Source organism: Malania oleifera, chromosome 3, assembly GCF_029873635.1.
Source record: "Malania oleifera isolate guangnan ecotype guangnan chromosome 3, ASM2987363v1, whole genome shotgun sequence".
Lineage (NCBI taxonomy): Eukaryota > Viridiplantae > Streptophyta > Magnoliopsida > Santalales > Ximeniaceae > Malania > Malania oleifera.
This window is the reverse complement of record NC_080419.1, coordinates 36,095,748-36,239,926: the sequence shown is the minus strand read 5'-3', so window position 1 is coordinate 36,239,926 and position 144,179 is coordinate 36,095,748.

Here is a 144,179-nt window from a genome sequence, read left to right as displayed (position 1 = left end):
ATTGGTATTTTACATTCAAAGTATATAGTGCTGAAATTGTACTAACTTGCTCTTTGAGAGAGTATACTTGTATGCAAATCTTATCTTGTGTTTCTTATAGTTCTTTGACATTCCAAGTGTCGTTTGGATCGTTGACTAAGCAAGGGGACATTACTTAGAGAGGCGGACTCTAGCCTATGTAAGGAGTGACCGAATGAGGGAATATCGTTTGGAGAAGGTGGGCTCTAGCCTTAACCAAGGAGTGTTGTAATCGGCGTTGTTTCACCTGTCAATGAAACTGAACTAGTGAATCCTTTGGTGGTTTGCCAAAGGCGAGGATGTAGGCTGGGTATAAGCCGAACCTCGTAAAAATCTCTGTCTCATTCTCTCTTTCCCTTACGCTTTATTTTTAGTATATTTAAATTGTGTGGATGGTATAAATTTGAAAATCATATAAACTACATATATTTGGAAATCAAACAAACTTAAGGCAAAGATAAATTTACCAAGAGTTTATTTGAGTTCTAAATATTTGGAAAGAGTGATTTGATTCATCTATACAGGGCTTTACATCAGCAAGCATAAATTCTCATTCACTACAGGGCTTGGTTCAAATTTGGTAAATATAAACAAACAACTGTCTTGAGTTGTTACATTACCAAAGTGCTGAATACTTTATATCTTGATTTGATTGTTTGTTGTTTAACTTGTACTTGGCAAATAAATTGATTGTTTGTCTTGAAGATATTGTTTAATTGATTGGTTGTTTAATTAAGTTGTTGTGTGATTGGTGAAATTAAAAAAAAAACAAGTTAAAGAATTGGTTAAGTGTTTAAAGAAGTTAAGGATTCTTAAAAGAAGTTAAAAGAAAGTTTTAAAAGCCAATTCACCCCCCCTCTTGGGAAGCTATTCCTAATTTCACTATGGATTTTATATGATATGCCGGCACAAGGGCCACGGATTTTATATGATATGTCAGCGAAAGGGCCACAGATTTTATATGATATGTCGGCGTAAGATCCATGAATTTTATATCATATGTTATGAAAAATTTTATAAAAATATTATCATGACATATATTATTATGAAATAGTCATGTATCATTATTTGGAAATATACTATATGCTATCAGAACTCGGATGGCTTGGCTTAGGCTTTCACAAAGCATGGTACCGTAACTATATGATCACGATCATGTATATGTCAGTGCTAACACTTGTCATAAGTGGCAGTGGGAGATCGACAGTCGATGTGGCTTTATGGTAGTGTAGGCGTCCCTCTATGTTTGAGTTAGGAGGGGTAGACTCATCGTAATTTCAAACTTATGTTGATCTAACGTGGTTGGCCAACCATTGTTAGGTCCCGCCTTCGGGTCGCACAACCTAGTCATGTGGAGGTAAGATATGAAACCAGCCATCTATCCGTCTTGGGTGTTATTTCATGTACAGTTATATAAGATTATTTTTATGTATAGAAATTCAGAATGTTATACCATGTTATGAGAAATTATGTTTTTCCCAGATATGATACAGACAGTTTTATCAAGTATAATTTATGTACTAATATATGTATAACATGAAAATACTCATGTTACCACACACTAATATTAGTTTATTTCCCTTACTGAGAGGTGTCTCACCCCAGCTATATAAACATTTTAGGAGCCGCATATAGAAGAGCGGATAGAGCTCTGCAACATTTGAGTTTGACTGTTCTACCCTGTCTGAAGGGTAAGTCATTTTGCTAGGGGCTGACGGATTTTTGGGTGGTGACCCTAGGGCACTTTTTGGATATTTTGGGATGTGTTTATGTATATGAAAGTTGTAGTAAAACTCTAGTATTGTATTGGATGGAGGATTTGTTATGTATATGATTTTACATTTCTCGTTGCTTAGGTATCAGTGTTGTATATCAGGTATATCCCTGGTACCCAAGGGTTCAAGTTGTTATGTTTTATCATATTTATTATGTTAAAAATATTATTATTATTATGATAAAATAGGTAGGTCGTTACATGGGGTACTTTGTAAGAGCATCAAAACACTATGCTAGTACCTCCTTCAGTTTGTATACTCACACCACATGCGTATTGTATAAAAAGAAAGGACACATAAAATTTGATTTTCTGTTTAAAAGGAAATGTGTAGAATGCAAAGAGGTTTGGAGAGTCAAAGTACCACTTAGTCCTAACCCATCAAGACTCAAGGATAGGAAAATGGTATGGGTTGTTAAGAAAGCAAACTTATTAGAACTTAAGGAGGAACAAATTCCACTTGGAATAACATAAATGCTTTCCTTAGGTTCTAGGCTTTGGGGGAGTGATGTCTATTGGTCTACAAAGTGATCTGTCCCTAAAATGTCAAATCTTAGCACATTCATTCCACCTTTGGTATACTAAGATCATTTGCGAATTAAGTCAATCTGCAAATCCAAGTATATAACAAATCTGAACTTAATGCATATATTTATTGATTGAAATATGAAATTATTGGCTGTGTGAATAAAAATCCACTTCCAAATGGACTTGACATGTTTTCCTAGAATTTAATTTTAAATGCTTAACTCATACTTAATTATGAAAACCTAAGGTTAAGCATACTTTTACCATTGTGCAAGGCTGAGCTTTAGGAAATGAATCATATGTTAAGCATAGTCTAATCCTTAACTCATCTTGGAGTCTTAAAAGCCTAATAAAATTTTAATCATCTCTCTAGGCTTAAGTACGACTGATCATAACTCCTTATTCATCAGGTGCTTATTAATAGACATCCTTCTCGTAATCAAAATTAGAGTCATCAACTAAGGGATTCGTGCTTTATTGTTCAATCGAAATAATCCATTGTGCTTTAAATATAAAATTCTCTGATTTTGATTCATGCTAATGCCTTCCTTTCCATAGGAAATCTCTACAAAACCACTGACTCACTTCTAAAAAATGAGTAGCTCGGAAGCTATCACAAGTATAGGAGTTACGTTGTGTAATAATTAGCCCAAACAGGCTAGATCGTCTCCTCAGGGAATGCAGATTAGTTTTAAACTAGCGCAAAACAGGAAAATAAAATAAGAAAACAATTTATTGAACATGGTTCAGATTCGAAATATTGGGGGTTTTGAAAATTTGTGGTGAAATTGAAACGACGTGAAACCTAAACCATGAACCTAACATGCATAGAACAAACCAAACACTCACTAATTAAACATTCAAACAACAACTTCAACAAAAATAGGTAACCTCAGCTCTAACTTAGGAATTATAAACCGACTCAACATAATAATGACCTAATAAAAAAAAATAAAGCAAACAAGACTCACTCATGAATAAACTCAACTCAACATGTTAATAACTTAAATAAGGTAACAAAGCAACAAGATCTTATACAAAAACAAACTAAACAATATAACAAGCTCAAACAAATTGATGAAATAATAACCTAACAATACTTAAACCAAAAATGCTTTCAATAACCAACCCAAACTAAATATTAAAATGAGGAACAAAAAAAAAAAAGCAATAAGGAATTCTTCAACAAAGAAATAGATTAAACACAGTAATTAACCTAGACCAACATTTAACTCCAAAACTAAATTTAAATAAAAACAAACTAAGCTCAACAATATTGTAACCCAAACTAGATTTAATGGCCTTAAATCAAAAAACAAACTGACATCAATACTGGCTATTAAACCAAACAACAGTTAACATTTAAAACAAAAAAGATAGAGATGTATACTCAACTAAAGTGATAAATTAACTCAAAGTAGAAGCATTCAAAATAACAAGTTGAAGGACAACGAAATAATTAAACTAATACACTATTCAACCAATAAAGTAAACACTGATTTAATGCAACAATAAGATTTTCCCAACAATGTATTTAAAATAAGCATAAAAATAAAGTAAACAAGAAGAGAGAGTGTTGACCTTATAGGTCATGTCCAGTTTTGATTATGACAAATACTCATTGTATCTAATGGGTGTTTGAGGTTTGGTGCAGGAACTTAAGATGTCAAATCTTAATGCACATAGAGCAAGTGAAGATTGAAGAATTAATTACTTTGTGTTGTAATATATAATTCATTTATGTAATTGGTCTGTAATAGTAATTAGGGATCTCACTTGTAATAATCACACACCTCACATGCATGGTTAAATATGTAAGCTCATAATGCAAATAAGCCCAGAAATGACCCTAGGACACTCACCTTTGCTCTCATAAATGTTAGGCACTTGAATAGGGTGAAAGTGTAATGAATAAGGACCGAAATGCACACTTTGTGCACTTTCGGTTGACCGACCTTGGCAATTCATTCTGCCCCGGTCGACCGAACCTGGTCTTGGTCAACCTGTTGACCATAGCAGGGTCGACCGAACGCTTGTAGTTCATTTGACCCCGATCGACCGAACCACGTAGGAGTCAACAATTTGATCTCCCGGTCGACCGAGTAAATTTTGTATTACACCAACCTGGTCGACTGAGGGTCCTTGGGAGTTGGCCCAATGGTCTAGTCGACTGAGTGGCTCAATTCATTTCCTCTGGTCGATCGAACCACGCGATTTAAAAAAATCACCTTCTCTTGGTCGACCAACCGAGCAATGCAAAAATGGCCCAATCGACCAAACCATATGAACTTTGGTGGACCGAAAAGGTTTTTTGTCGACCGGACCTCTCGGGTTGCCCTGATTTTTTACCGTTGTTAAAATATTTTAAACAGGGTTAAATTTGCTAAAATGTCATTAGACTTTCCTAATAATTCCCAATAGGTACCCAACGGTTATATTTCATGGGGTGTCTATAAATATCCCTTCATTTGGGAAAATTAGAAATTTGATTAGCAAACAAAATAAAAAATTTTCTCTCAAGCAAAAATACTCTCTTCTATTTTTACTGCTCATTTTCTCACTCAAACTAGTCAAACTTACCTTCTTCAAGTTTCCATATCCTCTGTAAGTGTGTTGAGTGTTTGTGAAAAGAAGTTTGCTCTCTCATTGTTGTGAGATTGAATCAATTTTTTACGAGAGCAAAACCTAAGTGTTCTTAGGGGGCTTTGCTAATAAGCCTATCCTAAGAAGACTTGTATTGAACTTCCGAGTGTTGTATTTTCGTTGCAATAACTTAGGAAGTTTTGTATTTGTTTTAGGTTGCAGAACGTTTTCTAAACATACTCAAATATCTTGTGTGATTTATATTTGATATACTTGTGAAAAGATATTTGTGTTTGTGATATTAATCTTTGTGCAATATTTATTCACTCACATATTATTTGTTGAATACAAAGATTACATATGTTTTGCAAACTGAGCATATACGCTATATTCGTGATTGAGACATTCTACTGATTAACATACTTGAGACTCATTTGACATCTTGTGTGAACACGTTGGATTGAATATTTTGAGATACACATATTATTTGTTGACACTCTCACGCACTCATTACACTGATAGAAAATACATTTGAGAGTTGAAATATTAGACCACATTGAGATTACATATTAAATCATTTGTGGTGTATGTGATTGAACACATTTAGGTACAAATCTGCTTTACGAGAAAGCACTTACCATTTGATTGTAAAATCTGAGTGATTCTAGGCGTGACTTGTGGGGGCGGTAATCCAGCCCGGTAAGGATTGTTGTAAAGGTTGAGGTCAGCCCTATGCTATTTGACTTGGTTTGTATCAGTGCTGCTCCACCCGTTTAAGTGAGCAAGTTACAGTGGTAATCCTTGTGCTTGTTAGGCAAGGCGGGGAAGTAGGAAATTGACCGAACCTCGATAACATTTATGCGTGTCACCCTTTCTTTACTGCATTCTGGTGCTTATGTGATTGATTAAATTGCATCATTTACTTTCTGGTATACATTTACTTTCTGGTATACATTTACTTTACTTGCACTAGATTGACCATAGGGTTGTAAATATACTGGTGTTAGGAGATTGACCTAGGGATTAAATTTTAAAAATACCAATTCACCCCCCCTCTTGGGATCACGGTGAAGCTAGAGAGAGAGAGAGAGAGAGAGAGAGAGAGAGAGAGAGAGAGAGAGAGAGCAATGGAGATGGAAGGCCATGAGTTGAGCTGGAGAGGAGGAGAGACAAGGGCTGCAGCTGTCTAGCGGCGCAACTCCCTAGGTTTACCAGCAACCTCCACACGCAACAACAACCCTCCAAAAAACCCTAGCTACAATGCCTACTCCTATCTTATTTATTGGCCTCCTTTCTCCTATTTTTCTTTCACCCAAACTCCCCTTGACATGCCTACTGCCCTACATGCTACCACCTCCTAAAAGCAAAACCTATTTTTCATTAAAGCTTCACTTTTTTTCAATTCCCCAAAAGCTCTCACATCTTGCACACACAAGGCTGCTCCTTTTCTTTTTTTTTCAACCCAGCGCACACACAAATTTGCCTTGAGTGCCGGTGCCTCACACCTCTCCTTCACGACTACTCTTTGTAGCTTCCATGGTCGGGTTACATCAAAGACCCGACCCACTATATATTGTTTTATAAATTGAGCTTTCGCACCTCTACACACTCAATGGCCAGGCCCACTATATTTTCAACCCAGTGCACTAAGCCACACACTTCATGACCCATTTGGCATGTTGAAGCCCAACGTCCCCTTTCTTCAAAGAGTGCCCAACTCGTATGCCTCCAAGCACCTGGTTTTGCATAGCTTCTTCACGGCCCAAGCTCAAGCAAGCATGGTCCAGTCTTCTCCCCTTTGCACATGTACACGACTTCAAACAAATGCTTGCATGTGGACACAGGCATGCGGCGTCACCTTGTCACGTGCATGGCCTCTCGTACACTTTAATTTTGGCTTTAGTGTCCAAAATTTATCTTGCAATAATAAAATTCCAAAGTCCATAGATTATCGAATAAAAACCCAAATATTGCAAATTAAGCTCAATGTTGAAATATTGAACATAATTAGACATTTAATTATAATTGTAATATTTAATGCAAAAATTTAAATGTCTAATTATGCAACTTTGACATGTAATCACACCCCCCAACTAAGGTTTTACTAGTCTTTATAAAATAACGTGAATGCAATCAAACTAGGGGAGAAGCAACAAAAATTCCAATACTTATGAAAATTGCATACCCTGAAATATGCTTAATGAGTTTAGGAGCACAGAACACAAATTAACCCAAGTTACGTCTCAACTAAAAGATTTATACACCATTTAGTAAAACAACCAAGATAATGGCGTGTAACAAAGTTTATGTGTACAAGAGAGGATCAGAGTTCCAAGATTGACCACCAGTAAACATTAACGGTTTCAAGCACACCAATTAATTTGAGACAACCGCACGGTCTTACTCTAATTCAAAACCATTATATTGGCGTCTTTCACACTATTACACTTTAAAAGGCACCCATTTTCTTAATTAGTTAGGACCCTAGTAGTAAATCACGCTACTACAAGGTACCCACCTTTTTTTTAGTTAGGACCCCCATAATAGGTAGCCCTTTCGAATACACCATTGTTCCCCTCTTTTTGATTTTTTTTCTTTTCTTTATGCAATTGATCCCTGGCTTGTTTCTTGTTTTCATTTGCTTCAATTTTCTTTTTCTTTTTTGTAAGCCAATAGGATATGATTCATTAGAGTCCCAAACAACTGAAGTGAACATCAAACAAAAATGATCTAAGGTAGTCTTTCTAAGTCTTCTAACCTGTGTAGTGTGTGTAGCAACACTTTCAACATCTTTCTCTTGGTTGCAACTAAATGAAATGGATAAAGCTCTCTTTTTATTCAAACTTTGATTGCACTACATCCTATATGTTCCATATCCTCCAAAAGAAAAAGAAAAAAAAATAAAAAATTGGGCATTTAATGTTCACAATTAAGGAATTCAGCTTGATCTGAGCTTAATACCAGTATTTCCCAAATGTGGACCTAACCAACATGCAAACAAAAATCACATGCAATTTTCACATTGAAATTTTATCACACGAAAGCACACAATTCCACATGCAAATTCTCTCCCCCCCCCCCCCCAAACTAAAATGAGACATTGTTCTTAATATGAAAGCACAAGGGAAATGGAAAAGATATGCATGGGGGAAACAAACCAACAGAAAAAAAAAAAAAGAACAATAAAGAGTCACAACCAACAAACACATTAGAAAAAGGAAAGAAAGATGCATATAAGAACAAATGACATGAAAAGAAAAAGAAAAAGAAAGACAGTAAAAGAGAAAGGTTATAGGACTCCCCTAGGGTTTTGCAGGAGCAAGACCTCTTTATATGAGTTGAATGGAGCCATGAAAGGCTTGAGACGCTGGCCATTGACTATGAAGCTGTTGCCACTCTTTGGATCTAAAACTTCTACCGCGCCATTAGAATGAACTTTTTCAATGATGTGCAGGACACCCCATGCGGACTTCAATTTCCTAGGAAACAAATGCAATCTGGAGTCGTAAAGAAGCACTTGCTAAGTAGGGAAAAGTTGTTTGTCTTTGATTTTACTATTATGTAGCAACTTCATCCACTCCTTTGCTAAGCGGGTATTGTCATAAGCTTCCCTCCTAGATTCTTTAAGCTCATTTACCTGCAATTTGCTTAAACTTTTGACATTGTCAAGTGAAAAGTTAATCTGTTTTATACCCCATAAAGTACGATGCTGAATCTCAGCAGGTAAATGACGTGCCTTACCCTAAACTAACTTGTAGGGAGACATCCCTAAATTCGTCTTGAGTTCAGTTCAGTAGGCCCAGAGTGCATCAACAAGTTTTTTTGACCAATTCTTTCGATTAGGATGTGCCGTTTTCTCAAGTATGATTTTGATCTCTCTATTGGCCAACTCAGTTTGACCATTAGTCAGAGGGTTGTATGGAGTAGAGAGCTTATGGGTCACTCCATACTTTTGTATGAGTTTTTCAAAAGGTTTGTTACAAAAGTGCGACCCTCTATCACTAATGATCGCCTTGAGTATGCCAAAAGGTGCAAATAATTCCTTGAGAAATCGGATGACAACCCTGTGGTCATTTGTCCTACAAGATATAGCTTCCACCTATTTTGAAACATAGTCCACAGCAAATAGAATGTAAGAATGCCCAAAAAAGTTTGGGAATGGTACCATAAAGCCAATTCCCCAATAGTCAAAATTTTCAAGAGTCAAAATGGAAGATATAGGCATTTCATTTTGTTGATTAAGGTGTAATCCCAAGAGGGGGGGTGAATTGGGTATTTTAAATTCTTTGAAACCTATTTACCAATCAATTCCTATATCTAAGTTTAACTAGTCACTTATCAAGTTGGTGTGAAATTATTCAACATACACAAGCAAACTAAAAATTGAAATATGATGTGAAAAATAAAAAAGATAAGGGAAGAGAGAATGCAACCACGATTTTACGAGGTTCAGCCTACTTGGCCTATGTCCTCACCTTGAGCAACCACTCAAGGATTCACTAACCCTGCTCCTTAAAGTGGGACGGAGCTTCCTTTACAATCTGCTGCTTACAAGAGGCACATCTTCCTCCTACTCTGCTGCTTACAAGAGATACAACTCTCTCCTCTCACACCGGTTCACACACCGAACTGTGTATACAATAAAATTTGGAAAATACACTAAAAAACAATGCTTCTAACAAAAGCTGGTGAGTACAATTCAAATTCCTAAAACATTGACATATGATATAACTTGAAGCTCGTGAATGAATGAAAATGATATAATCGTTTTATGTATGATATGCCTCAACACACAAATCTCTTTTTAACCAAAACTTTCAAGTAAAGATAAATTCAAAACGTTTTGGAATAATCTAGGGTTCTTAGTTCACTTTGCAAAAATGCACACTTATATAATTGAAGTGAACTTGTTGGCAAAAATTTTGTCTTGAATATACACTCAATCAAAATCACAAAGTTTTATTTCAAGTACTCAACCACCAAACTGAGTATATTAATTTGCAGAAAAATATCCCTCAATTAAAATTATAGTTATAAGTTTCAAGGATAATAAATCAAGTTCTAATGTATCTAAAGATAGATCCTTTTAGAAACCACACACTTGAATCAAACCTTTCAATGAGTCACACACCATAAAACAAATAATGATCTTGCTTAAAATAGCTTGGTATATATAAAGATACTTTCAAGATCACTCTTTTAATCAAAACTAGGTTTTTTAATAAGAAGCCCTTTGAGAAAATATATGTATATTTATATGCTCTTGAACCAAAATTTAATCTACCAAGTTAGATAAACTTTCTCAAGTAATGATCTCTTAGAAAATTAATTTTTGTACGAAAGGCACACTCAAGATCAATACTTTTCAATACTAGTCAAGAACAACCAATGAGATGACATGTAAAAATCACAAGACTAATAACTTGAAAGATCAAACCTTAATACTAGATTGAAGTACAGTAGAGTAACCAAGTTTCCTTTGAAAATCTGAATTGATTTGCCCAAGCTTGAAGATATGAGATTGATGTATAGGCAAACGAATAACACTAAGAGTAGATAATCAACAAACTTGCAACAAGGTGTGTTCTTCTCTTTCTTGTGTGTCTCCCTCTTGTTCTAGGGTTTAGATATTCATAATATATAGTATATTACCCTTAGGATTGATCTCAGCCATTGGATCAGTAAGATACCTCGCGTGTCTTTTTAATAAAGAACTAATTTTTAGGCTTTCATGCGAGTTCGGTTGCTCCTGCGAGTTCAGGCAACCGAACTCGACTTCAGGCTCCTAAAGTGTCAACTTCAAGCACCCAAGGTTCCAATGTCAGGCGACTGAGGTACCTCTACCAGGTTCTGTGTTTCCCTTTTAATTCTTCAGGCTACCAAACTTAATCTTCAGGCCACCAAACTTAATCTTCAAGCCACCGAAGAAATTCTTTAGGCGCTTGAGGTTAACTTCAGGCTACCGAAGTCCCCTTTTTCACACATATTCATTTCTAGCTTAAAATTCTACTTTGATTCTTTGCTTTGGTCTTTTATAAAACAAGTTTCCATGATTTTAAACACATTTCTAAGCCCATGTAAGTACTCTAATGATGTATATGAAATGCATGAATCCTAAAATCATTCTAAGTTGTATTGAGCCACAAGATAAATCATACGAAAATGTAGGTATATGAGTTCTAAATACCCACTCCCAAGACATTCTTGAACTTTTCCGCTTGCATCTTGATTCTCATACTCTTTGAGTTCCATGGTACTTTCTAATATGTATCAGCTTTACTTTATGGCGTCCATGACCTGTTATCTTTCCGTGCATATTCAGTGTAAGTCTTGTTCACAAACTCAATGCACAGATCAAATATTAAGTGATTTGTCATTATCAAAAACTGGAATGGACTCATAGAACAATTTCTCCCTTTTTTGATGATGACAAATGCACGAGAAAAAATATATAATGGGTTACGCCTAACAAGGCTCCTCCTCAATTAATGCATCAAATGACAATATGTTCATATTCATATACACAATATTTAGCTCGAATCCAAATGAGATATGAAATATGCTTATGATAAATGTGATATTATTATTTGAATCCATTTTATTATTTTTGCTTCCAAATTCTCTCCCCCTTTTGACATCAACAAAAAGGTGTATAATAACTAAATCAAGAGTAAACGTACCCTTATGTCCTTCTCCCCTTAGAATTTTTACGGTTTTGAAATGTGTCCAATTGTTGATACCAAATATTGAGTAATGCAAATACCAAGTGATGATTGTTAAGTGATGTTGCTCCCCCTTAATTATATCATCTAACAAGATTCTAAGCAACCTCTCGACTATGCATGAGACCTAATTCACGTCTAATTTGTATAAATCTATCCTCCGCAAGTGGTTTCGTGAATATATCGACCCATTGTTCATCCGTGCATACAAACTCTAGTCTTACATCCCCTTTTTGTACATGGTCACGAAGAAAGTGATGTCGTATTTCTATATGCTTAGTTTGTGAATGTAATATGAGATTCTTTGAGATATTTATTGCACTCATGTTATCGCATCTTATAGGGATTGTTTCATAATTTAATCCAAAATCCTTCAGTTGTTGCTTCATGTAAAGTGTTTGAGCACAACAACTACCAGCCGCTATGTATTCAATCTCAACTGTGGAAAGTGCAACTGAATTTTGTTTCTTGGAAAACCAAGAGACTAAGGAATGTCCTAAGAAATGACAAGTACCGCTAGTGCTCTTTCTATCCACTTTGCTACCCGCAAAATCAGCATCTGAATAACTAAGAATTTCAAAAGATGTGTACTTAGGATACCATAACCCAATGTCCACAGTTCCTAGCAAATATCTAAGTATCCGTTTAACAGCTAGCAAATGAGACTCTTTTAGAGCAGACTGAAATCTTGCGCACAAACATACGCTAAACATTATATCTGGTCTACTGGTAGTCAGGTATAACAAGCTACCTATCATTCCACGATATAGCTTGACATCTACTGGTATACCTTGTTCATCTTTATCTAATTTCAATAAAGTGCTCATAGGTGACCTAGTATTTTTCCATCTTCCATATTAAATTTTTTAAGTAAATCTCTAATATACTTTGATTAATTTAAGAATATTCCATGATATACTTGTTTGATCTGAAGTCCTAGGAAGAAGTTTAGTTCACCCATCATGCTCATCTCAAATTCATTTTGCATGGAATTGGCAAATTCATTACACAATTCTTTATCTGTAGCGCCAAATATGATGTCATCTACATATACTTGTACTAGCAGAATATCATCTTTCTTAGACTTTATGAACAAGGTTGTATCTATTTTTCCTCTTATAAATCCATTTTCTAAAAGAAAACCGCTTAGCCTTTCATACCAAGCTCTAGGAACTTGCTTTAAACCATACAAGGCTTTCTTCAGTCTATACACATGATCTGGATTCTTATGATTTTCAAATCCTGAGGGTTGTTCTACATACACTTCATTTATGTAGCCATTTAAAAATGCGCTTTTTATGTCCATTTGATATAGCTTGAAATCTCTAAAAGCTGCATATGCTAATAACATTCGTATGGCTTCCATCCTAGCTACAGGGGCAAATGTTTCTTCAAAATCTATACCTTCTTCTTGATTATATCCCTGAGCTACTAATCTAGCCTTATTTCTCACAACTACTCCATGTTCATCTTTCTTATTCTTATATATCCATTTAGTCCCTATGATTGACTTATCCTCTGGTCTGGGAACTAAAGTCCACACTTTGTTTCTTTTAAACTGATTTAATTCTTTTTGCATGGATAGCACCCAAGATTCATCCTCTATAGCTTCACTCACATTCTTAGGTTCTTCTTGAGATGGAAACGCAAAATGACTAACCATGTTCCTAAGAGAGGAGCGAGTTGCTACTCCACGTAATGTTTCTCCTATTATTTGATATATGGGATGATTCTTTATGTATTTCCATTCTCTAGGTGGTGCATTTACCTTAGTTGTAGTTTCATCAATTTCAATGGATGGTTCTCTAAGTTTATTTTTCTTTTCTGAATCATTCTCAATTGATAGTTCTTTTAGTTCCTTGTCTAATTCAGGTTCATCTTCATCAATTCTTTTGGAGAAGGGATTTGTCTCATCGAACACTACATGAATAGACTCTATGACCGTCAATGTTCGTTTATTATATACTCTATAGGCTTTACTATCTAGAGCATATCCTAGAAAGATACCTTCATCAGATTTTACATCGAATTTTCCTAAATGCTCATTGTCTCTAAGCACAAAGCATTTACAGCCAAAAACATGAAAATATGATATGTTTGGTCTATGGTCATTCCATAATTCATAAGGTGTCTTATTAAGTGAAGGTCTAATTAGAACTCTATTTAGCACATAGCAGGCAGTATTTACTGCCTCGGCCCAGAAGTATTTAGGTAATTTATGTTCGTTAAGCATAGTTCTGGCCATTTCTTGTATAGAGGATGAATCTTGATCCTATGGTGCTATGAAAATTTGATAATACCCATAAAAACAATCCAGAAAATAATAGAAAGCATTACCTGCTACTTTTTTGAGTATCTGATCTAGGAAGGGTAATAGGAAATGATCTTTTCAGCTAATCAAATTTAGTTTACGATAATCAATGCACATCCTCCAACCCGTTACTTTCCTAGATGGGATCAAATCTCCACTAGCATTCTCAATGATAGTTAAACCAGATTTTTTTGCTACTACTTTTGTCGGGCTTACTCGTTTGCTGTCGGAGATATGATAGATGATGTTAGCAGCTAATAGTTTTAGCACTTCTTTCTTTACCACTTCTTTCATGGTTGGGTTCAATCTCCGCTATGCATCACGTACTGGTCTTGCATCTCCTTCCAGAAAGATGTTGTGAGTACAGATTGCAGGATCAATACCCTTGATGTCTGTAATAGTCCAGCCTATTGCTCCTCAATGCCGCCTCAATACCTATAATAACTCAGTTTCCTACTTCAAAGTAGGATGGGAAGAAATTACTACCGGGAATATGCCCTCAGCTGGCTTCCACTCAAATGTAGGGACTGCTTCTTCTGATGACTTGATAACTTCTGGTAAGTCAAAATCTTCAAAAGTGGGCTTATGCCAGCTATTCATATAACCTGCATCTAGCAACTGTGGGGAACCATTTATCTCTATGCACTGCCCCTTTAATTCTGTCGACTCTCTAGACAAAGAAACCGTCTCATAAAAAACATCAGGCTTCTCGAGAGAGTCATTCTCAAATACACTGTCAGAATCAAACACTGATAACAACTCTAAAATATCAAAATCATCTATCACATCAATTGCACGTACCTCAGAGTCATCACAACCACTCGGCATCTTGCAAGCATTGAACACATTTATCTCCAAAGTCATATTCGCAAATGTGAGCTTCAATACTCCACTCTGACAATTGGGCAATGCATTTGAGGTGGCAAGGAATGGGCATCCAAGTATAGCAGGTGTATGGGAGATGGTGGAGAAAGGCTTCTGCATATCCAAAATCACAAAGTCCACCGGGTAGTAAAATATGTCGACTTGAACCAATACATCCTCAATAACACCCTGTGGTACCTTCACTGATCTTTCAGCCAACTATAGCACAATGGAGGTCTTCTTTAGCTCACCTAACCCCAGCTACTCATATATCAAGAATGGTAGCAAGTTCACACTACTCCCCAAATCAAGTAGAGCTCTCCCAATGCGAGATTCACCGATCATAATGGAGATGGTAGGTGAACCAGGATCTCTACGTTTCTGAGGAGTTTCACTCAATATCAATGCACTAATCTGCTATTTCAAGAAAGCCTTATTCCTTACATTCAATTTCCTCTTCACTGTGCACAAATCCTTTAAAAATTTTGCATATGAAGGAACTTGTTGTATGGCATCCAGAAGTGGAATATTAATCGTCACCTGCTTGAAGATCTCCTGAATCTCTATATGGTATTTGTTCTTCTGGCCAGCTGTCAACCTCTGAGAATAGGGTACCACAGGTTCGTAGTCCTTACTAGTCTCAGCCTCCACATTGACAAACTTCTTCAATTCTGGGCTTGCTTCCATTGATTTCTTTTGGGCCTCATCTGCCTCAACTGCATTTTCTGGTGTTGGGGCAACTGTGTGCCTCTTAGTGGATATCTAGGGTCGGGAGACTTCTTTCCCACTTCTCAAAGTAATGACGGCCTTTGCCATCTCAATAGAATCCCTTGAAACATTATGCACTGGCTGTTGTTGCTACTGGTATAATTGAGGATTAGGCTGAGGCTGTGTTGGAAATTTCCTTTTCTTTAAGGCACTCATTTGTGTGCTTATCTTATTAGTGGGGTCTCGAAGTTCATTGTTAGTTGTGGCCGGTATCTGCATAAACTGCTGAAGAGTATCCTCAAGAGACCTTTTTGGTGGAATGGGTGCAACACTAGATGGAAACCCTGAAGGTGAGTAGTGCTGAGAAATCGGATGTGCCTGATACAGGTGCTGAGGCAGTGGTGCACAAGACCGAGGAAGCAGCTGAAATTGTGAATAAGATTGACCAAATTGATCATTCCTCTACTAAAAATTCAGGCGATTCCTCCATCTTGGATTGTAAGTGCTTGAGAAAAGCTGATTGGGAGCTCAGTCAACCCAATTTGTTGACTGAATCTAATCAGACCTACTCTCCTATACTATTGTCAGAACCGGACATTCCTAGGCCTTATGGCTAGAGTCGGTGCATAGAGAACACACCTCAACTAATTTTGTTGCTTGCACCTTCTCTAATTCTGTAATCTCTACCCTTCTAGCCAATGCCGCAATATGAGCCTTGATATCAGTTTCCTCCTTTACCTTATATTTAACTCCACCACCAATTGCCATAAGAGGTTGCACTGCCATTGGTGCCCGATCAGATCGTGTATTCCATTGTTGTGCACTTTCAGCTAAGTAATTAGAGAATACTAGTGCCTCATCTGGTTTTTTGCTGAAGAACTCCCCATTACATATAATTTGAACAAACTGCTTACAATCAGGAGTGAAGGCAGTGTAGAAATAGTTTACCTGCCTCGAGGACTCAAACCTATGATGTCGACAGATATTTATCAGCTCCTTGAACCTTTCCCAACAAGCTTGGAAGGTCTCATCGCCTCTCTGCATAAACTGACTGATTTGCTCATATAGGAACTGGGTTCTCTAAAAAAAAAAATTTATGTAAGAACTCACGCTGCATGTCAGTCCAATCAGAAAGAGAGTTAGGTATTAGAGAATTAAACCAACTCTTTGCCTTATCCTTCAAGGAAAAAGGAAATAAATGAAGTTTAATGTATTCATCAGTTCCTGCTCTAGTAATGAAGGTAGTACATGCCAACTCAAAATCTGTCAGATACTGATAAGGACTCTCAGAATCCATTCCGTAGAACTGAGGTATTACTGACAACATACCATGCTTAATTGTGAAATTCTGTTCATTATTTGGCAAAGTAATACAGGATGGTGTGGTGGTGCGTGTAAGCCGCAAAAAGTCTTTCAAAGTGCGTGGTGTAGGTGGAGGTCTGGGTGGATGTTCAACCATAGTTTCCTCAAAATTCTTTTAAAAAAGATCACTCAAATCAATTTCAGTGTCATCACTTACAACAAAAACAGGAAACTTACTACCTATATTAGGTGACAGTTTGTATAGCCTATGAGAAATGTCTCTAACTCAAGGCATTAAACATCAATCCAAACAACAAACAATAACCAACATAACAACAAACAAGCATGATAAATTTTTTTTTTTGTTTTTTTTATTTTTTTTGAAAATATTATATTTTTTGTGCTTTTAAATTATAAGAAAAATCCAAATAAATGGAGAAACACTAGATTGAAACTAAGTCTGGCACTCCCCGGCAACAGTGCCAAAAACTTGACTCACTTCTAAAAAATGAGTAGTTCGGAAACTATCCCAAGTATAAGAGCTACATCATGTAATAATTAGGCCAAACAAACCAAATCATCTCTTTAGGAAATGCAGATTAGTTCTAAACTAGCGCGAAACAAGAAAAGAAAATAAGAAAACAATTTATTGAACACGGTTCAGATTCGAAATCTTGGGAGTTTTGAAAATTTGTGGTGAAATTGAAATGACATGAAACCTAAAACATGAACCTAACAAGCTTAGAACCAACCAAACACTCACTAATTAAATATTCAAACAAGAACTTCAATGAAAATAGGTAATCTCGGCTTTGACTTAGGAATTATAAACTGGCTCGACATAATAATGACCAAATAAAAAAAAATAAAAATAAAGCAAACAAGACTCACTCATTAATAAAGTCAACTCAACATGTTATTAACTTAAATAAGGTAACAAAGCAACAAGATCTTAAACAAAAACAAAATAAACTATATAACAACCTTAAACAAATTGATGAAATAATAACCTAACAATACTTAAAAAAAAAATGCTTTCAATAACCAACCCAAACTAAATATTAAAATGAGGTACAAAAAAAATAAGCAGTAAGGAATTCTTCAACAAAGAAGTAGATTAAACACATTAATTAACCTAGACCAACATTTAACTCCAACACTAAATTTAAATAAAATCAAACTAAGCTCCATAATAATGTAACCAAAACTAGATTTAATGGCCTTAAATAAAAAAGCAAAATGACTTCAATACTAACTATTAAACCAAACAACTGTTTACATTTAAAACAAAAAAGGAGAGAGATGTATACTCAGCTAAAATGATAAATTAACTCAAAGTAGAAGCATTCAAAATAACAAGTTGAAGGAAAAGGAAATAATTAAACTAATACACTATTCAACCAATAAAGTAAACACTGATTTAATGCAACAATAAGATTTTCCCAACAATGTATTTAAAATAAGCATTAGAACAAAGTAAACAAGAAGAGAGAGAGAGAGAGAGAGAGAGAGAGAGAGAGAGAGAGAGAGAGCAAAGGAGATGGAATGCCGTGAGTTGAGCTAGAGAAGAGGAGATACTCAGGCAGCAGCTGTCCAATAGTGCAGCTCCCTAGGTTTACCAGCAGCCCCCACACGCAATAACAACCCTCCAAAAAACCCTAGCTACAATGCCTACTCCTTTCTTATTTACTAGCGTCCTTTTCTCCTATTTTTCTTTCACCCAAAAGACACCCCAAGCTCCCCTTCACGTGCCTACTGCCCTATATGCTGCCACCTCCCAAAAGCGAAACCTCTTTTTCATTAAAGCTTCACTTTTTTTCCAATTCCCCAAAAGCCCTCACATCTCGCACACACAAGGCTGCTCCTTTTGTTTTCAACCCAGCGCACACACAAATTTTCCCCAGCATGCTAGCGCCTCACACCTCTCCTTCACGGCCACTCCTTGTAGCTTGCATGACCAAGTCACATCAAAGACCTAACCCACTATATATTTTTTTTATAAATTGAGCTTTTGCACCTCTACACTTAATGGCAGAGCCCACTATATTTTCAACCCAGTGCACTAAGCCACACACTTCATAGCTCATTTGGCATGTTGAAGCCCAGCATCCTCTTTGTTCAAAGCAAGACCAACCTGCATGCCTCCAAGTACCCGATTTTGCATAGCTTCTTCGCGGCCCATGCTCAAGCAAGCATGGTCCGGTCTTCTCCCCTTTGCACATGTACACAGCTCCAGACAAATGCTTGCATACGGACATGTGCATGCGGCGTCACTTTGTCATGTGCATGGACTTTCGTACACTTTAATTTTGGCTTTAGTGTCCAAAACTTATCCTGCTATAATAAAATTCCAAAGTGCATAGATTATCAAATAAAAACCCAAATATTGCAAATTAAGCACAATGTTGAAATATTGAACATAATTAGACATTTAATTAGAATTGTAATTTTAATGTACGAATTTAAACGTATAATTACACAACTTGGACACATAATCACACCCACCCCCCCAACTAATGTTTTTTTAGTTCCTAGCAAATAATGTGAATGCAATCAAACTAGGGAAGAAGCCACTAAAATTCCAATACTTATGAAAATTACATGCCATGAAATATGCTTAATGAGTTTAGGAACACAGAACACAAATTAACCCAAGTTACATCTCGACTAAAAGATTTATACACCATTTAGTAAAACAACCAAGATAATGGAGTGTAACAAAGCTCACGTGTATAAGAGAGGATCAGAGTTCCAAGATTGACCACCAGAAAATATTAACGGTTTCAAACACACCAATTAATTTGAGACGCACGGTCTTACTCTAATTCAAAAGCATTATATTGGTGACTTTCACACTATTACACTTTAAAAGGAACCAACTTTCTTGATTAGTTTGGAACCCGGTAGTAGGTCACGCTACTACAAGGTACCCACTTTTTGTTTAGTTAGGGCCACGGTAATAGGTAGCCCTTTCCAATACACAATTGTTCCCCTCCTTTTGATTTATTTCTTTCCTTTATGTAATTGATCCCTAGCTTGTTTCTTGTTTTCATGTTCTTCAATTTCTTTTTCTTTTTTTTTTTTAGGCCATTAGGATATGATTCATTAGAGTCCCAAACAACTGAAGGGAACATCAACCATAAATGAAATGGATAAATCTCTCTTTTGATTCAAACTTTGATGGCACTACATCCTATATGATCCTTATCTTCAAAAAGAGGAAAAAAAAAAAAAAATTGGGTATGTAACGTTCACAATTAAGGAATTCAGCATGCTCTGAGTTCAATACCAGTATTTCCCAAATGTGGACCTAACCAACATGCAAACAAAAATCACATGCAATTTTCACATTAAAATTCTATCACATGGAAGCACGCAATTCCACATGCAAATTCTCTCCCCCTAACTAAAATGAGACATTGTTCTCAATGTGAAAGCACAGGGGAAATGGAAAAGATGTGCATGGGGGAAAAAAACCAATAGAAAAAAAAAAAAAAGAGAGTCACAACCAACAAACACAGTGGAAAAAGAAAAGAAAGATACAAATATAAACAAATGAAACGAAAAAAGAAAAAGAAAAAAAAAGACAGTAAAAAAGAAAGGTTAGAAGATTACCCTGGGGTCTTGCAGAAGCAAGACCTCTTCATGTGGGTTGAATGGAGTCATGAAAGGTTTGCGACGCTGGCCATTGACTGTAAAGTTGTTGCCACTCTTTGGATCTACAATTTCTACCGCACCATAAAAATGAACTTTTTCAGTGATGTACGGGCCACCCCATAGGGACTTCAGTTTCCCAGGAAACAGATGCAATCTAGATTCATAGAGAAGCATTTGCTGAGTAGGAAAAAGTTGTTTGTCTTTGATTTTCCTGTCATGCAGCAACTTCATCCACTCCTTTTCTAAGCGAGCATTGTCGTAAGTTTCCCTCCTACCTGCAATTTGCTTAAACCTTTAACACCGTCAGATGAAAAATTAATCTGTTTTATAGCCCATTAAGTACAATGCTGAATCTCAACGGGTAAATGACATGCCTCACCGTAAACTAACCTGTAGGGTGACACCCCTAAATTTGTCTTGAATGAAGTTAGATAGGCCCAGAGTGCATCAACAAGTTTTTCTAACCAATCTTTTCGATTAGGACGCACTGTTTTCTCAAGTATGATTTCGATCTCTATATTGGCCAACTTAGCTTGACCATTAGTCTAAGGGTGGTATAGAGTAGAGACCTTATGGGTCACTCCATACTTTTTCATGAGTTTTTCAAAAGGTTTGTTACAAAAGTGCAACCCTCCATCACTAATGATCGCCTTGGGCATGCCAAAAGGTGCAAACCTTGAGAAACCGAATGACAAACCTGTAGTCATTTGTCCTACAAGGTATAGCTTCCACCCATTTTGAAACATAGTCCACAACAATTAGAATGTAAGAATACCCAAAAGAGTTTGGGAATGGTCCTATAAATTCAATTCCCCAATAGTAAAAAATTTCAAGAGTCAAAATGAGAGACATAGGCATTTCATTCTTTACTATAATTTTCGCTAATTTCTGACAAGCCTCACAGGTTTTACAAAAATTCACAACATCTTTTAATATAGTGGGCCAATAAAGTCCACTTTGAAAAATTTTTGGAACAATTTTCTCTGCAGCAAAGTGGCCTCCACACACTCCACTATGAAAAAAATGCATCACAAAAGTAAATTCATCATTGGACACACATCTACGAACCAATTGATCAAAACAATATTTAAACAAATATGGATTGTCAAAATAGTAGTGTCGTACGTCTGCAAGGAACTTACGCTTATCCTGAGTTACCCAATGGTCAGTCATTTGGTCGGTGACAATGTAGTTCACAATATCAGCAAACTAAGGAGCGTGCGACACTACAAAAAGATGCTCATTAGGAAAATCATCATTTAAGGGATAAAGGGATACAGATATATCAGGTAGCTACAAACGAGAGAGATGGTTAGCTATAACATTTTCTACTCCATTTTTATCTCAAATGGTGATGTCAAACTCCTAAAAAAGTAGAATCCATCTGATCAACCTAGGCTTAACATCTTTTTTTGCCAACAAATATTTCAAAGCAAACTGATCAGTAAAAATAATGACAGAAGACCCAATCACATAAGAGCAAAATTTTTCCAAGGCAAACACAATAGCCAACAGCACTGTTGATCTTATACGTCATGCCCAATTTTGATAATGACAAATACCTGCTATATTTAATGGGCGTTTGAGGTTATGTGCAAGAACTCTAATTGACAAATCATAATGCACAAAGAGAGATTAAAGTTGAAGACCCAATTTTTGTTGTATTGTATTTCGTTTTTATACAAAGGGTCTGTAATAGTTAATAGGGATTGGTTTGTAATAATCACACACACTTCACATACAAGATCTAATAAGTAAGCTCAAACAAAACATAAACTAAAAAGGACCTAGAAATGACCCTAGGACACTCACTCACTCACTTGTATGTGTTAGTCATTTGAATAGGGTGTTTGTTGGCTGAAATAGGACCGAAATGCACCAAATGTGCACACTCAGTCAATCAGCATTTCATGTATAATTTGCCCCTGGTCGACCAACCAAGGACCAAGTCAACTGGTTTACCACAACTCGGTTGACCGAACTCTTGCGGTTCATTTGGCCTTGGTTGACCAAACTCGCCTAAAGTAGACTTTATTGACTTCTTGGTCAATTGACATTATTTTGTATATCACCAACCTGGTCGGCCGAGTTCCCATGTATGGAAACTCAACGGTTTGGTCGACCAACCAGCTTAGTTCAAAATCTGCCCGATTGACTGAACCTCGCAAAAATTGGAAAATCGCCTTTAGAAATATAAGTCTGGTCAACCGAACTCACAGTTCATTTCACGCTCGGTCGACCGAACTCCAAGAACTTCAGTTAACCGAACTTGTCTTGGTTGACTGGTGCTCTTGTGTACTTAACGGTTATAATCCAAGGGAAGTCTATATATACCCCTTCATTTGGAATAATTAGTAATAAGATTAGAAAATTTTCTCTCAATTCCAAAATTCCTACTACTCATTTTTAAGCTCCATACACTTATACTTACCCTCTCTCATTGCCAAAAACCTTTAGTAAGTTGGATTTGAGTGTTTGATTGCTCTATCAATTTGCTCTCCTTTGTGTTGTGCTTGATTAATCCGATTTTTCTTAACTTAAGAATGACACACTTGAGTCAATCATGCATAGTTTCTCTTTATATGACTTTATGACTCCATGAAGAATCGATTGGTAGTACATTCGTGTTAATTTGACTATATAATTTCCTGTATTTACACGGCATCTCACGAGGCTGAATAAACACATTCACGTGATTCATTGCACTTAGGGTTTCCTGTGAGCATTGAGAGAACATCCGTGGTGACTATGACACCTTGTGAGATATTCTTGAGCTATTTATCGTCCTTTTGAGCGTTAATATCAAATCAGAGTTCACAGAACTTAATTCTCTTTTTCTAGATGATTCCTTGTACACTAGTCTTTGTTTTTGATTTGCTAGCCTAGAGGTGACACCTAGTGGGGAGATAGAAACCTAGGTCTTGTAGCCTACTCAAAATGTGAAGGCTAAGCCACCCCTAGAGATAGACTTAATTCATGAACTCCTATTCGAGCTCAATTCTCATTGATGGTATGAAGATTACAAAAAAAGTGTTATGATTGTCCTAATTGATCAAGAAATGACAGAAAATGAAGAATGAGCAAAATAAAGAATAAGCAATACACATGCGCATGAAATGAAATGTCAATGCCGGCCCATACATATCACAAAAAAGTCAAGGACGACACATATTTTCCACATATGAAGATGCTTCAACCGGTTAATGCCTCAAATATATTCATGACAAGTTTGTGAATGAGTTGATTTAGGGTGGTCTCAGTTGGATATGGCGAGTAAGTGAGAAGATGCTAGGGTGAAGGACCCGACACCTCATAGATAGGCTAGATCCTTTCCAGACTAGTCCACTCCATATACTTAGCGTTGTTCCTTTTAATATGTGGGATGTTTGATCGCGACACTCCTCCTCATATATGACGAGTGAACCCATTTTCTTTGAGTGTTCTTGAGGGTATACCAGTAAGGCCGAGTCAAAGCGACCGTTCTGTAGGTGTCCACTGGCGTCCTAGGTGTACTGAGTCACACACATCACATACACCTCGAGAGTTTACCTGTTTATACTCGAACTTATATGATTGCATTAACTCTAAATGTGCCACTGATTAACTTCATGTGAGTATCCTACTCTCAAATCACATATAAATGATGAAACTTGCATGAGTGACGTGCTTTGGAGTCGTGTGCATTGAATATGAACGAGCTTGTGTGAAATTCAGTTATGTTCTTGTATGTGAAGTGGTATAGTTATATCGCATGTGCATTGATTTCATGATCACTGGAGTATGTAGTTGTAGACACCACCCTGTGATTCATTCACGTCATTTGCTAGAGACTAGCAAAACGTTAGTTGGGGGGTGTGATTACGCACCGAAACTGCGTAATTGGACGTTTAACCCGAGCTTTACGGTTTATATTTTTAATTAAATATCTAAAATTTTCCAATATCATAATAAAATTTCAAAATCATCATTCTTGAACTTTATTGCACTATTTATGAAGTTTTGGTAATTTTTTGTCGCAGGAAAATTCCCGGGAATCAAAACCAACACTTGTTCGTATTTTATGCATAACTTTTCCATCCAAGCTTCGATTGAGACGATTCAAATTTCTAGAAAAAGAGAAAAGGATTATCTACAACTTTTGTGTTTTGAGTTTTTTGAGATACGAGCTCCAAAAGAGTCAGATTTGCGATGAACAGAGAATGAAAAAAATAAAAAAATATAGCAATTCGGGTTTCCTATTTGGGTCTAGGGCTTTCCCCCTCTATCCTATTTAACCCTTCTCTTTCTCTTCCTGCGTAGGCAGCCCCCATGGCTCCCCATTTTCCTCTTCTCCTTCTTCTTCTTCTTCTTCTTCTTCTTCTTCTTCTTCTTCTTCATCTTCTTTAGTTTGTTTTTTTTGTTCTTTTCAATTCTGCTTCTCTCCCCTTGTCTCTCTTCCTTCCCTTTGTCTTTCCTCCCTCACTCTCCCCCTTTCCTCTGTTTCTCTTGGCCTCCTCTGCCCTTTTGCAATACGGCCAGCCTCCTCCACCATCTTCAGTAGTCCCCAAGCACAGCAGAACACTAGCCGACTCCATAGCAGGACCACCAAAGCGCAGCAGCAACTTCTCCAGCACTGCAGCAACTTCACGGCTCCGTGGATTTGTTTCTCTCTCTCTCTCTCTTTTCCTCTCTTTCTTTCTTTTATTTACTTTTCTTTGAATCTTGGAATATTGAAGAAATTTTAGTTTTTTTTAATGTTATTGGAGTTTTCTTTCTTTTTGTTTAAGTTGAGTAATGTTGAGTATTTCATTATTGTTAAATTAATCTTTTTGTTTATCTAATTGATATTTATTTTAATTTAGCATTCTTAATTAAATTCAGATATTTTTTTTGTCGAAATTCGATTTAGTTAGGGTCTATGATTAGTAAAGGTTGTGTTTTTATTGTGTTCCGTTATTGTTTATGTCTTTTAAATTTCCGTTGAGTATTTAAATTGTGAGTCTTGATTTGATCTCTTAATTGTGCTAAAGGTTCGATTTTTAGTAGGTTTGGTTTTTTTTTAGTGTGTGTCTAATTTAGTTTCCATTGTGTGTTTTTAATTCCATGTTCTAGGTTGCCATTTTTAATTAACGCGTGTCCCAATGTTTCCTTGAGTAGATTAGAGTTTCCGTTTTTGCTCTCAATTTCATTGCATGCTAGGTTTAGAGTTTTGTTTGTTTCGTGTTTAAATTGTGATTGTGGTTGCATATTTTTAATTCCATGTTTAAGGTTTCCATTTTTAGTTAGTATGCTCTAGTGTTTCCTTAAGTAGATTAGGGTTTTTATTATGGTTATTTAATTCCGTGCGTGCTAGTTTTAGGACTTTAATTTGTGTTTTCATTTAAGTTTCCACAATCTTGAAAACCCGAATCTGAACCGAGTTCAGTGCATTTTTGTTTTTGATTGGACGAACGTGAAATTGAGATTAAAACGCATTCCCTGAGGAGACGATCTAGCCCTTGGGCTTAATATTACACGATGTAACTCCTATACTTGGGATAGCTTTCGAGCTGCTCATTTTTCGAGTGAGTCAATAAATATCTTTGGGAGTAAACTTTCTATGCTTGTGAATCTTGCACATCTATTACAAGATTTCAAAGCTTATATTGTTTTATTGGAAAATTCTTTTTTGAGATTGAATCCTAGATCTCCTGCACTTTATTATTAAATATATTTTGGAGATTTCATTTGAAGTTTTCTTTAGATCTTTGAAGAGCACATATTTCGTATTTCATTTTTATCAAAAAACATATATATTGTTTTTGAGAAAAGTCATTTGAAAGCAAAAACCCTAGGTTCTCTTGAACTTTATTTGAAAAATTATTTTTGGGAGAAAATTATTTTTTAGGGTTTAAATCTTTGAAGTGCTTTATTCTAACGCCTAACTCAAAGAGTGCTTAAGTAATTTTGAGAAAATTACATACTCACTTGAGCTTATATTTCATATCATGTGTGAGTGTATTTGAGCTTCATATTGTACACATTAGCTTGTATTAGAAGCATTTATTTGTACACATTTGATTATCTATTGTACTCCTGACGTATGGTTGGAAGAGGGAGACTAGCACTATGAATAGTTCAAGACTGATTTAGACTTGGTTAAGAGAATTAGGTACACCATCTTGGTAAGGTGTTGTGAATGGTGTTGCTCCACCCGTAAAGTGAGCAACTAGTGGAATCTTCTTACTTGTTAGCTTGAGGCAGGGACATAGGCAGTATTAGCTTAACCCCGATAACATATCTTGTGTCTACTCTTAAATTCCTGCACTTTAATTCCCTACACATGTATGCTCATATTTAATTATTTATGAATGTGTGCATGATTTAAATATTGTGAATGATTGGAAAATACTTAGATAGACCCTAGGTTGTGCATTTTTGTTGCTGGTTAATTTGACCTAGGAGATAAATTTTTAAATACCCAATTTACCCCCCACCCTATTGCGAATACACCAATTTCAACACTATTCTAACCAGATCAATATACATTTCTCAATACATCTCCAAAAATAAACAAAATACACTAAGGGAATTACACCTCCTTAGTTTATACACTCACCCCATATATCAGGGTACCAGCTCCCCACTATCTCGGAGCTTTACTACCTGGTCTATCTCGGTTTCCTGAAATATTTAGATATTTGCGTGAGACACATCTCAGTAAGACAGAATAAATTATTTTCAGTGTGTGGCAGTATGAGTTTCATTATATCATAATATACTCTTTTAAATCATCATATCATTTGAGAAAATAAATTGATATATGATCATAATCATGTAAATATAAAACACAAGTTTTCATAAGCTTTTAATTCCATTTTCAAAACCATTCACATGCAACCATGTTTATCAGCGACGTTCCTAAGAATAGGGAAGATTACACGTTCATACATGTAGCTTCCCTCTACTCTAATATCGTTTGTAGCCTACCCTAATTAACTCGGGTTCAACTACAACTGATACTTATTAGGGCACTCACTTTACTTAGTAAGCCCTTAGGTGGAGAGTTTTACTTCGCCTCAATTATTTATGTTATTAGCTCACAAAAATTCATTTCTCAATTTCATCATTTTCAATTTCTCATTTTCCATTATATCTTTCATTTCTCATTTCAGCCCATCTTTATCCTTCTTTCACTTTCCAATTCCAGTTCCATTTCCCTATCCAGCACATGAGTATCCTCGGTACCCAGTACTAATATCGTGTCTATAACTCATGGCTACCCTAAGGATCTCTTTTACATGCCATGATCCCCCCCATGGTTAGGGTTGTGTGGCCCAAAGGCTGGATCTAACCGCGGTTGGCCGGCCCGATTAGATCAAAATATCATATCATATATCCCGTGTATGTAGAACAACTGGCAGGCCTATAACCCTGATATGGACTCAAGGGGCACAACAACTCTACTAAACAACTTAGTTGAATGTCACGCCACATGCACCAAGAGTCTCTGTGGTTGCACTATCACCACTAGCAACGGTACCGTGCTCAATATCACAACCCATCATTAGGGTTTACATAACAATCCATGAGGGTTATCATTACCAAATACCCGCAATCATTATGCGGTATTGACATTTTATCAATCACATTTCAATATTCATATTTCAATATACACATTTTAGAATTTCACATTTCAATTCTCACAATTCAATATTCATATTTCATATTTTTACACTACAATATTCCCATTTCCATATTCATAATTTAGAACTTATAGTTCAGTATTTCCCTTTCATTGTTCTCATTTCCACATTCATTTCATTCTCATGCCAGCATATAACTTATTTCACGTTTTTCAATACTTCTCAACATGATCAAATCAGTATTCATAGAAATCATTCTACTCATATATACACATCAAATTTTATCATTTCTTAGTACACATACTAGTATTTTCATATTTCATCATTTCTCAAAATAAAAAATAAAAAATACACAACATCATATAACACATTTCAGTATTTGTCATATGCCAGACAATTTCATCTAATACTCATAGCATACTAGTTTTTAGGGAAAATATCGTAACTTCAATTTTCACATAATTATTCAATCAATAATCAGAAATTACTGCTAAAATTTATTTCCCTTACCTGACTTATTGAGATCTCGCTAAAATACCCAAATTCTACGCCTTGCGGCGTTCGACGCTCAAAACCCTGAAATTCACATTTTTGATAGACCAATCAATTCAACTCCCCAGAATAATAATTATTTGAATATTTCTTAGGCTCACACACTCCCAATACTAATTAATCTTTAAAAATAATTAACGGACCTATTTCCACTATCCTACCCTAACTTTGGAGTAGTGCTTAAGAAACCCAAATTAAAAAATAGCTCCGGCCAACATGACGAGGATCGAACTAGGACCTTGCAGTGGTGTCTGATCGTCGATTTGGCTGGAGGTTTAAGGAAAAATTGAGGAAAGAGATGGACTATACTTTACCCCAAGAGTGGTGTCTATGTCGCTCCTACGACAAATTCGCTCCAATGAAAATGTCGGTGGCGGAGATAGGATCCTAGTGGTATTTTTTATTTTTCGATCAGTGTTCGTTTGGCAGAGAAAATCAAAAAGAGAGAGAGAGAGAGAGAGAGAGAGAGAGAGAGAGAGAGAGAGAGAGAGAGAGAGAGAGAGACGAAGTGGGGGGGGGGATCTGGTTGACTCTACGCTTTCCTGAGGAAGCTTACTTTATATGTATATAATATACTTTATTATATTATAATATAATAATATATTATATTATATTATATTATTAATTAATTTAATAATTTATTTATTTTATTATTTATTTATTTATTTGTTTATTATTATTATTATTTTACATTTCCATGTATACAATTTCCGGGGTCATTATAGATGCAACCAAACACCCCACCCTTCTCTGCTGAACACCCCACTGTAGGTGCTTTTCTTCATCTTCTTCTTCCTCTTCTTCTTCTGGTTTTTTTTTATTCTAATATTTCTATGCATTCGACATTTTTTTTGGGTCTTGTTTAGTTTTTTGTTTTCCTATATACGATTTTCTGGTTTTTTACTTTCTTCTGTGTGTATGTATGTATGTATACATGTATGTATGTATGTATGTATGTATGTGTATATATATTTATCTGTGTGCATGTGTGTGTGTGTGTGTGTGTGTGTGTGTGTGTGTGTGTATATGTATGTATGGATGTATGTATGTGTATGTATATATATCTTTTTTTTTTTTTTTTTGCACCACTTATATCTTTAAGTCATAAATTGAATTAGTTGATTGGACCTTTCGTTGGGCTTCCTAGTCCCTTCACCAAAAAGGGTTAAAAAAAATCACCCACTCGCCAATCGCCACTTAAAAAAATCACCCTAGCCTCTAATTCGACAAACCGCTTCCAAGTCTTAACCCTTGCCTCGGCTCTTGCCTTCACGCACTCCAAATCCTTTGTCTTATTCTTCAGATAAGAAACAACCTCATTCTAACCTTCACGAGAACTCCATTCGTGAGTGATCTTCTTGTGAAGATCGCACTTATATAGGAGCATTGATCAAGCATTGGGGCTCAGTAAATGCTTGCTTGAAGATCAATTGGAATACTTGAAGAAAAAGTATAAAGACGCTAAGAGATGATCATTCGTTTGTGAGAGGATAACAGAGTAATGAGCGACAGGGAAAAAGGGAGGAAGGAGGGATGCAAGAGGTTATTGGGGCCTTTGAGGAGTTCTTGTGAAGGTGAGAAGGAGGTTGTTGCTTATCAGAAGAATAAGATGAAGGATTTGGAGTGCGTGAAGGCGAGAGCTGAGGCTGAGGTTGAGGCTTGAAGAAGTGGTTTGTGGAATTAGAGGCTAGGATTTTATGTCTGGAAGAGGATGTGGCTTTGTTGATGAAGTGGGGAAATGAAGTACAAAACAGGGGCCCATGTATGTGCACAAAGGTTCAAGGTTAGTTGAATTGTGTTTTAACTTTTATCCTGGTAATATTTTTCTAGATTTTCTTTATATTGCTTTGTTCCCGTTGGTTCTCCAATCCAATATTGTATATATGTCGTCACTTTTAGTTAAATTTGAAGTTTTACTTTTAGTTATGTCTTATTCGCCTGAAGCATTGCTTGAACACTAAATTATCTAATTTGAGCACATAACTGTCTTAACTAGAGTTATTTATTTACTAAAATTTTTTATCATTTATAACATTTTCTTATTTATAAAAATCATTTATAACATTTATTATTTAATTATATATAAAATTATTGTGCAGGGGGTTGTTGGGCTTGTTTTTGGAAGTGAAAACTCTACTTCAGGCGAAGATAGGTAAGGTGTTCTTGTATGTTCATGATTATTTTTAAGGGTTAATTTTTTTTTCCCATTGTCTATTATCAATATGATTATGCATGGTGTCGACTAAGGACTAGTTAAAGTTTCTATACATTTTGATGTACAAGTTGTGCTGGTTATGATGTTAGGCACTTTGCTTAATCTGTATAAATATAAATATCTACACTACATATGTAATTCATTGGAAATGTTTGTGTTTTGGTACATATACCGAAATGGGCATGTTTGGTGAGGGAAGAGAATGCACTTTCAGTTCAGTTGAAGTTAACTACAATAATCTCTTAATTTCGTTCTTTTTTTCAATTAGTTTTGTTGTGATGGTTGTGGTTTTACAATTGCATTTCATTTTCATGTATGAAAAGGAAAATAGGTCCTTTTTAGCAGTTCAACAATGTATCCATTGGAAAATTTGGATCATGTGGCTAATCTTCCATCCAATAATTTCCCTTTTAGAAAAATATTCCCATATTTGCATATTCTTATTTTAAAAATATTTATCAACTTCATATCTGTATACATAGCCTTCTCACGTTTGTTTGAGCATGAGAGTTTGATGCAGCAGGAATGTTCATGTTCATGGAATGAAAGGATACACATGAAATCTGGGCACCCTATTCCCAACCTCAACATGGGTAATTTTCTCTCATTCCATGAAAATACTACTTTAGTGGGTTGAACCAAATTGCAGCCCTATTTTAGTGGGTTGGACAACAATGTCCCTATAATATAATATTATCAGACTAATATTGTTATATTCAAAATAATAATTTTTTGAAAGGATGAATGAAAGTTAAACGAATATTAAACTTCATCCTTTATGTGAACAATGTTGCAGATTACTATTTATAATGTACCAAATGACTAAATTTTTTTTATATGGATGGTATTATGTTATATGAAATGTAGATTGAACTATTGGAATACATGCTTGTGTAGAACGCTATTGACTTCATGAGTCTGATCCCGTTTTGATTATGATAAAACCAATGTTTCTCATCTGTGCACTGAGCTTCTAGAACATGTTTATCCTTACATACACTGATGGTAGGAACTCAAGCAAGTCATACAGACTATGAAGATCAAGCTTCATTTATGACAACTGAAGAATTGAAAGAAAGAAGACCTATTTGCTATTGTATTTGCATTCATTTTTTAGTCTATAATATAATATGGTCTATAATAACTGCATCACATGCATGATAGGACTAAATGCTCAAAGACAATAGGTTGACCCTAGGTCCTTACACAAACACATAGGAAAATCCCCACTATCAACTATGTAATCAGGGGTAACTTATGATTTAAAATATGACTTAGGTCTTAATTGTATAGGAGGTTCGGGTGACCAAACCTTGGCATTGAAAATGCCTTGGTCGATTGAACAATTGGAAAGTCAAAAAGTTTACCTGCCTTTGGTCTATCGAACTCAAAACGAACTGAGTGTCCACGGTCAACCGAATTCAAACCCTAACTTTTTCCAACAACTCTATGTGTCCCCAACGGTTATAATTTTGGCATTCTCTATATATATGAGTTCATTTTCTCAGATTAGCAGGTAATTAGCACTTTGATTAGCAAAAATACTTTCTATATTTTTAAGAGAGCTTTTTCCAAATACAAAGTCTATACCCTCACATACTACTATTCCTTTGCTAAATCAATCATTGTGAGAGTTCTTTGAGTGGCTATACATTATTTTCATTTTTGAGGAAACTCTCATTGAATTGTATATTTGATTTTCGGATTGAGAGTTAAGCATAAGGTCTTTCCCCCGATTTTAACTAATAAATATTTGTGTGGGAAAACCTTTGTGGTTAGTGAGTCATTGCATCATTGTTGCAAGACTCATCAAGCTTGTGTGTTTTTTATTGTGTAAAATATTTTTCACAAGCTTATTGATTTTTCAAATATCTTTTGAGCAAATATTTTAAGAAAATCATTTCTGAGATATTTTGATTACTTTTGGTGAAAATCTTTGAAACCCTAAATTGTTATTGAGATTAACATCTATACATTGTTTCAAAGATTAGCTTGTTAATACACTCTTATGCTTAATTGAATATAGACAGTATCTTGAATGTTAGCACACTTCATTTTCACTAAGCATAAATTCTATCATCTGTGAGTGCATATTTATTTGTACTATATTGTGGTACATATATGCTTGTATAGAAGCACTTTATTTGTACGTCAAAATTTGAGCTGATTAATTGTATACCCAATGTGTGTTCGGAAGAGGGAGACTTGCCCTGTGAAAAGTCTTGGATTGGCTTTGACCCGGTTAGGGAAGCTAGGTGCACCATCCTGGTAAGGTGTTGTATACGGTGCCGCTCCACCCGTGAAGTGAACCTTATTTGGAATCCTTGTGCTTATGACCCAAGGCGAGGACGTAGGCAGTATTGGCCAAACCCCGATATCATATTCGGTGTCACTTTTACATTTCCTGCATTATATTTTTCTTTGTGCTTGATTTAATTTCCATGCTGAATATACTGCATATCTGATTGACACAGTATTGTATCTGATTAAGTAATACTGAAATTGTGGTGCATCTATTGAAAATTGTTTAATATATCATATCTGCAATTTCATACATACTTAGGCTGCCCTTAGGTTGTGTAATACTGCTATTGGATTAGTTGAACCTAGGAGAAAATTTTTTAATCTCCAATTCACCCCCTCTTGGGATTGCACCAAAGTCAACAAATACAAACTGCATAGCTGATGCAGTATATTGTGAATTGCATGCTAGTAATGGATTTAGGTTGTTTCATGCTTGAAATGATTATTTGCTAAAAACAACCAGGTTTCAGGTACAGGTTTTATGGGAAAATGTCTAATTTACAAATGACATACTGCCGAAATTTCGTTAAAATTTTTCCAAAATAAAACCATATACAAAGATAATTATGATAAAATGAATGTTAAAATATTTTTGAAAGGACGAGTGAAAGTTAAACAAATATTAAACTTCATCCTTTATGTGAAGGACATTACAGATTACTATCCATAATGCACCGAATGACTAAATATTTTTTATGGATGCTATTTTGTTAAATGAATTGTAGATTGAACTACTGGAGTACATGCTTGTGTTGAATGCCAACTGTTTATTTCCAACTTATTTCCTAATTCATTAGCAAAGCCTCAAAATTATTCTTAAAAGAAAATCTCCTACTAACTAAATCCTTCGAGATATTTACCTAAGTCTTTTGCATGATCAATGTTGACCCTATGGGTCATACCCTGTTTTGATTATGACAAATACTCAGGTATTGAATGTCTTCCGAGTTGATGTGCAGATCTATCTTGGCGGTATCATATGATGGCACTCGGAGACCTGGAGGAAAATGAAGACCCTGAAGATCTTTTTGTTGTAATTCGTTACTATTCATTTGGGTTTGTAATATCTAAGTAGGAAAGGTCTGTAATATTTAATGCATTTCATGTATGTAGGAACTACAAAACTCAAAGACCATAGAACAACTCTAGGTCTCTACACATCTCCTGAAAATCAAAATGAAAAATACTTGGAGTGAATAGGGTGTTTGCATGATCAAATAGGACCGAAATGCACAATATATGCATGGTCGGTCGACCATACTCCATAGTACAAAATGCCCCTGTTCAACCAAACCGGTGCTGGGTCAATAGGTTGACCATAGCTTGCGATCGAACTCTTATAGTTCATTTGACCCCGGTCGACCAAACTCCCTAGGGGTCAACTTTATTGACCTCCTGGTCGACCAAGAATAAATTACATTGCAATGCCCTGGTCAATCGAGTTCCCACGTGCAGGAACTTAGCGATCTGGTCGACCAACCGAGTTAGCTCAAAACCTTCCTGGTCGACCGAACCTTGCAAAAAGGGAAAATCGCCTTTGGACTTATAAGTTTGGTCGACCGAAGGAGTATTTTATTTTAGTCCTAGTCGACCGAACCTCGAAAAAAGGCTTCGAACTTACAAGTTCGGTCGACTGAACTCGCAAGTCATTTAATGTCTGGTCGACCGAACCCCAAGAACTTCGGTCAACCAAACTTGTCCTGGTCGACTGGTGCTCAGGGTTTGCTCCAAATTTTTTACTGTCGTTAACTTTTTAAAATGGGGTTAATTATTCTTAAATGTTTTAAAACAATCCTAATAATACCCTTCTTGTCCCTAATGGTCATAATTCTCCCCATGTCTATATATATAAGATCATTTGCTAAAATTAACAAGGGATTAGGGAGTTAGATTAAGAAAATTCTCTCTCAATTTTTGAGTACCCTTTCTTCATACACATCTTATATACTCATCATACCCTTGCCAAATATTTTTGAGTGAGTACATCTTGAGTGCTCCTACAAAGCCCCCTATACTCTAATTAATATTTGTATTGTTTGATTTTTATTGAGAGTTTGGCTTGAGTTCTTCCCACATATTTAACTTGATAAATTTTGTGCTAGGAAAACTCTTTAGCTTGAGGATTTTTTGCATTATCATTGTAAGATTCCTTGAGTAATTATTTTTGTGTGCAAAATATTTTTCAAAACTTGTTTTCAAACAACTTTTGTGCTTAATGCAATTTGAGAAAATATTTCGAGTTTGTTTGAATAATATTGCTAGCATCCTTGAAATACTAAGTTGATATTGAGATTTCATTTACTTTGCTTTCAAAGATTAGCTTGCTTGAACACTCTTGTGCTTGATTAGATAAAGTCATTATATTGAGTGTAAATTGCACATATACACCACTGAACTTATAGTTCTTACATGTTTGGTGTGGATTAATTATTACTTGCGCATATTAGGTACATATCTACTTTACATGAAAGCACAATCACTGTACCAACTTGATTAAGAAAAATATTGTTGTATTTCTAGGCATGGGCCTGAAGAGGGAGACTAACCCTTTGAAATAGTCCTGGATTGGCTTAGAACCGATTAGGAAAGTTAGGTGCACCATCCTGTTAAGGTGTAGGTTGAGGTCAGCCCCGCTAATTGACCTGACTGTAAAGGTTGAGGTCAGCTTTGTGCTAATTGACCTGGTTGTATTAGGTGCCGCTCCACCCTTTAAGTGAGCCATTAGTGGAATCCTCGGGCTTGAAAGCTAGAGGTGGGGATGTAGGCACAGTTGGACGAACCCGGATAACATATTGTGTGTATATTTATATTTTCGCACTTTATATTTACCGCACATGTATGTTATTGTGTAAATGATGCGCATGATTTAAATTCCAAATATTATACTTATTGGCGCATTTGGGTAGACTGACCCTAAGTTATGAATATATTGTTGTTGAACTAGTTGAACTTAGGGGAGAAATTTTTAAATACCCAATTCACTCTCCCCCCCTCGGGAATACACCAATTCTAACAATAAATATCCTCAAGTCTCTCTTAGAGTATTAGACTTTCAAATGTACACATCACCAAAGGAATCCCTATTCCATGTTTTCAAGGCCAACTTTAAAGATGCCAACCTCTTCATAAACCTAAAGCTCTCCCACCCCTCATACAAACAATTATTCCCAAATCCATATATAAAGGACAAAAAAGGAAGGACAAGAAACAAAAATATCATAAAAGAATCCAAAATAAGAGGAAAATTATTAAAGACCAGCCTAACATAGAACTCTTGTCATTAACTAAGAAAGACCTCCTCCCAATCACACAACATGTAAACCTATCCAACCAACCAATAAAGCAACCTAACATTGGACAAAGGAAAATTTTGAAGACCACGCCCCCAAATAAATCTTCTAAACACTATAGCCAAGAAGTAATACAGGAGCCTCCCAACTCCCTAACTGAAGATCTAACAACATTAAACTCCCAACTTAAGACCCAATTAGGGAAACGAAAATCAAAAGCATACAAAAAATCTAGTCAAAATAAAGATCTATATCCATAACAAGTAGGTCCATACACTAAAGAAAACCACCACTCACATTTGCTGTCAAGACTCCAAGCAAATAGAAAGACTAAAAAACCTAGAAAGATTTTCTACCCTACTGCAGAGTGGCACATCTAGTATCCTAATCCACAATTTGAGCCTGAGAAAGACACTAGGCACTCCTAATCTTTGAACTACATATCCCAAATGCTTCCTAAAATGACACCTATAAGTTTTGTTTCCATTAAACAAAATTACATAACGAGAAACTCAAAATAAGCTCTTAAACTACCCTAAATTTGTTCACATTCCTAAGACCACCCACATAACTAGGAATCCTCACAAAAAACTATAAACTAAAACCCACCCCCACCCCATCCTTCCCCTACCCTTCCTAATCGTATAATTAATGGATGAATTAATATTTTGCAAGACCTTTCAAATTTTTTTTTTTTCATTTTTCCAATCATCATACCTAGAAGAGACCTTCACACTATCCACTTAACTAAACACATAACTAATTTTTCCCCTCATCTTTCCTTCATTGGCTCTCAAATTTGACTTTCTATTTGGTTGGAGAGTTGTTTAGGGACACTTTTCCTCTCAGTTAGGCTATGCAGCATCCTTAGTTGTATGATGTGTGTGTTTTTCATTGTCTGCTAATGTGAAGCTCTTGTGCACTCATAAAATTCATTACTAGTTGGATTATTGTGAACTATTTAGTGTAAACAACCAAGTTTGGAGCATATCTCAGTGGAAAGTATCCTATTTACAGACGAAATACTGCCAAATTTTTTTAAAATTTCTATAATTTTGGAAAATGTAATCTTATGGACTTTCCTGCATATCATTGTCTTTATTTTTTGAGTCCTAAGGTTGTCTTGAGCACATTGAACATCTGTATGATACAAAAATCTTGTGAATTGCATGCTTGTTTGACTTGCAGGTTTGTGAATTATTCTATTTACAGATGACATGCTGTCGAAAATTTGTTAATTTTTTTCCAAAATAATCAAAACCATATACCATATTTGTGAGAATGATTACAGTGTGCTAAATGTTAAAACATTTTTGAAAGGATGAGTGAAATTCAAATGAATTTTAAACTTCATTTCTAAATTTACTTTTGCATATACTAAGTGAAAATTCTATCAATCATGGACTCATTTGCATTATTTGATTATTATAGTTGTTTTTGAGTCCTAAGGAAGCTATGTAAACTATAAACATCACATTCTATTTTTTCATAGAACTATATTCTGATATAGATTGTTTGTGGGATGCATGAACACATCACATTATTTAATGCTTATTATATGAAGCTCTTGTGCACTTATAAAATTTATTACTGGTTGGATTATTGTGAGTTGTTTATTGTAAACACTCAGGATTGGAGAATATCTTTATGGAAAGTGTCCTATTTATAGATGAAATGCTGTCAAAATTTTTCGAAACTGATAAAACTTACCTATTTAAAATTGTATCATTTTTTTTTAACAACGTCCAAATGTCTGATTATTTTTCTATCAAATCATTAATACTTATAGTACGTATACATATATATATATATATATATATATATTCAAAAATCGTATATTAATTTTTTTTATAATTCTTAATTTACAGGGTTTGCAGCTGTCACAACATCAACACGATACCACGCACTACAGTCGGATGCAGCTTTTGATTATTTTTTTGTTATCTGAATGGATGGAATTTTGGTATTTTAATTTAAATTTGTATAATGTATTTGTATTTGAATTTGAATTTGAATTTGAATTTTGAATTTTTTTGTAATTTTTTTGTTAAGATGGAATTTATGTATTTTAATTGAATTTTTATAATGTATTTATATTTGTATTTGAATTTGAATTAGAATTTTAAATAATTTATGAATTTTTTTAGTAATTATGGTTTAATGTTATGTATGCGAAAATGTAATTACATATTTTTACAGGTATTAATGATTAAAAAAAATATTAATTTTAAATTATTAGTGACGGTTTTAATACTGTCACTAATAATTGTCCATTTTTTAAGTATTAGTGAAAGTTTCAAAACCGTCACTAATAGTAGAGTATTAGTAACGAATTTCAAACCTAGTAAAAATCGAGTTTGCATCTTTCTTACCCTTACCTCTCTTTAATTTGTGCGTAATCTCATTGTGTATGTGTTGAACTTTTAGTACGTGTGTGAGTATTTGGGTAACATTGTATGCTTGATAAAGACACATAAAATTAATTAATTGTGAAACATTGAGGTCGTTGTGAATAGCTTGTAAGTTTGAAATTGATAGTTTTTAAAATTAAAACCTAAAGGACTTATTCTTTAAAATACTCAATTCACCTCCCCTTTTGGGATAACACTGTAATTCACGTTTGGTATCAAAGCAGGTTTACATAGATTTAACAGTTATTTTTGTAAAAGATCAAAATGGCACACACCAGTGTAACCCCATTCGGTGATGGACACTCATCCACTAGACCACCAATTTTCTGTGGTGTAAATTACACCTACTAGAAACGAAGGATGAGTATTTATCTTTTAAATGTTGATTGAAAAGTGTGGAGAATTGTTTCTAAGGGAAACCATGTTCCTATGAAAGTAGTTGATAAAGTAAATGTACCTAAGACAAAAGATGAGTATACTGATGATGATTGGAAATCTGTTCAAATAAATGCTACTACTATAAACTTCTATACTGTGCACTAGACGTTAATGAGTTTAATAGGGTAATGTCCTATAAAACTATTAAAGAAATATGGAAAAAAATTAGAAGTAACATATGAAGGTACTAAGGAAGTAAAAGATAGTAGGATAGATATGCTGACTAGTGAATATGAGACATTTAAAATGATTGCTGATGAGTCTATTCAATCCATGTACACAAGATTCACGCACATCACGAATTCATTAAATGCTATTGGTAAATCTTACCCTACTTATGAGTTGATCAGGAAAATCCTTTGGGGGCTAGTGTCAGTTTGGAAAGTTAAAGCTATTGCTATAACTGAAGGAAGGAATTTGAAAGAGATGTCGGTTGATGAATTGATTGGTTCACTCATCACGTATGAGTTAGAAATAAAAGAAAGGAAAAATGAGCAGAATAAAGTAAAGAGAGTTACAACTCTTAAGGCATCGTCTAGCAGCTCTAGCAAAGGAAGTGACTTAAAATCAGAAGATGACATGGCCATCTTGACAAAGAAGTTCGAAAAGTTCCTAAAGAAGAATAAGAAGTTTAACAGAAAATTCCTGAATTTGAAATTAGAAAGAGGAGAGTCTAGTAAGAGGAAACAAAAGGAAGAGTTGCCAACTTGCTACAACTGCCAAGAGGTTGGAAACATCAAGCCTGAATGTCCTAAACTAATGAAAGTCTCTAAGAAAAAGAAGAAGGCTCTAAAAGTTGGTTGGGACACACAGAACACAAACAATTCCAACACTGAGTCCAATGATAATCTGGTAGCCAATATGTATCTAATGGCACATAATGATATTGAGGTATGCTTGAGATCATCCTCCTCGAAAGATAGATGGTATATGGACAATGGATGTACATGTCATATGACCGGAGATAAAGAAAAATTTGCATCCATCACACTAAAGGACGAAGGATTTGTCACTTTTGGGAATAATGCAAAAGGAATAATCGTCGGTGTAGCCAAAGTTGGTAACAATTCATCATGCTTTATAGATGATGTTTTACAAGTTGATGGTTTAAAACATAACTTATTAAGCATAAGTCAACTGTGTAATAAAGGTTATAAAGTATCTTTTGAACATGACATGTGCATTATTAGACATAAAACTAATAACAAAATTCTATTCACTGCTGAGCATCATGAAAATGTATATTACACCAACTTTGATACCTTAACTTCTCAACGTGTGACACATTTCTCTACTATGAATGAAATTAGTTGGATTTGACATAGGAGACTAGGACACGCAAATGTGGACTTAATAACTAAATTAGTTATGGGAGACTTAGTTAAGGGGTTGCCTAAGACAAAATTCGTGAAAGAAAAAATATGTGATGCATGTCAACAAGGAAAACAAGCAAAATCTTTTTTTAAGAAGAAGAAAGTAATCTCTACTACTAGGCCACTCCAAATGCTATACTTAGACTTATTTCGTCCAAACTCAATTCAGAGTTTAGGAAGAAAATCATACGCATTTGTTATCGTTGATGATTATTCTTAGGTCACAAAGATGAAGCATGTGAACAATTTATTAAACTGTGCAAGAAAATTCAAAATGAAAAGGGATACACTATCACTAAAATCAGAAGTGATAGGGGTAGAGAATTTAAAAATCAAGGTATGGAAGAATAGTGTGATTCATTAGGAATATCTTATAGTTTTTCAACTCGTAGAACACCACAACAGAATGGTGTTGTTGAAAAAAAGAATATGTCTATACAAGAAATGGCCAGAACTATGCTTAACAAACATAAACTACCTAAGTACTTTTGGGCTGAGGCAGTAAACACCGCCTGTTATGTTCTAAATAGAGTCCTGATTAGGCCATCTCTAAATAAGACTCCATATGAATTATGGAATGGCCATAAACCAAACATCTCATATTTCCAAGTTTGTGGCTGCAAGTGTTTTGTACTTAGAGACAATGAACATTTAGGAAAGTTTGATGTGAAATTTGATGAAGGTATTTTTCTAGGATATCCCTTAGATAGTAAAGCCTATAAGGTATATAATAAATGAACATTAACTGTTGTAGAATCCATTCATGTTGTGTTTGATGAATCCCATCCATTTTCTCAAAAGACTGAAGAAGATGAACTTGAGATAAATAGAGAATTTGAAAATTTGTCTATTGAAAATAGTTCAGATAAGAATACTAAAGCTAAGGAAACATCTACTGAAGATATTCAAGTGGAAAAAGAGATTAATGAACCACCTAGAGAACAAAAGTACATAAAAAATCATCCTATAGATCAAATTATAGGAGAACCATCTCGTGAAGTAACTACACGATCCTCAATTATAAATATGATTAGTCATTTTGCCTTCTTCTCACAAAAGAACCTAAAAATGTGAGTGAAGCAATTGAGGGTGAATCATGGATTATATCTATGCATGAAGAATTAAATCAGTTTGAGAGAAATAAAGTTTGGACATTAGTTCCTAGACCTGAGGATAAGAAAGTCATTGGAACAAAATGATTATATAAGAACAAGAAAGATGAACATGGAATAGTTATTAAAAATAAGGCAAGAGTAGTAGCTCAGGGATATAATCGAGAGGAGGAATAGATTTTGAGGAAACCTTCACACTTGTAGCTAGAATGGAAGCCATTTGAATGCTGTTATCTTATGCTGCATTTAAGGATTTCAGGTTGTATCAAATGGATGTCAAAAGCGCATTTTTAAATGGTTACATAAGTGAAGAAGTATATGTAAAACAACTCCCAAGTTTTGAAAACCATAAGCATCCAAATCACGTTTATAGATTAACCAAAGCCTTGTATTGTCTAAAGCAAGCTCCTAGAGCTTGGTATGAAAGGTTAAGTGATTTTCTACCGGAAAATGGATTTACTAAAGGAAATATTGATACAACAATCTTCATAAAAGCTAAAAATGAAAATTTGCTCCTAGTACAAGTATACGTAAATGATATCATATTTGGAGCAAAAAATGAAGAGTTGTGCAATGAGTTTGCAAAGTGTATGCAAAATGAATTTAAGATAAGCATGATGGGAGAACTTAACTATTTCTTAGGACTTCAGATCAAACAAGCAAAATATGGAATTTTTATAAATCAATCGAAGTATATTAGAGACTTGCCCAAAAGGTTTAATATGGAAGATGGTAAAACTTTAGGAACACCAATGAGCTCTTCTTTGAAATTAGACAAAGACGAACAAGGCATACCAGTCGATGTTAAGCTCTATCAAGGGATGATTGGTAGCCTACTTTATCTAACTGCCAGCAGGCTTGACATAATGTTTAGCGTATGTTTGTGCACAAGATTTCAAGTTGCACCTAAAGAGTCTTATTTATTAGCTATTAAAAGAATGCTTAGATATCTGATTGGAACCATTAAAGTTGGATTATGGTATTCTAAGTATACCTCTTCTGAGATTATTAGCTATTCGGATGCAGATTTTGCCAATAGTAAAGTGGATAGAAAAAGTATAAGCGGGGCATGCCATTTTCTAGGACATTCATTAGTATCTTGGTTTTCAAAGAAGCAAAATTAAGTTACCCTTTCAACAGCCGAGGCAGAATATATAGCGGCAAGAAGTTGTTGTGCTCAAACGTTGTACATGAAACAATAACATATGGATTTTGGATTATACTATGACACAGTTCCTATAAGATACCACAATACGAGTGAAATAAACATCTCAAAGAATCCTATATAACATTCATGAACTAAACATATAGAAATTAGACATCATTTTCTTCGTGATCATGTGCAAAAAAGAGATGTGACACTTGAGTTTGTATGCACAGATGAACAATGGGTAGACATATTTACGAAATCTCTTTCGAAGGATAAGTTTATCCAAATTAGACGTGAATTAGGTATGATGCATAGTTGAGAAGTTGCTTAGAATTATATTAGACTATATAAATAAGGAGGAGCAACTTACATTAACATTAATATTTGGTTAAATATTTCACATTTGGAAAAAATTTTCTTACATTTGGTATTGAATTTAAAGCAAGGTTATTACATGTTAAATTTTTTTTGATACATGACAAATGTTGATGCAAAGATATACATTAGAAATGGGGAGAAGTAAATTAAGTAACACGATAAAATATATTTTTAATTGCAAATATGAGATATATTTATTTATTTTTATATACCTTTTTGTTGATGTAAAAAAGGGGGAGAAATTAAAGAAAAATGATAAAATGATTTTTGGGAGAAGTTTGTAAGCAAAAATAAATTATGTTTTTTCTTTTATCTTAGGAGGAGCCTTGTTAGGTGTAACCTATTTTTGCTCGTGTATTTGTCATCATCAAAATGGAGGAGATTGTTGACTCTATGAGTTTAGTCCTATTTTGATAGTGACAAATCACTTGGTATTTGACCTATGCAATTGAGTTTGTGAACATGATCATGATTTAGAATGCACAAACGGTAAACTTGTAGGGAAGTCACAAGGAACCTAAAGTACATATCACTTGGCGCAATCCATGGAACTATAAGGATGAAAGGATGATGAAGCAATCTTCAAGTTCAAGATCTTCAATGGAATGGGTATTTAGAATTGAATGTATTTACATATATCATATGATATAACTCAAAGCTCAAATATACCCTAGATAGACCTTAGGACTCATGCATTTCATGAAAAATACATTTACATTAGTTCTAAGTTGAAAGAAATTTTTCGAGGCAAATTTTAGAGGCCATGTTGATGAACCCAATGGCCTCGTCGATGAACATATAAAGTCCACTCGACGATGAATAGTGTTGTCTTGTCGATGAACAAATACCCAGAGCCCAAAAAGTTCAGACTGTGCTCTCGTTGACGAACTCATGGCCTCGTCAATGAACGAGTGTTATACACTCGTCAATGAACGAGTGTTATACACTCGTCAATGAACTTACCCATTTGTCGACAAAGGTCAGGACGTTGATTCACATTTTAGCACGGACAAAAACTAAAACTCTTATTTTTAAATGATCCAGTTGCCAGGATTTAATCTAAGGCCGAGAACACTTATAAAAACAATCTCTAAACCCTAGAGCACCACTTTTTGCCTATCACTTGAGAGCCTTGGGCTTATTGCATCAATCTTTGGCATACCATTGAGAAGCTTTTAACATATTGCTAAGAATCGTTGCCTACACTACAAAGAAGTCACATTTGTCTGGGCATTTGCATATTCAAGATCTGAGCAAATACATGCACAACTTCTGCTAAATCTTGTTTGATCTCGAGGTTTGGAAAAATATTCTATTGAGCTTTAAATTTTTTATTAATTGGTCATCTTCTCCATTATTCGTTTATTGAAAAATCTTTTTAGGAATAAGAAACTAATTTTCCCTTAACTATTTATTTTAAAAATCTTTTGGAAACAGTATTCTAAAGTTTTAAATCCTTGGGATATTCAAAGTTATATTTGTATCCAAAGAGATCTATCTTATTGGTGCAAAAAGTATTTGAAAAAGAGTGTTTTAAATATTTAAAATATTCAAAGTGATATTTTTATTCAAGGATTTAATCTTACGAGTTATTTGATAGCAAGAACTTAAATATGCATAATATTCAAGACTATTTTTTTTTTTAAAATCTTATTTGGTATTTTTGCATAAAGTGATTTGTACTCAAACGCTAAGTTCTCCACAACATTTATTTAAAAAAATTATTTTTGGGAGATAATGATAAAAAACGTAGGTTTGTGAAGCATATCATTCTTCTTATAAAGATCATATTATTACATACATACTGAGCTTCTAGTATTTATCATATGATTATGTGTCAGGATTTATCTTGTACTCACTAGTTTGGTTAGAAGCATTTTGAGTTGTTGCAGAAATTGTAATCTTTATTTTGCAATCACAGTTTGGGCAGTGAACCGAGATTGAGGAGGATTCTACGCCTCTTGTAAGCAACATGTTATAAGGGAAGCTTCGTCCCAGTTAAAGAAGCAAACTTTTAATGGAATCCTTGAGTGGGTTGTTGAAGGCAAGGACGTAGGCAGGGGTAGGCCGAACCTCATAAAAATCGAGTTTGCATCTCTCTTACCCTTACCTCTCTTTAATTTCTGCGACATATCATTGTGTATGTGTTGAAATTTTAGTATGTGTGTGAGTATTTGGGTAAAATTGTGTGCTTGACAAAGACACACATAAAATTAATTAATTGTGAAACATTGAGGTGGTTGTGAGTAGCTTGCAAGTTTGAAATTGATAGCTTTCAAAATTAGAACCTAAAGGACCTATTTTTTAAAATACCCTCATCCCCCCCCCCCCTCTTGGGATAACACCATAATTCACACTTTTTGTTTCTTTTAAAGAATTTTCCAAACCTCTTAGTAATGAATGCTAGTTCTTTATCACTTGTATCTTCCTCTTCTTCACTAGAGCTTTCTTTTGCTACCTAAGGGCTTTAGATTTTTTATTTTTGTTTTCAGCATTTCTTTCATTCATAGCTATCTTATACGTGAGAAGGGATCCGATGAGTTCATCTAGAGAAGCATTCTTAAGGTTTCTTCCTTTCGTAATAGCAGTGCCTTTAGGTTCCCAAATGGGTGGAAGTCCTCTAAGGAATTTTAGAATCATTTCATAAGTTGAGTAATTCTTTCCTATGGCATTAAGGGAGTTTATGATGTGTGTGAACCTAGTATACATATTTGTTATGGTTTTATCCGGGTTCATCTTGAAAGCCTCACACACGCTTGTGAGCATGTCAATTCTATTATCTCTTACATTAATGGTGTCTTCATAAGTTACTTCTAGTTTGTCCCATATTTCTTTTGTTGATTTGCAAGCAATGACTCAATTGAACTCATTTATGTCAAGGGCACAATATAAGGTATTAATAACACAAGAGTTTATTTGTAACATCTTATAATCAATTTTAGTTATGCCTTTTTCTTCCTTACGAACTTATTTTCCATCTACTAGTTTTGTATGAATTAAGTCACCATGTGTGACAACCTTCCAAGCTTTCCAATCCATGGTTTGAAGGTAGATCCTTATTCTTTGTTTCCAAAATGTATAGCTGAGTCACCAAAAGATGGGAGGTCTTTTAACGACCTGCCTAATTTACTATATATTATATTTTTTTTCCCATAATAACATTTAATAAAATAAGCCCAATATCATATTCAACTGTATAGCATAATCAACCTAGACCCATGGGTACTAGGGATATACCCAAAATAAAACTTAGATACCTAAGCAACAGGAAACGTAAATTACTACATATCATACAATCAATCTTAATACTAGAGTTCTACTAAACCTGTTATATATACAGTCATCCACCAAAAAGGCTAACTATACCCTAGGGTCGTAACCCAAAAATAAACCTGACCCTAGCTCAATAACTCATTTTTCAGACAAGGTAGCCCCACCAGTCTTTACCGTCGCGGAGCTCTATTCGCTCCTCTACCTGGATTTCTTGAAAAATTTATATAACTGGGGTGAGACACCTCTCAGTAAGGGAAATAAACTAATATCAGTTGGTGGCAACATAAGTGTTTTCATGTTATATATAATATCAATGGATACATCATATCTGGTAAAAGCTATTGATATCATACCTGAATAAAACATGAGTCCTTATAACATAATATATCATACTAAATTACTAACATGAAAATCATCTTATATAATTGTACAATATTGAAATACACTCAGGATGGATAGCTAGCTGATGTCATGTCTTACCCCCACATGACTAGGTTGTGCAGTCCAAAGGTAGGACCTAGCAATGGCTAGCCAGCCATGCTAGATCAAACATAAGTTTGTAAGTACGATAGGCCCATCCCCACCTGGTCCCGAACTGCCAGGGGGACTACTCCACTAAACATTGAAGCCACATTGATTGTCATCTCCCACACTACTGGTCATGTGGTAGCATCATCATAATTCTGAACATATAGCTACGATACCGTACTCTTGAAACTGTACTAAACCATGCCATCCGAGTTCTGATATCATATGATAAGTTTCATATACTGAAAATAACTGTTTCATATTTCATAATAACAACTGTCATGTACATATTTCATAAATTCTGTTTTATCATACTTGATTATGGCATCTGCACCAACATGAACCTCGGCATCTGCACCAGCATAACATAACATGAACCATGGCATCTGCGCCTACATAACATAACATAAATCACGACATCTGCGCTGGCTTAACATAATATACTGAACATAATTTTTCTGTACTTTTTAATATGTCAAATCATGTTTCCTACACTATTTTATAATTGCCATGAAAACCCTTATATCATGCTTGATCTAGGAAAAATGTTCTATTCTGATATACACAATAATATAGAAATTAAACTCATGCCACACAGAATTAGTGTAACCTCCTGAATGTAAAATTTGTTCCAAAATCATATTTTTGTGAATAAACACGTTTAAATCATGTTCCTGTTCATAACAGTATTTCTCAAACATAATTATATAATATACATATTTTCTTAAAATTTAATGCTGTAAAATAATAAATAATTTCATGGAAAATCCTAACTTAGTTTATCCCCTTACCTGGCTTACTGAGAAGCTCACAAAATACCCAATTCTTCACCTGTTGTGTTCTCAGCACAACACTCTGAAATTAAAATTTTTCCCAACAAAACTTCAGTATTTCCTTTCCTAACATATTCTACTTAGTCCAGAAACACCAAATACCTAATAATACTGAAATTAACTAACTTACCCAAATTAGCCTAACCAACGATCTACTCAAGTAAATATGAAGAGAATCTTTCCAGGAGTAGTGTGGAGGCTTTAGATCATCGAACTAGCGAAAACCCGAGCTAGAAAGTTAGAGAGAAGGTAGAGGGGATGAAAATTTAGAGAGAGAAAGGGCTACATTCAAAATTTCTGTGCAAAAATCCAATTTTAGCATACTTATACATTGGCCTTCGTTGACGAGACACATCACTTCATCAACGAAGTTAAGAAGGGAGTTCGTCGATGAACTCATAACCTTTGTTAATGAATTTTAGGCCCTAAAATAGCCCTCTTGGTAATTCCTCGTCGACAAGACACGTGTCCTTGCCGACGATCCCAATAAGCCACTTCTCTCTCTTTTATTATTTAAATACCATAATTCTTCGGGTCACTACAGGTCTAGTTGAGGATTGACCTTCTCCAAAGGGAGCTACTCCATGGTATGCCATATAGATATTTATGTAGCTACTAATTAGGATTTGCTACAACCTCGCTCTGATAACAATTGAAAGTTTGAGGTGTAGTCCCAATAGGGGGGTGAATTGGGTTATTAAACAATTTTAATTCTTTTTATGAATTCTTTGACCTCTTGTTGATTTACCAAACACATAGCGAAAGCTTCGTTAATTATTCAATCCAAAAACCAACACTTCAACACAACACAAGTAAACCAAAACTTAAATGATCAACCAACCAATCAACAACTAAAGTAATCAATCACAAAATACCAAACCAAAATATAATCTGAAGCACTTTAGCAATTTTCTGCTTAAGGTATTTGGTTGTAGCCCTGTGAATATATGTAAGCCTTGTGATTAATGAATTTTGTTTGCACTCTCTTAACTAAGATTTCCGCAAACAATTAAACAACATACTCCCCATTAGGGTTTTCACAAAATTTTAATCAAAACGTACTTTCTTTCGGTTTTCACAAATCTCAAAATCAAATTAATCTTTAGTTTATTTAATATCCAATCAACGCAGTGTATATGATCAAAAATTAAATTCAACCACATAGTTAATATATGCTGGAATTTAAAGAGAGTAAGGAAAGACAGTGACACCACGTTTTTTACGAGATTCGACTTATCCCCAACCTACATCCTCACCTTCGACCAATACCACCTAAGGATTCCACTATATCATTCCTTTCTGGGTGGAACAAACTGTTACAAGTGATACCCCACACTCAGTAACTCCTTCAATAGGCTAGAGCAACACCTCTCCAAGCGATACCCCACATTCGGTCACTCCTTCAATGGGCTAAAGCAACGCCTCTCCAAGCGATACCCCACGCTCGGTCCAATGATCCAACAACCTAGAATCATCAAAGAACTACAAGAAACAAGAAATAATCTTTGCATACAATAACACTCTCACGAAGAGCAGATTAGTAAAATTTCAAACACTATATATATACTTCAATATTCAAATATCAAACTAAAATAAGATTGAAGTTCAAGAGAATTTATGATCAGGATCTTTTCTAGATGAGAATGAGCAACTCAAAAGTATAGAGGTCAAAGAAGATTGCTTTAGCACTTTAGAATTCTCTGCAAATCAGTTGTGCAAGAGTGAAAGCAAGAAAGAGCTTTTAGAGACCAAGATGACCTTCAGCTTATGAACAGATTTTTCAATTTCTTGGTGTAATTTTATTTGCAAAACCACGTATTTATAGAATTCTAAAAGTAATTTTGTGTTGCCAAAGATTACTTGGAGTATGTTCCAAGTTTTTAGAAAATTTGGGGAACAAGAAATCTTTATTTGGATTTTAAAATATTTAAAAAAAATTTTCTGTTAATAGTGTTCAGTAGACTGAAGTGTCAGGTTCAGTCTTCTGAAGTACCTTAAAACACTGAAAATTTTAGTATGGACACAGGGTTAGACGATTGAACTGAGGGTTTGGTCTTCTAAGGATATACTATCTATTCTGTATTCCTTCAGGAAATTCTTCAATAAAATGAACTAATTTTTTAGTCTTCTGAAGAAATTCTTCAGTAGACTGAATGAAATCTTCAGTAGACTGAATGAAATCTTCAGTCTTCTAAAGTAACTCTTCAGTCTTCTGACAGTGTACCTCAATTTTCTGGACAAACCATTTTCTGGTTTTGAATTTTAGTTTTCAAATGTTCTTTTTGCCCTCTTGCTTTGATTACTTATAAAACATTTTCCAGGGTTTGAAATAAGGTTGCTAAGTCCATAATCACCCCTAAAGAGCTTTCAACATATTTCCATAAGATATTTCATCATGAAGTACTTACATCAATGTTCTTAAAGCCTTAAACTCTAGTGTTCAAGTCTTACATGATATATTTGCTTTGTGCCCTCTTCGACTTGAGCTTTGAGTCAACTTTTAAGTTTCCATAATCTCTGATCTTTTTGGTATTGCTTGAGCTTCTTTGGATGTCTTTAAATATGTAGCTTTAGAGTCCCAAGTAAGCTTTGAACTTTTCATTTGCATTTCTTTTGAACTTTGTCTAGAAGCAATCCTGAAACATCATCACTCAACCAACACATGTTAAATCATCCTTTACTTTTTATCATTAAAATAAGATTGAAAAGCCATTTTAGGCAAACATGCTCCTTTAATTCTTTCAACTCTGCTGGTACCATTATGTGTGGAGCCTTAGAGATTGGTGTTGTCCCATGAAGTAGGTTAATGGCAAACTCGATTTCACGATCAGGAGGCAACCCAAGTAAATCTTCTGGGAATACATCAGAGAATTCCCTCACTACTAGGATATCTTCAAACTTTAGTTCTCCCTAGGGTGCTTCCTTTACACAAGCTAGGTAACCCTGGCATCCTGCCAGAAGTAGCCTATTTGCCTAAATAGCTGATAGAATTCATGGTGAGGAGCACATGCACGACACAATAAACTTATACTCCTGCTCCCCAGGAGATTTGAACACTACCTCTTTGTTGTAACACTTAATACTGGCATAGTTGGAGGCTAGCCAGTCCATTCCTAGAATCACGTCAAATCCGTGCATATCTAAAATCACTAGATTAGTAGGCAATATCCCTCCCTAAAATAGCTGAGTTTCTACATACCACTACTATTCCGATCGGTGTGGCCACAGATAATTTGGCATCTAATAGTTGAGTTTCTATCCCACACAACTTAGTATATCCCAGAGATATGAAAGAATGCATTGCTCTTGAATCAAATAATACAACAACTTTATTTGAAAAAATAAAAAATAGTACCTGTCACCACGTCACCTACATTTTCTGTGTCCCCCAGAGTAAGAGTATAGACTTGCACCTGGGCCGTGTTCCTCTAGTAGTTGCCTCATGGTGCCTGATTGTTTCCCCGAAAGTTTTCTAGGAGCGGACGTGTTTCTTGGCGGTGCACGAAAGTCTCATGTGATGTGGCCGAGTCTACCGCACCGATAACAGGTATTCATTCTAGCTCGGCATTCCTCCCCTCCCTCTATGCCTCTTGTTACATCTAGGGCAAGTAGGGTATGATTGATTACCCTGATACACTCGACTTCTCATCTCCTATCTCTAGCCTCCACTGTTATTATTTCTCTTCCATGGGCCTTGACTTGTACCTACTTGAAAACCAGGAGGCATGTGTCTCTTCCTTTAATTATGTACCTTTGCACCTCTGCGTAGACTCGTCTCCACTACCGTGGCTTTATCCACCAATTCTGAGAAGTTATGAACCTGAAAAGCCACTACCTACTCGTAGATCCTTTGTCTCGGTCCTTTCTCGAACCTCTATGCCTTCTTCTAGTCATCTTAAGCCATATATGGGGCAAAGAGGGACAACTCGACAAATTGGGTTGCATACTTCTGGACTGTCAAGTGCCCCTAAGTCAAGTTCAGAAACTCCTCCTCCTAATCATCCCTGGTGGTAGCGAGGAAGTATCGATCAAAAAAGATCATTTTAAAATGACTTCAAGTCAGGACTACGGGTACTGGCCTCTACTCCTCAAGTAGCTTCACAGCTATCCACCAACGCTTGGCCTATCCCATCATTTTAAAGGTGGCATACAAGACCTTATATTCATCGATGCAGGGAAGGACTGCTAGTATTTCCTCAATCTCCTGAATCTAATTTTTGCAATGAATGGATTAGCTCCCCCTGAGAAAGCTAGGGGATTCATATGGATAAATTGCTCTATAGTGCAGCCCTAATCGGCTGGTGGGCAATTCAGTCCCCTAGAATTCCGTGCAATTTCTGCCATAACCTCATGAGTTATACTGTGCAGCACTGAATCAAAATCACTACCATCCACACTGGAAGCCCCCACGTTGCTACTACCTCCAAAATTTACATTATTACCCCTAAGGTCCATCTTGAAAGTAGGACAGAAAACAATCTTAGAATCCTATATTATAACACAACTGGTACAATCATTTAACTAAGAAACTATAAAATATACTATATCCTCATACTAAAATACTCAAGCTACCTTAGGAACTTTCCTCACATGAATAAATCAATTTAACGTCTAAGGTTCCCATTTAAGGTTCAGTCTTACTTCTTAGAAACAAAAACCGTCAATGGTTTGACATGGCTTTCCTGAAATCGTCGTCTTAGGAAAATCACAGAAGACCTACAAGGGATTTCTGCCTCCAAGCTCAACAACTAAAACCCAAAATTCCAATTTAACCTCCAATAATGACTTACTAAAATCCTAATCTACCCATTCCTACTCTCATCATAATCCATACCTATACTCTGGTAATATTATCCGCTAAAGTCTACAAAACCTAATTACCTAGGCTTTGATACCACAACTATAACGCCCTGAATCCGGTGGTCTGATACCACAACTATAGCACCCTGAATCCGGTGACGCCCAGAGTGCTATTCTCCATATATGTATCTCTGGTCCCATCATTATAACGACCTAAACACGAAGAGGGTACCGGGTACACTTGTCCGTAACTCAATTTAAAACATGTAGCGGACAAACATCAAACTTAAAAAACTATACTAGAGTTCTAAACCTTCTTAATTGCATAAGTATCTCCCCAAAAACAATAATACAACCAAAGGTATACTAAACATATCTATATACGTATACATATTACAGTATCTCATAAGCACTTACTTCGACCCAAAAACTATCTAGTCCCGCCCTCGGAGCTCCCTAAGCTAGGCTCCTTGGATTTCCTGAAATGTTAAAATTATTGGGGTAAGAAACTTCTCAGTAAGATGGAATAGGTTATTATCATTGTGTGGCAAATGAGTTTTTATGTTAGCATAATATAACCATTAATTTAACTTTAAATGAAATAACATTTGAAAATTATACTCACACCTATATAATTGAAAATATTCATTCTCTTCTCGAAACATGCTTTATCTCAATAAATTTCTTTATTTACATAAATCTACAGATATATATATACACACACACACACACATAAAAGAATCTCCTTGACTGGATCATCATATAACATCATGTATTAACCCCATATGATCGGGTTGTGCGGTCCGAAGACTAGACTTAGCATTGGCTGGCCTACCAAGCTAATTCAACACACATGCTCTAAAGTACAATTTGCCTACCTCAACCTGGTCCGGACTCCAAGGGGTATACTACTCCTCAAAAACCAAATTGATTATCGAATTACCAACACTCTCTGAATAGTGTGGTTGCACTGACTTTTCATTAGCTACGGTACCGTACTCTTAACATAATTGGTCCATCAAGTTCCTAATATCATATAACACAATCTATATAATAAAAATAGTAACATGATCTCATTTTCTCAACTTGGTATCAAACTCTCATTTCCTAATCATCATTTCACATATTGGTATAAAACCGTATTTTCATATATCAAATTAATCTCAACATTTTCTAAGATCAGTATAAAACCATAACTTTTACCATACCATACCATAGAAACCAACAACTTTATTTATGAAATTATAATGATCCTCATGCCACACAATTTAAGTGATAATTCATAATATAATAAACTGTCTGAGAAAAATATACTTTACTAGAAAACTGGGGTATGATCATGTCCATAGTTTTATTTGACTCATAATATAGGTTTTATAGGAAAAAGGAGATGATTACCCTTACTCACTTTAGTTTTCCCAAATACACACACACACACACACACACACACACACACACACATACATAATACCCAAAATCATCATTTTCATATGCCCAATTATTCAGAAAATCATATATAACATTCCTGTAATCACATGCCCTATTTTAGTCAGTTAACTTCAAAAACAACTGACATAATCTATTCCCCTTACCTTATCCCTGGAGTGGTGCCTACGATGTCCAAATGACGAATCTACTCTAGTTAAAAGGCTGAGGATCAGACCTAAAAAAGGTTTTTGTTCTTCAATTTGGCTAAGGATTGGAGAAAAATTGAAGAGAGAGAGAATGAGAGAGAAATTGCAACCCTAGAGAGATAGAGAGAGAGAGGAAGATAAAATTTTTGTAAGAACCCGACCTGAGATATGTAGATCGAATAAATAACAAAAGGGTAAAAAGGTAAATTTTGCAGGCTTCGTCGATGAAATCATTGTTCTCGTCGATGAAGCCCCTCATACTCTTCGTCGCCGAAATTCAGAGTCACATTGACGAAGAGATACTAAACGTATTGTAAAATATCGGAATAGGGTTCGTTGCCGAAGGAGTCGGTTCGTCGACGAAACATGTGGATGATTCGTCAACGAAGGCGTTGTTTCGTCGATGAGGATGGCCGAGTCAAAAGGGCTATAAATATCCTCCTTCACTGCTTCATGGCTAAGTAAGCTAAAATCTCTCTCTCTCTCTAGAACTCGAATCTTCTCTATCTCTCTCTCTGGGATTTCAGGTCATCAGTTGCCGAAATCAACGATCCGACGTTACCACATGGATCAAAAGGATAAGCTCTACGTTTTTAGCAGATCAAAAATTCGTTTTGAGGATTTTCAAGTTTTGACCCAAAAACGTGGTAAGGGTCCGATTTCAGTTTCGTTTCGGTACACATGTAGTAGTAAGAATTGTAAGGAAGTATTATTTTTCGTTGTTTTGGTTTTGGTGTCTCAGTTCATAGTTTTGGAGCCACAAAGTTTGTATATTTTTATTCGGGAAAAGGTAAGGGGATTTTGTTTATATTAGGTATATTTTGAAATAGGAATCGGTAAACATGTAGTTTACAATTTTACATATGTTTTGGTTACTTATTTGGAAAAATCTATCGAGTGAAAATGCAGGATTTTTGGGTTACAAATTTTGGGAAAATTTCGGGTTTCGAGTATCATCTCTATTTCGGTTGGAAAATATTATGTTGTATAAAATGGTAGTAATGAGATGACCGTACCTGTATTTGTATTAAACTATATTTCTCGAATTGAAAACGATATGATTTGTTGTATACTAAAAAAGTGTGGAACAAAATGTTGTATGTAAAATGTTCCAGGGTTTCGTAAAATAGCTAGGGGTGACAAATTACCATACGCTAATGAGTACAGGGACATGAGTTCCAAAATTGCTCCAGGTTTTATAAATCAACTAGGGGCGGCTAATTACCGTACGGTGATGCCATGTATTGGCTAATTACAGTTGGCGAAAGTGTCTGGCTCTATATCCGAGGGTGTAAAATATCACCTGTTTGTTTCGATTGGTCACGGATGGGTGTGAGTGGACACCATATTAGCATGATATCACTGTAAGGCTTCGATTATTATAGGGTATCAATTGCTTGAGTGTGACGACACTGACTGTATGTTTGGTATCATATGTATTGGAACTGAATTGTTAAAATATTGAAACTCTATCGTGTTATGTTTTATGTTGAAATAACACTTGTATACCACACACCAATATAGCCTGCTTTCTTCCTTACTGAGAGATGTCTCACCCTGAATATACAAATGTTTTTCAGGTCCTTCAGGTAGTCGAAACTAGCATCTTAGCATCCAGAAGCATGGGTGTCAGTTAGCTACATTGAGTACTTATGTAAGTATAGATTTTGTAACCGAGTTGTCATTGCTTGGTTTTATAGACACCCGGAGTATGTATTGTATTTTGGAAACGTATATTCTAGTAATGTATAGACTCTGGTATGGTATGATCTATGTATAGAAAGAACATTTTCACTACGTATTTGATAAGTATGGATATGTATGTGAATGTGTATAGGGTGTATGTGTACCCCACAGGGTTGGACCCTCATTCAGTGTAGTATCATATATGTTTTAATTGATACAGAGATAGGTTAGGTTACTAAATCACACCTTGGACCCATCTGCGGGTTGGGGGCGTGACAGTTTGGTATCAGAGCTAACCAGGTTATTAGGTTTTGTAAACTTGGTTAGGCGTAGTTATGTGTACATGCCAGAGTATAGGATGCAGGAAATGGGTAGAGTAGGTTGAGGGATTTTTTGTTGCTAGATGGGGACTCATTGGCAGTATTCTGTGTTTTTCCTGGGATGAAGATTTCAGTAGAACCACGGTAAACCATTAATGGCTTCGTGTCGGTGTGGTAGGACAGACCTGGACCTATGAGAGTTGTAGTTAACATGATTGGTTTTCAATGATTGTGTTAACTGTGTATGATGAAGGAATTCTAACTGATTCCTATCCTATTTTCAGAATGGAGTCCAAGGATCCAACTTGGATAGTGGTTCTGAGGGGGCTGCGAGTGATGAGTCTTATTCTGTGCCTCGAGGTTTGACGAGGCAGGCTATGAGGGAGATCGAGCGGAATGTTAGGAGATGTGAGAGCTCTCCTACTGCTATGGGTTGTACCATAGAGTGGTTCACCCATATGCACCCTTCGACGTTTACGGGAGGACCCAATCCTATAGGAGAACAAAACTGGGTATAGAAGATCGAGAAGATATTGGAACTTATGCACCGCACTGACCAGCAAAAGGTTCTCTATTCTACCTTTCAGCTGGCAGAAGAAGCGGAAAGATGGTGGATAGCGGTGAGTCTGCTTGAGAAGCAGAGGGCTGGTCCATCTGGTGTTACTTGGATCCGTTTCAAGGAGGTATTTTTCGAGAGATACTTCTCGGCTTTCACTCGTGATGCGAAGGCTGATGAGTTCTTGAGCTTGACTTAAGGAACCCTGAGGGTGCAGAGATATGCCGTTAGAAATATCAAGCTATCTCATTTCACGTCTACATGGTCTCGAATGAGTATGAGAAGGCTCGGAGGTTCAAAAAGGGTCTTAGGAAGGACATCCACAAGCTTGTGGGGATGTTGTAGATTCGAGAGTTTTCTGTTCTGGTGGATAAAGCTATCATAGTTGAGGCTGACCTTCAGGGGGGATGAGGTGGTATAGGAACAAAGGAAGAGACTAGTATCTTCTAGTTCTCAGACTACTCCTCAACAAGGACAGTGGAAGAAGAAGAAGAATTATGGTTCGGGTTATCGCCAAAATACTGAACGGCAGAGTTCTCAGGGGTATCCATTCTCCGTACCATGCGCCAAGTGCTGTAAATGGCATGAGGTTAAATGCCAGTCGTTCTGGGGTAACTTCTACAACTATGGCAAATCAGGCCACATATCCCGAAACTATTAGGCATAGAGAAGCAATATGCCCGTATAGAGCCAGAACCATGGAAGTAATCAAGTGCCTCGGGGAAACTATCAAGCAAACACGGCTCCAATGAGGGTGTACTCTCTGACTCCAATAGATGTGGAACATGTTGGAAATGTGGTGACAGGTGCCATGTTATTGCTTTTGAATAGAGCTGTTTTTTTATTTGATTCAAAAGTAACCCATTCTTTTATATCTGTGAGTTTTGTGGAACTATGTGGGGTTGAAACCCAAATGTCTTTCCTGAATGGTTTTTTGTGGCTACACCAACTGGGAGTATAACGATATGTAGTAAGATGTTGGGAAACTGTTTAGTGGTTATTTAGGAAAGACTGCTACCGCGAAATCTAGTAGTGTACGGCATGTGCGGATTTGACATTATACTGGGGACGGATTGGTTATTCTCTAGTTATGCAGTGATTAGTTGTCATAGGAAGGTGGTAGTGTTCAGACCTCCTAAGGATCAGGAGTATGAGTTCGTGGGATCATGTGTGCGTTCGATGCCATAGATTATATCAGTTATACAGGCAAGAAGGTTACTTTTGGAGGGTTGTCAGAGGTACCTAGCTTGCATGAAGGAACCACCTCGAGATGATGTGAAACTTGAAGATATCTGAGTGGTTAATGAATTTTGGATCTATTCCAAAATACTTGCCCAGTTTACCTCCTGATCGTGAGGTGGAGTTTGCTATCGAGTTGCTGCCAGGTAAGGCATCGATCTCTAAAGATCCATACCGGATGGCTCCAGTTGAACTTAGAGAGTTGAAGGAGCAGTTGCAGGAACTACAGGATAAGAGCTTTATCCGACCTAGTGTTTCGCCCTAGGGAGCTCTAATATTGTTCATAAGGAAGAAGGATGAATCGACGCAAATATGCATTGATTACTGTGAGATCAATAAGGTAATAGTGAAGAACCGATACCTATTTCCTCATATAGATGATTTGTTTCACCAGCTGCAGGGAACGCAGGTATTTTTGAAGATCGATCTACGGTCAGGGTATCATCAGGTGAAAGTTAGGACTGAGGATGTTGCAAAAACTGCTTTCCGAACTAGATACGGTCACTATGAGTTTCTGGTCATGCCATTTGGGTTGACTAACGCCGCGATAGTATTTATGGACCTAATGAACAAGGTCTTCCATGAATACCTGGATCAGTTTGTAGTGGTATTCATCAACGATATTCTAGTATATTCTAAGAGTTCGGAAGAGCATAGAAACCATCTGAGGTTGGTACTTTAGGTTCTACGAGAAAATAAGTTATATGCTAAGATGAAGAAATGCGAGTTCTAGCTAAATCAGGTCACATTTCTAGGCCATGTAGTGTCGAAGGGTGGTATCTCAGTTGATCCTGGTAAGATTGACACAGTGGTCGATTGGGTGACACCAAAGGGCCTACAAGATATTTTGAGTTTCCTAGGACTGGTTGGGTATTACCAGTGGTTCATGGAGATATTCTCTAAGTTATCTGACCCTCTAACACTGTTACGAGGAAGGGTGTGAGATTTGATTAGACCGATGAGTGCGAGCAGAGTTTCCAGGAGTTGCAACACCGACTGGTCACTGCTCCATTTTTAACCATCCCATATGAGGACGGTGGTTTTGTGATTTACAGCTACGCATCACTGAAGGGGTTGAGATGTGTGCTTATGCAACAGGAAAAAGTAATTGCTTATGTTTCTTGGCAACTCAAGGAGTACAAGAAGAATTACTAGACGCATGATCTGGAGTTGGCTGCAATAGAGTATGTGTTAGAGATTTGGAGACACTACTTGTATGGTTTACAATGTAAAATTTTCACAGACCACAAGTGTAACGACCCGAAAAATAATGGTATTTAAATAATAAGGAGGAAGAGAAATGGAAACAGTAACAGAAGGAGGCAGCGGACTTCGTCGATGAACACTTCGTGTTTGTCGACGATGTTACACTTTGGAGTGTAATAACGCAAGAAAATATAAGGCTCTCGTCGACGAATATAGGGTATTCGTCAACAAGGATACAAAAGGGTCTCGTCGACGAGGACATATTTCATCAACGAGAAAATGCCGAGAAGTTGTTCCTAAGCTCTAAATTTCATAGATGAGAAGATGACGTTCGTCGACGAACCACATTCTTGGCCTCATCGACGAGATGACGTGGCTCGTCAACGAATCTCGCAGTATAAATAGTGTTAAACGAAGATTTTTACGTAGAAAATTCACCGAAACCCTCTATTCTCTCTCCTCTACGGTCCTTCCCTCTTCTCTCTTTGATTTTGGCCTCATCATTCACTGAATCGACGATCTGAGGCCACCACGATGCTCCTGGGGAAGTTTTCTCCAAGTCTGCTGAAGCAGATTGTCGGTGGGGCGAAGTTGGATTTCATCCTAAATTTAGGGTAAGACATTTTTATTGAAATTTGACTTTCGAGCAGTGATAGGAAATGGTGTAGACGTAAAAATAGTGATATTTTGTTCTAGAATATATGGTTTCAGGGTGTTGAGTGGAGAACCCTGTGGGTGTAGGACCCATCATAATAGGGGATTTTTAGTAGGAATCAGGTAAGGGAAATATTCTCTACTAGGCAGTTTTAGAATGATTTTCAGTATGAAATGTATATTTTTACTAGGTTATTATTCACAGAAGAACTTTATATAGTTTATTAATTATGAATAATATGTTTTAAATTACTATGTGGCTTAAGAATATAGCTATAGTACAGAAATATGGTTTATAATATTTTTTAGAGTTATGTTTTACAGAATATACAGATAGTGGATCTGTTTTATAGCAATTACAGAATACCATGATTATATAGTTTACAGTACTATGACATACAGATTTACAGTTAATTTCAGAAACATAGTTGATATAGATATAGTTTACTACAACGTCATGGTTAATACAGTTATTATAGAATCATGGTAAAATAGATAGTTGTATATAGAGAGGTATTATATAGTATCAGACCCTGATGGATTATTACAAATACAATTTACAGAGCATGGTACCATTGCTATATAAAGAATAAAGTGCAACCACCTATTTAGATCATACGTGGTAAGTAGGTCGATTGCATGCCCACGTGTCGACAGGTTCCTCATCAGATATGGGTTGAAGAGGGCTGATTAGACTAATGGAGTATAGTAGTTTATCCTAGTCGGCCGGCCAGGATAGATCCCACCTACGTGCCGCACAACCCTATCATGAGGGGTTAAATCATGACATACAGTTTTCCATCCAGGGAAGTTTTTAGTTATTATTATGTATGTACAATTTCACACAAACAGGGAGTATACGTATATATATTAAAAATATTTTGTATAGAAACCTAAAATACAGATATGTTAAGCAACATGAGAAAGGTGGTGGTGTATATTATTTGTACTATATTTATAGATTCAATTATACATGATTATATAGAAACATATCTTCATAGTATTGTAACTCATTTGCCACACACTAGCAATAGCATATTTCATCTTACTGAGCGTCGTCTCTTCCCATTAAATTAATATTTTTCAGGTGATCCAGTTAGGCGAGTAGATCAAGCTTGCAGATAGAGGAGGTTACAGTTCAGGACTGTTAGTAGAGTGAGTGTTTTGGAAGGTTACTCAGTTGAGGGTATTTTGGGAAACAATCATATATGTATATTTTGGGAACATTTAGCACTCTGGTATTGTATATTTTTTTGATTGTGTTTATATGAATTCCGCTTCTCGCTGCTTAGGTTGATGGTTTGGTTTAATCTAGTAGGTATCAAGGCATTATAAAATAATAATAATAATAATAATAATAATAATAATAAACAAAACTGGAAAATAAATAGCAGGTCATTACAACAAGAGCCTCAGATACTTTTTCACACAAAAGGAGTTGAACATGAGGCAAGGAAGGTTGCTAGAACTGATCAAGGACTACGATTACACCATTAGCTATCATCTAGGAAAAGCTAACGTGGTAGCTGATGCATTAAGTCGGAAGTCAGAGCTTGCGTCAACATCTACAGTAGTAGGTTAGCATCATATCGGATGAGATTTGGAAATTCTTGGCGTAGAATTGGTGGATGGTAACCATTAGGCTTTCATTGCTAGTTTGGTGAACACTGTCGACGTTATTTGAGAAGATTAAAGTCGCGCAGGCTAATGGTGCGGAGTTGGTCGAGGTTGTAGAGAAAGTGCAGCAAGGGTTGGCTGCAAATTTTAACATCTCTGAGGGAGGTGTGCTAAGGTTTGGGACCAGGTTGTGTGTTCCAAACGACGAGGGGATAAGGAGGACGATTTTAGAAGAGGCACATTGTTCTTTGTATACGGTACATCTGGGTAGTACGAAGATGTATTGGGATTTGCACGAGTCCTTATAGTGGAGTGGTATAAAATGGGAGATTGCTCGATTTGTGGAGCAATGTCTAACGTGTCAGTACGTAAAGGCTGAACATTAGAGGCCGGTAAGGCCATTGCAACCATTGAGTATTTCAGAGTGGAATTGAGAGCATATCTCCATGGACTTTGTCACCAAGTTGTCACCAGCACTACGTGGGTAGAATGTCATCTAGGTAATCCTGGACAGGTTGACTAAATCTTCTCACTTTATACCGATGAAGGTTAGCTACTCTTTGAGTAGACTTGCAGATTTGTATGTGCAGGAGATAGTTAGAATGCACGGGCCACCAGCGTCCATTGTTTCAAATCGAGACCCGAAATTCACTTCTCGATTCTGGAAGAGTTTATAGGAAGCACTGGGGATGAAGCGTACATTCAGTATAACATTTCACCCCCATACTAATGGACAGTTATAGAGGATGATATAGATCTTGGAGGATATGTTATGGGCCTGTGTGTAAGATTTCGGTGGTAGTTGGATTCAGTTTCTACCATTAGTAGAGTTTGCCTATAACAATATCTTCCAAGCTAGTATCAAGATGGCACCGTTCGAGGCATTATATGATCGAAGGTGTCGATCTCCTCTATATTGGGATGAGGCCAGTGAATGGCAGATATTGGGTCCCAAACTCGTGCAGTAGGTTTTTGAGAAGGTCAGAATGATCGGGGATAGGATTAAATCAGCTCAGAATTGGCAGAAGAGTTACATGGATGTTCGCTGTCATGAGTTGGAATTTGAGGTTGGGGGTAACATATTCTTGAGAATTGCTTTGATGAAAGGGGTGATGAGATTTGGGAAGAAGGGCAAGCTGAGCCCAAGGTATATCGGACCATTCGAGGTACTAGAACAAGTGGGTCCGGTGGCCTACAGGATTGCACTACCCCCAGTGCTCTCAAGGATCTATGATGTGTTCCATGTATCCATGTTGAGGAGGTACGTTCCGGATCCATAGCATGTGATTAGTTATTAATCTTTAGAGATTAAGGATGCTTTGGCGTATGAAGAGATACCTGTTTAGATTCTGGACTGTAAAGTTCAAAAGTTGTGTACCAAGGAGATACCATTAGTGCAGGTACCGTAGCGGAATCACATGGTTGAGGAAGCTTCTGGAGAGTTAGAGACGGAAATATGCCAAAAATATCCGCAGTTGTTCTAAGTAGTAGTATTGATAGCAGGATCTGTATGGGTATGTATGTGTGTATGTAGTATTCTGTTATTGTAGTAACATCGTGTGGTTAGTCTCTGGGAGAGTTTGGTAGTATTGTGACCTCCCAAGATAGTGTATGTATGTAACTACGGTATTCCTCCACCATAAGTTAGGACATGTATGTATTTGGGACGAGACTACTATATGGGTGGCCACCAGCTCTTCCTAGAGTTGGGTATGTGTTGGGTATGTAGTTGAGTTGGTAAGTGAGGGATTACAAATTTGGAGGACAAAAATTTTGTAAGGATGGGAGGTTGTAAGAACCCGACCCAAGATATGTAGATCGAATAATATCAAAAGGGTAAAAAGGTAAAATTTGTAAGCTTCGTCGATGAAGTCATTGTTCCCATCAACAAAGGCCCTCGTACTCTTCGTTGCAGAAATTGAGAGTCTCATCAACAAAGAGATACCGAACGTATTGTAAAATATCGGAATAGGGTTCATCTTCGAAGAAGCCAGTTTGTCGACGAAATGTGTGGATGATTCATCAACGAAGGCGCTGTATCGTCGATGAGGTTGGCTGGGTCAAAGGGGCTATAAATATCCTCCTTCATTGCTTCATGGCTAAGTAAGCTAAAATCTCTCTCTCTCTCTCTCTCTCTCTCTCTCTCTCTCTCTCTGTGTGTGTGTCTCTCTCTCTCTCTCTCTAGGATTTCAGGTCGTCAGTTTATGGAATCAATGATCCAACATTACCACGTGGATTAGGAGGAGAAGCCCTACATTTTTAGTGGATCGGAAATTCATTTCGAGGATTTTTGGGTTTTGACCCAAAAACGAGGTAAGGGTTCGATTTCAGTTTCGTTTTTGTATATATGTAGTAGTAAGAATTGTAAGAAAGTATTGTTCTTTGTTATTTAGGTTTTGGTGTCTTGGTTTGTAGTTTTGGAGCCATAGAGTTTGTATTTTGGTATTCAAGAAAAGGTAAGCGGATTATGTTTATATTAGTTATATTTTGAAATTGGAATCAGTAAACATGTAGTTTACGATTATATGTATGTTTTGGTTACTTATTTGGGAAAATCTATCGGGTAAAAATGTGCAATTTTCAGGTTACATAAGTTTTTGGGAAAATTTGGGATTTCGGGTATCATCTCTGTTTTGGTTGGAAAATCATACGTTGTATAAAATGGTAGTAATGAGATGACCGTACCTATATTTGCATTAAATTGTGTTTCTCAAATTGAAAATGATATGATTTGTTGTATACTCAAATAAGCGTGGAATGAAATGTTGTATGTAAAATGTTTCAGGCTTTTGTAAAACAGTTAAGGGCGGCTAATTACCATATGGTGATGAGTATAGGGACATGAGTACCAAAATTGTTCCAGGTTTTGTAAATAAGATAGGAGCGGCTAATTACCGTATGCTGATACCATGTCTCAACTAATTACCGTGGGCGAGAGTGTCCGGCTCTATATCCGAGGGTGTGAAATATTACCTGTTTGTTCCGGTTGGTCACTGATGGGTGTGAGTGGACACTGTATTAGCATGATATCGTTATGAGGCTTCAATTATTGCTGGGTATCGGTTGCTCGAGTGTGACGACACTGACCGTATGTTTGGTATCGTATGTATTGGAACTGAATTGTGAAAATACTGGAACTATATCGTGTTATGTTTTATATTGAAATAACTCTTGTATGTCACACACTAATATAACCTGCTTTCTTCCTTACTAAGAGGTGTCTCACCTCGAATATATAAATGTTTTTCAAGTCCTTTGAGTAGCCAAAACTAGCATCCTAGCGTCCGGAAGCGTAGGTGTCATTTAGCTACGTTGAGTACTTGTGTAAGTAAGAGTTTTGTAATCGGGTTGTCATTGTTGGGTTTTGTAGACCCCTGGAGTATGCATTGCATTTTGGAAACATATATTCTAGTTATGTATAGACTCTGGTATAGTATAATGTATATATAGAAAGAACATTTTTGCCGCGTATTTGATGAGTATGGATATGTATGTGAATGTGTATAGGGTGTTCGTGTACCTTATGGGGTCAGACCCTCATTCAGTGTTGTATCATATATGTTTTAATCGATACAGAGACAGGTTAGGTTACTAAATCACACCTGAGATCCATTTGCGTGTTCGGGGCGAGACAATTTTCCTAAAAAGAATGAGCTAAGTTCAATTTATAGGCTGCTGCCCCAGATGAAACCATCGACGGTTTGGCCTTTAACCAAACCATTTTTACCGCGTTTTTATTTAACGACCCTTGATAATACGAAACCGTCGATGGTTTTCTTGAGCTCCACCAAACCATCAACGGTTTGGTCTACACCAAAAAAAATTCCCCCCCCCCCCCCCTCTCCTTTATTATTATTATTATTATTACTATTATTCAGGTCTCTACATCTAGGGCTTCCTTACTTCTTCTCCAGCAAGCTGTAGCCCTTTCTCCAGCAAGCTATGGCCACTTCTATGTCTATGGCTGCATTTGTACTTACATTTGTGCTTGATTTTGGTTAGTTTTTGGAGCTTTGTTCTCAACATTTGGTGAGATCTTTTCATCTTGATACATTTTTTATATACATTTGTGTATTTGTAAGGCTTATGTCTTTTATACCCATTTTATACGAATTTAGTAATAGTATATTTGGACCGCTGTCCTGTGGACATACCTCAATATCAAAGGAACACGTTAAATTTCTTGTGCCTCATTTTATTTTTTATTTGCATTATACCATTAATTTACTTGTAATCTCACATATTATTTTCCCAACAGGTTCCCCGCCATGCTAACCGGCGAGCAGCTCGCCTGACTACCCTGCCACCTTCTGCCTTTCTTTACTCCGTCCCGAAGTCACCATAACGACGCAATTCATGGCGTCGCCTTATGGGCATGCGCACTGCCATCCTCCAGCGGGTTCCCCGCCATGCTTGCTGGCGAGCTGATCGCCTGACCACCCCTGCTACCTTCTGCCTTTCTTCACTCTGTCCCGAAGTCAGCATATCGATGCAAGAGGACGAGCCGGCCTCGCCCGCCATGGCTGGCAACATCAGCTCACCCTCTCTCTCTCTCTCTCTCTCTCTGATAGCAGGATATATGCAACTACGTACACGGCTCCTCCCCTGGCCCTTGATGACAGAGGGAGCATGCAAAAGAAACCTCCTCGGTATGAGTTGAATTCTTCTTGGTCTAAATGCTGCACCGCCAGATGGGCCTCGACCAGAAGCAGTCCCATGCCTGCTATTTATCCACAAGGCATTAAATCATATTTAGATGTGTGCTTCATAGACTATGCATGAATGTGGTGAATGGCAGCGTGGTGTGAGGGTAGACGTGGAATGAGTGGGTGAGGTGACGTGGATGCATACGGACATGCAGGGGTGAGAGAAAATGAAATGTAGTTAGGTAGGCGAGTTGCGTGCATGGTATGCTTGCATGCATGGTGAAGGGCGCCCAATCAAAAATTGTGGCATGTGGCCACTAACCCATTATTTCATGTGTAACGATCTGGAAAATTATAATGATTAAATAAATAAAGAAAATAATAAATGGGATAGATAAATAAAGAATAAAAGAAGAAGGAAGATTTAAAAGAAAAAGAACAGCAGACCTCGTCAACGAAGTTCAGTCCCTCGTTGGCGAAGAGATCCAAAGTGAGTAAAATTCGGATTTTTAAGTTTCGTTGATAAATTCATTCTCTCGTTGACAAAGTCCCTTCTGTGATTCTTTGACGAATGCACATGGCAAGATCGTGTATAAAGGATCCAAGGAAGCTTCTCTGGGAAGAAAACATTATTTTCCTTCTCCTTTCTCTCTAAAACGTCCTCTGTCCCTTCTCTCTTCAAATTTGGCTCGGATTCAGTTTGAATCAACAAACGAAGACCACTACGGTGTTCTAGGGATAATTCTCTACACATCTAGCAGACCAGATTTCTAAATTGGGTTTTTCGGGAAGTGCTCCAAAGTTGAGGTAAGGGGTTAGGATTCATAGTTTTTAGGATCTTATATTCTTATTTGAGGTTTATAAGTTGAGAAACTGCTGAAATAGTAGGTTATTTGGGGTTTATCTTATTAAACTAGGGTTTTAATTTAGGATTCGGGTGAGCACCGTAGGCATCATTTAGGATTCCTATTGGTGTAGTTCAAGAAAGCAGGTAAGGGGGAATATATATTAAATCAAGTTTTATGAATTAAACGGATAAATGGATTATGTTATGTATATATATATATATATATATATATATATATATGCATGTATGTATGTTTGTATGCATGTTTCCGTATGGGTTTAAAGTGCAAACCGTTTAAATTATAATTTCTGAGCCTAGAACTGTTTTATTAGATATGTATATATGAAAATGGATTGAAGAAAGTGAAAGATTTTTTAGGATAATTGCGTAGGAAATTAAAGGTATATTTTTGATATTGCTAAATTGCGTGGCATGAATAAAATGAAAATGTTGTGTTGAATTATGTTATGTGTATGAGATACAGGTTATACAAGGAATGCAATGAAAATGAAAATATTATTTGAATTATGTTGCATGTGATTGTTAATGCAACCATGGATAAATGATGAACAACTGAAAGAAGTTGTAGACTAATTAATGAACAGCTAAAAGGAGTTGTAGTAGCAGATTAGTACATATTTATGTGGACTAACTGATATACAGTTAAAAGGAGCTGTAGTACGAATGCATGAAATGAAATGAAAGGGAAATGAAATGTGAAATATGAACAATGTAAAATAGGAAAGAGTTACGTAAAGCGAAATGCTATGACATGTCAAAATTAAGAACATAAACAGATGAGAGATACAGAATAATGACAAACAGAATAATGTATTACAGTAGTATCAGTATATATATGCTAGTATAACATGGCACGTGTTATGGGCAGGGCAAACTCTTTGCCCGAGCGCTTGTTGAGAAAGGTGAGTGCCCTAGTAGGTATCAGATGTAGCAGTAGGCGGCATAACGTATTAAAGCATAGGGAAATTACTTGTATAGGTGAGTAAATTTCCTTATTCTTGAGAGTCTTTGCTGGTAAACGATTGTTTGAACTGTGAGTACGATATTACTTTTTCACTTGAGGGCTTACTAAGTAAGGTAAGTGCCTTGATATGCTTCAGTTGTCACCATTGGTTACCTAAAGTATCAGAGCAAAAGGGTGCTACTTGTATGGGCGGGTGATCACCCCAATTTTTAGGTATTCTCGTGGGTAAAATACCTTGCATGTGTTTGATCAGGTTTAGGAAAGGAATTTAGAAATTATGATAATAATTTGCAAATGATGAATACATATACATATGTTATTTACAAATCTCATGTTGGTCACACGCTGATTTAATATATTACTTCTTCTCTTACTGAGATGTGTCTCACCCAAATATAAATTTATCTTTTTCAGGACTTCCGCGTGATCGAGCTTAGAGAGCTCGAGGTTGTTCTAGAATTTTTGGTTATAGAAAGGAAAAAGGCATAAATTTTTATGATACTTTTGGGATGTATAAGTTTTATGTTTTACATTTTATGTTTTAAGTCTTCTAAGTTGTGAATACTGGAAGTTGTAGATTATGTTTTTGGAGATATGTATATATGTGGAAATAGGTGGATGAATGGTTTATTTTGAAATGTAGATAGATGTAGAAAACTCTTGTATTATATTGGTTGAGGATTGTAGTTATGTTTTCCGCTGCATAATTGTTAATGGAATAATAGGTACAGGAAAATGGATAATGTGGCACCCGGGTCCCACTAATTTATCATAACATGGTATAACTGTACATGAAATAATACCCTAGATGGATAGTTGGTTGGTGTCATTACTTACCCACACATGACTGGGTTGTGAGGCCCAAAGACGAGACTTAGCAATGGCTGGCTGACCACACTAGATCAACATAAGTCTGTAAGTACATGGGGTCTGCCCCTCCTGATCCGGACACCAGAGGGACGCTTATACTACCATAAAACCACAACGACTTCCGATCTCCCAATGTCCCTTACAGCAAGTGGTAACACTAACATATGAATGATCGTGATCATATAGCTACAGTACCGTGCTTCGTGAAAACCTAAACCAAGCTAATTAGGTTCTGATAACATATAGTATATTTCCAAATAATGATACATGGATATTTCATAATAATATATGTCATGTTAATATTTTTATAAAACCTTACATAACATATCATATAAAATTCACAGCCCTTACGCCGGCATAGCATATCATATAAAACCACGGCCCTTACACCGGCATATCATATAAAATCTTTAGCCCTTACGCAGATATATCAAATAAAATCCTTGGCCCTTACGCCGGCATATCACATAAAATCCTTAGTTTGCAAATCCCTATATTATTTTAATATTTCCTTGAAAGCAATAATAACATACTTATTTTATAAACATAATATTTCATCATCATAATTTCCATGGAAAATGTTACTTATGCCACACAAAAGGGATAGTATTTAGAACATAAAATTTGTTCTAAAATCATATTTTTGATATTATATACATGAAAACCATATTTCTAATCAATAGCATTATTTCCAACATAATCCTACAATATACATACTTACCTAAAATTAAATGCTGCAAAATAGTAATACATTTTCATAAGAAACCTGACTTAGTTTATCCCCTTACCTGACTTTCTCAGAAGCCCTCCAAAGCACCCAAAATCACACTCATGTGGTCCCTAGCTCAACACCCTAAAATTGATATTTTCCCAACAAAAACTTAGTATTATCCTACCTAGCATATTTTCTTCAGTCCAAGAACAACAAAAACCTAATAAAACTGAAATTAACTAACTTACCCAAATTTTAGGATGGTTCCCAAGTAGGCCTAATCAATGATCCACTCTAGCACATATGGAGAAAATCTTTCCAAGAGTAGCGTGGTAGCTTGAGATCATTGAACCAGCCAAAAACTGGCCCAAAAACTTAAAGAGAAAGGCTGGAGGATGAAGAGAGTGAAAGAGGAGGGTTTGCATGTAGGTTTTCTCACTGAAAACCTGAGTTTGAGCCATTTATACCACTGACTTTGTCGACGAGACACGTCATTTCATCAATAAGGCCAAGAAGGAAGTTCGTCGACGAACTCAAAACCTTCATCGATGAATTTTAGACCCTTAAATAACCCTCTCAGTAATTCCTCGTCGACGAGACACGTGTCCCTATCAACGATCCTAATAAGTCGTTTCATCGACGAACACGAGGACCTGTTGAGACCCCTTTTAAAATTTCATTTTCCTCTCCTTTCTTTTATTATTTAATTTCTATAACTCACTATGTCTCTACATTCTCCCCTCCTTATAAAAATTTTTTCCTCGAAATTTACTATCTATATTGACACCATCCTTTAAAGAAAATGGTCTACTTATTTTATTACTTATCCTCACTTGTGGCGGAGGAATACCGTGGTTATATTCAAGGTTCTGAGAGATTACAATACACATAAAATAAAATTCTCCCAAGCCAAAATACTATTTACTACCAGAAAATCATTACATCTAACTAACCTGCACAAAAGAAATTTTACATATTGATCCGTAACTTTTCCTGATTACTACTGATCCTCACTGAAGAGATATGGGTACTTTTGTCGTATTTGTTCCTCGAGTTCCCATGAAGCCTCCTCTATCGTATGATTTATCTACAAGACTTTTACTAATGGAATCTTCTTATTGTGCAATTCATGTTCTTTCCTATCCAGAATCTGCACTAGTACCTCCTCATATGCTAGAGTATCCCTGAGCTCTATCTCACCATAACTAATCACATGGGAGGGGTCTGAGACATATTTCCTTAACATGGAGACATGGAATACATTGTGTATTCTGGACAAAATGGGTGGTAAGGCTAGCTTGTAAGCAACTGCCCCACTCTCTCAAGAATCTCAAACGAGCCAATAAACCTAGGGCTAAGCTTATCCTTCCTTCCAAATCTCATAGCTCCCTTTAATGGAGCTATTTTCAAAAACATGTGATCTCCAACATCAAACTCCAATTTTCTACGGCGAAGATCAGCGTAACTCTTCTACCGGCTCTTAGCTGCACTGATTCTATCTCTAATGAGCCGAACTTTCTCATTTTCCTACTGCACTAACTCTAGGCCCACAACTCGCCGCTCCCCTAATTCATCCCAGTACAAAGGAGAAAGACATCTCCTACCATAAACCGCGTCATAAGGTGTCATTCCAATACTAGCCTAATAGCTATTATTGTATGCGAACTCTATTAGCGGCATATACTGAGTCCAACTACCCCCAAAATCTAGCACGCACTCCCACAACATATCTTCTAATATCTGAATCACCCTCTTAGTGTGGCCATTCGTCTGAGGATGAAACGTCGTGCTGAAAGATAACTGAGACCCCAGAGCCTCTTAGAAGCTCCTCCAAAATTGTGATGTGAAACGTGGGTCTCAGTCTGACACTATAGACACTCGCTCACCATGAGAATGGACTATCTCCTGAACATAAATCTCTGCCAGTCTGTCCATGGAGTAGTTAATTTTAATAGAAATGAAGTGAGCCGTCTTCGTCAATCTATTAATGACCACCCAAATAGCATTTTGACCATGCGATGCTGGTGGCAAACCCATCACAAAGTCCATAGATACATGATCTCACTTCCACTTTGGGATGTAAAGCGGCTGTAATTGGACCGCCGGTCTTAGGTGCACAACCTTTACCTATTGGCACGTCAGACACTGTTGTACGAACTTGGCAATTTCCCTCTTCATACCACTCCACCAGTAAGACTCTCGTAGATCCCTATACATTTTAGTACTACCTAGATGAACCATGTATAAAGACCTGTGAGTCACCTCTAAGATCGTCCACCTAGTGTCCATATCTATAGGCACGCACAACCTGGAACGGAACCTTAGGGGCCCATCATCAAAAATACCGAATTCATCTCCCTGTCCATCCTGCACCTTAGCTATCAGCTCTGCTAATTCTACGTCATCTCTTTGAGCTGTCTTAATCCTTTCCTGTAAAGTAGGCTGCACTACCAAGCTGACAATAAATGCCTGAGTATCACTCTCTACCAACTCTACATCGAGTCTCTCCAAATCCATTTGGATCAGATCCTGAACCTCCATAGCTGCTAGTGCTGGTCCCACTGATTTTCTGCTCAGAGCATCAGCTACCACGTTTGCTTTTCCTGGGTGCTAATTAATAGTGCAATCATAATTTTAATAAGTTCTAACCACCTCCTCTGTCTCTTATTCAACTCCTTTTGAGTGAATAAGTACTTCAAACTTTTGTGAAAGGAGAATATCTCGCATCTCTCACCATACAAGTAATGCCTCCAAATCTTTAATGCGTGCACCACTGCAACCAATTCCAGATCGTGGGTAGGGTAGTTCTTTTCATATTTTTTCAACTGTCGGGAGGCATAAGCTACAACCCTACCATGCCACATCAATACACAGCCGAGCCCTTTCAAAGACGCGTCATTGTAAATGGCATAACCACCACCCCCTGACGGAATGATCAACACTAGTGCAGTGACAAGCCTCTGTTTTAGTTCCTGGAAGCTTTGCTCGCAATCCTCATCCCATTCAAACCTGAAATTCTTCTTGGTCAGTCGCATGAGGGGTCCTGATAAAGTTGAAAACCCCTTAACAAACCGACGTTAATAACCCGCCAGTTCCAAGAAACTCCTAATTTCCTGAACGTTCTTCAGCCTGTCCTAATTAAACACTATTTCAATCTTGCTGGGAACCACTGAAATACCTTCCTCTGAAATAACATGCCCCAGAAACGACACTTTCTCTAGCCAAAATTCACATTTACTAAACTTAACGTACAACTTCTTTTTCCTGAGCATCTAAAGTACTAGCCGTAAATGTGTCTCATGCTCCTCAAAACTCCTCGAATAGACCAGTATATCATCAATGAAAACTACAATGAACTGGTCTAAATACTAGTAAAATACTATATTCATCAAGTCCATGAATATAACAGGAGCATTCGTCAGACCAAAAGGCATAACGAGAAATTCATAATGCCCATATCTGGTCTTGGAGGTTGTCTTTAAGACGTTTTCTGCTTTTACTTTCACCTTATGGTAGTCTGATCTAAGGTCAATCTTGGAATAGACTCGCGTACCCTGAAGCTGGTCAAATAAATCATCTATGCGAGGTAAAGGATACCTGTTCTTGATCGTCACCTTATTAATTTCCCTATAATATATACACATCCTCATAGACCCGTCCTTTTTTATTTACAAAAAACACTGGACCTCCCCCACGGTGATACACTGGGCTGAATAAAACCCTTATCTAGCAAGTCTTGCAACTAATCTTTTAACTCTCCCAACTCTGCTGGAGCCATTATGTAAGGAGTTTTAGAGATCAGTGTCGTCCCAAGAAGTAGATTAATAGAAAAATCTACCTAGCGGTCGAGAGGTAACCCAGGTAGATCTTCTGGAAAGATGTGTGGAAACTCCTTAACCACTGGTGTATTGCCCGGCTTCAATTCATTCCCTGACATCTCTTCTATAAAAGCCACAAACCCCTGGCAACCATCCAGGAGTAATCTCCTCACCTGTATAGCTTATACTAACTAAGGCGAGGATTGCACACGCAACCCAATGAACCTGAATTCTGATCTTCCTGAAGGTCTAAATATTACTTCTTTCAAATGACAATCTATGCTGGCATAATTGGCTACCAACTAGTCCATACCAAAAATTACATCGAACATGTGCATGTCCAATACCCTCAAATCAGCTGACAATATTTTCCCCTGAATATCAATTGGACAGCTTAGAAGCACTCTACTATACCTCACTACTGACCTTGTCGGTGTAGTTACTAACAGTTTGGTGTCCAACAACTGTGTTTTTGCCCCACATAATCTAATACACTCCATAGACACGAACAAGTATGTGGCTCTAGAATCAAATAATACAATAACTTTAAATGAAAGCATAGTAATCATACCTGTCACCACATTGCCGGCTATCTTAGCATCTCCAGTCGTCAAAGCATAGACCCTTGCTAAAGCTACATTCCTCTGGTGGCCTCTACGGGGTGCCTGATAGCCTCTCTGGTGCAGTCTGGGAGCAGGAGCGGTATCAGGTGGTGTAGGGCAATCTCACACCAAATGTCCCTGCCTACCACAATGATAACAGATGGCCCTCCCCATTCGACACTCTCCCAAGTGTCTCTTTCCACAAGTCTGACAGAGAGGAAAATTTTGTACCATCTGTAACTCACAACCTCCAGTCTCCTGCATTTGTCCTCTGTCATAGCTTCCCCTCCCCCACTTTCCCTACCTAGATCCTTGCTAGAAGCCTAAAGGCATAGATCTCTTCTTCTATCCTTACTCTTTTGCGTCCATAAGCTCACTAGCCTCGGGCAAAGTTGCTCTGTCAACTAATTCAGCAAAATCTTGTATCTTCAGCACTACCACCTACTTATATATTCCTCACCTCAATCCTCTTTCAAACTGTCTCGTTTTCTTTACTTCATTAGGAACAATATACGGGCGAAGGGGGATAGCTCTACAAATCGCGTCGCATGCTGCTGGACCAACTACTGTCCCTACTTCAAATTCAGGAACTCTTCCACTTTAACTTCCCTGACAGAGGCTGGAAAATATCTGTCAAAAAATAATTCTTTAAATCGGTCCCACGTCATAACTATCGACGTCGTCCTCTACTGCTTTAGAAGTTTGACAGCAGTCCACCACCTCTTAGCCTCCCCTATCAGTTTATGGGTGGCGAAGAGGACCCTTTGCTCCTATGTACACTACAATACTGCCAAAATTTTCTCGATCTCCTACATCCAATTCTCGGCGGCTGCAGGATCAACTCCTCCAAAAAATATCAGAGGATTCATTTTGGTAAGTTTCTCTATCGTGCACCCATGACCTATAGATGAGCATCCCTGATCTCTGAAGCTCCTAGTGATCACAGTCATAACCTACTGAGCTACGCTGCATAGTACTACATCTGAACCAGTCCCACCTGCACTCGAGGGCCCTACACCATCACTACCACTCGCATAGACACTACCACCTCCAGAGTCCATCTTGAAAAGAAAATAAACATGGCTCAAGGACCATATTCTTATAATTTACACATCTAACTAATATTTTCATCAACTGAAAAGGATTAGATAGTCAAAAAGCTCAGTACTCCAACACTTTAGCCTCTATGGATAACAACTGAAACCATTGATTTGGGAACCTCTCTGATATGTTAACCACTTCCTTCCTCGTGTTTGGGCAAAGGATTCCCCTGGACTCCTGGTTGCTTGACATCGAAGGTTAACCAACCAACCTCTCTCAATGATTGTACTTTATGCTTAAAGGCCCAGCATTTTTCAATTGAATGGCCTATTGCCTTAGCGTGATACTCACAGCGAGCATTTGGGTTGTACCATCTTGGGTAAGGGAACTGTACCAACGCTCCAGGCGTAGGCGCAACTAGATGTCTTTCAACCAATTGTGGAAATAATTCTGCGTAGGTCATCGGGATACGGTCTATCTTTTTAACTTTCCTCTGGACACCTCTATCTTGTGTTTGAACATGGGCGGGCATGACCAAAGGCCTTGTGCTTGCATGTACAGTCTGATCATCATGGTGTCTAAAAACGAGGTTGCTTTTAGATTCGATGTGCAAGACTGTCTGACAACATTGCTCTTGTGTCATTTGGGCTTTCTTACTTTTCTTTCTATCAACCCATTTAACAAGGCTTCGTTCTGACTCCGAGCACTTTGCTTTCCCCATATTGATTGCATCTTCAATTTGCTATTGGATGACTACCAGATTGGGACTATTCTTGGGGGTGCTTTTAGGGAAATGGGCAACACATGGATATGGGTAAACTACTTTCCCTTTTCCTATCATAGGGCAACTCTGGGCTATCATCTCCCTCTTTTCATAAGAGCAATCGCTCGTCTTCTCCTCCCTACTCTTTGAAATTAGAACTGCCTCCTGGCGATATTGAGTCATAAAAGTGCGAGCTAGATCTCTCCATGTATGTATTTTTACTTGGCGAAACCATTCTAGAGCTTCCCCTGTTAAACTACTTTGGAAACAATGGATGAGAAGATCATCATTATCACAATATGCGGCCATCTTCTGTAAATACATCCCCAAGTGAGCTAGTGGACACTCAAACCCACTAAACTTCGCAAAATTTGGGACTTTGAGCTTTTGGGGTAAGATCGAATTCGACATTAGACAAGGATTGAAAGCATCCAATGAACCAGACATGTTTGCCTTTTGCATAGCTTGCAACTGTTCTTCCCAGACTTCATTCTTATAATCCATTTCTTCATTAGGTATCTGCTCTTTGCCCATTTCTTTAGCTATTCCCCCTTCTTGAATATTAGGATTGATGAAGGGCGGAACTTGGACATCTCTCTCCAGTTGAGGTTTCATATCCTGGGTTGATAGGACAAATGTGTGTAGGCTTAAGCCTAGACCAGCTAGCGACTCCATCAACCATGGTTGGAACAAAGGCTTGTTTTCAACTTCCTGCTTTGGAAGTCATGTAGTTTGGCTCCACGGGGGGACTACCTCCTCCATTTGATTCTTAATCTTTCGCACATCTTGATGGACATCTTCAGGATTTGGTGCGGGAGAGCACATCTGACCTTCTAGATCCTTCCGCATGAGTCTAACCCTTTGTTAAGAACTTAAAAGGATGTGCAGAAACTGTTCTGTTTCGCCTGCTTTTAGAATTTCAAATCTCGATTTCACCACCTTGGCACACTGGTTTTACACGAAATTGGGATATGATTATTGACTCATTGGAGATGACTATGCATGTATAGTAATGAAATTGAGCATGGAATGCACGATTAGGTTATGCAATGGGCGTTTATGCATGGATGCAACTAGTGCACTTACATATACAAACAAAGATATAAACGTGCATGCAGCCTATCGTGCATGACTATGTATGAAATGAAATGCATGAATATGATGTCCTAAATTACTACTTAGTTAGAATTCTAGAAAAATCCCACTAATGAAACGGGTCAAGATTAACATGACCATTGATGGGCCACGATTTCAATTCAATTTCTCCCTTACCCATTCATTTCCTTGATGATGGTCCATGTACCTCAGATTCTATAAAGGGTCAAATTATGTTCTGAGGTTGGGGTTGACCCAGGCTAGTCAACCCATTGGATTCATTCAATGTGGACTTGTGGACTTTAGTGTGCACTTGGGCCTCAAGTATTTTAAAATATAGGCTTCGAGCTATTTCATGATGGGTTAAGACCCTAGTTGAAAAGGAATTGGGCTTGGATTACTTGAAAAAATGTTGGCCCAAATTTTTAGGCAATGGGGTTGAAGTCCTCTTTTGAAATCTGGGTTTGTCCCTTTTTGAAACTTAGGCATGGGCTGAGTTTTTGCTTAGGAAAAGGTCAGGCCCAAGATTTGTTTTTAAAGAATTGGGCCCGAGTTATTTGAAAAGGGTTGGGCAAACCCATATTTTTAAAATGTTTGGGCCAAGTGCTTCGTTTTTTTTTTTTTTTTTTTGAAAGGATGGGTCATGGTCTCATTATTGTGCTTTTTTAGAATACTGGCTAAGTAGTATGTAAGTCTAAAATGGATGCAGCATGCATGGTATAATACAAGGTATCTCACAGCATATATACAATAGACGGTATGGGGATAAGGATGTCCCAACCCAGGGAAGGTATGTATATACAGGGTTCGTCATGGCACTATCCTAGTTAAGGAAAACTATATACAAGTATGTGTGGGTAGACTCTAACCCTATTGACAAAAGGTCCCCAGTTTGGAATTTCATCCTCCCCCATTGGGGTCCGGATAAAACCCGTACTGAGTGGAGTGGTTCGCGGGTCCCATCAAGCTCTGCCACGAAGGGACTGACGCTATTACACTCCTATCTAATCCTAGTAAGGAAAGCTCGGGTATAGAGCGTGAAAGTGTGTGAATTTAAATTTAACCTAATCCCGCTATCCCCACATTTATTCACATACTATAAATAATATGGAAACAAGATATCTACCATTAATATATATATATATATATATATATATATTCAAAAGATAAGGAAACACAATATATGCAATTAATATATTTATTCACAAAAAATTTGGAAACAAAAGAATAAGGAAACAAAATATTTACGATTAGTACACAAAATATCGGTAATTAATATGCTTCTTCAAAATATCTACAATTAATATGCTTATTCAAAATATTTGGAAATAAAATATCTACAATTAGTATTCAAAAAAAAAAAATAGGAAACAAGATATTTTCAATTAATTAAGGTTATTTACAAATTATGGAAGTAAAATATCTACAATTCATCAAAGTTACTTACAAATTACAATATTCACAAAATAAGGAGTAATTAAAAGATTTATTAAATTAGAACATGGGATAATTTCTAATTAATTAATGGCTCGACTCTCTAAGTCCCCAGCGGAGTCGCCAAGCTGTCGCGACGTCCCGGGAGCGCGTGTGCCCCGGGCGGCGAAATAAAAATTATTTTTATTTTTCAATTAAAAATAGGAATGTCGGAGTCGTCACTAACCTTTAGTGTGGTTAGAACACGTGATGACTACCCCGTTAGGGGTAAAATAGGTCTACATTACCAGAGTTAGGCTCAGGAGTTCGGTTACGCGAGGGGAAGGTACAAGCACCCCCTACGCGCCCGTTCTTACGAACGGTACCTAATTAATTTGAAATTATCCCTAAGTAAATCTAATAAGTCTTTACATTACTCCTTTTTATGAATTTATAAATACACATGAAAAATAAATAAATAAATAAATAAATAAATAAAATATATATACATATATTCCCTCAGAGCTTAAGGTACGTGACGCCCGAAGGCTTATACCCCCGCAATAAAATCATAGGAATTAAAAATCAATAAAATATCTAAGAAAATACACCCCCAAATTTTGATATTGTATATAAAATTTTTATAAGTAAATACTAATATGGGAGGTTTTACTATATATTGATAAGATAATAAGTTAAAATATAAATTATCACAATACGTATCAAAATAGTAATGATAATAAGCATATCTGTTAAAATATTACAACTTTCAGAATAGGCAATAAAATACCATATGTATGTATATATTAAAACACTCAAGATACTATACAAAGTAATACCATCTATATAAAAAAAAAATGCCTTAATAAGTGAAGCTAAATAATAATTATACCATAATATTATATACAATATCATACTAAATGTAATAGCAAAATATATACCAAAACACTAAACTTACCATAATGATTGATACCTTTATATGTAAAAGTGAAGCTAAATAATAATTATACCATAATATTATATACAATATCATACTAAATATAATAGCAAAATATATACCAAAACACTAAACTTACCATAATGATTGATACTTTATATGTAAACATGATAAAATATTAGAATACGAATACTAAATATCAGAAAATATTAATATCAGTATATATACAATAAAGAAAACCCTACGTAATTAAAATTGAACATACATCAACAATGAAAACCCTAAATAGCCCTAAACATATGGATTAAGTAAATAATTACAATACCTATTCTAGTTAAGTATTAAACATGCAATAATAATATTAACAATCCAACGAATAAAATGAAAATAAACTTTAAATATCTAGACAAATTCCAACTATAAAAATTCCGCAATAAAGACAATTAACTTATATGAATGATACAATCAAAACTTACCCTGAATACCAAAAATTAAAATAACCATAAAAATCATAAAAACCTTTATACCTGCATACGCAAAAATCAAGACATTAGATATTAGGACAAACCAAAACTAACAAAATAATAATAACAATAATAATAATAATAATAATAATAATAATAATAATAATATTAACTAAATTCTACAACAAATATTATATCAACATACACACATACATAGTCTAGATATAAACATTAACTAAATATTACAGCAAATAATGTATTAATATACATACATACACATAGCCTATATGCAAATATTTAACTAAAAGCTACAACGAGTATTATATTAATATACACATACAAAATACCACAATAGATATTATTTTAATACATACCCACATGCAAATAAGAGAAAAGAGAAAAAAAATAAAAATAAAAACTTGAGCTTTAGGACTTAAAATAAAACCAATATACGTATATATATAAACCCAATTAAATGTATATAAAAAAAAAAATTAAGCTTTACATGTGTATGTGTATATATATAGACATGTATATGTGTCTGCAAAAGGCAGCAACAATGTTAGTGTCTCAAATATTCCCAAAAACAAATAAAAATGTAAAATAAATAAATAAACAAGTAAATAAAAATAAAACAAAATTCTCTGTGCGTGTACCATGTGTGTGTATGTGTGTGAATGAGTGTGTGCAGATATAGGAGAGGGAAGCAGAGGACTCACCAAGGGGGTTGCCGGAGATGTTGACTCCTCCAGGCGACGACGACGGAGGCTCCAGCTGCTTTCTCTGGCGACGAAGATCCGATTCTTTTCTGCGTTTGGCGTTGCTGAAGACGACGACCCGCACGGGCGTTGATGCTGTTGGTACGCTGGCTGTGGGCGAGACAAGGCTGACGGGAGTGAGCGACGGTGACGGAGACGGGAGCGAGCGATGACAACGGTGCGGTGGCGATGGAGTGTTTGACAATGGTGCTGCGGCAACAGTGCGACTATGTGACGACAGGAGAGTGAGGATTTACGCGGTGACTTCAAACCAGCAGAACTTCATCGTTGGAGGAGTACAAGGAGGTGGCGAGTGAGAGAGAGGGTTTGGAGATGGTGGCGAGGGAGATCAGAGGCGGAACCTCTGCTGCGGCGAGGGCGGCGGTAATGGTTGCCGTGGAGCCGAGGATGGTGGTTGGAGCGAAGGTGTTCTGGTATGAGCAGTTTTCAGGGAGGTTGGCTCGCGGTGGGGATGCTTGCCGGAGCAAGGATGGTGGCCGGAGGGACGTTGCAGAGGAGGGTGGAATTGAGGGGGCAGAGCTGTGTAGAGAGGCTGTGTGTGTGGCGGTTGGCAAGGGAAGAAGAAGAAGAAGAAGCAGAATTTTTTTTTTACTTTCTTTGGCCTATGCCTGTGCGCCCCGTGTGCTGTGTGCAGCCTCCCCTCTTATAAAAATTTTTTTTTGAAAACCCTAAAAACATTTCCTTTTTGAATTTTATTTTTCTTTTTTTTTTTTTATTCTTATGGTAATAATGAAAAAGGAAATAATATTAATAATCATAATAATATAAATATCAATAAGGTAATAATAATACTACTAAATAGAAAATAGTAATAAATAATTATAGTAAAAAAATAAAAATAATAAAGATAAAATAATTATAATGATAATAATAAATAAATAATAGTGATAATAATAAATTACTTATAATAATGTAGGAAAATAAATAATAATAATAATAATAATAATACTAATAAATAATAAACAAATAACAGTAATAATAATAATAATAATAATAATAAAACAAATAACAGTAATAAAAATAATAATAATAATAATAATAATAATATAAATAAATAAAATAATTATAGTAAAGTAAAAAGAAAATAAAGATAGTAAAAGTACTAGTAATAATAATAAAAATGAAAAATAATAATAATAATGATAATAAAAATACAAGCAAAATAATAGTACAGTACTAATAATATAGGAAAATAATAATAATAATAATATAATAATAATAATAATAATAATAAGAGGGGACCCCTTGTTCTATTTGGTTAGGGCAAAAATAGGGTGTCTACAATGGGTACCAGGGATATACCTAAAATACAACACTGATACCTAAGCAGCGGGAAACGTAAAATCATATACATATCAAATCCTCCAACCAACACGATACTAGAGTTTTACTAAAACTGTTAAATACATACACACATCCAAAATAACCCAAAAGTTCCCTAGGGTCACAACCTAAAAATCCATGAGACCCTAGCAAAATGACTTTCCTTTCTAATAAGGTAGAACAGTCGATCTCTAATGTTGCGGAGCTCTATTCGCTCTTCTATCCGAATGTTTATATAGTTTGGGTGAGATACCTCTCAGTAAGGGAAATAAAGTAATATCAGTGTATGGTAACATGAGTATTTTCATGTTATACGTATAATGGTACATAAATTATACTTGATAAAATTGTCTGTATTATATCTAGGAAAAACATAATTTATCATAACATGGTATAACATATTGAATTTCTATACGTATAAATCATCTTATATAAATGTACATGAAATAACACCCTAGATGGATAGCTAGCTGGTGTCATGTCTTACCCCTATATAATTGGGTTGTGCGGCCCAAAGGCGGGACCTAGCAATGGCTGGTCAACCACACTAGATCAATATAATTCTGTAAGTACAATGAGTCTGCAACTCCTAGTCCGGACACTAGAGGGAATCCTGCACTACTATAAAATCACATCGACTGCCGATCTTCCACTGCCCCTTACGGCAATTGGTAGCACTAAAATATGAATGATTGTGATTATATAGCTATGGTACCGTGTTTCGTGAAAGCCTAAACCAAGCCAACTAGATTCTGATAACATATAGTATATTTCCAAATAATGATACATGGTTATTTCATAATAATGTCTATCATGTTAATATTTTCATAAAAACTTGCATAACATATCATATAAAATTCACGGCCCTTACGTTGCCGTATCATATAAAATCTTCGGTTCTTACGCCAGCATATCACATAAAATCCTTAGTTTGCAAATCCCTGTATCATGTTAATATTTCCATGAAAGCAGTAATAACATACTTATTTTGTAAACATAATATTTCATCATTATAATTTCCATGGTAAATGTTACTCATGCCAAACAAAAGGGATAGTATTCAGAACATAAAATCTGTTCTAAAATCATATTTCAGATATTATACATGAAAATCATATTTCTGATCAACAACATTATTTCCAACATAATCCTACAATATACATATTGACCTGAAATTAAATGCTGTAAAATAGTAAATACATTTTTATAAGAAACCTGACTTAGTTTATCCTCTTTCTTGACTTTCTAGGAAGCCCTCCAAAACACCTAAAATCACACCCGTATGGTCCCTAGCTCAACACCCTAAAATTGATATTTTCCCAACAAAAACACAATATTATCCTACCTAACATATTTTCCTCAGTCCCGAAACACCAAAAACCTAATAAAAATTGAAAATAACTAACTTACACAAATTTTGGAATGGTTCCCAAGTAGGCTTAATCAATGATCCACTCCAGTAGATATGGAGAGAATCTTCCCAGGAGTAGCGTGGCAGCTTCGAATTGTTGAACTGGAAAAAAACTGACCCAAAAACTTAGAGAGAAGGGGTGGAGAACGAAGAGAGAGAAAGAAGAGGGTTTGTATGCAGATTTTCTCACTGAAAACCCGAGTTTGAGCCATTTATACCACTGACTTCGTCAATGAGATACGTCATTTTTTCGACAAAGCCAAGAAGGGAGTTCTTCGACGAACTCATAACCTTCATTGACAAATTTCAGACCCTTAAATAGCCCTCTCGATAATTCCTCATCGACGAGACACGTGTCCCCGTCGACAATCCCAATAAGCCATTTCATCGACGAACGTAAGGACCTACTGAGACCCCCTTTAAAATTTCCTCTTCCTCTCCTTTCTTTTATTATTTAATTGCTACAACTCACTGTGTCTCTACACATAAACATCCTAAAGGGATTCATAAACGCCTGGCCTTGATGTTGACCTCAGAGGAAAATGAAGGGCAAACTCTAGTAAAACTATCCTTCGAAGGCCCAAAGATGGAGCAAAATTAGGAACTAATTGAGAAGAAAACTCATCCTATTGAGAAAGTGAGACAATTTGGGCATACGAGTACATTTGATTCACGCTCGACCCTTAATATGGCAACCCCCTATTCACTCCAAATGCTAGATTTTGATAAGTTTGATGGGAGACAATAGCCTACGACACACGAATTGATGTTTATAGTAGGATGGATGCATACACTTTAGATGATAGGCTTCTCATCCAATCTTTCCAAAATAGTTTAATGAGGGCACCTTTGTATTGATAGAAACAGTGTTGGACAAAACTTGAATCAAGAGATGTGTTGATCTAATTAATGCCTTCCTAAATCAATATAAGTTTATCACAAAAGTTTCCCTTGATAGGATGAATTTACGGAACATTAGGAAGAAGATTGATGAAAGCTTCAAAGAACATGCAAATAAGTGGAAAGAAGCAACTACACTAGTGAAACCTCCTTTCATTATTGATGAAGTTGTGTCAATTTCCACAAATTCTCTCTCGGATTCTTATCACAAACGGATGATTTGGTGTATGTTCTAATTTCAATGAAGTAAAAAATGATAGGAGAAAGAATAGAGGAATATCCATTTATGATAGGAGGATCTTAGAGGAAGAATCCCAGCTTAAATATAAAAAAGTAGAGAAAGGAAGAGGGAAGGTGAAGTTCAACCATAGAAGACCAAAGGAGTCAAATTAATAAGAAGGTGGTACAGGATTAGGTTCCAGTTATGTAGCCATTAAGTAACTCTAAAATGCCTATTGATATCCAAAAAATTCAATCAGTGGTGCCTATAGAATAGGGAAAAAGGAAGGCTATCGAACCCATCCCAATGTTTTATACATAATTTTTCCCTCAACTGGTTCGTAACCAGTTAATTGTGCCAGAGCCTCTAATTCCTATAAACTCCCCTTGCCTAAATTAGTATGATCCTAATTTAATATGTGATTACCATGTTGGTGGTAAAGGCCACTCCATAGAAAATTTCTGGAAATTAAAGCGCAAGGTCAAACCTTAAGGGTAACGAAAAGGATGGATTCATCACCACCTCATGGTTGTTCAACTATTAATGCATTCATTTAAGGTGCAAAAAGGGTAATCGTGAAATAAACTCAAACCTCACTCGCTTGGACATACTCTGAAATGAATCTTGTTGGAATGTTCTAACAGGAAATGTTATATTGACCTTATAGGTCACACCGGTTTTGATAATGACAAATACTTAGGTATTTGATAGTTTTCAAGTGTATATGCAGGCTCAAATGAATATCCCAAGGAAAGACACTTGAAGCAACTAGAAGACCCTAAAGACCTTTTAATTTGTAATTGTAAATTCAATATTTGTAATTAATAGTAACTTAGGATGCGATTTGTATTTATCTTACCTGCACATCATGTATATTGGATATATGGTAAGCTTAAAACGACCATAGGGGCTGAATGATCATAGGGCACCCTTCGGTCGACCTTTGGTCGACCAACATTGGATTTTTGGGACTATCTTAAAACGACCCATGAAAAGACCCTAGTAAGACCTTAGGTCCCAACACTCACACACATATCATATAATATGAAGGCGTGTAAAAATTTGAGCTTAAATTGAAAAATATTAGGGATTTTGTAAGAGCTCGGGCGACCGAACCCTTGGAGTACAAAACTCCTCAAGCACCCGAATGTTGACAAGTCAACATGTTGACCAGGCTCTCGGGCGAATGAACTATAATACACATATCTTCCCCGAGCACCCGAACCCTTCGAAAGGGACATTCCACCAACTCAGTCAACCAAGCCATTTGGTTCAAAAATAGCCCTAGGCGACCAAACACATGGATTCCAACCACCGAACAATGGACCGGGCACCCGAACCTATGAAGAAATGCTCCTGACTTTGATTCGGGCTGCCGAACCAAGACATGGGTGACCGAACTCATTTAAATTACTTTTATTACTGTGTCTGTTAGGGCGACCGAACCTCGGTTCAGCCACCTGAACCTCGGCAGGTTAAAAATTATTTAACCACGGTAAAATTGGGTTATGTGGGATTAATGGTGTTTAAACATTTTGAATCTTTTCTAATTATTCCCATCATATCCCAAACGGTTATATTTTTACCCCTTACTATAAATATGAGTCCATTTGCAAAATTAGCAACAGATTAGAAAAGTGATTAGCCAAAATATCCTCTCTTTAGAAAATACATTTTTTGGCCAAATACTCTCAAACTTTCATTTCTTTGATATATTCTGAGATTGTGAGAGTTCTTCTTGTGTGATCGTGATTGTTATACTTTAATAAAAACTCCCACTTGTTTGTGTGATTGAGATATTTCTTTTGGGAAGTTTTAGCTTAGGTTTATCCCACAGATTTGCTCATTATAAATCTTGTGTGAGGATTAACCAAGTAAGGTTAGGATATTTGCATCCTTGTTGCAAGTGTCCAATAGCTTAATTTTTGGCGTGCAAAAATTCTTTCAAACAAGCAAACATTTTCAAACTAGTTTTGTGCATATTACTTTGAAGGAAACTTTCTTAAACTAGTTTGATTATCTAATTCGTATACTTGGAATATTGATGTGCCATTGAAATACCTTGTTTAAATAAGATATTGCTTGTATTGAACACCGTTGAGCATCATACTGAATATATTGTGATTGGGTGTTGATTGCACAAACTAGCATAACTGAGCTTACACTATATCCATGTTATTGATGTGTATGTGAACATGCGTATTTAGGTACATATCTACTTTACGTGAAAGCACTATTTCTGTACCATTTATTTAAGCGAATAATGTTGTATTTCCAGGCGTGGCCTAAGGAAGCGAAAATCTAGCCCGGTAAGGATTGTATTGGTTGAGGTTAGCCTTGTGTTAATTGACCTGGTTGTAAAGGTTGAGGTCAGACTTGTGCTAATTGACCTGATTTGTTTAGGTGTCACTCCACCCGTTAAGTGAGCCTATAGTGGTAATCCTTGTGCTTGTTAGCCAAGGCGGGGAAGTAGGCAATTGGCAGAACCCCAATATCATATTTAGTGTCACATTTACATTTCCTATATTTTATTCTACTATATGTCTGATTTAATTTCCGTGCTGAATATACTGCGTATCTAATGAACACTGAATTGCATTGAGTTGAGAAATACTGAAATTGCGTTGTATGATTTGAATATTGGTAAATATTTCATATCTGCAATTTCATATATACTTAGACTACCTCTAGGTTGTGTAATACTGTTGCTAGATTAGTTAAACCTATGAGAAAATTTTTAGATACCAATTTACCCCCCCCCCCCTCTTCAGATTACATCAAAGCTAACATGTTATATCCTTTAAGGTTTGTGTGTAGTAAGGAATTGGGGTTTTCAACATAGAATTGACCAAATTTTTGAAAGATTCTACCAGAATTGATAGAATTTGGTCAAGTTAAAGTGTGGTTAAAACCAACTCAGGAGGGTGTGATCAGTTTGATCAATGGCAATCACTCAACTGAGTAGCACTTATCTCAATCAGAGGCCGTTGGGAGTGTTGTTTTGTAAATTTTTCCCAAAAAAAGGGAGATATGGGTCTTTTCAACTGAATTCATGGTTTAGCATCAATTGTCATGTTGCTTCTTCCTTTTTAAAATTGTAATAGTGGGAGGATTACCCTCGCACGAAAAAAAAAAGGTTAAAATTCACTCTTTTAATTAATGAAGAGAGGTACTTTCACGATCATTCTGAATGAATGTTACATTTTTTGTCTCATGTTGCATCAATGAGTATTATTTTGCATGTATTATGCTATTCATGCGAGCCTTGCCTTAGCATATGTAATAGCTCCCGATTTCACACACATTTTGCACTTTGGGTCATGTTTTAGTGCATGCAATGGCTCTCAATTCCACAAACATTTTGCACCTCATGTCTTACCTTAGCACATGTAATGGCTTATGTGATGAGAATCAACAAGCATCATTAAAGGATTCATTGCAAGTTTCAGTTGGGCCTATTACTAGAGCAAGATCCAAGAATATCAAAGAAGCACTTAATGGGCCGATTCAAGAGATTTGGGTTCATTCTAAAATGAGGCATTCCAAGCTTGGTCCAAAGGAAGATGAAGGCATAATAAAATTAATCCAAACTATTGATGGGGCCGATCTTGCTTAATTGGGCGTAATTTCCTTAGCAATGGTGTGGATTAATGGTTGTAATCTCCTTAGAAATGGCGTGAATTAATGGTGAATTATGGCTTAAGTGGACGTGGAATTAGAAGAGGAAAGTGGCTGATTATTTTCTAATTTCAAACCAATTAATTAGCTGATTAAATTTCCAGTTTCATACCAATTAATTGCTTTATTGACTTGCCTATTTCAAACAACCAATTAATTGGATGATTGACTTGCCCATTATATAGTCTTATTTTCAGTCATGTTTTATAAATAGCATGTAGTCATTGTAATGAAAGGAACATTGAATGAAAATCAAAGAAAATGTGAGGTTTTGTTTCTTCTATTGGTTCTTTAGAGAACTTGGGAACTTATCAAGGATTCTTCCTTGTGGCGTTCAAATTTTATACTCTCGGTTCGTGATTCAATTATAATCATTAGGTTGAGGATTGTTACTTTATACCTTCATTTCGCATTTCATTTATAAATGTTGGGTCAAAATTTTCTCTCAAAAATCTTAATTTTAGCTTTCTTGGGCAAATATTCTAAATTGTTTGTTGAGTCTCAAAGCATGTCAGTTGAGGTTCGCATTATTTGGTATCAGAGCTTGGCTCTAAAATCAGGTTTATTCTCCTTTTGTATTTTGTTTCTTGTTATCATACTATCTTGTTCTGTTTGTGTTCATTAGAGTTAGGAGAAAAATTAGCCATTTTCTACCCATTAGAGTCAGCTCTCTATACAAACCAATCAACGTATCTAACAAAAATAGTTGACTGGGTACTAACTATTAGAGTGCAAAACTAATCATTGAAGCTCCTAGGAAACTAAACTGGTCGACCACTTACTTGGGTTGGTTGACTATTCAAACCTTCTACTTAGGCTAGTCAACCTATCATCATGGGGTGGTCAACCAGCATTCTGCCTAGACCGGTTGACCGCTCTTAGCAGCAGCTCAAAACTAGTCCTCTTACTTTGGGTTTTAATTTTTCATTTTTAGTCCATTAGTGTTATGACCTTAATTTTCTATGAGATATACAATGTTAAAAAACATTAAATTTGAGAGAAATGAATACACATAAATCAAAATTTGTAACTTCAACTTTATTCTCAAATCTCCACACAAGATGGCTTGACATATAGAATCACAACTTTAAACACTAATACATTTGTCTAAAATAGTTTGTTATTATAAAAATTAGGTTAATGAAACCTTGGTGTTAACAACTCAGACCTTCCTAGCATTCTCAAAACAATTCGAGGAATTTAGTATTTTTTTTATTGAATTTCTAAAATTTCATACTACTATGATACTTTTTTTTTTTTTGAAATGAAGTTATCGTGTTCTATTCATGATTTAAGTTTGTTGAACTTTTCCAATTGCCCAACACCTTTGTGTTTCCCACTAGTTTACAAATTTACAATGTTTTAATGGCTTTCTAGCACTTCTAGTATAACTTAGATAACTTTTTTCAACACTGGGTTTGGGTGGCCCATTGTAGTTGTCAACATATTTGGTGACAAAAGGAAAAGCAAGTAAGTAAAGAAAACCAAACCATTGGTTCTCTCACTTACCATTTTATTTTAGAAAATGGCGTCACCACTTCATTTTAGTTTTGAAAAGGTAAAATAAAGGGAAATCTTTTGAAAAAAGAACTAGGTCTAAGAGCACCATTGTAAATAGGGAAGGTAGACCTTTAATCTTTCTTTCAATGAAGTTTGAAAGCCTATCACTCTAAAATACTTGTTTCAAGAATGGTAACAATTTTTTTTTTTTTGTGTGCACACATGTGTGTACGTCTCCCATTTTGAAGTTAAATTTTTTTTTTTTTAAGAAAAGACATGAAAATAGTGAACAAACCAAGTTGTAGCAATGATTAGTCGACTACCTTCAGAGACTGGTCCATTGCTTGCTACAACTATTCTTGTTTTATTTTGACAAAAAAACTTTTGGAACATTAACCTCTTTTGAAAAGGCTTTTGTAGAGCCTATGTAAAGGACTTAACCTCATAAAAACTGTACTATTTTATGCCTTTTCAAAATAAACACACAATCATGCAATAAGGAAAGAAAAAATGAAGAGAATAAAGAAGGAAAAAGAAAGCATTTTTTATTTTTTTGGTTATCATGGTTGACTCTACATATGTAGATTGCCTAAATATCCTCTAGAGAGGAAGCAAACTATCTGTACTTCATCAAAACATTTTCAATAATGAATTTTTTAAGAACCATTTTGATAAAATCCTTGAAATTCACTTGAAAACCCTTGTACTCTGATTGAAAAATCTTTGTTTTTATTTGAAAACTCCAACTTTTTAACAATTCTTCTACAAAAATGGCCAATAACATGGCCTCTAGACAGGTATAACAACTATCTACAAGGGTCGATCGACTATCTATTGTAGCCTAATGGCTAATTTTTTAAAAATATGGGGGGCGGTCTATTGGTTTAAAGGCACCCCAAAAGTGGGGTGAATTGGGCTTAACAAAAATTTAAAGCACTTTAATTTAAAATTTAAAGCAAATTACATAACCCAAGCAAACACACTAATAAAGACCAATTTTAGATAAAATAGAATAGGGAAGAGAGATTGTAAACATGTTTATAGTGGTTTAGCAATCTAGCTTACGTCTACTCTCTAAAGGTCAACTAGCATGAGGTTCGATAAGGAGACCTTTTACAATCTCCTTGCTTTCACAAAGATAAGGTCACCAACTTACAAAAAGAGAGTGAATATAAATGAAACTTGCCTCACAAGGAATGGTTTACAAGTTTAAGCTCAAAAGAAAGCTCTTAAATAGAAAAAGAAGAGATGGCGCTTTGAGTTTTCAAGAATTTCTCTCAAGGATGAGCAATTTAGAGCATAGAGAGAGTTTTGAAAGAGAAAGAGTTTTGACACTTGATAAATCATTTTAGAGTGTATGCATCCTTTTCTTAGGCTCAAAAGAGCAAGGTTTAAAGAAAAACTAGCCATGTAATGCCTTCTATGAAGGTTTTCAGGTCAGGACCTGTAATTGCTTACTGAGATCGGATGATCGTTTACTAGCTAAAATTTCATACCATTGCATGCCATAATAGGATAGACTGGTCGACCACCTTCAAGGATTGGCTAATTGCCTCTAGCTTCTACCTGGACTAATCAACTGCCCCCTGTGGACTAGTCAACTACCCCTGGTTGCGAAGCCTGGTTTAGTCTACTTTTATTTATCATTTCTGTACTTTTATTTCATTTGTGTCAATATTTGTAGATGTACTTTGTGGTATCTTTGGGAATTTTGGGAGGAGCTCGTGGCAGAGTTAGAAGGAGTGAATGTCATGGTGATGCATCAATATAGGGAAGGCAATAGTGTAGCAGATTTTTTTGCTAAAGAAGGAGAAATGGGAAACAATGTAATCTACGAAGAACATCTTCTATCACGTTATCTGAAAGGTATCCTTCATATGGATAGGTGGGGTCTTGTTTCCGTTCATCGTTAGTTCATCTCTAGAGTTTTGTTTGGTGTATTTCGTTTTGTTTTTGGTTGTTTTTATGTTTTTATCTCCTTTGTTAGTTATGTTTAATTTTGTTTGTCCAAGTTTGGTTGGTTGGTTTTAACTTGTAACCATGGTATTCCTCCGCAAAAAGTGAGGGTTTATTAATAAATAATTGGAGGTGCTGCCCTCTTTTAGCAAAAAAAAAAAAAAAAAAACACAAAGGTATTAGTACACAATAGTTTGTTATCATCAATGTCAAGTTAATAAAAATTTGAGACTAACAATCTCTCCTTTTTTTATGATGACAAACTATTCGAAAAAAAATTGAAATAAGTATAAATCATTTAATTCATACACAAGCTCCTATTTTTCATGTCTCTCCCCCTTTAACATCATCAAAACCAAAGTATAAGGGGTAAGGCTAATAATTTTATATATTTAAGCACGAAGTGTTTTATGGTTTTCAATGATCACCACAATCTCATCTAATTTTAAATCACAACAAGTTCATCATAAAATGATATACCAATATTCTCCAAAAATGTTTTACATGGTCACAACTATGACAAATGATGATGTCAAAGTAATGCAAGGTTATATAAATAATTGATGCCAATTGTTGTCGATCAAAAGTCAATTAAAAGAAAATTGATACTAATTAACTTAAAAACTTTCCATACTTGAAATTTCTCCCCCTTTTAAATATCAAAAAGAAAATATGAAGGTATGAATTTTGCAAAAAATATTGAAAATATAATTTGAACCAAGATGTTCTAGTTTCAAAAAGTGCATACTTTTCATAATTCACATGTCAACAAAGATCATGATTCTAAAAAGTTGCAGTTTTCGCAATGGTTATATCATTCTAAGATTTTTAAAAATTCATATATAATCATTTTCAAAATTATTCAAAACCATGCTTATGTTTTCAAAAATATTTTTCTTTACTTATGCTCCTCTTTCATAAATATCAAAAGGAATTTGAGATGGAGAAGGTCACACAAATGAAATCCACCCAAATATTCCTCAAGACACATCAAAATATTCAATATGATAAATTTTTACAACATAATATTCATTTAAACTCAATTTTAACAATAATATGCTCAATTTTCAAAACAAAATATTCATTTAAGCATGCATCACAAGTTCTATTCATTTGTATTCACAAAACTCCTTTCAAATTCAAATGCTAACAAAGGATATGTACAAAAGATCATACAAGCAAATACATCACATATGATTAATTTTTACAAAAAAATTAAATAAAAAAAAGTAAAACAACTATATTGAAAATAACAAAATCTAAAGTTCAAAAAAGGTCAATGTTTCAGTTTTGAAGATATATTAAATTACGTTCCAAATTGAGGGTATTATTATGTGCATTTTTATTTGTCCCTTTTGGTATCCATATCTTTTTAATAGAAAGATGTGAATTTCTTTTGAATAGGTAATGTCTCTTGTTACACTTTTCAAATGCACAATTTCGATTGGCAAGAATTTTGTCAAAACTATTAGCTTTACCGTGATCCCTAGAGGGGAGGTGAATTGATATTTTAAAATTAATGCCCTAGGTCAATATCCTAATAACAGTATTTTCACAACCCTAAAGTCTATCTAGTGCAAGTAAAATAAATCAATTGCAATATATAGCATAAATTAAATAGCACAATTTAATCAACTAAGCATGCACCAGAAATCAGTAAAAAGTAAGTGACACCCAGAAGTGTTATCGAGGTTCGGCAAATTGCCTATGTCCCCGCCTTGGCTAACAAGCACAAGGGTTACCACTATAATGCTCACTTAAGTGGGTGGAGCAGCACCTAAACAACCAGGTTAATTAGCACAAGGTTGACCTTAACCTTTACACACAATCCTTACCGGGCTAGATTATCACCCCCTCAAGCCACCCCTGGAATACAACAGTAATTTTCTCAATCAAACTGGTACAGTGATTATGCTTTCATGTAAAGCAGATATGTACCCAATACACACAATTACATACGCATCAACAATATGGATATAGTGTAGGCTTAGTGATGCAAATAGTTGTGCTAGCAATACTCAATGGGGTATTATCAATGGAATGCTCAAAAGTGTTCAATACAAATGATATCTTGGAATTTAAGCAAAGCACATTTCAATAGCAAATCAAGATTCCAAAGATATCAATCAGATATTCAAACTAGTTCAAGAAGATTTTCTTCAATGAAATAAGCACACTACTAGTTTGAAAAATATTTTTGCTTGTTAAAAATATTTTTGCACAACAAAAATCAAAGCTATGGAAGTCTTGCAACAACTATACAAAGACCCCTTAGCTTGCTAGTCTATCCCAACAAAGATTTATAATATGAAATCAATGGGATAAAACTAAACCAAACTCTCCAAAAAATATATCACAATCAAACAAGCAAATGGGAGTTTTTAGCACAATCTAGAAATCACAGGCACACTATATACGCTCTAACAATCTCAGAATGTATCAATGGAATGGAATTTTGAGAGTATTTGGACAAAAAGATTATTTGCAAAAGAGAGGATTCTTAGCTAATGAATTTGCTAATTAATTGCTAATCCTCACAAATGAGTCTATATTTATATGCAAGGTAAAAATTATAACCGTTTGGGACTTGTTGGGAATTTTTAGAAAAGTTCCAAAATGTTTAAACATAATTACCCCATACTAACCCGTATTTACCTCAGTTAAAATATTTTTAACCCGGCAAGATTCGGGTGGCTGAATCGTGGTTCAGTCACCCAAACAGACACAATTATAAAAGCCCTTTAAATTAGTTCAGCAGCCCGAGTTCCAGTTCGGTGGCCCAAACCAAAGTCAGAAACATTTCTTCAAATTTTCGGGTGCGCGATCCCCAATTTGATAGCCCGAATACACATGTTCGGTCGCCTAGAGCTTAATTTCAACTCAATCTCTCGGTAGGCCGAGTTGGTGAGGAGTCCCTTTAAAAGGGTTTGGGTGCCTGTGGAAGGTATGCAAAAAATGGTTCGGTTGCCCAAGAGCTTGGATCAACTGTTGACTTCTCAACAATTCAGACGCCCGAGGAGTTTTGAACTCCTAGGGTTCGGTCGCCCAAGCTCTCTCAAACTTCCAAATATTATTCATTTAAATGCATTTTTAACACTCCTCAAGTTTGTATGCAATATGTGCATGAGTGTTGGGATCTAGAGTCATACTATGGTCATATTGAGCTTACCATATATCATATATGCATGATATGCAGGTAATTATTATAGACCATATCCCTAGTTACTATTACAGACCCATATTACATCAATTGAATTTACAATATGAAATAAAATCTTCAGGGTCTTCATGTCTTGCTTCAAGTATCATCCCTTGAAATGCTCATCTAAGCCTGCACATATACTTGAAAACTATCAAATACCTAAGTATTTGTCATTATCAAAACCGATTGTGACATTTAAGGTCAACAAAAACTTTTGTTTACTTGTCCAATTTTTAAAATAGTGTGATTGAAATTTCAACTAATTTCTTTTTCTAATTTCAAGTCATTTGTGGTAGAACTAGATGCTACCTTAACTTTCCTATCATTATTTTATTTAATATATATATATATATATCTATATCATTTTCATCTGCCAAAATACTTTTTTTTTTCAACCATTAACAAATCAAAATTCACCGAAAGAAACTCGAGGGTTGAACTAACAATGAACGAAAGTGAGACCCCACCTATCAATCCAAAGAATACCTTTCAGATAACGTGGTAGAAGGTGTTGTTCTTTGTAGATTACATTGTTTCCTATTTCTCCTTCTTTGGCAAGAAAATCAGTTATACTATTGCTTTCCTTATATTGTTGTGTCACCATGATGTTCACTCCTTCTAGATCTACCACGAGCTCCTCCCAAAAATCCCAAAGATACCACAAAGTACATCTACCTTTCCGAAGCCAATCAACTACAATTCGCGAGTCACTTTCAATAATCACATTAAAATAATGCAATTGTTTGCACAAACGAATTTCTTCCCTAATTGTTTTTAATTCCACACTATTATTCATATCATTGCCAAAATATCTTGAAAAAACTGTTTTTGCCATGCCATGACAATCCCAAATAATTCATCCACCTCCTAAAGTACCCGAATTGCCTCTATAACACCTATCACAATTAAGTTTTATCCATCCTGCTGGAGGTTTAACCCACAAAATAATTTTGTTAGGCCTGTCGCAAACTCCCTAATGCTTAATTTGAAACTCATTCAAAATCATAATGTTCGATTTCTTCAATTTTTGAAAAGAATTGGTGCTCTCGGCTATAAAACTAACCTAGAATCGAACACTTCTCCACATCTGATCTGCACTATGATAAATTCCTTCCATTCTCGTTTTACATCTTCGATTCCAGAGGCACCACATAATTAAACACGGAATCAGCCTGGTTAAAATACTTTTAACAGACAATTTTCAAGCATAGTGGAACCAATTTGCCATTCTGTTTTTCCAGGAAAGGGATCGTTGAAAAGGAATCCCCAACACAACACTAGCCCGATGCCAAACCTCTGAAGTCACCTTGCCAAAAGAAAGAATATGACCAATGTTTTCCAGGCTTCTCTCTACGCAATAATCACAAGCCGAAGCCATCGATATTCCTTTGGCTTGAATTCTATCATCTACATCCAAGCATCTAAACTAATGTTGACTTGATAGGTCATACCCAATTTTGATTATGAAAAAATACTCTTGGTACTGATGATTGTACTAAGACTTTGCATGCAGGTTCACCATGCACGTGTATTTGGACTAAAAGACATATCATGATGATGTGTCGCGTTCGTGTCGAAGAATGAAGAATTGTGTGTTGTATTTATACTCATTATTTCATTTATTCATTTCGGGATGTAAATTTAATTATGGACTGTGCACTCCTATGGCTTGTAATAATTTGCATCATGTATGGTAGGTAGGTATGCTCAAATCGACCATAGTTGGACTTTAGGTACCTACACAGACCATAGAAAGACTTAGGGAATCGGTCGATTGACACCGTATTCTTTCAATGCACTTAAAAAGTTCTAAAATGACCCTAGGACACTCACCCTTGCACGTATATGAATGATCATTTGAAATGAGTGATTAAATGCTTAAAACAAAACCGAAATGCAAAAAACATGCATTCAACCGAACCTTCCAGTTCAATATCACCCGGTCGACCGAACCAGGATCGGGTCAACAGGTTGACCATAGCCCGATTGACCGAACTCACATAGTTCATTTGACCCCGGTCGACCGAACTTCCCAAGAGTCAACTTTTTGACCACCTGGTCGATCGAGCCTAAAATATACTCCAACGCTCTGGTCGACCAAGGGTCCTCAGGAGATGTCCCCACGTCATAGTCGACCTAACTACTCAGTTCAAATGTCCCCGGTCGACCAGACCTCATTAGAAGGAAAATCGCCTTTGGAATTATAAGTCCGATCGACCAACCGAATTAGTTCATTTTACTCCTGGTCGACTGAACCTCGCAAAAAGACCTCAGACATACAAGTCTGGTCTACCGAACTCACAGTTCATTTCTTGCCTGGTCTACCGAATCTCAAGAACTTCGGTCGACTGAACTTGCCTTGGTCGACCGGTGTTCTTGGGTTGCCCCATAATTTTTACCACGGTTAACTTTTTTAAATAGGGTTAATTTAATTAAATAATATTAAAACTTTTCTAATTATTCCACTTATGTCCTTAATGGTTATATTTTTAGGGAAGTCTATAAATACCCTCTCATTTGGAATAATTAGTAAGAGATTAGAAAGATCATTAAGGCCAAAATACTCTCAAATCCAAAAATCATTTTATAGCCTATACTACTCCCATACACTTCAAAACTTCACTTTCCTTGATCATTCAAGTGTTGTGAGTATTTTTAACTCCATTGTGCTTAATCTCACTAGCTAGGACTGTCATTTATATTATTGCTTGACTGATTTTATTTGAGAGTTTAGCGTTAAACTTCTTCCACCAATTTCATTTGATAAATCTTGTGTGGGAAGAATTTTAGGGTTGTGGTTCTTGCATTATCATTGCAAGTTACCTAAACCTATATTTTTGTGTGCAAAATCATTTTCAAAACTTATATTCAAACACTCCTTGTGCTGGTGTGGCCAAGGCAGGGATGTAGGCAATTTGGCCGAACCTCGATAACATATTGCGTGTACTGTTTACCTTTCCACACTTTACATTTATTGCACGTGTATGTTTATTTGATGATTGTGTAGACTGACCCTAGGTCGTATTACACTATTGGTAAAACCAGTTAACCTAGGCAATAAATTTTAAATACCCAATTCACCCCCTCCCCCTTTTGGGATTGCACCAAAGCTAACAATTGGTATAAGAGAATCTTAACTTAGACTTAGATGGTATTTAGCTAAAAGATCATGATAGCTCGTGTTAGTGCATCCCCTTCATGTGAGGGAAGATTGGTCACACACAACTTGCATTTCGTGGTGATAATTATGATGTATGGAAATTTAGAATGATTGTGTACATAAAAGCTTTGAATTGGAAATTTTGGAAAGTCATTGATCAGAATGACTGTGTGCCTATGAAATCTATTGAGTGTACTAATGTTCCTAAATCTGAGTGTGAACTGAATGATCATGATAGGAACTTAGTGCAGGTGAATTTTGATGCAATGAATACCTTGCTACATGCTTTAGATTCTAATGTTTTATGTGAGGTTATGGCGTGTAGTAATGCTAAGCATATCTGGGATGAACTTGAGAGGAGATATGGAGCGTTAATGCAAAAGGAAGTTATCTCTCCGTGCGACTCAAGCTCCACTGATCTTGAGGGTGGTAACTAGTGTTTTGTTGCTTCAACTAATGATGAGGTTATCTCGATTCCCTTTTCTTTTGTGGACAAATCTGAAAATGATTCATATGCTAAATTAAATGATATGTCAGATTGTGAATCATATGGTAGTAGTGATAGTGAGAGCATGCCTACTTATGAAGAATTGCAAGTTGAATATATTAGAACTCATAAATCTCTTGTTAAAACACTTGAACGCTACAATGTTTTGAAAAACAAGAATGAGGCATCATTGAAAAAACTTGAATCACAAATTCTTGTTAATAAAGAAAAGGATTTGAAAATCACAAATTTGGAAAACAAGAATGTTGTGCTACAAAAAGAGCTTTAAGACGTAAGATCACAACTTACAATTGAAAATGAAAAGGATCTTCATATCTTTGATCTTGAAAACAAAGCAAACAATATGTCTAAAGAACTTATGAAACTTCAGAATGTTTGCAAAGAATTGAAAAACTCAAAAATTCAAGATCTAGAGAAGAAAATAGAAGACTAATCTAACATCATCTACACGTTCACTAGAGGTAAGGAAAACTTTGATAAATTGCTAGGTGCACAAAAGATGATCTTAGATAAGGAAGGTATAGGTTATAATGGGATTGAAAATAAGAAAATAAAGAACCTATACATGGGGTACTTTGTAAAAGAATCGAAACACTATGCTAGTACCTGGAGTCCATACATTTACATCACATGTGTCTTATGTAAAAAGAAGGGGCACACGAAATTTGATTGCCCATTTAAAAGAAAATGTGTGAAACCCAAACAAGTATGGAAAATTAAAGAATTACCATCTCCTAACCCATCGAGAATAAAAGGTAGAAAAATGATATGGATTGTTAATAAAAAAAAGCCCCTTAAAATTCAAGGAAAATTTTGCTCAAACAGGAATTACATGATCACATAATTCTCCTTTAGCAATTAGGATTAGCTATAGGGGGTAGTGTCTTCTAAAGGCTTAGAAAGTGATTTGGGGCTGAAAATGAAAAATCTTAGTATATGTCCACTATTTAAAATCTTATATACTAAGTGTTTTGAAAAATCAAGCCAATCTGCAAATCCAAGTATATAACCAATCTAAACTTAATGCATATATTCATTGGTTAAAATATGAAATCATTGGCTGTTTGAATAAAAATTCACTTCTAAATGGACATGGCTTGTTTTCCTTGCATTTAAATTTCTAATTGCTTAACTCAAGCCGAATCATGAATATCTAAAGTAAAGCATACTCTATCCATTGCACATATTTGAGTTTTAGGGAATCTATCTCGATATATATATATATATCAGTTAAACCTAAACTCATTTTTGAATATAAAAGCATTAACCTTAGTTTAGTCATCACTCTAGGCTTGAAACACTATTGATCATAAATTCCAAATATTTCTGGTGCGTATTAAATGACATTTTTTTAACTAGAGGCATTCATTAGGGGATTCAAGTTTCACTGTTAAATCAAAAAATTCCCTTTGAACTTAAATTATAAATCCTCTAATTTTGGTTTATATCCTCCATAGGAAATTTTTACCTTACCACGATCACATCAGGTAAAGATCCATCCTCTCATTGGTTCGTATCCTTGCTCCAAAATTGTGATCATATCTAAAGGATACTTTCCAATCACCAAAGAGCAATGTTCCAACATTCACACTCTTCTAGTTGCTCTTTATTTAAATTATTTGGACATATCCTCTTCCATGCAAATATCTTGAATCATGTCCATTCATAATAAATACTCTCTGAACATAACTTAAATTTTAACTTTTCAAGAGTATTAATCCAAAATTTCCTTTATAAGCTCTCAAACATTAAATCAAATCCTTTAGAGCTTCAATTTTGTGAATTAAGTTAAATGGGTAAAATGATTAATATAGGTTTCAATCTAGATGATAGAACAAAATTCAAAGAAACCCATGCACAAACCTTAACATTCAAAGCCATTTGAAATTAGGTCTCTCACGTATTGTAAATCATAAGAAAAGAGGCAAAAATAGGCTTAGAACTCTTAAAGAAATATCTATTGTGATCTTTTGGTCCTCTAAGCTGAAATCGTTTAAAGCCAAGATATATATATGTAGACACCCTATTTTTGCTCTAACCAGATAGAACAAGGGGTCTATTCTTATTTTCATTATTATTATTATTATTATTATTATTATTATTATTATTATTATTATTTTATTATCACTATTATTTTTAGTATTTATTATTTTATTATTATCATTATTAGTATTTTTATTATATTTATTTTATTATTATTTTCTTATAATTATTTTCATTATTTATTATTATTTATTACTAGTAATACTATTATTATTACTTTACTATTATTATTTTGGATATATCTATTATTATTATTATTATTATTATTATTATTATTATCACTATTTTTTATCATTATTATTATTATTATTATTATTATTATTATTTTATTATTATTATTTTTAGTATTTTATTATTATTATTATTGTTATTATTTTCCTATATTATTATTTATACTTTATTATTATTATTATTATTATTATTATTATTATCATTTTGCTATTATTATTATTATTATTATTTTTTTTTTTTATCATCATTATTACTGTATCTGTCATTACCATAAAAGTATAAAAAATAAAAAGAAAAAGGAAAAGAAAACAAGGATTTTTAGGGTTTTGTTATATAAAGAGGAATGCACAGGGCAGTGGCCAAATAGGGGGGGGGGGCGGAGACCCAAAAGCTAAACAAAAAAAAACCTAGCCGCCCCAAGTTGCTCGCGCTCACGCTGCCCCTCCTCAGCCCTCTCTCTGTTCTTCCCCTCAGTTCTCCCTTTCTCTTCTCTGTTCCTACTTGGATCCTCCTCTATCTCTTCTCCTGCTCCTCCCTCTGCTCCAGCATCCATCCGAGTCTTTCTTCAGCCTCTGGCAACACCATCACAGCCCAACTCCGCCAAAACCATCACAGTCCAGCTCCGGCAATACCATCACCTCCAGCTACGGCCTTCATCACAGCAGCACCAATAGATCTGTGGACTTCCCCCGCGGCAGCCCCCTGCATCACAGCAACCAACCTTGCTGCCGTCGTCATCTCTCACTCTCACAAATCCAACCACCGTTCTGACACAGAGCAGCGTCCTCATATCTCCGTCCGTTCTCTAACTATTTCCTTTGTACGCAAGGCAGCAACCTCTATCCTCTCATGAACCAGCACTGGCGGGCCTCCCCAACTCCTTCCCCTCCTCGCAGAACCTCGACTCCATCCTAGCTGCCGTGAGCCACTCCATCACTGACGAATTATCACCGCCGGGCCTCTGCTGCATAGCCCCAGTAGTCGTGAACTCTCCAACAGCAGTTCCTCTCTCTGGTAAGTCCCCTGCCCTTCTGCATGCAGACACGCAAACACACACACACACACAGACATGCGATTCTATTTTATTTTATTTTACTTTATTTCTTTCTTCCGTTGCTGATTTTGGTTTATATTGATATATAATATTTGGGTTTTTCTTATGCAGATATATTTAATATTTTGAGTTTTCTTCTTATAATGTTTTATTTAGTGTAATATATATTTAGTTTTCATATTTAAATTCTTATTTTACACATTAAAGTATCTATAATATTGTTGTAGGATTCTTAACGTTTGTTAGTTGATATTTTTGTTTGTATTTTGGTTGTGCATATTATTTAATGATCATTATTATTATTGTAGAAGTGTTACAGTTAAAATTTGTTTTAATGTTCAATTTTATATTTTTTTTGTATTTAGGGTATGTATTAAATTTCATATTCATTTTTAGGGTTTCCTTATTTGGATTTTTAGGGTTTCCATTTAATCACATATTGATTTCCATAGTTCGACTATTTCTATATTATCACATATCTGTATTTATTGTTTCCATATTGCTACACATTGATTTCTTTTTAGGGTTTGATTACTTCCTTATTATTGTATATTATTGTTTATGATCGGATTAAAGTTGTATAGGGCTTGTATTGTTATTAATATTATAATGTATACACGTTATTATTCTAGCAGCTTTTATTATTAGTAATTATGTGCTACGATATATATATATATATATATATATATATATACATATTGGTAATGTTATTACTATAGTAGTATTATAAAATGTTATAGGTATTGTATTATTTTCTTTATTTATTTTTATACTTTTTTTTTCAAGAAAACTATGAAGAGAACCATAAAAAGGGGGAAATTAGAAAAAAATTCGAAAAATATTTTTGACTTGACTTTCATTATTTTTCTTTTCGTTATTTAATTGTTCAAAATTTGGGATATATATAAAAATATAAAATAAAATAGAAAAAGCTGGAAAAATATTTTGAGACATGAAAATTTTTTTTTTAACTTTTCATCCCAAATAGGATCCAAAACCTCACAAGTTAGTATTTTCATAGTTAGAAAAACCCTATAAGATTTCTAAATTTTGGGAGTGTATTTTATATATTATTTTCGATTTTATCCCTATGATTTTAATACGGGGGTATGAGCCTTCGGGCTTCATGTACCTTTAGCTCTGAGGGAATATGCAAATATTTATATATTACGAATATTTTTGTATTATTTATTTATTTATTTGTTTATTTTGCTTGTGTATTAGTAAATTCACTAGAGAAGTAATTTTAAAGACTTTTTAGATTAATTTAGGGATAATTCTAAATTAATTAGGTACTGTTCGTAAGAACGGGCGCGTAGGGGGTGCTCATACCTTCCCCTCGCGTAACCGAACTCCTGACCCCAGCTCTAGTAACGTAGACCCATTCTACCCCTAACGGCGTAGTAATCATGTTTTCTAACCACACTGAAAGGTTAGTGGCGACTCCGACATTCCTTATTTTTTCTCAAAAATTAAAATTGATTTTATTTCGCCGCCGGGGCACACACGCACCGGGACGTCACGACAATATATATCATTGAAAATCTTAATACACTTGGCTAAAAAACCTGAAAAATAAGAAAAGGCGTAAAATGAATTAGTGCATAACTCAGGGAGAGCATATATTCTTTCATGGTTATATAAATTAAAATGCTCTCGTATATTTATTTCATGCCTAAATGTCCATATGAGTATTGCATTAAATTCCTAGCTATCCATGGTTATTTATTGTTCATAGTGTCTAGTTGGATGGTTTACATTTATATGGATAGTTGATTATACTACCTGATTGCATGCTTAGTTTAGAATGTCTCCTACACGGCAGATGCAGTTGATGTGAATTGCATGCTGGTAGTGGATTATAGGTTTTCGTATGCCTTGAACTGAATTGCTTGTTTGAACCTATCAGGCACAGTTTTTATGAGAAAATGTCCTATATACAAACAGTATGGTGCCAAAATTTCGTTAGGATTTTCCCATATAAAACCTTGTGTTAAATATGATTATGATAAAATTAATGTTAAAACATTTTTGAAAGGATAAGTGAAAATCAATTAAACAAATTAAACTTCATCTTAGTATAATCATCCAATTTTAAAAAGGCTAAGATTCATCCCTCGAAAAGGAGCATAAAGAACCCATTTGCATCATGCTTTAAATTTTGAATATTAAGGCTCTTCTAAGAATCTTGAACATCATATCCAGCTCTTAAAGCTATATATTTAGATATAGATTGTTGTCGGTTATATGCTTTATTTCATGCCTTAATATATATTCTCTGATACATTTTGAAGATTCTAGGGAGACTATACTGTTTGCCATGTTTGAAATAACGCATCTAATATACAGTGTAGTTATGTTAAAAGTTTTAAAATGATGACTTATACAACTAGGCTTAATGAAATGACTCTCTATTTAGTATAAGAAGCTTATTGCATCTAAGCTATAACTCAAATTGATAGGGGGAGCTTCTAATATTAAAATGCCTATCATATTATGCTTACAAATTTTTAGCTTAGATACGGTGTTGAATCAAATGTGGCATGTGCTTAAATGAAATGATCTTTGTGAAAATCTTAAGTTGACATTTATTATTTTGCCACAAGTTGTTTATGTTTGTCATATGATCTCGCATGTGAATTGTTAAATCTTTAAGATCATCATGGTTGTGGTTTTCTAGTTATATTCTTGTATGTGCAAAATTGACAAACCAGAAAATTTGTACTTGCGTATTTTAAATTAAAGCTTCTATTTCAGCAAGCAACCCCCAGTACATTTTGCAAACATCATAAGGGGGATATATATTTATATATATATACATATATATATATATATTTTATTGTAATACTTTATGGCAAGAACTATTTTCAAAACTCAAACTTTTTCTCTTGCCTCATCATTATTATTATATACATATATGTTTTTAAAGTCGCATGACTGGTTCTATAACTACACATAAAAATGCATGCGAACTGGTTAGACTATGTTTATGCTCAAACTTCCTCTTTGGTGTCATATGTCGTGTGTTCTTAACTCAAATTTTCCACGGGTCTTATGATATGTTTCAATTGTAATGGTTTGTGTATGTTTATGGTCTAACCTTGTTTTCATATCATTTAAATCATTTAAATGACCAGTTATATAGTTTGTGTGATAAAATTTGTTATAAGTCATACTCTGTCATTCATTATGCATTATATGATTATATATATATATATATATATATATATATATTTTGGATGCTAAAAGTTATAATTCTTGATCATACTGTACTGGTTGACTTGATTGATGAATATGTGTTACATACTATTGATTGAAACTTAACATAGGTCACTTAGGTACAAGGTTATGATTAGGATTGGTCTATTTTCAAATGGCATGCTGCCGATTTTTTTTAAAATTCCTCTCAATATACCTTCTTTATATAAATGACATCCTTTGCCTTCAAGTTTTATTGCTTAACCCTTTTTACTGTTGCCAAAAGTGGGAGAAGAGGCAAAATTGGGTAAAACAATGCTTAATCATGCTTAATCTTTAATTACTCATTACTTTAATTGTCTTTATGCATAATGTTAGGGGGAGTCTTTCTTGGCTGTACCCACTTTTGCATAAAGTATTTGTCATCACCAAAAAGTGGGAGATTGCCGACCTGATAGGTCACACCCAATTTTGATTATAAAAAATACTCTTATGAAATTAGGATAGCTTCCCAAGACCGGGGGGGGGGGTAAATTGGAATTTTAAAATTATTTCAATTTTAATTCTTTATTTTATATCAACAATCACAACAAGTAAATATAAAAACAATTCAACCACAACCAATCAAGATAATCAAAAACTTAATCTTTGTTTTAATAGCCCTGCAATGAATTGTAAAGCATGCTGGATTTATATAAGCCTTGTGTTCATTCCAAACTCACAATTCTTCTTTGTGTTTAGCTTTTAAACAAACTTTCAGATTAATAAGTTTAGGTTGATCAACCAACATAGTCTCTTTCAGTTTCCGCAATCAATGCTGATCAAGCCAAAAACAAATTATCTTCCGGTCTATTTAACAACTATACACTCAGAATTAACAATTTAAAAATATACACGCAGGTTGTAAGTGTTGCTAAAAAAGTAAAGAGTAAGGAAGAAGAGAGACACAAGATTTTATAAGGTTCAGCTTATACCCAGCCTACGTCCTCGCCTTTGGCAAACCACCAAAAGATTCACTAGTTTAGTTCCGTTGACGGGTGGAACAATACCAATTACAAACACTCCTTCCGTTAGGCTAGAGCCCGCCTCTCCAAACAATATTCCCTCGTTTGCTCCAACGATTCTACAGCCCTAAATCGTCTATGAATAAGAACCAAGACAAAGAATATTTTGTGTACAGGAAAACACTCTCACAGCAGAGTAGGTTAGTACAACATTCAGCACAATAATACTTCAAAGTAATTCAAATATAGAAGAATTTGAAGCTCAATACTCAATATAGATCACCAAATATCTTCCAAAATTTGAAAGATTCTGACTTTGAAAGCTTTACTTCGGATTTTGAATCAGTAGCAATTCAGTAGTTGAACACAAGAGAGTTTGAGAGCCTTTGAGAACTTTGATTGCTTGAAAAATTTCTTGGTGTCTCAAACCTTTGAAGTTTGGGGCTATTTATAGATGTTTAAAAGTAATTCCTTATCCCCAAAGTTTCCTTGAAGTAGTTTCCAAGTTTTTCAAAATAATTGTGTCCAAAAACTTCATTTTAAAAATCTTCTCGTTGAGAGTTTTTAAGCCAATGTTCGAGTGGTTGTCGCCTGTCATAGAACAAACTCATAACACAGAACACTGGCAGCTACCTGCCAGAACCAAGGCAGTCACCTGGCATGACCACCCAGGCACCTGACATGTTTAGGCAGTCGCCTGTCATGCTACTGTCTCTTTGAAAAATCCTTCTCTTAATTTGGCAGTCACCTGCCACAATAGGATAGTCGCCTAGCCCTTCTATTTTTCAAAAAATTTTCTTTTTCAAAAACCCTTTCTTTTCATTGATTATAAAAGTTTTCTTTAGAGTTTTCTCAAAAATATATTTTGAATTTCTTGAGAGCTTCAAATCAATTTATACTTGAAATTAACTTTAAGTACTTGCATTCAGAACATCCTTAAAAAAATTTAATCCTTTGATCTTCAATCTTGTTCTTCCATCATCTTTGAGTTTTCGATCTTTTCTTTGAGCTTTCACCAAGTTATCTTTAATCCTCATCCTCTTCAAAATCTTTTTTTAATCCATAGGCTTTATCATGCTCTTCAAGATCTCTTTTTAATCCATAAGCTTTATCATCGTCTTGAACTTTGTCACTTCCTTTAAGTTTTACCTTTTTCCTGAAAAACTTTCACTTGAACCACATTAAACATATCATGATTTGCTATCATCAAAATAAGAATTGTAAGCCTTATTAGGCCAACAATTTCCCCCTTTTTGATGATGACGAATTGAGAGCAAAAATAATAAGAATTAATACTCATGGCTCCCCTATCAACAAGCATGATACATTTTCATAGGTATATACACGATATGATCTATGCAAGATAATCCATAAATGATTCATCCATACATATTCATAGTTTTACAAACCACATACAAGATATGATCCATACAAGTTTTTCAAATGATCCATACAAGTTTACAAAACAAGGCATAGCATCACACATTTTTGCACTCCCTTCTCTCAAACATCTCCCCCTTTGGACATCAATCAAAAAGGAGTAGAAATAATAAAAAAATAGAGAAGTGTTGCAATACATAGTATGTGATGACCCAAAAATATATATATATGATTAAAGTACAATAATAATAAAATAATAAAAATAGTCATTAAGTTAATATCAATACAGAAGTGTTTTTCTGTAGGATCCTTGATTCCATGTTTGATGCCTAAGAAAGACCTTGTCTTAGCGAGTGCTCAGAGACCATTGCGGCTCAGTCGCTCCCTGGAGGTCGGCCTGGTCAAAATGGAATTTCATAGGATAAACAGGATAGACACTATTTGTACACGTAAATAAGTATATATACATAAAATAGTGTTTTGACAGACATAATTTGTCGAAATACATAATAAGATAATAATAATATAGGTATCATATGTGGGGCCCACAAGACTATGTGGGGTCCACATGAGTCCCGGAGCCACAAGACACTGTTTATATACGTAAATAAGTACATAAAATAATGTTTTAACTGATATAATTTGTAGAAATATATGATAAAATAATAATAATATAGGTATCCTATGCGGGGCCCACAAGACTGTGTGGGGCCCACATGAGTCCCGAAGCCGTATGGAGGTTTTCACAAGTCTCAAAGCTATGTAGGATGCATAAAATCGTATAAGAGTTATTCGAGTTACGTAGGATCCATTCGGGTCTCGAAGTTATGTGGGGCCCACAAGACCATGTGGGGCCCACATGAGTTTTTAAAATTTAAATTTAATTCTTGTTCAAAAATAAATAATAAAATAAATAAATACTAAAAGTAGTTTAAAATTAATAACAATGATAATAATAATGATAATAATGATTAGAAAAAAATAATAATAAAATAATAGAATAATTAATTAAGTTATTGATTAATTAATTAGGTAAGTAATTAATTAAATAAAAAATTATTTAGTGGGATTGGTGGCAAGCACTCCCACATGGCCTCCATCCCTATCCCATACACAACCCATACCTTGCCCATTCTTTAATTTTTAATAATTATAATTTCACCCATCTCCCCACACTTTTACAAATTCCATTTCTTCCCCAAAATTTTCCTATAAATAGGGAGCTCTCAACCTTCATTTTTCACAACAATTTTCCAAGGAAGAGAAGGATTAGTGAGTGAAAGAATTTGTGGTGGAGAGAGAATTTTTGAATAAATTCTCAATCACCCACTTTTTCCGATCTCATTTCTTAAAGATAATTATTGTGTTCATAGCACACGGTAAAAGAAGAAGGTAAGTAAATTTTGATTATGTTAGTTTCTTTTTATTTTAAATTCATACCCGAGTTTATTTTGTACGTAAATTTTAATTATGTCAATTAGTTCCACAAAATTTTCATGAGTTTATTTTCACGCATATTTAATTATACCAGTTCTATCTTTAATATACTTGCATCTATTTTTGGGTTAAGAAATGTTCCAATCCCCTCGGGTAAATTTTCAGCATTTCTTTCTATTCAAAAATAAAATTATATATATATTTTTAACACAAAAATTGTGTGGCATGAGTTTATTTCTACGTTACATTTTTTTTATGTAAATATGAGTAAAGATGAGATTTTCACGATATTATTTTAAATTGCATAAATGATAATAAGATGATTTTCAAACCCCTTATGGCAACGAAAGTTCAAAGTTACAGATGCTCGGTACCGCAGCTTAAAGTTTATACGGATCAGAGTGCACCCACACTGTTTACAGAGTGGTTATTTATGTTAGTGGATTTCTCCTGAGTGCACACCTGGTTCCGGACCAGGACTTAATAAGGAAAATCTCACTTAAAGTTTACGTACGTTGATTTAGTTTGGTCGGCCAGCCAGCTAAGTCCAGTCTTCGGACTGCACAACCCAGTCATGGGGGTAAACATGACTTACGGCAAACAGGCCTAAGGGTGGGTTTTTATAATATATGTTTATACATATTTAATTACGTGTACAAAGTTACTGATGATTTGAAGGAAAAGTGTAAGTTTACGTGAAAAGGATCATTTTGGTGCTTAAATGACGATCTAAGGAAAAAGTATAAGGAAAAGTATATGTATGTTTATCATTAAATATTTTTACAGTTTTAAAGTTAAAAGTTTAATTTAACAGTTATAATATATGATTATAAAAATTTACTGTTGAAATTGATGACAAAAGTTTTATGCTTGAATTTTTAAATTTATGTTTATTCTAAAAGCAGTCTTGAAGTTATAGTATTAAATATTGTTTTACGAAATTCTTTAAAAGCTCATTTTGGCCACACACTAATAATAATCTTATTTACTTACTGAGCGTCGTCTCACCCCAATCATATTTTATTTCAGATAACTCTGAAGGACATGTCGGAAATCAGGCTTAGCAAGCATGCGGGTGGGGATTAGAAAAATAAAGATTTATTTAGAAACATTAGTATGATTTCAGATATTTACGTTTGTGTAATTTTCTTCATTTGAAATAAGTTATTGTAACATGAATAATTAGCGCTCTGGTTTGAATAAAATTGAGTTTATTTGCTTCCGCTCTAAATTAGTATTAAAAAGTTAATATCCCAGGCCCCTCGGGGTCGGGGTGTTACATTTGGTATCAGAGCAATAGGTTATAGGTTCTGTAGACTTTAAAGAAATAATTTTACCAGAGCATAGGATATAGATTCTGCATAATCTAATATATAAATTTTATCAGAGCATAGGTATAAAATATGATTTTGGTAGGATTGGGTAGTTTAGAATATTTATTTTAGTTTGTTATATTATTATGCGTTAATAATAGATTTATGATTTTAAAATAACATTTGATCATTATTTAAGAATGGATCCTAAAGATAGTAACATTGGAGGAAATGAGATTTACGTGAAGGCTCCCAAGGACAGGTAATAATTATAAATTCTCTAAGAAAAATAGTACTATTATTGAAGACACGTTAATTAATTTAAATATATTATTTATATTTGTAGAAACACGTACCCATATTGATGATTCATAATTAATTGTCAAATGCAATTAATAATTAAAATTTTTTTTTTATATATAAATATAATAATAATATTTGAGATTTAATTATTTTTACTGTTGTTATTTTCACTAAATTTATAAGAAATAACCTATTAGACCCTACTGAATTTAGAAGTGCTACACATACAAATAGATATGAACAAACGGTCTATTATGAAATCTGAATTTACCCAAAATTTCTTTGCATGTATAAGTTGGATATGAATATGTATTTTTACATTACATATTCAGTTATCAACAAAACATTCAAGCTTAATTTAGGAATATATATTTTGACAAAATCTTTAATTTCTATTTTGTATTAGTATATAAGGAATTAAATATCATTTAAATATTACTTATTATATTTAAATTCAATATATATATAATCCCTTAGCATGTGCAAGTTAAATATGTATATCTATTTTTTTCCCATTACATATTCAATTTCCATCAAGTATCCAAGTTTAATTTAGGAGTACAAATTTTGATGAAATCTTTAATTTTGTATAAATTTATAAAAGTTAATACAACTTAAAATTTTCTATAAAAAAAATATATATATATATATTTAATGAAAGCAATATAAAAATTTACTAATTTCCTTCAAATAACTAACCAATGTCAAATCATCAATCGGCTAAACATGCCCAACATTTATTTGATCTAATAATAATAATAATAATAATACTAATGTTAATGGAATATATATATATACATATATATATATATATATGTATATATAAGGGGTACTCTTGTAGTTATAAAAAAAAAAAAAGGGGCCTCATGGGTGGAAATCATCGGCTATAGCTCACTTACCCCCGAAGCAAGGTCAGGGCATGAGACCACTTGGGCGTAGTGGGGACTCGAACCCGCGATCATATGGATGCACGGCCGGTTCCTTACCACTAGGCCACCCACCCAAGTGGTGATCTAAGGATGAAATTAATTATAGTTAAAGCATTAATAAAGATGTAAAAACATAAAAAAAAACCTAGAGTTTGCAAATTTTGCAATACGTGTCACTCGCTCAATTTCCGCGACACATGTCGCTATCCCTCGATTTGTGCAAAACGCGTTAATCGATATCTGTGACACGCGTCACCCCCTCTCGGTTCTCATGACACACATCGTTATCCCTTGATTTGTGCAAAATGCGTTGATTGATATCCATGACACGTGTCGCCCTCTCTTGATTCTCGTGACACTTATCGTTCTCTCTCGACTTGTGCAAAACGCGTTGCTCGATATCCGTGACACACGTCGCTCTCTCTCGATTTCCACAACACGCGGCCATTCCCTTATAAAAAGGGTACGCCCTCCTCGAACTCTAAGCATCACAATTTTCTATCATCTTGAATAATCACATTTCGATTTGTAGTGATTAGCTCTTCCCAACTTGTCTCTTAGTTGTCTCATTACTCGAAAATGTTGCCAAATCACCCAACTCCCAAAGTTGCTAAGAGCAGCACTAGATCGTCGATTCAAAGATGGAAACCCGGTAAGGCATAGCTGGAGATTCTAGAGGAGGTCTTCCACAACAGTCAAGGGGAACTCCCTTCAGTGGAGCAGACTATCTTGCTTGCAGCACAACTCCGACGGTATGGTCCAATCGAGCCGAAAAATATACGCTTTTGGTTTGAGAACCGTAGGCGTAGGCGGGGATCAGTTGGAGAAGCCACTATCTCAACTACTGCCCCAACAATTCTCCATATCACCTCCTCCGCCACTACCGACCCAAGCAGTGCCCCTGCCATTCTTCCAACCCTCTTCCCTATCGAGAATATTCCGACTGTGAAACTTACAACTAATATCTCACCAATGAGCCATATTCCTTACAATGGCAATATCGCAGTCACCACACTAAGGGTTTCGGATAATGCTGGCCTACTTCACCATTTCAAGGAAACCCGATTCGCAATGAGACTCATATATGGGCCACCAATAACTCGGGAAGAGAGCAGCTCTTCCTCCTTCGCCGAACAAATGGGCGTCCTCTCCCTTTTTCCTACCCAAGCCGGCGACATTATAAGAGGTCAACTCTGCCAAGAAAGAACCCAAGCAGTTAGCAGTGACACCGCTAGTACTGCGATAGATGTTGACGTTGATCTAAGGCTCTAAAGGCCAGATCTCGTATATTTTTATTTATTTATAGGACATGTATAATATATATACATATATATAATTATCCTTTTCCACATCTTCTGAATTTCTTTTCCATTTCAATCACTATTAGACCGACGATTCACACTTCAATTCCCAAAATAAAATACTTCGTCAAATTGACTCTTAATCTATTCTAAGACTTAATTAAATCATTAATCGATTTACTCTTTCTAATAGCGCAAACCAATTATACAGTACTCATTTTAAATTAGCAAATTTCGAGGACGAAATTTTATAAGGAGGGGAGATTGTGATGACCCAAAAATATATATATATATGATTAAAGTACAATAATAATAAAATAATAAAAATAGTCATTAAGTTAATATCAATACAGAAGTGTTTTTCTGTAGGATCCTTGATTCCATGTTTGATGCCTAAGAAAGACCTTGTCTTAGCGAGTGCTCAGAGACCATTGCGGCTCAGTCGCTCCCTGGACACTATTTGTACACGTAAATAAGTATATATACATAAAATAGTGTTTTGACAGACATAATTTGTCGAAATACATAATAAGATAATAATAATATAGGTATCATATGTGGGGCCCACAAGACTATGTCGGGTCCACATGAGTCCCGGAGCCACAAGACACTGTTTATATACGTAAATAAGTACATAAAATAATGTTTTAACTGATATAATTTGTAGAAATATATGATAAAATAATAATAATATAGGTATCCTATGCGGGGCCCACAAGACTGTGTGGGGCCCACATGAGTCCCGAAGCCGTATGGAGGTTTTCACAAGTCTCAAAGCTATGTAGGATGCATAAAATCGTATAAGAGTTATTCGAGTTACGGAGGATCCATTCGGGTCTCGAAGTTGTGTGGGGCCCACAAGACCATGTGGGGCCCACATGAGTTTTTAAAATTTAAATTTAATTCTTGTTCAAAAATAAATAATAAAATAAATAAATACTAAAAGTAGTTTAAAATTAATAACAATGATAATAATAATGATTAGAAAAAAATAATAATAAAATAATAGAATAATTAATTAAGTTATTGATTAATTAATTAGGTAAGTAATTAATTAAATAAAAAATTATTTAGTGGGATTGGTGGCAAGCACTCCCACATGGCCTCCATCCCTATCTCATACACAACCCATACCTTGCCCATTCTTTAATTTTTAATAATTATAATTTCACCCATCTCCCCACACTTTTACAAATTCCATTTCTTCCCCAAAATTTTCCTATAAATAGGGAGCTCTCAACCTTCATTTTTCACAATAATTTTCTAAGGAAGAGAAGGATTAGTGAGTGAAAGAATTTGTGGTGGAGAGAGAATTTTTGAATAAATTCTCAATCACCCACTTTTTCCGATCTCATTTCTTAAAGATAATTATTGTGTTCGTAGCACACGGTAAAAGAAGAAGGTAAGTAAATTTTGATTATGTTAGTTTCTTTTTATTTTAAATTCATACCCGAGTTTATTTTGTACGTAAATTTTAATTATGTCAATTAGTTCCACAAAATTTTCATGAGTTTATTTTCACGCATATTTAATTATACCAGTTCTATCTTTAATATACTTGCATCTATTTTTGGGTTAAGAAATGTTCCAATCCCCTCGGGTAAATTTTCAGCATTTCTTTCTATTCAAAAATAAAATTATATATATATTTTTAACACAAAAATTGTGTGGCATGAGTTTATTTCTACGTTACATTTTTTTTATGTAAATATGAGTAAAGATGAGATTTTCACGATATTATTTTAAATTGCATAAATGATAATAAGATGATTTTCAAACCCCTTATGGCAACGAAAGTTCAAAGTTACAGATGCTCGGTACCGCAGCTTAAAGTTTATACGGATCAGAGTGCACCCACACTGTTTACAGAGTGGTTATTTATGTTAGTGGATTTCTCCTGAGTGCACACCTGGTTCCGGACCAGGACTTAATAAGGAAAATCTCACTTAAAGTTTACGTACGTTGATTTAGTTTGGTCGGCCAGCCAGCTAAGTCCAGTCTTCGGACCGCACAACCCAGTCATGGGGGTAAACATGACTTACGGCAAATAGGCCTAAGGGTGGGTTTTTATAATATATGTTTATACATATTTAATTACGTGTACAAAGTTACTGATGATTTGAAGGAAAAGTGTAAGTTTACCTGAAAATGATCATTTTGGTGCTTAAATGACGATCTAAGGAAAAAGTATAAGGAAAAGTATATGTATGTTTATCATTAAATATTTTTACAGTTTTAAAGTTAAAAGTTTAATTTAACAGTTATAGTATATGATTATAAAAATTTACTGTTGAAATTGATGACAAAAGTTTTATGCTTGAATTTTTAAATTTATGTTTATTCTAAAAGCAGTCTTGAAGTTATAGTATTAAATATTGTTTTACGAAATTCTTTAAAAGCTCATTTTGGCCACACACTAATAATAATTTTATTTACTTACTGAGCGTCGTCTCACCCCAATCATATTTTATTTCAGATAACTCTGAAGGACATGTCGGAAATCAGGCTTAGCAAGCATGCGAGGGGGATTAGAAAAATAAAGATTTATTTAGAAACATTAGTATGATTTCAGATATTTACGTTTGTGTAATTTTCTTCATTTGAAATAAGTGATTGTAACATGAATAATTAGCGCTCTGGTTTGAATAAAATTGAGTTTATTTGCTTCCGCTCTAAATTAGTATTAAAAAGTTAATATCCCAGGCCCCTCGGGGTCGGGGTGTTACATAGTACTTATAAAGCATATAGAACATACTATCTGATAAAGCAAAAATAAATACATAGATGAAACACATCAATCGGAGGCTTCCATAGATCTACTTTCATCATCTCCTTCTTCTTGTTCACCAGATTCATCATCACTTGATGTAGCAGAACTGATATTCATTGGAGATTTGCCTTTATAGGAGCTGACAAGTGTTGTTCAATCTTATCAATTCCCTGAACAAGACTTGAACAATGAGTTTCTACAGTAGAAACCTTCTCCCTTTGAGTACTAAGTCCAGATTGCATTCCATCATTGAAGGTCATATAGTGATTAAAAAATGAAACAAACCAAGAAGGAGTTTCTGGGTCAAGTTGAACTGAAGATGCTGGTATGGAAGACTGAGGTGGTGGTGTAGATGATGCATGATGATGTCCCTTATGAAACCATCCTTGAGGAGAGTTCTTATATCACATACGTTTAAGAATAGTATCAGAAAAGATATCATAATGGGTTTTTCTAGTGAAGTTAAATGATGATGTAAGAACATTGAAATGAGCAAATACCATATTTAACATCCCAGCATATGGTAGAACACGAGGAGCATCGACTTTCATAATAATCCACTTGACAAGTAAACTTGGAAGATCCAACTTTTTCCCTTTAAGAATACAACACATTACAAAACAATCTAAGAATGAAATATGATCATGAGAACCAGAACGTGGTAGAATATTGTATTTAATGAGTTTGTGCAGGATTAGAGCTTGTAGATTGAGTTGTTTGTCCAGAGGTGGATGCCCAAAATTAACAGGTGTATCAGTCATAACTAGAGGCAAAAATTCCTTTAGAGTGAATCCCTAGCACATAATCCATTGTTTCTCAACAATGTGGACCTCAAAATATCCTAGTTTGACTCAAAGAATTTTTCCCAAAGATATGGGAGTAAGATGAATATTTTTCCCAAGAAGATTTCTTTTGATCCCGTTTTTACATCTTTCCATATTTGCGTAGAAAATCTGAACCACGTTGGGATAGTATCCTTTAGCTTAATATGTAATAAATCGATCCCATCCAATCTCCTTAAAAAGTTCCATAATTTTAGGAAAACCCATATTGAAGAATGTAACATCAAGAACTTTACCTAAAATTGGTTCAGCTGAAGCGATTTGGTTCCGATAAAGTTGCTTAGCATGTGGAGTTACTAACCATTTCTCCACTTCATCATTATTGATCCTTGTCGAAGAGGAAGATCCCTTGTTACCAACTGATTTTGCTTGTGGCATGTTTGTATAGAAGAGAAAAAAAGAGAAACCCTAGATTAGATTCGCGTTTTGGTGAGGAGGGAAGATTAGAGGCTCGACTTCAAACTGATTTGGACGAAGCGTTTGTATGGGAAAGAGTAGAGAAGAATTTCAGAGAGAAAGATAAAGGAGCAGGCGCCTGGTGGAAGTTAAAATGACTTAAGACAGGGTTTTAAACCCTACTTGCCGTGAGGTAGTCGCCTGCTAGAATATGGTAGGCGCTTGTCCATGAAGAATCTGAAAAGTCAGTAGCCTGGCAGTCGCCTAGCACCTTGGTGGCAGTCGCCTTCCAAGCAGAAAAACATTAGTTTACTTCACGATTATGTATTATACCCAATTCTCTTCTAATGAATATGATTGCTCTTCAGATAAAGGTTTTGTGAATATATCCGCTAATTGGTCATTTGTATTTACAAATTCTAACATTATATCTTTGTTTTGCATATGATCTCTCAAGAAATGATGTCTTATGTCAATATGTTTTGTTCTTGAGTGAGATACCAGATTTTTTAAAATATTAATGGCACGTGTGTTGTCACATTTTATAGGAATAGTTTGATATTGAATTTTGAAATCTTTTAGTTGCTGTTTCATATACAATGTTTAGGCACAGCAACTTCCTGCAGCTATGTATTCTGCTTCTGCTGTGGATAATGCTATAGAGTTTTGTTTCTTTGAAGACAATGAAACTAAAGAGTGTCCTAGAAAATGACACGTTCCACTTGTGCTTTTTCTATCTATTTTACATCCAACAAAGTCTGCATCTGAATAGCTAATTATTTCAAATTTAGTTTCCTTTGGATACCATAAACCTAGTTCAAGTGTGCCTAATAGATATCTAAGGATTCTTTTAACCGCTGTTTTGTGTGATTCCTTAGGAGCTGATTGGAACCTAGCACACATACACACGCAAAACATAATATCTGGTCTACTTGCTGTTAAATAAAGTAAGCTTCCTAGGATACCTCGGTAATGTTTAGTATCTACTTGTTTCCCTTTTTCATCTTTGTCAAGACTAGTTGAAGTGCTCATAGGAGTTTCTATAGGTTTACTTTCTTCCATATCAAACTTCTTTAGCATATATTTTATATATTTAGTTTGATTTACGAAAGTTCCATTTTTTGCTTGTTTGATTTGTAATCCTAGAAAGTAATTTAACTCTCCCATTATACTCATCTCAAACTCTTCTTGTATAGACTTAGCAAATTCATTATACAAATCCTCATTAGTTGCTCCAAAAATAATATCATCAACATAAATTTGTACTATAAGCATGTCTTTGTTTTTGGTTTTTATAAACAGTGTTCTATCTATCTTTCCCCTTGAGAAATTGTTTTGAATTAGGAACTTGCTTAGCCTTTCATACCAAGCTCTAGGAGCTTGTTTCAATCCATATAAAGCTTTCGTTAACTTAAATACATAATCTGGATTTTTTGAATTTTCAAAACCTGGAGGTTGTTTTACATATACTTCTTCATTTATATATCCTTTTAACAAAGCATTTTTTACATCTATTTGATATAATTTGAAGTCCTTATAGGTTGCATAAGCTAAGAGCATCATAATTGCTTCCATTCTTGCTACGGGGCAAAGGTTTCATCGTGATCGATACCTTCTTTTTGATTATATCCTTGTGCTACTAGCCTACCTTTATTTCTTACAACAACTTCATTTTCATCCTTTTTATTTCTAAACACCCATTTAGTTCCTATGATTGATTTGTCTTTGGGTTTAGGTATAAGTTCCCATACTTGACTTCTTTCAAATTGATTTAGTTCCTCTTGCATAGTTAAAATCCAAGAGCATCTTTTAAAGCTTCTTCAATATTTTTGGGTTCTTCTTGAGATAAAAAGGCATAATAGTTGCAAATATTTTTCAATGAGGCTCAAGTGGTTATTCCTTTTGAAGTTTCTCCAAGTATTTGTTCTTTTGGATGACTTTTAAAATATTTCCATTCTTTAGGTAGTTCTTGATTTTCTACAATGTTTTCATTTGAAGTCTCATTAATATTTTCTTCCTTTATTTCAAGATCTTCTCCTTTTTGTGAAATATATTCTTTTTCATCATTCTTAATTTTATTTTCATAATTGTTAGATTCATCAAATGTTATGTGCATTGATTCAATGATAGTAAGAATTCTCCTATTATAAACCCTATAGGCTTTGCTATTTGTAGAGTAGCCTAAAAAGATACCTTCATCAGATTTTGCATCAAACTTTCCTAAATCATCTTTAGTGTTAAGGATGAAGCATTTGCATCCGAATACATGAAAGTAAGAGATATTAGGTTTTCTTCCTTTCCATAATTCATATGGTATTTTATCTATACTTGATCTTATAGATACCCTATTTATAATATAACATTTTGTGTTTACAGCTTCAGCCCAAAAGTATTTAGGTAGAATATTCTCATAAAGCATAGTTTTTGCCATTTCTTGTAGAGTTCTATTTTTCCTTTCTACAACTCCATTTTGTTGTGGAGTTCTAGGTGCTGAAAAATTATGAGTTAATCCATGTTCATTACAAAATTTATCGACTTCCTTGTTTTTAAATTCTTTTCCTTGGTCACTTCTAAAACTTGTTATATTATAGCCCTTCTCATTTTGTAATTTCTTACATAAGGTGATTAGCATGTCACAAGCTTCGTCTTTATTAGTTAGGAATAATACCCAAGTAAATCTTGAATAATCATCCACAATTACAAAAGCATATTGTTTTCCTCTTAGGTTTAAGGTTCTAGTTGGGCCGAATAAGTCTAGGTGTAATAGTTCTAGGGGTTTTTTAGTAAATATATACTTTTTCTTTTTAAAGCTGGTTTTAACTTGCTTTCCCTTTTGGCATGCATCACATATCTTGTCTTTTATGAATTTTGTATTTGGTAATCCTTTTACAAGATTTTTATTTGATAATTTGGATAATAAGTTCATGCTAGCATGTCCTAACTTCCTATGCCATAGCCAACTTATGTCATTCATGGCTGCCAAACAAGTTACGTTTTGATTGGTTAGATTCTCAAGATTTATACAATAAATATTATTTATCCTAAGAGCTATAAATAAGATTTTGTTTTCTTTGGGATTCTGAATAACACATTTTTCTTTCTTAAAGGTTATTTCAAACCCTTTTGTCACTCAATTGGCTTATACTTAAAAGGTTGTGTTTTAAACTTTCTACCAATAATACATTATCAATAGTAATAGACGATTCTTTACCTATTCTCCTGATGCCAATGATCTTACCTTTGGCATTATCATCGAAGGTGACATATTGTTGACCTTATTGGTCACGCCCGGTTTTGATTATGACAATTACTCATTGTATCTAATGAGTGTTTGAGGTTTTGTGCAGGAACTAAGGGTGTTCAAATAAAGATGTGCACAAAGTCAAGTAAAGCCCAAAGACCAAAGTTTTATTTCATATTGTAATATATTTAATTAGTCTGTAATAGTAAGTACGTACTTGGTTTGTAATAAGCTCACACACATCACATGTATGATTTACTATGTAAGTTCAAACAAACCATGAATGAGAAAATGACTATAGAAAGACCTTAGGGTTTTCCCTTCGGTCGACCGACATCAGACTTTTTCGGTGTCTCTATTTTGGACCCAAGTGACCCTAAGACACACACATGTACACATATGTTTGTTAGGCACTTGAATAGGGCTTGTTTGTTTCAAAACGGGACCGAAATGCACACATGATGCACTTTCGGTCGACTAGCCAAGCCAGTACATTTTGGCTTGGTCGATCGAAACTGGTCCGCGTCAACTGTTGACCAAAACCTTGGTCGACCGAGCCCTTACAGTTCATTTGACCCCGGTCGACCGAACCACCTGGGAGTCAACATTTTGACCTCCCGGTCGACCGACCACTTTTGTACTCCAACTACCTGGTCGACCGGAGAGTCCTCGGGAGAATTCCCAGCGGTCTAGTCGACCGAACCAGCCAGTTCAAAATGGCCTGATCAACTGAACCTCGAAAATTTAGAAAATCCCCTTACCCCGGTCGACCAACCACTCAGTTCAAATTACCCCTGGTCGGCTGTACCACTTGAGTCCTGGTCAACCGAGACATTTTTTCTTGACCGGACCTCTCGGGTTGCCCTGATTTTTTTACCACAGTTAATATTTTTAAACAAGGTTAAAATCCTTTAAACATCATTAAACTTTCTTAATAATACCCAACGGTCATATTTTATCCCATGTTATATGACTTTATTTGAGAAAATTAAGAGTGATTAGCCACTTTGATTAGGGAAAAACTCTCTGAAAAATAAAAACCCTACACTACTCACTTTCTTACTCAAACCACTCATACTTGCCTTCTATCATTGCCTACATCATTTGTAAGTGGATTGAGTATGCTTGAATAGGTTTGCTCTCCTTGTTCTATTCGTTTGGCACGATTTTATTAGAGAGCAAAACCTAAGGATTCTTAGGGGACTTTGTTAATAAGTCTATCCTAAGAAGACCTTGTTAGATCCTCTAAGCTTGCACTTGCATTGCAATATCCTGAGAAGATCTTATAGTATTTTGTTTGCAAAATCTTTTCAAAATCATTTTCAAATATCTAGTGTGCTTCGTATTGATAAATATATTTGAAGAGATATTTGTTTGTGAGAAAGTGGTCTTTGTTGCAATATTCTTTCACTCATATATTATTTGCTGAATACAAAGATTACGCATCTTTTGCAAACCGAGCTTATACTTCATTTAATACTCACATGCTTGAACTATCCTGCTGATTGAAATACCTGAGACTAGACATCTTTGTGTGAGCTTATTTATTGAACATATCTAGTGATACAAAGACTGTTAATTTGTCACTCTCATGTACGCATTACACTGATAGAAAATACATTTGAGAGTTGAACCATTTAGACTACATTGAGCTTACATATTGAATCATATTGTGGTGTTTGTGATTGCGCGTATTTGGGTACACATCTGCTTTACTTGAAAGCTTATTCATTGTACCATTTGATTGTATTTCAAATATTGTTGTATTTCCAGGCACGAGCCTGAAGAGGGAGACTAGTCCTGGAATAGTCCCGGATTGGCTTAGACCCGGTTAGGAAAGCTAGGTGCATCGTCCTGTTAAGGCGTGTAGGTTGAGGTCAGCCCCGCTAATTGACTTGGTTAAGGTTGAGGTCAGCCCTGTGTTAATTTGACTTGGTTGTAAACGGTGTCACTCCACCCTTAAGTGAGCCCTTAGTGAAATCCTTTGGCTTGCGAGCTAAAGGCGGGGATGTAGGCACAATTGGTCGAACCCCGATAACATATCGTGTGTTTATTTACATTTTAGCACTTTATATTTACCGCACATGTATGTTATGGGTGAATGATGCATATGACTTAATTTCCACATTATATTTATCTATGCATTTGAAAATTGAATAGATTGACCCTAGGTTGTATATATACTGCTGTTTATCTGGTTTAACCTAGGCGATAAATTTTAAATTCCAATTCACCCCCCCCCCTCTCGAGAATACACCAATTCTAACACATATCCTCCATCCTTTTGTTTTAGAAATGAAAACTTGGTCTTATCGCCGGTCATGTGTCTTGAACACCTGTTGTCCAAGTACCACTTGTCTGTTGATGATGTTGTCCTAAAATATACCTACAATGGAGGATTCATTTTATTAGTTTTTGGAACCCAAATCCTTTTAACTTTCTTTGTTTTGTTGTTAGATCCATTATTGACTTTCCATTCTCCTTGTATTTTAACATACTTCCTTTTTAGTGGGCAATCAAACATTACATGACCTTTGTTGTGTGAGGAAGTGCTAGCATAGTGCTTGGCTTCCTTTACAAAATATCTCATGTATAATTTCTTATTATTTTTGTTTGGTTTACCATTGTAACCTATTCCTTCTTTATTTCCATGTAGCCTTTGTTGTCCAATCATTTTTTCAAAATTATCTTTACCTTTTGTAAAATTATATATAATTTGTTCTTTATCTTCTACTAATTTCTTTAGTTCATTTATCTCTTGATCCTTTCTATTTAAATTTTCTTTATGAGTTTTGCCTAATTCTTGAGTTACTTTACTTACTTCTTCCTCTAACTTCTCAATACAAGAATCTTTTTCTTTTTCAATGGTTTTAAATGATTCAAGTTGCTTCAAAAGTTCTTTATTTTGATCTTTCAAGGATATATTTCTTTTGGAAATTTTTATAAATCTTTTATGCAAGGAAAATAATTCAGCTTGTAATTCTTTGTATGAGGGCATACTATCACATGACTCGCCATAAGATTCATTGCTAGATTTGTTTGAAGAGTAGTAGGAATTTACCTCTTCATCATTCGCCATGACATTTGCCATCTCTTGTCCACTTGATTCATTTTCAGTTTCGCTGGAGCTTGAATCATCCCAAGTGGCCTTCATAACTTCCTTCTTTTTCTTCTTGTCTTTCTTGAGCAAAGGGCAGTCTGGCTTGATATGTCTTGGTTTCTTACAATGATAGAATATAGGAGGTTCATTTTTACTTTTATTTTCTTTTCTACTTAATTCTACCTTTTCAGTTTTTCTTTTGTTAAACTTCTTAGGAAATCTTTTATTCCTTCCATAAAACTTTTTTAGTCTCTTAGTGAAGAATGCTAATTTATCTTGATCTAAGTCACTTGATTCACTTTCTTCTTCGCTTGAGTTGTGGCTTGGTGCTTTTAGTACAATAGATTTCTTATGCTTTGGTTCAAGATTTCTTTCTTTTAGAGCCATTTCATAGGTAAGAAGTGATCCTATGAGTTCATCTAAGGAAGTGGTCTTAAGATTTCTTCCTTCGGTAATTGCTGTAGCCTTAGGTTCCCATATGGAGGGAAAACCTCTCAAAATTTTCCAAATCATTTCATAGGTGGTATAAGTTTTTCCTAAGGCACTTAAGGAATTAATTATATGGGTGAATCTTGTGTACATACTTGATATGGATTCATCTGAATTCATCTTGAATGCTTCATATTCACTTGTTAACATGTCTGTTTGGAGTCCTAGCCCGGAGTATATAGTCTAGAGGGGCGTGAATAGACTCTTTTTGCAGAATACATATTTTTCTACAAAATAAAAACTCTTGACAAGATACAATAAATTATATTGCAATATAAATATAAATCATGCACAAGATATAAAATAAAGAGTGTAAGGGAGAGAAAGAACAACATCGGTATTTTTACGTGGTTCGTTACCAAGCCTACGTCCACGCCTTAGCACCAAACCAAGGATTCCAAAATCCACTAAAGATACTCCTTCACCGGCAGATAAGCCTTACAACTCGAGAACAAATCCCTACACTTGGGAACAAACCCCTACCACGCTCACCAAGAGCCTTCGCTTCGGTTCACAAAGAACCTTACAACAATGGTTCACAAAGAACCTTACAAGAGATTGGAAATACAATTTAATGCTCCTTAAATGAGCCAATATGAAACACAACCAAATCCTCACTCTATTCTCTCAAGGAATGAATCTTACAAGATAAGTGAGCAAGAATGGATTGAGCACTTGTGAAGAATAACTAAAATGCAAAGTGCAAAGTGCTTAGGTTTTGGATAAAATGATATTTTTCACAAATATGATCAACAATGCTCAAGACCATATTAATACAAGTCTAAAAGCTTGTATTTATAGCCCAAGAACCTTAGGATCCGTTAACTAGCCATTGGGAGGGAAGAAAAAATATTTTATTTGGCAAACTAGCCGTTTTCCTCCCATTGAATTCGTCGACGAAATTCTTTGAATTTCGTTGACGAGGTCCATGAATCAGAAAAAGTCACCAAGATGAAAGTTGTGTCATTTTGTCTTAGATTTCCAAGGACACCAAGATCGTCCCATTTGGAATTTTAGAGAAAAAGTTATGCTCAAAATACCATAAGTTGTTCAGGACTCAAAACTACACTACGATAGTGACAATTACTTTGTTTTTCCTTGTCAAAAAGTATTTTAATGACTCAAAACATTCTTGAAAAAAATTATATGAAATATATTAAGTCTAATGAAGATTAAAACTTATCCAAATGAGTTTACTTTTGAATATAAGATATTTTAATTAATAAAACACGTTTGAAAACCCATTTTGATATCTTATATGCTTAGTATGTCCTTTTGTAAAAATACTTGACTTTCTTTGAACCTTTAGGACATTAAACTTGTTTTAATACAATTGGGACTAAGTATAAAAATGTTTTTAAAACTAGGATGTTAAAAACTTGTCCCTTTGAAAACATATTTGAGTTTTAGGATTCATTTGACAAACTCTTATTTTAACTTAGAAAGTCATGAAAGGTGAGTTTGTATTTATGTCTTTAGTGCAATCCTATAAACTCATGTATCCTAGTATGCTTATGCAATGGCTCAAATCTTACTCAGAAAATCATGCAAGACACACACCATAAGAGTTATAATACTCACTCACTCACACAACCCTTATTACAATTAATTTATACACAATAAAAACTCCGGGATGTGCTTTGGTGCTTCTGAGTCAGTGTCCTCCTGATCTTTTCTATTTGATGTCTACTAGGTCCGATCTTTGCTTCTGATTGGTACCTCTATGTATCTGACACTATGTACCTATACTAGATAAGATCTGCAAGGATGGAAAATACTAGAAACAACAATTAGGTTAATATCATCAAAACATATAAGTCAAGATAGTGTAACTGACAGGGCTAACATGCTCCCCCTTTTTGATGATGTCTAACCTATTAAGAATCTACTTAATCTTTGCATTTGTGTTTGTTCTTACTAAGGCTTATTGTGCAAAGATAATCCTACTTAGAACCACTAATGGGTTGTTATCATCAAAACAAGACAATTAAGTTTACGTAGTCTCTAAGGCTAACATTCTCCCCCTTTTTGATGATGGCAAACCATTGGTGTTCTATATGGGGTATGTTTTAAAGCTCCCCCTTAATTTTTGCGCTTCCCCTTAATTTATGCATATTGTTAAATGATATTTATAATTTGCTCCCCCTTACTATATGCATATGAGGCATAAAAATAATTCATGTTCATTTGAGCTTTTAACATGCATTCCATATTTTCCCCCACACGTACATCATGTTTTCCCTCACATATATAATACCATAAATCTTATCCCCATTGATAACTTCAAATATCTTCTCCCCCTTTGATCATCATAAAAAAGAGAGTTCATTTATCTTAAAAATACTCTAAGAGCCTATTAAGACTAGTTTCCATGGTGGTGAGGTGAGTGTGTGCTAAACACATATACCAAAATTTTGGGTGCTAAACCATAATATTAGAAAAACCTAGATTGGCTTCCTTCCAAACTCATGAATGATGATTCAGAAGTTAAACCATTTGTTGTAGATCAATCATTCAATGATCATTCAAGAATAGACATTTTCAAAATAAGCACAAAATATTCATGCTTATAATTTAAGCGTGGTAAATTTGTCCAAACAACTTGGTAAAAAGCATGTGTATATTTTAGAGCATTCAATTATTCAGCATGCATTATAAAAAATTCATAAAGTTCAACCCACATGCAATGGATTTCAAGCCATGATCATTTAACATGCAACGACTTATAATTACCAATGAATCTTCATACAAATGATCTTTTTATCATGCATCATTTATAAATATTCATTAATGACAATGTACATGAACCAGTCTAAGTGACCACTTAAGGTTAAAACACTAAGTTCAACTTGGTCACCATACTAATACTACATAAGACTTTCAAAAGTATTTAGAATTTAAAAAATAAGTCTTGTGAAGTCATTATTTCAGTTGACTAACTAGCACGTATGTCTAAAATAGATCAATAAATTCAACATGCCAGACCCTAGTCAACTATTAGCATGCAATGCACAAATCTATATCGACCAAGTAGATTATGTTCAAATTAAGCATGCAGTTCAGTATATTCAAACAATATAAACTATTAAATAATGTAATATTTAGAAAGTAATGGATAGCAAGCGTTCAGTTCACATGAAGCATCCAAATATATATATATATATATATATATATATATATATATATCAAAAATAAGCATAATACACTAAAGTATTTATTGGATGAACTTTAAAATTGCTACTTCTCTTCAATTATACAACCCAAGCACAAAAATTTTATGATCTTTTTTAATATATTAATCATTTAAGCTTCAAGATGAGTTTAGGGCTATATGTGCAAAGTCTATAATTAATTCGCAAAAGCTCAATTTTGTATGATGGACAAAATATGCTATATTTTAAGATATTCATACAAAAACATACGTATATAGCATTTAAAAAATTATTTAACTAGTTAAGATCCTTTGTCCATTTAGGGGGTTTACTTAAGTATGCAATAACCAATACTATCATATAATAACCAATCATAATGATATATATATTAAGCGAAATAGATTGGATGTTTGACTAAAGTTCTCATTTGGCCAATTTTCCTAAGGTTCTTAGTATAATAATAATGTATACTAAAATTTAAAATTTTAAGCACAAAACACTATTTAAGCTTTTAAAACATTACTACTCCTTATAAGCTAACAAGAATCTTATGAGTAAAAAAAAATTCTTTTAAGATATCTCATAAGATAACATGCAAATATAACCCATGATTTGTTAATGAATTTAACACAAGATGTAAATCATGAATCATGACATGAGATAAAGTAGAAGGAGGAAAATAAACCTTTCCAATTAACTTGGCTTTATTTGACAATGCTCTTAGAAAATAGGAGACATGTTCTCCTAATTTGCCACTAATGGGAAGGTATTCCTCAAACATATGAAATCACAAATAAATGCTTCATTTTAGAATACCACTTGTTGTTATGATTATTTTTACTAAAATTCTATTTTTAAGGATGTTATGTTTTAGATATCTAAACTAAAGCCTATATCATCAAAACAATTCATATGAGAAAAATAAGGTTTTTCCATTTACCACCTATAAAATTTATTTTAAACTAACAAGCTTTGCATGCTATTTCATCCTATAAATAATAGCCAATAAAAGGAAACAAACCAATTTTTAAGATGAATACAATTCAAGAAATCATATTGGTTTTAGTATTTTCATTTATCAACATTGGCATGATCATCAAGAATTCCCAATAAAGTAATTTAACAATTTAGAATGCATTAATTGGGATTTTATTTTTTAAGCACATCTTAGTCATCAGATTCTTTTTACCTAGGTAAAGTAAAGTCTACCTAAAACTAATTCCTAATCCTAGGTTCTAAGGAAACAAGAATTCAAAGGTCACGTGTTTCCTTTGGGTACCCATTCTTCCTTGGGTGCCAATGAGTTTTTCTTCACTACCCATTCTAACTTCTTTTGTTTGCCTCTATTTCCTCTATAAGGGCAAAAATATCTTATGTGACCCTTTCTTTCACAATATAAACAAATTTTATTTTCATGTGAGGGTCTTGACTTATTTGTATTATTTTTGCTTGTTGAGGCATGACCATGTGGTTTAAAATTACTTTTGTAAAAATTATTTTTCTTAACTCCCAAAAATGCTTTGGAGTTTTCTTTTCCTTTAATGGTTTTGCTATGATCTTCCTTTATCTTTTTCAAGAGAGTCTTTTCTTTCATAATATTTTCAATTTGATTTTTCAAATTTTCAACTTGCTTTTGAAAAATTTTATGGTCTTTTTGTGTTTTTTCATTAAGCTCCTCATTTTCTTTTCTAAAGGAAGCATTTTCATCTTTCAAGGAGGAACAAAAACAAGGTTCTTTTCCTTTGTATTTTGACAATTTTTCCTCCAAGTTTTCTATCTTTACTTGCTCCTTTTGAGAATTTAAAACAGTCTCCTCATTCTTCTTTTTAAAAGAATTATTTTCTTCTATCAATGAGGATTCCCTATGTTTTGACAAAGCAAGTTTTTTCTCCATATTTTTGTTCATTCTTTTTACTAAAACTAATTCATCATATAATTTAGCACAATTTTCTATTACTTCATCATAAGAAGGTGCATAATCCTCCTCATCTGAACTTACTTCATCTTCTTGTTCGTTAGCCATTAAGCATGGATGCGCTTTTTCCTCATTTTTTCTTATTTCTTCTTTCCTAAAGTGTTGTTTTTCTTCAAGGAATTTTCTAAAGTCTTTTATGAGTGATTCCATATCATCCTTACTATCCTCATCATTTTCAAACATTTCTTTGAATTTTGGACTAGATGATTTAAGAGCAACACACTTATCCTTCCTAGGCTTTTGAGGATCCAAAGTCGTATTTTTCTTAAGTTCATAAGTCATAAGTGATCCAATAAGCTCATCAAGTGTGACTTTGGTTAAATCCTTTGCCTTGTCAATGGTGGTGGATTTAGCATGCCATGACTCGGGTAAAGATCGTAAAACTTTTTGAACATTATCCTCCATAGAATAAGTTCTACCGGGTGCTTTTAATTCATTTATGATGTGTGTGAACTGAGTGAACATGGATGTGATAGATTCTCCCTCATCCATTTTAAACATTTCATATTCATTGACTAACATGTAAATTTTGGACTTCTTAACTTGTGAAGTACCTTCATATGTGACTTCAAGTTTTTCCCATATTTCTTTACCGGTATCACAACCACAAACACGATTGTATTCATTATCACTTAAAGCATAATAAAGAAAATTTTTGGTTTGAAAGTTAAGCTCAACTAACCTTATTTCGGTGTCCAACATCTCCTATAGTTTTCTTGGTTCACCCTCGGTATTTTTGAATTCGTAATTTCCCTCTGAGATGACACGCCACATTTTGAGATTATGTGCTTGGATGAAGATGGTCATTCGGTTTTTCCAAGCCAGGTAGTTTGAACTATTGAACAATGGTGGTCTTGCCACGGACTGTCCTTGGGAGGAGGTACTCGCTAAATACTCCATTTGATCTTTACGCTCTAGATTTTACACTGTTAAATGCAAGCGTCTGGCTCTGATACCACTTGTTGGGAGTCTCAGCCCGGAGCATATAGTCTAGAGGGGGGGTGAATAGACTCTTTTTGCGAAATACGTATTTTTCTACAAAATAAAAACTCTTGGCAAGATACAAGAAATTATATCGCAATATAAATATAAATCATGCACAAGATATAAAATAAAGAGTGTAAGGAAGAGAAAGAACAACACCGGTGTTTTTACGTGGTTCGGCACCAAGCCTACGTCCATGCCTTAGTACCTAGCCAAGGATTCCACAATCCACTAAAGATACTCCTTCACCGGTGGAGAAGCCTTACAACTCGAGAACAAATCCCTACACTTGGGAACAAACCCCTGCTGCGCTCACCAAGAGTGTTCGCTTCGGTTCACAAAAAACCTTACAACAATGGTTCACAAAGAACCTTACAAGAGATTGGAAATACAATTTAATGCTCCTTAAATGAGCCAATATGAAACACAACCAAATCCTCACTCTGTTCTCTCAAGGAATGAATCTTACAAGATAAGTGAGTAAGAGAGGATTGAGCACTTGTGAAGAATAACTAAAATGCAAAGTGCAAAGTGCTTAGGTTTTGGATAAAATGATATTTTTCACAAACATGATCAACAATGCTCAAAACCATATTAATACAAGTCTAAAAGCTTATATTTATAGCCCAAGAACATTAGGAGCCGTTAACTAGCCGTTGGGAGGAAGAAAAAATATTTTATTTGGCAAACTAGTCGTTTTCCGCCCATTGGAGCGCTTCTGCCCGTTGAATTCATCGACGAAATTCTCTGAATTTCGTTGACGAGGTCCCTGAATCAGAAAAAGTCACCAAGATGAAAGTTGTGTCATTTTGTCTTAGATTTCCAAGGACACCAAGATCGTCCCATTTGGAATTTTAGAGAAAAAGTTATGCTCAAAATACCATAAGTTGTTCAGGACTCAAAACTACACTACGATAGTGACAATTACTTTGTTTTTCCTTGTCAAAAAGTATTTTAATGACTCAAAACATTCTTGGACAAAATTATATGAAATATATTAAGTCTAATGAAGATTAAAACTTGTCCAAATGAGTTTACTTTTGAATATAAGATATTTTAATTAATAAAACACGTTTGAAAACCCATTTTGATATCTTATATGCTTAGTATGTCCTTTTGTAAAAATACTTGACTTTTTTTGAACCTTTAGGACATTAAACTTGTTTTAATACAATCAGGACTAAGTATAAAAATGTTCTTAAAACTGGGATGTTAAAAACCTGTCCCTTTGAAAACATATTTGAGTTTTAGGATTCATTTGACAAACTCTTATTTTAACTTAGAAAGTCATGAAAGGTGAGTTTGTGTTTATGTCTTTAGTGCAATCCTATAAACTCATGTGTCCTAGTATGCTTATGCAATGGCTCAACTCTTACTCAGAAAATCATGCAAGACACACACCGCAAGAGTTATAATAAGCACTCACTCACACAACCTTTATTACAATTAATTTATACACAATAAAAACTCCAGGATGTGCTTTGGTGCTTCTGAGTCAGTGTCGTTCTGATCTTTTCTATTTGATGTCTACTAGGTCCAATCTTTGCTTCTGATTTGGTACCTCTGTGTATCTGACACTATGTACCTATACTAGATAAGATCTGCAAGGATGGAAAATACTAGAAACAATAACTAGGTTAATATCATCAAAACATACAAGCCAAGATAGTGTAGCTGACAGGGCTAACAATGTCTATTCTATTGTCCCTAACATCAATAGTTTCTTCATACGTAACTTCTAATTTGTCCCATATTTCTTTAGCTGTTTTACAAGCCATGACCCTGTTGAATTCGTTAGCGTCTAAAGCACAATACAAAGCGTTTATAGCACTTGAGTTTATTTGAAGCATCTTATAATTTGAATCGATCATATCCTTTTTCTCTTTTGGAATATGTTTTCCATCTATTATTTTGGTGGGAATAAGGTCTCCACCCACAACTACTTCCCATGCTTTAAAATCCATGTGTTGGAGGTAGATTTGCATTCTCTTTTTCCAAAAGGTGTAGTTGTATCCACAAAAGATTGGTGGACGAGTTGAGGATTGGCCCTCTCCAAAAGGAGCTACTCCTATGTTAGCCATTTAGATCTTTTTATAGCTTCTTGTTGGGAATTTGCTACAATTAGGCTCTGATACCAATTGAAATTAGGATAGCTTCCCAAGAGGGGGGTGAATTGGAATTTTAAAATTATTTCAATTTTAATTCTTTATTTTATATCAACAATCACAACAAGTAAATATAAAAACAATTCAACCACAACCAATCAAGATAATCAAAAACTCAATCTTTGTCTTAATAGCCCTGTAGTGAATTGTAAAGCACGTTGAATTTATGTAAGTCCTGTGTTTATTCCAAACTCACAATTCTTCTTTGTGTTTAGCTTTTAAACAAACTTTCAGATTAATAAGTTTAGGTTGATCAACCAACGTAGTCCCTTTCGGTTTTCGCAATCAATGCTGATCAAGCCAAAAACAAATTATCCTCCGGTCTATTTAACAACTATACACTCAGAATTAACAATTTAAAAACATACACGCAGGTTGTAAGTGTTGCTGAAAAAGTAAAGAGTAAGGAAGAAGAGAGACACAAGATTTTACGAGGTTCGGCTTATACCCAGCCTACGTCCTCGCCTTTGGCAAACCACCAAAGGATTCACTAGTTCAGTTCCGTTGACGGGTGGAACAATACCGATTACAAACACTCCTTCCATTAGGCTAGAGCCTGCCGCTCCAAAAGATATTCCCTTGTTTGGTCCAACGATTCTACAGCCCTGAATCGTCTATGAATAAGAAGCAAGATAAAGAAGATTTTGTGTACATGAAAACACTCTCACAGCAAAGTAGGTTAGTACAACATTTAGCACAATAATACTTCAAAGTAATTCAAATATAAAAGAATTTGAAGCTCAATACTCAATATAGATCACCAAATATCTTCCAAAATTTGAAAGATTCTGACTTTGAAAGCTTTACTTCGGATTTTGAATCAGTAGCAATTCAGTAGTTGAACACAAGAGAGTTTGAGATCCTTTGAGAACTTTGATTGCTTGAAAAATTTCTTGGTGTCTTAAACCGTTGAAGTTTGGGACTATTTATAGATGTTTAAAAGTAATTCCTTATCCCCAAAGTTTCCTTGAAGTAGTTTCCAAGTTTTTCAAAATAATAGTGTCCAAAAACATCATATAAAAAATCTTCCCATTGAGAGTTTTTTAAGCTAACGTTCGAGTGGCAATCGCCTGCCACGACTTGGCAGTCGCCTGTCATAGAACAAACTCACAACACAGGACACTGGCAGTCGCCTACCAGAACTAAGGCAGTCGCCTAGCATGACCACCCAAGCGCCTGACATGTTTAGGCAGTCACCTGTCATGCTACTGTCTCTTTGAAAAATCCTTCTCTTAATTTGGCAGTTGCCTGCCACAATAAGATAGTTGCCTGAACTTTCTGTTTTTCAAAAACTTTTCTTTTTTCAAAAACCCTTTCTTTTCATTGATTATAAAAGTTTTCTTTAGAGTTTTCTCAAAAATATATTTATGAATTTCTTGAGAGCTTCAAATCAATTTATACTTGAAATTAACTTGAAGTACTTACATTCAGAACATCCTTAAAAAAAATTTAATCCTTTGATCTTCAATCTTGTTCTTTCATCATTTTTTAGTTTTCGATCTTTTCTTTGAGCTTTCACCAAGTTATCTTTAATCCTCATGCTCTTCAAAATCTTTTTTTAATCCATAGGCTTTATCATGGTCTTCAAGATCTCTTTTTAATCAATAAGCTTAATCATCCTCTTGAATTTTGTCACTTCCTTTAAGCTTTACCTTTTCCCTGAAAAACTTTCACTTGAACCACATTAAACATATCATGATTTGTTATCATCAAAATAAGATTTGCAAGCCTTATTAGGCCAACATCTTGGTACTGGTGGTTGTACTAAGACTTGTATGCCGGTTCACCGTGCACGTGTATTTGGACTAAAAGACATATCATGATGGCGTGTCGTGTTCGTGCCGAAGAATGAAGAATTGTGTGTTGTATTTATACTCATTATTTCATTTCTTCATTTTGGGATGTAAATTTAATTATGGACTGTGCACTCCTATGGCTTGTAATAATTTGCATCATGCATGGTAGGTAGGTATGCTCAAATCGACCATAGTTGGACTTTAGGTACCTACACAGACCATAGAAAGATCTTAGGGAATCGGTCGACAGACACCGGATTCTTTCGGTGCACTCAAAAAGGCCTAAAATGACCCTAAGACACTCACTCTTGCACGTATATGAATAATCATTTGAAATGGGTGATTGAATGCTTAAAACATAACTGAAATGCAAAAATCATGCATGTTCAGTCGACCAAACCTTCCAATTCAATATCACCTAGTTGACTGAACTAGGACCGGGTCAACAGGTTGACCACAACCTAGTCGACTGAACTTTCCAAAAGTGAACTTTTTTGACCACCTGGTCGACCGAGTTCAAAATATACTCCAATGCTCTGGTCAACCGAGGGTCCTCAGGAGATGTCCCAATGCCATGGTTGACCGAACTACTCAGTTCAAATGTCCCCGATCGACCGAACCTCGTTAGAAGGAAAAATCGCTTTTGGAATTATAAGTCCGGTCGATCGACTGAGTTAGTTCATTTTAGTCCCTATCAACCGAACCTCACAAAAAGGCCTCAGACATGCAAGTCCAGTTAACCGAACTCACAATTCATTTCTTGCCTGGTCGATCGAACCTCAAGAACTTCGGTCAGCCGAACTTGCCCTTGTCGAGCGGTGCTCCCGGGTTGCTCCATAATTTTTACCGTGATTAACTTTTTTAAATGGAGTTAATTTAATAAAATAATATTAAAACTTTTCTAATTATTCCACTTATGTCCTTAACGATTATATTTTTGAGAAAGTCTATAAATACCCCCTCATTTGGAATAATTAGCAAGAGATTAGAAAGATCATTAAGGCCAAAATACTCTCAAATCCAAAAATCATTTTATAGCCTATACTACTCCCATACACTTCAAAACTTCACTTTCCTTGATCATTCAAGTGTTGTGAGTATTTCTAACTCCATTGTGTTTAATCTTACTAGTTAGAACTCTCACTTGTATTATTGCTTGACTGATTTTATTTGAGAGTTTAGCGTTAAAGTTCTTCCACCGATTTCATTTGATAAATCTTGTGTGGGAAGACTTTGAGAGTTGTGGTTTTTGCATTATCATTGCAAGTTACTTAAACCTATATTTTTGTGTGCAAAATCATTTTCAAAACTTGTATTCAAACACTCCTTGTACTGGTGTGGCCAAGGCGATGACGTAGGCAATTTGGCTGAACCTCGATAACATATTGCGTGTACTGTCCACATTTTACATTTACTGCACATGTTTGTTTATTTGTTGATTGTGTAGACTGATCCTAGGCCATATTACACTATTGGTAAAACCAGTTAACCTAGGCAATAAATTTTAAATACCCAATTCACCCCCCTCTTGGGATTGCACCAAAGCTAACAACCAGGCTCTACATAAACACATTGAGATACTTCTGGGTAATAAAGAATGCCAAAACTAGTCATTCCACACAAAATTATCACTTCTGCTCCTCACTGCCTCCCAAGCCATTTTTGTAGAAAACTTACCGTTAGGGGCAGGCTTCCAGACGAAAATATCCTGCCCACTTTTACCACCTGGCACCTGATACAAAATTTCCATTTTTTTTATCAGCACCAACCAATTCCAGAAATAAATCAGAGTTCCAATTATTATTTAGCCAGCAATCTTTAATACACAGTTTCTTGTTCACAATATCCTTAGTGCTCACAAATAACGGGTCTAATGATAGCCACCTATCGAACCAAAAAGAAGAGTTCCCACCTCTCACCAAAATTTTAACATTATCCACAACTTCTGAAATGGTAGCCATAATTGATATCCAGAACCGAGAGTCATTTGGTCTCTCCTTTTTTATTAATAAATGATCATTTCTACAATATTTAGCCCTGAAAAACTTGCCTATAGATTGTTAGAAGTGAGCAATTTGAAGGCAAATTTCATGAGAAGAGATTTCTAAACTTCCTTAAGATCTCTCAGGCTCATACCCCCTTCTGAGGTAGGTTTACAAATTTTCCTCCAAGAGCTCCAATGAATCTTTCTTTTACCTTTCACCTCTCCCCATAAAAAATTAATAAGAAGAGAGTTAATGCGAGAATATATGACCTACGAAACCTTAATAATAGACATCAAATGAATAGGCATGCTAGACAACACATGTCTTAATAAAATCAATCTTCTACCTTGCGAGAGCAACTTAGATTTCCACCCTACAATTTTCTTTTTAATCTTCTCCACAAGAGGCTCTAATGTCCTGGAAGACAATTTTCCAAAAATCAAAGGCGCACCCAAATATGTAACTAGAAATTTACTTTCCATGAAACCCGTGATTCCCAATAAACCACATTTCCGAGCAAGAGTGATGTATTTCAAAAGGAATAATGCTGACTTTGTCTTACTAATTGTTTGACCCGACCACTTCTCACACATTTCCAGAGCATAAAATTTCTAATAGACCTCTTCCCACCATTTGCAAAAATAAGAATATCATCTGCATATAGCAAATGCGAAACTAATGGGGGCCTAATCGGATGATTAAATTGACCAATACGACCTGTCTCATTGTTTTTTCCTAAGAAAGCTTGTCAAAACCTCCTCCATTATGATGAATAAATAAGGAGAGAGTGGATCCCCTTTCCGCAAGCCTCTCATAGATTGAAAAAACCCTTTAAGGGTTCCGTTCATCATAACAGAAAACCACGGGGACTCCACACAATTTTTTATGAGCTTGTAAAACCTTATCGAGTTTTACCATCACATTGCTGCCAACCATTTTTTTGTGCAAAGAATGAACCATTTCTTGAGCAAGCGTAATATTTTCAAAAATACTACACCCATGAATAAAAGCGCCTTGTTCATACGAGACCAACTTATCAAGAACCTCGGTTAGTCTAAAAACAATAATCTTGGAAATAATTTTATAAGCCACAGAGCATAAACTAATAGGCCGGAATTTATCAAAGTTAGAAGGATTATCACCTTCGAAATTAAAACAATAAACAAAGAGGAAAAAACCTTGGAAAGAGTATAGCCCTAAAAAAAAAAATCCTTTGTCGCATCCAAGACATCTTTTTTACAATGTTCTAGCAAGATTTATAAAATTCAAAGTCAAATCCATTTGGTCCTGGACTACTTTATTTGGGAATAGAGAACACCACTCTTTTAACTTCTTCTTCTGTCGATTCGGCGTAGAGGAAATTATTATCAACATCTAAAATTTGCCTTTAAATTAACTCGGAGAGATCACATGGTTCAATCACTGAAGACTCTGAAATAAATTTTTGAAAAAAAATAGCTGCTTCATTATGAATTGCTTCTGAACCCTCCAATGTCCTCCCATCGTTCAGAACAGTATGATCTATATGACCTTTATTTCGTCTCTGATTGATAACTGAATGGAAGAATTTAGAGTTTTGATCCCCCTCAATCAACCATTTTTTTTTTTTTTCGCAATTTGTCCTAGGTGAGATGCTTCCTTATTCCCCCACACCTAAATCTTCAACTTAGTAGTCAAGGAATCAACTTCGACGCCCTCATAAAAACCTACTTGTAGCTGATTTTCTACATATTCCATCCTTTCCTCGAGAGATTTTAGGTTTTCTCCTACTCTTCCAAAGACATTTTTATTCTATGCACGTAAAGCAACTTTAGTTCTCTTAAGACGAATAGAAAGTTTCAAAAGACTCATGGCCGAGTCATTCCTGTTCTAGGCATCTTTATTGCATGGAAAAAACATATCATGCAAGCTTAACATATTCAGGAACCAAAATAGGGTAGGGTCATACCAAGAGAATGACGTATTTGTATAAACCATTATAGGACTATGATTTGAGGATTTTCGACTCTGATATTTAAATTGACTCGAACCATATAGGTTGGAAAAAACATTATTAATAAGAACTCGATCAAGCTTAGCCCAACTACGAGCTACCCCTTCATGGCCATTGCACCACGACATACGTGAGCATGTGTTTGATGAATCAAAGAGACCACAATGATGTAAACAGTCATTAAACTCCATTATAGGTAAAAGTGGTCTTGGATTTTTTCCAATTATTTTGGTATCTGTTCGAATAACATTAAAATCACCGAGGACCAACCAAGGAAAATCTGATTGGAACTTCTCCAGTTGCCGCCATAACTCTCTTCTTTCAACATAAGAACATTTGGCATAGACAAAACTCACCAAAATCCTTTGTCCATCCTTAAAAAACCACCCAGAAATCTTTTGAGTCATGATTGAAATCACCTCAAAGGCATTCATTTCCTTCCAAAACAACAACAATTTATTGCCCTAATTTTCATTAGATATAAAATGGTGATAATTTAGAAAATTACCCAGCATTACCATCCGCTCCTCAGCCATGAAAGGTTCTGAAATAGAAAACAACCCAACATTAAAATTTTTAATTAGCTTCTTTAACCTGCCTCTAGACCTGCCCAACCCCCTAATATTCCAAAAAAAAAAAAAAATTTGTATCAGTCATAAATTTAATTTATATGGTCGGATGAGAACCCTCTGAGATTTCCTCACAAAATTTTTTTTATAGAAATCCATCCTTGCTCTGTATTAGACTCATACATTTTTTCTTTGCCCTTTAAAACTGATATTTCACTTTCCTTCCTCTCAAACGAATAACCCCGAGCCAATTCCTCCTGATGCAAACCTTGGTCCCCACCTTCAGTCAGTTTAATACTATCCACATGATCCACTTTCTCTTGAGATATAGGTTCACCATTTGAAACTCAAGGATCATCATCACACCCAACTTCCTCACACTCCCCTTCATTACTCTCTGTTGAACCCTCATTCCCATTATTTTCCAATCCTCTCTATGGTACATCAGAGTTTTGCCTTGCTTAATCCCTTTTTTCTTGAACAACATGAATTTCTGCTATTTCAAGGGCCCATGATCTTCTGTGTCATATGCACACAAGTGGGTCCTACTTCTTGCACCACCTTCTTTGCCCCTTTATCCATATCAGCATTGGTTTCTATTGCACCATCATTAGTCTTTGGTTTCCATATCTTTTTTTCTTTATATTTTCCATCCTCTGTTTGCTTCTCTACCACCCTGCAAACAATCAAGGTATGTCCTTGCCTGCAAAATTTAGAGCAGAAAAAACCCATTTTTTCATATTTGGCCTCTTTCCAAATACATTGTTTCAGAGATAAAACAAGAGGAAATCCCTTTACCAACTCCATTGTTAGGTTGACTTCCACGCAAATACGTATCTTAATGCTCTCGTACGATTGATTGTTGCATTATCAGTTCCAAGATAACGACCAAAATGAGTCACTATTATTTGAAGAAAATCCGTTCTGTAAAGCTGCATTGGTAACCCCAGTAAGAAAATCCATTGAGGAGCCAATGGAGATTTTTTTTTGGTATCAAAATCCTTCGTCCACTTGAACAACCGAAAAGTATTGTCTTTCATGGTTCTACATTCCCTTACCTAACCATGTAGAAAATCACGTTTGTTTTTTATGTGAATTAACACGTGATAATCATTCATAACATTGATCGTTGGCATTTCCGTCAAACCCCACATTTTCACAATCGATAACCGAATTTGAACAATAAATGGTCGATTCCTCAAAATTTTCATTACTAATGCAAAAAGAAATTCTTCCTCAAACTTAACCATCTCCGCTTTTGAGAAAATAAATCCTAATTCCCCATTGATATTAATGGGCAATCTCATAGGAATTTTGAACGTAGACATCTCCACTTTTTTACTCATGACTTGCGCATACGACTGCACCTCGGGACTAGCCTGGACGACATTACCCACCGACGGTGCAGCCATCGGCCGGGGGGGGGGGGGAATGACACTGGACTGCAATATATGAAATTAGAGTTAGACTTTTCTAGATGGGAAAGAGACTGACTTGCATTGTTTGGCGACTCCCTGAGCAGCGACGACGTGCAGTTTCCGTGATCTGTCCTCGACGGGGACGGCTTGCAGTTTTGTCACAAATTGTCGTTCCTGTGCTACCCCTCGTGTGTCTCCCCAAAAAAAATCCTTGAGTCTTGGCGATCAGTTCACAGCATAGGAAAAGCAGTGACGTATGGCGGAGAGGGTAGAAATGCAGCGGCAGCGCTGGGAGGTACGACTACCCAAGAAAGGAGGAACCTTTCCCATCGTCTGTCACCGTTGAAAGACAGGAAAGTGTGTGCTCACTCTTCTTCACTAGTTTGGCTGTGAAGGCGTGAAGCTGCAAAGCATGAGTCACAGGCGTAGCTCGCAGCGGGATAACGGTGTTGAGGGGGCGAAGTGACCGACGAGCTACAGGCAACAAGGGTTTGTTTTGGCTAACGGTCTGATAGCGCACGCAACAGATCAAAGACTTCAGTTCTCCGTTCTCATTATGCTTTTAGCAGCAGCGATGGCTGATGACACGTAGCGGAACGGATGGCGAAACGCAGCGATGATTTTGGCCCAAACCCTAGTTCTCTCTCTCTCTCTCTCTCTCTCTCTCTCTCTCTCTCTCCCCCCCCCCCCCCTCTCTCTCTCTCTCCAACTCAATCTTCAATTGTTTTTCTGCCAAAATACTTAACTTATTTTTTGGCTCTGTATACTTTAGACCAATACATTCTAAGTCATCATGCATTTCATTAAAAGCATCATATAATTTATCATATAAGAATTTTTCATCAAAAGTTGGTTCACTTTCCTCTTCTCTGTTCTAAATAGTCATGAGGCAAAGATTGATTTCTCCATTGTCAAGATTGGAATTGGTGTCAAATATACTATCCACCCATCTTGCATATGCATTCTTCTTCTTGATTTTTCTATTGCCTCTTGTCTCTTCTTTTACTTCAAATGCAATTAGGCAACTTCAATTTTGTCATCTTCATTCTCATCCATTTCAGCCATGTTACATTGATAAACAAATAAGTTAGCAATTTCATCATGTCTATCATCATATAGCATTTCAAGATTATCACAAATGTCCTTATTTTAATCATAAATAGAGATTTTATTAAATTCAACATAGCCTAAGGCACTATATGGAAGATGCATAGCCCTTGCATTCATGGTATGCAAATGCCTTTTATTGGTGTCCCACATTTTTCTAGGTTTGGGTATGGTCTCACTATTTTCCATGATAGTAGGAAGAGTATATCTACTCTCAATAATATTGTGAATTCCATAATCAATAGATTGAAGATACTTTTTCATGTCAATTTTTCAACAAAAGAAAAACATAATTGTCTCCATAAAAAAATGAAAATCGAGTGGTGGAAGTCCCTATAAAAGTAAGAGAAGAAGAGTAAGTTGTCACGGATTAACTCTAAGATGGTTAAGTCTACAAAACTAGGGCCCTTGCTCTAATACCAATTGTTGGCCCAAAGGCAACCCAAAGGGGCCGCCCGGGGGGGGGGGGGGGGGGGGGGGGCGCGGGGTGGGGGTGTTGAATTGGGTTTAATAAAAACTTAAAGTGCTTGATTTCAAAATTTAAAGCAAATTACTTAACCCAAACAAACACGTAAATAAAGAGCAATTTTAAGCAAAATAGAGTAGGGAACAAAGAGATTGCAAACGCATTTGGTCAACCCCTTTAAGGTTCCACTACACCCTTTTCTTTAATGGTTGTAAGGACACCTCTTATAGTCTCCTCACTTTCACGGAGGCAAGGTCACCAACTTACCAAAAAAAAAAGGTGAATACACTTTAGATTTTCCTCACAAGAAATGGTTTACAAGTTTAAGGTTAAGAGAAAACTCTCAAAGAATAAAAGAAGATGACACTTTGGGTTTTTGAGAATTTCTCTCAAGGATGAGCAATTTGAAGTACAAAGAGAGTTTTTGAAAAAGAAAGGGTTTGACACTTGATAAATCAATTTAAGAGTACTTGGCTTTCTTTCTTTGGAGTTAAATGGGCATATATATATATAAAGTTCAAAGAAAAAAAAATAGTCGTTTTATGCTCGTTATATAAAGGTTTTAAAGTCATATTGGTTACTGCTTATTAAGACCCATCGACCACTTACTAGTCGTTAGAGAGAAAATTCAAACCATTGCATGTTAGAAGTGGATAGACCAGTCGACCACTTTTAGGGGTTAGTTGAATGTCTCTAGCATCTACCTAAACTATTTAACTACCCCTTGTGGGTCCCTAGATGCAAAGCCTAGTTCGATCTACCTTTGTTTGTAATTTCTCCAATTTTATTTCACTTTTTTCATGGTCTATACATTCTCAAAGTTTTACAAGCTAAAAAAAAAAATTATAATTGAGAGAATAAAAATACAAATAAACAAGAATTTAACTCTTCAAATCTTCTCTCAATTATTCAACTTCAATGGCTTAATTCTATTAATAACAACTTAAGCACAAAGTCATTAGTACACAATAGTTTGTTATCATCAAAATCAGAATAATGAAACCTTAGGGCTAACACGATCAATGATGCCTAGAAGCTGATCGACCGTCAGCATGCCCATTTTTTAGAAAAATTGCAATTTTATGTCATTTCAATCAACTTATTTTTTGAATTCCAATAATTACCAAACTCTGACATCTCTAGATGACATGATATAACCAAGGAAATGAAAATTGCATTCATAGAACAAACATCAACATCATATTCATAGAACAAACATCATCATTTCCTGATTTCTTTTTAGTCCTCAACTTTTTTTATAAAAAAAAAAATTTGAATTTTTTTTTTTTTTTTGAATCTTTGGATCATTTGAACTCTCTCCACATATTTAACCATGATAAAAATATTACAATACCAATGCTTTTTAATAAACTTAATTTTACTAAAATTGACCTTTATGTAATATTATCATAAATTTTCAATAAGGGGAATTCTTGGTTTTGCAAAAGTTTTATCCTTGGCAGTAGGCCCATGCTAATTCTATGCTTCCCCAAAAACCCTCCAAGGAGCTGCAACTTTCAATAATGATATTATATTCCAATTATATATGCACTCATATATCATTCCTAATACTATAGGAAACTACAATAGACCGCATCACCGTTCCCAATGGTGACAAAAGATTTCTTAAAAGAAATATATATATCTATATATATATATAAGAAATAAAAATGATAGACCTAGAGTATAAATAATTTATCTCCTCAATAATTATTTCTTGATTAATTAAACCTAATGGAATTGACATCATATAAAGTACTTCAATAAATCAAGAGGGAGCGTTCCTATGTATGGTGCTAATGGCCAAACAGGGGTGGGCCTGCCTGCCAGCCAGCCCCACTGGTCCCCAGCATTTGGGCCACAGTTGTAAAAAAATGTGGCGCACTTCCCCACCATTCCATCCCTTTCTGCGTTTGGTCCACTCCAATTTTTAAGACTTTTAGAAATATGATTCTCATGGGTCACTACATTTTAATATCACTTTGCCTACGAAAACTTTTCGCCATCAAAACGCGTATATTTTTTAACATTATAAAACAAAATTTATAGAATATGAGACCTTCCTTAGTTATGATAACATGTCATGGAAATTTGTGAGGGGAATCACACTTTGACTTTTGAGAGATATTTCTTATTCTCTCAATCTTTCTTTGTTAATAACCATTTCTTTGAATGCTTTCCCACGAAAAATATCAATATTTTGGATTCAAGCCAATCTTAAAAATTTCATTTTTTTTTTAATGATAATCTTGCAAGCATGGTTTATGTTTTTTATAATGTAACAATTCCAAAACTAATATAATAGTATAATAATATAATTATATATATATATATATATATATTAATTGAAGTATACTGAAACTTCAGGAAAACAATTACCCCCCCTTTCTCTCTCTCTCTCTCTCTCTCACACACACACACACACACAATTTATCTTCCATTTCTCAACCAAATTGAAGAACAAACATCATTCTCAGGTCTCAACTCCGCTTTTCAAGGATTTAATCAGGGAAATTTCATTTCCTATATACCGTAGGCACCACTCCAGGGTTAGGATAAGTGAACTAAATTATGTCTGAATTTATTTTAAAATATATTTGATTTAAATTGAGTACGAGAATTTAATTATTTCCATGTTCATATTTTATTTTAAAAATATATCTGTTTTAAATTAATTACGTGAATTTAGTTATATTTATATGTTTGATTTACATTAAGTTTGTTAAATTAATTATATTGGTGTTATTCAAATATATACCTAAATTAAATTAAATTAACGGATTTGGTTTTGTTTAAATACATGTTTGAGTTCAAATAAATTGTGGAGATTTGATCATATCTGGGTTTTTAAATAGGCTGGTGATTAAATTTAAATATGAGGAGTTTATCATACCTGCATTTTTATTTAAATTTACTCAGTATATATTTATGAAAATTTCCCAGATAATTTATGAAATTATAATTATTATATAGATCGTGTGACATGAGTTTAATTTATTTTAATGCAATTAAGCATGTTTGGAATTTTACGGTGTTATATTTGTTACGTGTTTGATTGGGAAAATGAT